This window comes from Strigops habroptila, chromosome 6, assembly GCF_004027225.2.
Source record: "Strigops habroptila isolate Jane chromosome 6, bStrHab1.2.pri, whole genome shotgun sequence".
NCBI classification, from domain to species: Eukaryota; Metazoa; Chordata; class Aves; order Psittaciformes; family Psittacidae; genus Strigops; species Strigops habroptila.
In genome coordinates, this window is record NC_044282.2 from 65,527,437 (window position 1) to 65,647,136 (window position 119,700).

General features: G+C 46.2%; 1 protein-coding gene across 3 annotated transcripts; it reads right to left on the reverse strand.

The window, feature by feature from the left end:
• Positions 1 to 459: 459 nt before the first annotated feature.
• SERTAD2 (SERTA domain containing 2) lies at positions 460 to 79,727 on the reverse strand. Of its 3 annotated transcripts, XM_030489981.2 has the most exons (3): positions 79,335 to 79,683; positions 20,718 to 20,876; positions 460 to 3,030 (listed from the first exon to the last, which is right to left on the reverse strand). In XM_030489981.2, exon 3 carries the CDS (start codon positions 3,024 to 3,026, stop codon positions 2,082 to 2,084), a length of 945 nt encoding a protein of 314 aa, XP_030345841.1. In that variant the 5' UTR covers positions 3,027 to 3,030; positions 20,718 to 20,876; positions 79,335 to 79,683; the 3' UTR covers positions 460 to 2,081. The 3 variants fall into 3 exon arrangements, with proteins under 3 accessions (XP_030345841.1, XP_030345840.1, XP_030345839.1); XM_030489980.1 differs by lacking the exon at positions 20,718 to 20,876 and having other exon boundaries at positions 1,265 to 3,030; positions 79,335 to 79,727; XM_030489979.1 differs by lacking the exon at positions 79,335 to 79,683 and having other exon boundaries at positions 1,265 to 3,030; positions 20,034 to 21,117.
• Positions 79,728 to 119,700: the final 39,973 nt, after the last annotated feature.

The following is a 119,700-nucleotide window of genomic DNA, read 5'->3' on the forward strand; positions in this document are numbered from 1 at the left end:
CCCCCTCAGCCCCACATCTCACCCTGGCAGACAAATTAGGAGCCAGAAGCACGTTTTGTACTTGTAGACGATGCGTTTCATTTCGGAGTTCCTTCATTGCAAACTGTACTTGCTCTTATACTGTGTCTGTGTGCATATCTAAGTTACATCTATCTATCTATATACTAATAAATATATATGGCCTGTTTTAAAGTGCCAATTTACAAAAAGCCGCCTCCTTACAAGGCAGGCAAGACCCAATTTCATCCATGACAAGAAGGGAGCAGAATGGACTGAATATTGCCAAATGACGTAAAACATAATTTAAAATTTCTTAAATAAATATAAAAGTTATTCCTAAAGAAGCCATAGGCATGTCAACAATATAGGTTGTAACCGGCACTCAACAGCTAAAGTACCATTGAAAAACTAAAATGCCATAGCAACTTCAGCAATAGGCATGATACATTGCAAACATAGTTTTTTAAATTAAATGTACACCACAATGAACTTAAAAAAATGCTATTGGTGCAGTAATGAGAAGACTTCTCAGGTGTTAGGGGGAACGGGACCATGCATAGAAAGCTGTGTCTGTATATTCGTTGTAAAACGGGTCTATAAAGTGTAAAGCAGGTAACACAGTTGATACAAGAAACCAACCCTATGCGAGATGCCAAGTGATGTAACACGACTGGCTCCAGTTTCAACAGCAATGGATATTAAAGCAAGTCCATCCAGTGCAGGTTAAGAGATGAGCTTCACTGCAGTAATACTGAAGTTGCCTTTTTCAGCACTTAGCACAGTGAGGTGGGGAGAGGGAAGGAGAAATGCTCCAAGAAAGGGCGAGTGGATGCTGTCAACGCCAGTCTTCTGCCTGCTCCGCTCATACGCCCGTCGGTCAAGAAGGTTGAGAGTTGGCTCTCGGTGGGCAACGGGCACCTTCCCCCTCAAAACCATTCCCAGGAGCTTCGGGTGAGGAAGTGCTGATCCGCCACTGTGTTAAGGCGCTCCACGTCACGCGGGATGGACTGATGCCCCGGCAAGGGGAGGCGGGCGGGATCGGGGACACCGGAGCGGGGAGGCTGGAGCCGCGGTGGTGGTGCTCAGGACCTCTCCGGGTGAAGTTCCACAACTGTTTCCTGCCAACTGCTTCACATACGTGTTGGAAAAGGACATGGCTCTAAGTTTCAGGAATCACAGTAGTGCGCAGTGGGTACAGCAGGGAGCAAACACTTGTGAAACTCCGACAGAAGCAGCTCCCAGCCCTTTCTTAAAGCACTTTTTGTTTGTTTGCATTCAGGGAAACCGACTGCAGGCTTATTTGATCCAATTTTCTCTTTGCACCATACACATATAAAACATTACAACTCTGTATAAAAGTACAAGTGGTTCTTGTACATCTGAATTATGCAGGAACTATGTGAGCAAATCCTATCAAAATAGCTATTTTTTTTTTGTGTGTATAAACAGCATTTGTTTTTAGAAAAACAATATCATAAACTGCAGAATCTGTACAAAAATATAAAATAAATTTGGGCAGCAGTTTCTAAACAGCCATGTAAATGCAACACTTAAAGAGGAGCAGGTTAATGCCTCCAAAAGGCTGAATTGCTAAGTCAACCTATACAGGGCTAAAATGGTATTGAGATTATCTAAATAATAAAATTTTTTTACCTCTTGCAATAAAACTTATAGAAAAAATAGACAAATATGCACATGCAATTTACAGCTTTCCCCAACATAATCCTTGTGCTTAGCTTTGACATATTTTTTTTCCCCATTTTTTTTTTTCTCTTTTTTTTTTTGTAATAACATACCATTGTCTACAATACATATTCTTCCCTATCCCAGGATATTCGGTCTTCCTTGAGGAACCACTTTAAAAAAAATACATTAGAAGTGGTCAGACATGGATGAAGGCACTCCAACTCTGCTTGAAGCAAAAACTAGTGTGATCCTTTTCTTTTCAAAAAAGGCAAGCAAGGACGCATGCACAGTGCTGTGAATTGGGGGTGGGACTATGGAAATACTACCGAGTGTATATACTGGTACTTAAAATAATTAAAACAACAACAAAAAAAAAATTGCTATATTTCTATACTTTAAGACCCAACAAGCACCTCCATGATGTGATCCAGTTCTGTGAGGTCCATTTTGAAAGGCTGATTTGGAGTTACTGGTTGACTGCTGTACGGAGCGAGAGTTTTTAGGAGCTCATCTGCTGAGACAGGAGCCATTTTTGAGGCAGCCCCCGTGGCAGACGTGCAGGGGTCAAAATCATACATGGACGTATCAATGTCAGCGAACAGGATATCATCCAGGGTCAAGTCTGTGAGGAACCCTGTGGAAGCTGTTATCTCAAAGTTGCCAGGTAGCGAGTCCATAAGTTTGGATTCAGCCGTTCTGCTCTCCGGGAGGCCCTCGGGCTTTTGAACATTGGACTCGCTTGGGTGATCTTTAGAGTCATCGGCTGCTGTTTGGGCTGCTACTGCCTCTGCGGAGGTAGGTGCTGGACAAAGCTCCTCGATTTCGTCCAAGGCTGAGGAGAAGCTGTCCTTTACTGGTTGGAGAGCAGGAGGTGGTGGTTTTGTCGGACCATCGTGCTGGACAGTCGGGGAAGTGCAAAAAGTGTCGTCCTCGAGCAAAGAGGCTGGGGTGAGGCAGGACTCCAGGGGCATAGTGCTTACGAAGTCAGTGGGGAGAAGGGGCTGGGAGGCGAGGTGGCTGAACGCCGGCTGCGCCTCGCGGAAGTTGTCGCTGAGAGGGTCGGCAGGCTGCGAAGCGGTCACAAACACGGGCCTTAAGCTGCCTTCTTGTTTGAGTTCTTCCTGGATTCGCCTCAACATGTTGTTAATTAAAACTGTCTTTTGCAAGCTTGGCTCAGTTAATGGCCTGTGGTTATAAAGTTTCATAAGGGAAATGTTGAAGATAGTCTGACGCTGTAAGGTGTAAGACACCTTAGAGGGACCGTCAGTAGGAGACACCACTTTGCCTTCCAACCCATCTTCATGCTCGTCAAACTTCCGCTTTCCTCCTTTCCCCAACATATATCTGAAAGGAAAAAAAGAGATTGATGAAGCCAGCAAAGCCTGAAGCTTGTTCTTCCTGCCCAAGTCACCATCCCAGCCCACTTACTCCCTTGCACAAGTGGTGTGGTCAGATAAGCCACTCTTTGCTTAACTCCTAACAGTCACAAGTGGAAATCTGTCCACAGAAGTAACTCACAGCAGACACCTTAGCGCAGTGCTCTGGTCCATTGTGTTTAAACACCACTACACTGGTAGATTCCAAGCAGGAATTCAAACAGCATCTATAAAACTCAAACCCTTGCACTGTTGGCAGCGAATTTCCCTCTTGCATATGCGAAATGTATGGTCCCCACATATCTGTACATAGGTGCACAAGCTACAGATGCTATATAGAATGTTCCTTTAAATTTCCTGACTAATGCAGTACTATGCCTGGGAACACAAACCTAATACACCAAGGTTCTTACAATGAATTTCCCTTGTTATTCAAAAGCATGTTCACAGGGGAAAGGGGAGCGAGGCTCAAGCAATCGTATACTGAGAGAAACCTCCACAGTGAAGTCGGGAGATTGAACCCTTCAGCACACCAAGCTATATGCATATGACCTTGTGGGTTTATTTAACTGATTGCCTAAGGACTTAACTACTAGAGCAGAAAATGCAGTTGCTACACTCAGAATTAGATAAATTACAGATGAAGATGATGATCCATCAGGTCTTTTAGCCTAATCCCCAAGACCATTCTCTGCACTACTCTCTGCTGCTGCAGCCAGGGCCTTCAACCCTGACAGCGCCTGGGTTGCAGCCTGAGGACAGGCGCATCTGCTTCAGAAAGCTTCAAATGAGTTTGCTATCTCCTGAAGCACTGAGCATCCCCCTCCAGGAGCCAGACACCAGGAGCACCCCCAGGTCCCACACTCTGAATCCATATGGGAGCGTGGCCCTGCCTGCCCCTTGCACTGGGGAGATGCGCTGCATCCCCACCTGCACATGAAGCAATGGCAGCTCTGACAGAGGGCAGGGGTGGGCTGTGCTCTTCTGGGTATGGGAAGCGTTTTCACACGACGGTGTTTGAAATCCTCAGCTTCTGCCTGGCTAAGGCAATGCCAGCAGCCTTTGCTTCCTCTGGTAAGACTCTCAGGAGCTTGCTAGCCACAGACAGAATAGCTTTTGCATCAGAGCAAGGATGCATCACTCCAGATGCACCATTTGTCTTTGCCTCCCCCATCAAAGCGTGTTTCTCACTCAGGGCTACATCCATGTCAGGTTTCATTTGAGAACAAAAGAATGGTGTAGGGCTTTTCAAGGAACAAAAATCAGCATAAATGCGTGTGCTTTTCTCCTGCTCAGATGGCAGATTTTGAAGAGGGAAACAAAGGGACTTTTACCAAACTTGCCCCCGTATCATAAATAATTTCTGAGCTAGGAGTTAAATAGGGCAGTTCAATCCCTGGTGCTGTCTCTTCCAGGATGTTTCAGAGTGCCTGGAAATGCTCCTGTACACAGCAGTCCCAGCCTCATTTTGTCACTGTTATTTTTGTGACATGAAGATCCCCCCAAATGCCAAAGAATGAAGCAATTGCTGTGCTGTGACAGAGGCATGATCTAATATTATACACCTGAAAAGGAAGGTGTTAGGGGCAGAAAGCTCTGCCCCACGCCACCACCCATCTCCAGTGAGTAGCCAGGGTTTGGTTTGTTGAAACACCCACAATCACTAAGGTGAAACAGCACAGGCCCTGGGACAGGCTGTGTCACTTCAGTGCTTGTGAGGTGGCAGGTTCCCTGCAACTCTCCCCCCCACTATCTGTATGGACTCAATTTCCCAGAGAAGCTGTTCTATCACATCTAAATCAAACTAGAAGGAGCAGAGGCCATTACAACACCTCACTTGCAGGTCCCACGGCCTAATTCAGATCAGCCAAGGAAATGTCCTGCACAGACAGGGGCAGGATCGCAGGCATTGCAGAGCATCACCCTGCGCTCAGCCTGCTTCCATGTCTTAGGGCAAACGTTCGGCTTTCCTCACTTTCCCAGGTAGAACGGTGAAGTGCTGCAGCACTAACCTAGGTGCCTTTTTATTGGTATCCCAACCTCCCTGTTCACCCCTGCATCTCTCCCTCCATTTAACAAAATGCTAATAAAATAGCATGAAGATTTCTGCCTTGTTTTAAAAGAAAATAAAATGGAAGATGCTTTCCAGCCCCAGCTACCCAGAGAGAAGTTGCAACAGGCAAATAGATTTTTAACCCCAAACCTGACTCCTCTCATATGAGCTTTATTATACATCTATTGCCTAGCTATCATTGAGGAGACAAAATCTGCCTTCCTTGTTTGAGTACAAGTCCCAGTTCCTCCGGAATGATCCGTGCCTGCAAAACAACTGCACCAGGCAGGTCTAACACCAATTTAATCATTATAGACTGGTTCTGCAGACAGGCAACATAACTAAGGACTTGCAAACATCCCCGAGAATGGCTGACAGACATTAAAAGCAAAGAGCCCTCGCGAAGTGGGAGAGGGGGCAAAAGAAGTAAGGGTCTCAATGCAGAAAGAAAAGGGCTTCAAAAAGCATTTGCTGGCTGTTCAATCCAAAATGAGACTGGGTGAAGTGAGCCTCTTCTGGTTAAAAATAAGTCCCAAATCCAGATCATTTTCTAGCATATTATGCAATTAAAGAAAGAAAGGCGGGGGGGAGGGAGCAAGCTGAGCAAGCTGAGGAACAGGTAGGCTGCCATCCAAGCTCCTTGGCCAGCTACCAGCGATCCTCACGCCTGGAATCTCGGGTGAACAAAACCTCTCAAATGTAGCACTGCTGCCGAAGCCTGGTTTTTCTCTGCTCCCTAGTGTCGCTTCCATGGACTACTCCAGAGCTGCGCATATGGGTTTGGGGTGCAAGGGGGGGCTTTGCTGTTCAGGACGGACACGCTTCCTGCCACTTCAGACAAAGCAGGGAAGGGAGGACTGAGCTAGCAAGAACTGAAACCCTTGCCCAAGTCAAGCATGTTTTCAAAGCAGCAATGGGTAGGAGGAGAGTTAGGAGCTTTCTGTCCCTTCCTACTACCTCCTCCCCCTGAAAAAAAGGCAGACTCTGTCCTAAAGACATAGCAATGCTCTTTCTGCAATGCTCTATTTAAAGGAGACATTTTTGAATTGCTTGGGGACTACCAGAGTTTTGAAGTTTGTTGGGCTCTGCCAGGAATGTATAAAAATATTCACTGTACAAAGCAAACCTTTTTCCCCATGATAAAGAAAACAGACCATCTGGGTGGCCACATTCTGTTCCCCGGGCTCAGTTATTAGTTATTATTAACAGGAGACATCAGTAAGCATTTTGGATGAACCCAATTGAGTCCACTTGCACCCAAGATTGAGGTGCTAGTAGTTAAGACATTGTTTAAGCTGACCAGTCAGAGCTATGGGATCATCATTAGTAAACACAACGACAGCCTCTCGCTACATCATTTTCCAGGAAGCTTAGAAATGATTCAGGGTTTCCTGTATGTATGACTGTAAAGCTTCCACATCTTACTCAGTCTTCACACAGCCTGGTTCAGAGCTTGTCCTTTTAAAAGATAAAATAGATCAGGCAACTCCCAATGTCACCTACTAGCTTTTCAGCACAGCTTTCAGTTTCCTTTTCCCCAGTAATGCTCTCTGAATCGGGTCTAACCATTAAAGGAGCAAAGCAGGATGCCAGCCTAAGCAAGGGGGTTTTATTCCCCCACAGAGGGGACTCAAATGAGCACGACTAGACTCTCAGCTTTATAAAGTTTTATTTTATTCCCTTCTCCTCTGGCATGCAAAGGGGAATTGTGAAAACATTTTCCTTCGGTTTCCATAAATCACTTTATTCATTCTAGCAAGGAGGCGGTATCTTTTAGACCAACTGATAGAGCTGGTAAAAACAGACAAGCTTTCAGGCTTGCAAGCTTTTCTCTGGGTTTCCATAAAGGAGTTTTATAGCTTCTGACCACCAGAGCTTAAGACAACGTTGCCTGTTTGTTCTTTACAGTTCAAACCATCTCTTTTCTCCTTCAATCAGCAGTTTCATGCATACATTTAAGAGATCAATGTTGTACTTCTTAAGATACCGAACAACATTAAAAAGTCAGGCTGTACAATGCCAGCATTTGATCTAGCTCAGTTCTGTTCATCTCAAACTTCGCTCCTAGCCTTTTCAGCCGAAGTTCCTGCTGGGAAAAGGAAAACGCCAAACTTACAGATCAGGCTGGCCAAAGATCAGTACAAATTGAGACTGACCCACACCCTCCCAAGTGGCAGAAGACAGAGCTGGCCTACCAAGTCTTACGACCATAATGGGGACAGCGAGACAACCACCCCCCACCAAAACACGAGACTGGACAGGCAGTGACAGACGGTCACATCCATGGAGGGTCTTCTGTGCATCTATTTTGGCTGAGCAGCAGTCCCAGCCAGATGTATTTCTGCTGCATTTCCATCTGTCTGCCAGCAAGCATCATTTTGGGGCCAAGCGTTAAAGAGTTGAGATGGGATGTCACTTTGTTGTTGTTTTAATAAAGGGTGTTGCAGGGTTTTGGTATGCAAGTTAGTTTTCAATGTTACTGAATGTTACTGAGTTATGTGGAACCAGAAAGCTGATGAAAGGCAATGGAAAAACTGCATTTATCCAGGGATTGGGGTGGGGGGAGTTACTTAGAGATCTTCCCCAATATTGCCCACCAGTTGGCTCCAGGTCTGGCAGACCCAGACCCAAAAGCTGAACCATTGTTGCTGCGAAAGATTCAACTTGCTTTTTTGCCCATTTAGGGCGATTGCATGCACCGCAGAGCCAGCGAAACCCTAGCATTGTCTGGGAGTTGGTTTTTCTTAATTGAAAAACAAAAGTTAATATATATTTGCATGTCATTTAGCTTCCTTTTATTGGCTCTCCATGCTCTTCAGACAGAGCTGGGAAAAAAAATACAGCTGGGGCTCAACAGAAGAGATAATCAGCCTGGAGCGGGTGGTTCTCTGGAGTCAACCATCATCGATTAAACACAGCAAAGCTTGTGCAATGCCTGACTATGTCTCTGAGCCCACTCAGTGATGAATCCTTCGCTCTCCAGAGGACAGAGGTACACACACGTGAGAGAAGTATTGTGTTTATCAGTTGTACTTAGGACATTATACCTTGTCTCTGCTGGACTATTTCCAAAGTCTTCAATAATTGGGAGTTTGCCATAGGGAAGCACTGGGTGTGTAAAAATGGAGGGGAAAAGTGATTTGGTTATCTCACCAATAATAAAAATACTCTTTAATGTAAATTTTCAAAGGCTTTTAATAGTTTAGTTTGTCTCTCAAGACTGAGGGCTTTTCTTGGAAATGAATTCCACAACCCACTAGTCCCTCCCTGCTCACCAAGGCAGACAGGAAGAGACAAAAAGAGGAACTCAACACTAAGAGGGACAGCAGCAGAAAAGGGTTTTTTAAAGTCCTATCAATCACCTCATCTAGAGGATGAACAGGTTAATACAGTGAGGTTCACTTTTAGAGTGAACACCACGTTGCTCAAAAAGATAAAAGCATCAAACCCCAGAGTCCACAGGTCACTATTCCCCCTACCACAGCCCAATGCTGAAAGACAGACATGAACAGCAGGGGCTTGTGTGAGAAGTGGAGTTTAAAGCAGGACCAGTTACTTTCTGAAATCTTGGGTAACTAAAATCAAAGGGAGGGGACACGGGACATGGACAAGACTTGATGGAATTAAAATACTGCTTCACACACACGTGCACAGAAAAAAAAAAACACAAAAGCCGCCATAAAAGCCTCCTGAACCACAAAGGTAGTACTGAATTTGCACACTTCGTTCCCAAAACAAAGTTTCCCAAACCTCAGGTGCAAATGAACTTCACCAGGGTTTCTTAGAGACTCTATCCAGTAAATTACGCACTTTCTGTGTCACTTCTGGCACATGAAGTATTATTTTCCTCTCCTCCATCCCTCACTCCTCATCCTTGAGGGTTGCATTGGCTGTATCCTGGCCCAACCATAGTCAGTGAGTGTTCTGTTACCGACTTCAGCAGGATCAGGAATTGGCATAGATAGCTGCAGGACCAAAATAAAAAGGCCTTTTGTGCCAACTGGGTTCAACCTGCAAGATGAGGGCTAGATCCTCTGAGCTAGCAGAGGCAGGCTGGGCTGCCACGGGGCATTTCAGTGCTGCCGGATCCAGCCTAAGGGACCACCTGAACTTGTAACCAGCCCCCATGACTTCAAAGTATCTGTCCCCTAGAGCTAGGGAGGCAAAGAGGTAAACCTCTCTCTGCTTGTTCCTGTTTCCACATTCCCAAGGCCATGCCAGAGCTGCTGGCATCTCGGGAAGACCCCCTCGGAGCAGGACAACAGGCTCACCCACCTCAGCACAATGCTCCTTGGCCTCTAGGATCCTGGCAAAGCAGAGCAAACCTGCCCTGGCAGCTGAGAGCTGGCCTGCCCTCCGAGAGCACAGGCATCCTCCTCCCATTCAACGCTGGAAAGGAAGAGAAACAGTGGAGGGGAACGCCAGGATAAATCTGGCACCCTCTCCCAGCCTCGCCTAACGCAAGGAAAGCTGAACAGCCCAGGTGCCGAGCTTTAACCGCAGCACTGGAGGGAATAAGCAACGTGGACTTTGAGAGGCGACAGCCACAGCGTGATGAAAATCACCCCTCCCTGAAGATTTCCTCTATTGACACTGGGGTCTTTAAATCCTGGCTCGGCAGCATCCCCGGGAGCTAGTACAGCGTGTACCACGCAGCAATGCACGGCTACGTTCGACGTGCTGCAGCTGGCTCGCAGCGCGCACGCTGACGGGTGCTGTGGGGTTTGCTGCTTGCTTTTTTTTTTTTCCTCCTCGCATTTCTTTTTCCAAGGCTGCTTCTCAGGATCTGATGCAGATTTTACTTGTTCAACGCGTCCATATTGCCTGGCTAGAGACGACTCCTGGCAACCACTGCCTGGTAAGAACTGGGTCTCGTGCCACACGTGAGTCAGAAAACAAAACCCCCAACTCTAAACAAGAGGAACGGAGCTGTGATGGGGTTTGTCCTCTCCATACCCAGTGCTCAGACATTCCCCATTTACAAGGTTTGTTTTCCCCAACACTTACATTTTATATTAATTCTGGCTGCCTTTTTTTTTTTTTTTTTAACTGAGTGAGGTTTAATAAGCACTTACAAAACTCTCCTTTAGAGCTATATCAAAAAATTGGCCTCCTGGGCAGCTCTGTGCTTCCAGAGAGCACAGGGAATGGTTTTTATGTTCACAAGCCTTCACTGCAAGGCTGCTGGTGCCAGCAGTAACTGTAAGCGGCAGGAATTTCTCACATGTATTTTATAGGGACCTAACTCTTCCCATCTCCTGTGGTGGAAGGGTGGACCTTGGCTCTTCCAGAAGCAAAGAGGCAAGCAAAGCTGCTCAGCACTCCGCTCCTGCATTTAGCAGGAAAGGCAGCTTCCCTTTCCTGACATAAGCACAGCCTTTAGGCACTCACAAGTGAAGATGGGGGGAGAGCAATCAGCAAGCTGAGTGACAGGAATCTTTTCTAGCCTTGAGTTAAAAATCAAAGGAGGGAAACCATAGTGGGTGACTTTCAGAGGCTAATCTAAGCAGGAATTGGTTAGGGACTGTGCAAGGAAACCTCCTGGCAAGCAGGACACATCAGAGGAAGCTCGGACTCTTTATCTAAGGAGCGTCTGAAGTCACACAGCTCTCACGGGGGTTCACTTTGGTGCTCGGAGCCTGGAATCCCCAGGTCCCCAAAGGAGTGTCCATGTTAATGAGGCAGTAAGGTGAAGCCTCTGCTAGCAAATAAGCGATGCAATTATAAAGCCAGTCAATAGTGTAACGCCAGCCAACGTGTTCCAGCGATATTTTGAAACTGTAATCTGATCCTACTGTTTCCATCCTCGTGCCTTGCCTGCTCTCCCTTGTTGCATACTGTACTATTTGAGGCCCAGAGGGCAAAGCAAGCGCTGGCTGTTTGTTAATGATCAGAAACTGCGTTCCGAGCGAGAGCGCTGCCTGCGCCGCCCACTGCACTTTCTTGATAGTTCCTTCGACTCGCAGCCTGCCCAAGCCCTCTAGAAGGCTTCTCTGCACAACAAAAGCGAGCAAAACAACCCCAAAACACAACTACAAACTCCGCTTCTGCCTTCGGTTTCCAGCTCCCTTTTACCGCGCTAAAAAAAGGCAAAGCCGCAGTCTAAGGCAATCTCCGACTCTGCAGTGTGTTAAGTCTTGCAGGAAACATATGCTTCTATTAAATTGGAAACAGCTTCTAATGCTGTCAGTTTGCTAAATGTAACACGTTCCCTTGGAAGAAGTGGAGCAGTTTTAATGTTTTTGACTAACTGCACACACCAAACAGAGTATGCCTGATAAAGCTGGAATGGGCTCCAATAAATATAGCTTAGAATAAATTACTGCCTCATTAAGTAATTGTTTGGAAAAAGGAGAGCAGGTTTTCCAGATTATAGCCGTGTTATTAAGGGTGTTTATAATATTAGGAATTCTATCAGGGTAGCTGAAACATAATGCAAGTTTAAATCAGATGAGCACTTGTTAGCTTGTTAAACCATTAAAGACTACCCTGGCAGAATTAGAAGGTGAACAAGACAGCACAGGTCCTGTGCGTGGAAAGCTAGCGAGGCGCATCGCAAACCAGCCGTGAGGCTGAAGAGCAAAAGCTCTGAGCAACTCTGACAATGCTTTTTCCATAAGAAGCAAGGGGGACATAGCTTTGTAAGATATCTGGGCTAGAAAACATTTATTCAAAACAGGGTTTATTCATGTACAGGAAGGCACTTGTCTTTACCAGAAGGAAATAACAGGTTTGGATTGCCCAGACCTTTCCCTCTCAAAGGTCTCACACAGCCAAAATGTCATTCTCGCATGTCCTGCTTCAGACAGGACTTTCTATCAGCGTCTTTACGATAGCACCCAGCAGATGCAAACAAGACCCCAGCCTACGCTTTTTGCTCTTTTCCTTAACTGGAGGTTTTATGAACTAAGCCTTCTATGAGTGCTAATGCTACCTCAGCCCTTCACAGAAGCAGTCCTGCTGACCACCAACCCCAGCAGTACCTGCTTTGAGCCAGAATGGGGTGCAGGATTCCCCCTTCCCACTACCAGGAGCTGTTTTGTTAGGCTTAGTCACTGGGGGGGGGAAGAGAGATTTTTGGCAAGGTGGCAAAGCTGCCCTCTCCCTGGGTCAGCTCTGTGCCCAATCCTCTTTAAACCCTTCCCCAGGATGACTGCACGTATAGTCTACTCAAAACTGTGCCCGTGTCACTGCACAGGAGCCTCCTCACTGGGCACCAGCTTGACTTAGACTCTGTGAAGTTCTTTAAAGAATCACCCAAAAGAGCTGGGTTGAGGCTATTGTGAAGTTTGGGTCTCCACGTGGCAGCCTGCTAAGCATGGATCAAACTGTACTGTGCTGTGTACACACGGGCTAAGCAACCCTGCTGCCAGTACCAAGAGCTCAAGGACTAGGAGCTGCATTACACACCTGGGCATCAGTAGTAGGAAATCAGAGCTGCAGTAAAGCAAACCAGGCACAGCACTAGGCCAGATCCTCTGACTTTACTACGTGATAAGCTGATTATTCAGCAGACTCTGCTGCTTGTCACCCGAAAAATATGCGAGGGCTTCTATGCACAAGCCTCCCTGGATCAGCCAGGAAGCTCCCCCTGCTCCATATCATGGTTTCTTTCCCCAAGTCCAGCACTGTGTGCCTCCTTGCACAGGAGCAGGAGATGCTGGTCCCGCAAGCAGGACCACAGCACAGTGAGATTTCCCCACGAGCGGGCAAGGAGCCACACCAGAGCCGGTGCACGCAGCTCCATGCTGGAAGAACCAGAGCCATAATCTCTTAAAGCAGTGGAGCAGCAGCAATTAAGACGGCTGTGTACCGCTCCAGGGCCCAATTCAGCCAAGGGCTGCCTGCCTTCCATTTCTTCCCACTGCAGAGCCAGCAGGCATCAGCACAGCAAAAGCGCTGGCTAAGAAGAGGCACCTTACTTGTAAATTAAATTCAGAACAATGTGAAAGAGCTACACAGCCATCAGTAAGTGACACAGGCTAGCAAACACACGCTCCCTTTTCACTGCTAAAATTACATGCCTGTAATGACAAGATGCTACTGGTCAGACTCTAAGGGAGAATGATGAAATAGCAAGACCGGCTACACATCCCTCCTCCCCTGCACCGTCGCCCTGAACAATAGATTACAGCAACACTGTGTTGTATTGTACAAGACATCTCTATTGGCACACGAATGTCATGGTATAGCTGATATTTTTAGTGTATGTAGGGACCGAGTATTGTAGGCCCATCTTCCCTGGATGTGTATAATTCCTACAAAGGTTAATGAGAATTGTGCGTGCATCCAAGAGAGACGAGACCCCTTTGTGTATAATAAAGGAGTTTCTTTCACATATGTATAATTACTTGGATTGAGTCCTTGCTTTCAAGTGTATCTTTTCCCCAAAGATACCTTGTTTTTCCCCCTTGTCACAGGCCCATAATAAACACATGGGGGAAAAGATATCCATGCTACTGTGGAAAGAATTGAATGGTTTGCCAAAAAGTAGGTTATTGCTCTGAAAACAGTGTTGAATAAATTATCACAGTCAAACTGAAAAGCAACGAATGGCAGGGGAAAGAAGAGGAGAGGAAAAAAACACCTCTATAAGGAAATGTATACTGCAAAATGCAACATACATCCCAGCAATGACAAGTCATTTTAGCTTCTGGGCTGCAGATTCTATTTGCTAACCAGTTTCTCACCACTGAGAGTTAAAAGTAGAGAAAAGGAAGGTGTTTCCCTGGCATATTTATAAAGCAGCTATACAGCATATGAGTTGTTTCCAATGTTTTTGCTTAAATGAAACGAACACAGCCCTGCAAAGAAGTATATTCTGTGAAAAAGCACCCACTCAACCCCAAGTTTCTCTTAAAGAGGTGGAAAAGCTGTTGGACATTTCCCCATCACCAGTGAAAACAAAACACACACAAAAAAAAGGTAGTTAAAGTCTGACATGGAAGTTTGCTAAGGCGGTGTTAAGTGATGTTGGACAAGATGGTAACTGCTGGCCTTTCAGTCCAGCCCAGGTGTTTGTTGGAATACAGTATGTTTTCCATGTTCTGCGAAGGAGCCTTCTGAAAACTGATAAAGGGAACTTTGGCCACCCTTGAGCTATTCTCAACCTGCAACAGCTACAAGTTGAGATGACAGACATCCCATTTTTCATGGCACCTGCTTGATTTCACAATAAAAACTACTACAGCAAAGCGATATCTTGAAAAAAACAGCCACCATGGGATCGACCTAACTTTTATGTGTAGCAATTTAAACATGCTCAAATAAATCTTTTAAACTTACATGGGGACACCCTTTTAAATAGCATTTTTTAACAACATATGTATTAAATCTGTATTTCAAAGCAGGCTTAGTACAGGTCAATTAACATGGAACAAACAAACTTAGCCACAAACTAAGTGTTTGGAAATTGAAGGTGGAAAATACAGAGCAGAAGAGATCAGGAAACTGAAACTAAATGTCCTAAACTTCATTTTATATTCAGTCAGGCACAACCCATTCACCTCACCCAAGATAGTATTACACTGATTTTCCCCACAATTAAAAAAAGACCCGCCTCAGAGCACATATGTATCACGTATGTTCCACTGCCAGCCAGGGGAAGCACAGCAGCAACAGGAAGCTTGACAGTGTAATGTTACACACACAGAAAATATTCTCTCTTCTACTCATTCGCAAGTTATTTGTGGAATACTTTAGTTAGGGGAGAAAAGGGGAAGGGTTGTTTGGAAGGGCCAATTCTGCCAAACAGATGGAGTAGGAGGGTAAGGGAGAGTGTGAGCTGGATCACAGAAGGGTAACCTAAGCAGGTTATTGTACCCCTGGGACAGCCAGCACAGAGTACCCTGCTCAAAATCCCTTCAACCGCAGCACAGAGTAATAAAGTGTAAGTCACTCCTCCTACACAGGGACAGCAAAGGCACAAGAACCAACCAGCCACAAATCATTCTATGCCAAAAAAGCTTAAATAGAGAGGCTTCTCTCTCACACGCACAAACACACACAGAGATAAGAAAGCAAAATGTTACCACTGTTTAAAGAAAAAAAGACACTGTGGTTTGCGCATGAACGCCAGCCTCCTATCTTGATGAAATGTGTATTTAAAACCTATGCAAATGATATGCATGCACGTGTACATGTACCCATTAAATGCTTCTTCCAAGGGAGAAACGGTGCCTGTAAAAACACATGAAAAGTAAAGAGTTTGTGGAGGCACCGGAAGATGATGATGTATTTCTGAATTAGGTTTTAAAACTTCATTTCGCAGCTACCTGAAGTTGAGACAAAGCTGCCTTTAGGCATCTCAAACTAGTCAGACCTGCTGTAGCAGTTGCACAGTCTGCTTCAAATATGCCCTCCACGGTCCTTTCAACCTCCACCCCAACATATATCCGCATAGTTTACCTCCAATCATGGGTGGTTCTTTCCATAGCGCAGTTCACTCAACCTTGTTGCCTGGCATGACAGGAGATTTTAAAAGACTAATGTTACGGGCTGCTGTAAGAAATTGTAAGAAAACAGCTGATAATTGTCATGCTTCCATTAGAGGTGAGCATGGCTCACATAGCACAAGGATTTTCCAGGGGGAGGGAAAATCTGGGATCAAGAAAGCAGTTTAATTTGTTACAGATCATCCAAGCAAGTTTTAGGGCAAGTTTAGATCTTGCCACCAATTCTGAGTTCCTTTGAAAAGGGAACTTCTTTCTTCTGCTACTCCCATATACTGCCCAGTTTTAAAAATAACATTAAAAGGAAACAACCCATGTTTGCACTTTAATCTTTGTATTCTTCCTTATTAAGAATACAATTTTTATTCTAACTTCACTGGAAACAGAAGCTGTCAGATGAAATCCAACACATCTTACTGGTGTGAAAGCAAAGTAAACAGGCCTTGGCTGCTAATAATTACACAGATTTGAGACTCATGTCATTCAACATCACTTAAAATTCAATTCCAGAGCAATATTAACAAGAAATTCCTCTTTAAACCCACTGCTCCTCAAAACACTGCCCATGTCATATAGGTTGAGAACTTCAGATGTTACATGGAAACACCTATAGTTTTATGTACCAGGCAGCGTACTGAACCCGGCCCCTTATTTGGAAGAGTAATGGCCTGAGCTTGCCTAACGCAGGACTCGGAGCATGGCTTTAGTATCACTGCAGCAGCCTGAATCCACGGCCACTCTGATGTGGTGGTGGCTGCTGTCTCACTTGAGCTTGCAGAGTCTCCGCCCTCAAAGAAGGAACACGTGAAACCCAAAAATTTGCTCTTTGGTGACGTGACAACTCCTTCAGTCCTTTCAAGCCATCTTATTCCTTATCATGATGTAAAGCTGCTTCTGAAGACCGATAAGGCTGTACCACCAGCTACCCAATGCCCCTAGAGACTGCCCCAACTCTCCCCTGGAAATGCCCCTCAAATCAGCTCTTCCCCACCCAGGAATTCCCCTTTGTGCAGGAGGAATCTCCCTACTGCAGGTCTAGTGCTTCTTCACAGCTCCTCCTCGCCACTTTGCAATGACACCGAGCATCTGACATGTTCATCCAGAGCCATCAGAGCAGCAAAGGTCGCTGTGCAGTTTCTGTTCTGCACAATGACACACCGTTTAATTCCCATATAGCCCCAAGATGGAGGGTAGGGACCCTGCTGTAATGGGTACTCTACAGCCACAGCACACACAGGCCCATTGCTTCCACAAAACCTCTGCTGTCTCCCTGCTGCACGTTTCTGGACTCCGTTTTGCTTGACTTCAGCTCATCCAACAGCAAAGTGAGCACTGCATTGACAGGGCTTTCTTTCCCCACTTGTGGTGCACAGTCAGCATTGTTATCTTATTTTTCATTATAGTGTTTGCATTGGTAATGCTGAGCAAACCTGAAGCCTCCACTACAGCAAACACAAAAAATAAGACTTTGTTTAGAGAAGAATTAAAGAACTAACACATACTGGGGGGGGGTCTCTCTTCATTTACAGAAAACAGGCACTTCTTCCTGACAGCACACTTGCTCTGACTGATCGAATTTAGAAATAAAACCAGTGGCAGAAAACATGCAATTATATCCCCCTGAAGCAAATGAGTGCTGTTCTCAGATTGGCAAATTCCATTTTCTACAAACCATTAATTAGCAAAAGATTCATCTACACTAAAGATCTGTGCTTACTGCCAACCTGCTTACATTTAAGCTGGACCTTGCTCACTCCTTTGGAAGACTCCTGATCTTTGGACTTGGTAACTGAGGGTTGCCTTTTCTGGCACTGGTTTGGGTGCATGTTATAAGGAACTGTTGCAACTGGAGCTGTCTCTCCATGAGCTGGTTACACGCATAAAGGCAAGTTAAAAGAGTGTGTCTCTCCTGCTACCCAGCCCTTATAAAAGTAGATCAGCACAAGACTACTTACACTTTCAAAGTGCTGCATTCCCCGTGCTTGACAGATTACACTTTAAGATGTTACATAAAAGCAAAAATAGTCAAAAGTATTTTGGATCACCTGTCTAGTGTTAGCACTGCTGGAGATGAACTGTGCCAGGAGTGTTTTACATCAGTGCGAAAAAAGAAGTCAGAGTTCCTAAAAAAATCTGTTTTCCCTATGAATTATTTATTGGAAAAATAAAAGCAGCTTGTGTAAATGATGGCAAAATCCTTCAAAATAGATATTGCATAAGATCTGTTGTACTTCATGGAAGCTAGGAAAAAAAAACAAGACTATGAAATGTGATGTTTTCCTTGATATTAGGACATTATTTCAAACTCCTTGATGCCTCTCAGGCAGACAATTCAAGCGCTTGGAATATTTACATTATTATTTCCACCAAAACACTGAGAAATTCCTTATTTAATCTTTTCCATTAAAAAGAACAGGTGTATAAAGGAATAAAATTACAATTCTTTATAAATCAGCACCTACAGACATGTTTAATGCTCTTTAAGACTGCTTCTAGTACAGACAAAACCTGAAGTACCTACGGCTAGCAAGTTTTCTTTCTGTTTGTTTTTAATCAGCTTCAGAGAATAAGAAATCAGCTTGACAGGAAAATCAAAGCAGCGTTTTAACATGCACAAAGTCTAGCTTCATTCGTTAGCAGTCCAATCCAGCTCCTGCAGGAAAGGAGTGGGTGGTTTTTGCTACCAACTTAAATGGAAGTAGGATCAGTCACGAAAGGAGGAAGATCCATAGCTGTTACGTTAGATGCTGCAATACTTGCCTGGACAATGGAAGGATTCCCTAGGACACACTCTCGGGTACCTGTCTGGCAGCACAAACAGCTAATCCTCCTCTCATCTCCTACTACCACCACCACTAGCTCATTATGGTAAATCAGATTCCAAAGATACCATCTTATTATGTAAAAAACGTATGCATTTTAACTTCAAGCAGAAAGGGCTACTTTCAGTTTACCCTGCTTAATCGACTGCTTCATTTCCACAGCAATTTAAGTACAAGCAGCAGCAACTTTGAAGAAAACACAGTTAATTTCCACAGTTCTTTTTACCATGTGAAAGCTTCCCGAGCACTTAGATGGAAGCTGAAGTGCCTCAGTCAATTTTGTACCCTGCGAGAAGCCCGTAAGACACAGCCACCTTCATTTGTGCAGCTGAATACCCCCCCAAAAAAATCAGAATAAAGAGGTGGGAAGTGTAATTTCAACTCGCACAAACAGAAACTGTTTACTCCATTTGAGACACCCGAGCATAAAACTGTTGTTAGGGGGCAGCCAAGCCCTCTACCACCATTGTTTGAGCAATAGCGTGTTCTCCGGTGGCCAGATCCAGCACCCACTGACGGCAGCGAGAGCCACCCCGCTGACTTCACCGGGCACTAGCTCAAACTGCCTGGACTTTTCCTGATCCCGAGAGCATTGGGCTCGTCTGGACACAGACTGCCACACGCCACAGCTCTGGTGTGCCGTGCTGAAGTTGGGGTGAAGGGGCTGACAGCCCCCCTCCCCCCCGATGGAGATGAAATGAGCAGATTTGCTTTATTTTACACGGGCAGCTGACCCGTAGCTGTAAATCAGGCACCAATGGGTCCCAAGGGACAGCAAACCCCTCCCGAGATTTTCAACACAAGTGGCCCCGGATTTCCCAGCTGTGCCTCACAAAACGCAAGGAATGACAGCAGGTAACTGCACTCCTATTTTCACGCTTAAGCAGAACTTATCTGTCCAGATCCTGACATGAGTAAAGCAGCAAACGCTCTAAATGAAAGCGGCATCCAAGTATTCCCCCACCCTGAAGGAAACCCCAATGAACAGGGGGGTTTTGCCATTGCTTCCAAAAGCCCCCCAAACGCCTGTTTCTCCGTGCTGGCGGTGCTCCTGAGGAGGAGGGCACAGCCACGCTAATCCCTGCCCTGCTGCCGCCCCAACACCAACCCTGGAAGGGTCCGGCCAGCGGGGCCATATGTCAGCTTTGCTCCCGCGGAGTCGCGGTCTCCCCCAGGCCCTTTTAGCCCCCCTGGCCCCATAGAACGCACTTTTAGGGGTACCCCGAAGCCGCCGCTCTTGCTGGGTAAACGGAGCACGGCTGCAGCCGCCCGGCTCCCCGGCGCACACGCTCACTTACCGGGGTAAGGCTTCGAGTCGGGTGTAGCACGGCTCTTCCAAGCACAACCTCCCGCACTACCGGGGCCGGCACAGCAGCCCCGATCAAAAGTATATTCCAACTCCACGCACGCACCTGCTCCAGCCCCGGGATCCCCGCACATCGGCGGGGGGGAGGAGGAAGGGGGATGTAGTATTTTAAGGAGCAACTCTGCCTCCTCTGCTCATCTCAGCACGGAGGAGAGGGGGAGGACACCCGCCCGGGCACGAATTTAAAGGTAGAGATAAAACCAGCCCCGATGACTCGCAAAGCCGAGGTGGGGGTCGCGGCCCCCCGCTCCCCCCTTGCCGCCCCCCAGCTCTACTCACCACATGCAGCTCCACCTGAGAACTAACGCATGGAGGGGGGGGGAGGTCGCAAACTCTCGCCCTAGAGCAGCTCCATATGTCGCTCCCTCGCCGCGCCGCTCCGGGGAGGGGCCGGGTGGGATGCGGAGGAGAAGGAGGAGGAGGAGAAGAAGGAGGAAAAGGAGGAGGAGGCAGGCGCAGGCGGCGTGAGGATTTAAGCCTCCGCTCTGCCCCGGCGGCTGCGATCACGCAGCATTATACAATGGAGGAGGAGGAGGAGAGGGAGGAGGCACCAACCCCGGCTCCCAGCACTTGCCGCCAGCACTGACGACAGGGGCGGCTCCGGCGCGCTCCTCACCCTCCGGCCCGCGTTAAAGCCCCGCCTCGGCCCCGGCCTTCCTCCCCCCGCATCCCCCGCTGCTGCTCCTCCTCCTCCTCCCGGCTCCCTGCGCTGCCCACCCGTGCCCCGGCCGCGGGGGTTCCCGGGGAGCGCCGGCCCGGCACAAAGGCGGGTGCCAGCGCGCCCCGACCGCAAATATGACAAGTATCCCTGCGATCCCCGGCCAGGACCCCGCCGCGCCGGCCCCCGGGTCGGACCGGTCATACCCCCACCACCACCACCCCGCCCCGGTCGGGCCAAGCGGAGCGGGGAGGGATGCGGGAAAGCCGGGGCGCCGCCGGCCGCCCCCCGCCCCGGGAGCTCACCTGGGAGCCGAGGGAGGCGGCGCCCCCCTCCGCGGGATCCTCGCTGCTAATTTGGGCTGTGCAGGCACCACCGAAGCACAAAAATGAGGCCAAACGGAGATGTTGGAGCGCACGAAGACTTGGGGGAAGGGAGGGGGAGAGCTCGGCACCAGGCGCTATCTGGAAAGAAGATGATTGTTTTAAGTTACCTCCAATGATTGTGTTTGGGAAGGGGCTGTAATCCCAGCCGGCGATGCGAACACCTTCCAGTTTTGGCTGCAGCCCCGGAGGCATCTCGGATCATTCCCGGCCTTTGATGTCCCACTAAACCGGTTGTATTTCGGGACAATAAAGCTTTAAGACCTAACATAAAGGCGATTATTAGTCATTAATATCACGACTCGTTTAGGTATTATGCTCAAAATGGCCTGTAACGATTCGTGATCAATCAAGCTGATGGTCTTGTTCGAAATTAAGTTCCATTTTCAGCTAGAAAACTGAAAAGGAAAAGAAAGATACTTCTAGAGGGAAGATTTCTTTAACCTGGAAATTTTATCTGTCAAAAATCCACAATGGGGAAAAAAAAACTAAAATAGTGAATCTGCCAAAACAGAAGGAGATAAAGTGATGATTTTATGGATTCTTAAAATTACAATTGAAAACACCCCATCTAATTAAGGTTTAAACACCAAGACTGGTATTTCAGATAATACTCCGCTGAAGTCACTGCAATGGTAGGAAAGGGCATCACATCGAAAACCCACCGTCTGACCTGTCCACTTCTGGAGTCCTGGGCACCCCTTTCCCCTTCCACTCCTGCCATCAGCCACTCCTTTGAGGAGATACAAACTCTCTCACCCTCCCTTTGCCTGCAGTAAAGAGGGAGCCCTGAACCAGATCTGCAAAGCAATTCACGAACCATTTATTGCCTTTTGACGAGTGACTTGCGAATTGCTCTGGAGCTGGCAAAAATTAAAACCAGAATTTCCCCCGGCTGGATTCTTTCTAGCAGCAAGGCACTGAAATTTGGTCCTTCTGCTCAAGAAAACAAGTCTCTTGAAATTACAAGAGTCATACTAAAAATCACTGAATAGAAGGAAATGATTCCTTTTGTTTCAGGCCTGAAACAAAGTCACACAGAGTATTTGTAATACCTGTACAAGTTTAGTGATAGGAGAAGGGAGAATGGCTCTAAACTGAGAGAGAGTAGATTTAGGTTAGACATTCGGAAGGAATTCTTCCCTGTGAGGGTGGTGAGGTTCTGGCACAGGGTGCCCAGAGAAGCTGTGGCTGCCCCATCCCTGGCAGTGTTCAAGGCCACACTAGTGGAAGGTGTCCCTGCCCATGGTGGAACTAGACGGTCTGTAAGGTCCCTTCCAAGCCATTCTATGATTTTTTGACAGGGGTTTTTCTTTCTGCGTGCTGGATCCACTGAATTTCAGGGCCACATTCTGCCCTGCTTCACACCAGATTTGTAACACAGCAGGATCCGGCCTTGCGTAACCGCTCTATGGATGCACCCAGCTGAACCTTCCGGAGCTCAAAGTCCGCAGCAGGTTTACAGTCCCAGTGCCTGGGTGTGTGCATGCTATCGCCGGCACCACAGGCACAACCACAAACATTTGCTAAATAAGCAGCTGGGCTCCGGTCCGATATCCACGGCCCCGATCTTGCCATGTTACACTCAGCAGTAAAAGGCCTGAGCCTGAATCGTCTGAGTTTTAAATGCTTCTGATTTCGTTCAGTTGCTCCAATTTTACACCAGCATAAGAGAAAACTCACCGCCCCTTCTGTTTCCTACTGTAACTCCCCTGGGCCTTTCTTGGCAGGAGTTTATAGTCACGCTGTAACTCAGATTATTCCTGCGAACACAACTAGTACAACCTGCATCCACACTCTGAAGCACTCTCAGCCGCACATAGGTCACGATACTGATCAATATGAGCAGAGCTCCTTCCTCTGCCTCGCACACAGCAGAGGCTCCATCGTGGCGGGATGAGGTTAGGCTATGCAAGGTGAATAATCCTGCCACTGACTGCTCCTCAGATTGCCTCGTACCCGATTTAACGAGACCTTTCTGGCCAAAAAACTCCGCTCTGCAGCTCCAGAGTGATCTGACCAGAAGGTGTCTGTAAGGCCCAAACACAGTTTGCCCGAACATGTTAGTAAGCACAGAGAAACAGCCTGCAACCGAGCCACGAAACGCTGTACAAGGAAGTGTGTTGGCAGAGGCAGGAGCCTGCAGGAGAGGGGAAAAAGTCTGCGTGTCTGCGAGGAGGAGCCACCCAAAAGGCATCCCATTTGGAATGGTGCTTCCTGAGGAGCAGTAGCACAGATGTAATTTTGCAGTCATAGCCTGGACACAGGCCCTCGCCCATGAAGGCCACACACTGAAAGAGAATGAACCCAACCACATTTTTCTACAGTGGTACTGACCTGATATGGGCCACAGGCACAGTCTAAGCACAGCCTTGTCTGTGAGCAAGGATGGTCAAAGCCTGCCTGGTTGAGGCCAGGTCTCCTGTAATCATCCCAAAACCCTTCTGTGTTAAAGATAAATAAATGAAATAACAAGGATTGGAAAGATTGGGAGGGGGGAAACAGGCACCAGACTTCACAGGGCAAGTCATGAGAAATACTCCGGACTGCCAGGTAATCTCTGCCTATCAACATGTGTGCTAATTAGGAAAGAGCAGCAACATTTGGTGTGCTGGAACGTCGACATCCCTCATGTTTTCCAAGAAAAGAGGCAGTGAACTGCTTCCTACGTTTCTAATTGTATCCTTGGCCTTTTTCTTTCTAATTGCAGTACACGTTAACACTGAGATTTCATCAGGTAATTGTACAACACATCTTCATTTTCTCCGTGGATGTTTTTGCTGCAGTGCATGCAGGAGCTGGCAGGCAAACACCCAGTACTGCCCCCAGAGCAGATGACTGTTTGCAAATAAAGACCCCACCATCGTCTGTAACTTGTGGCCAGGAGACCCAATAGTATGTTGGGGTGTATCAGGAAGAGTGGGGCCAGCAGGTTGAAGGAGGTGGTCCTACCCCTCTTGGTGAGACCACATCTGGAGTGCTGTGCCCAGCTCTCTCTCCTCAGTACAAGAAAAACAAGGAGCTATTGGAGAGGGTCCAGCTGAGGGCCACAAGGATGCTCAGGGGTCTGGGGGACCTTTCTTATGAGGACAGATTGCAGGAGCTGGGCCTGTTTAGTTTGGAGAAGACTTGAGAGGGGATCTCATTAATGCATGTAAATATCTCAAAGGTGGGTGCCAGGAGGATGGTGCCAGATTCTTTTCAGTGGTGCCCAGTGACAGGACAAGGAGCAATGGCCATAAACTACAACACAAGAGGTTCCACCTCAAGATGAGAAAGAACTTCTTTATGTTGAGGGTGGCAGAGCAGTGAACAGGCTGCCCAGGGAGGTTGTGGAGAATCCGCCTGGACACGTTCCTGTGTAACCTGCTCTAGGTGGCCCTGCCTTGGCAGGGGGGTTGGACCAGATGATCTCCAGAGGTCCCTTCCAACCCTAGTGATTCTGTGAAAAGCAAAACAAAGGGCCTACATACAGTCAAGGATGCTCATTCCACCAGATAAGAGGAAAGCACGCTACAAGCAAAGGCATGATTAGACACTATCAAAACCTTGTGCCATCTCCGTTCAGGCCAGCTCTGTAGCCAATACTGACCTTCTGGAGCAGGACCCTTCTCATGCAAGGCTCAGCCACAAATAAAAGCAAGGTCCTTGAGAAAAATAAACTGGGGTGCTGCATTACTGCAGTCTGCACCTGTATGTTAGCAGGGAGGGAGCTGCACCTTGAGATTTCAATTGCTTTTGCCTTCTTTCACTGGTGCAACTCTCCCACTGTAACAAGGTCGCCCCACACATCCCAACACACAGAAGAATCAGGTAAAAGCAAAAGAAGGAATTCTCCCCCTTTTTCACTCCAATTTTAGCTCTTTTTTTCCCCTTCATTTTCTGCATTAGTTCATGTTTTTCTCCTTTAATGTTTTTGTGGCAGTAGGAGAAACACCGTTCCCTAGAATGCATAATATGCTTAATTATCATTCTCCGTTAGTTCTCTAGGAAAAAAAAAAAAAAAAAACTACAGGAGAAATCAGTTTAATTAATGAGTATGACCAAATGCAGCCTTAGTTCTAATGCAGTATCATATATTATATGTCCAGTTGGGCAGTTGGTCTTACTTGGGTAAAATGAAGAGAGATGCAGAGAACCATGGAGCTCATGAATCAATATTCTGAGCGCAACTAACCCCTTTTGTACAGTTATTCTAAGCCTTCCTACAGATTTTGATGCCAACGTCTGTTCCCAAATACTGCTTTTGGCTTCAGTAACGCAGGATCGGGCTCGTACACTCTAGTAATAGAAAGCTGTTGCTTGGCAGTACCAAGGGTTGTGCCACATGCTAAATTCATTAAGTAAACAAGAAAAAAACACAACAACCTGAACTCCAAGATAGGTCTCAAATAGCCATACCCAGTAAGAGGCCACGGTGTGTGCCAAGGACAAGGGTAGCAAGGTTTCGTCTGAAAGTAAGACTTGGTGATTTAGATGCTTTTCAAAAGGGCTACTCCTCACATGCTAAATTATTAAGGAAATATTATGGAACAGGATTATCAGGAAAGAAAAAAAAAAAAAAAGAGCAGTGTGCATTAGCTGGCTTAGTCAGAGGAGGTTTTGCTGCATTCCTCATGCACGGAGATGACTCCCTCCCTCTGTAATTCCCTGTGCACTCCCAGTCCTCTGGAGACTGCTGGTGTGCATCATCCTCACTCCAGCTGAAACATTCTGTCCTAACAGAGGTTCAGGCTGCCTGCCATTGCTGTCTATCTTCTCACATCTTTTTGCCTTTTCTAAACATCTGTGTTCTTTGCCAAATCCCATTCAGGCTGTATCACCTGCAAGATGTACTTCAGCTCTGAGCCAGGCCACACTGTTCACACCGATGCCATTTGTACAGCACACAGGCTTCTGTACAGTCTCCCCTTTCCACTAGTGCTTCTCGAGACAGTGGATTGTACTTTGCATTGAGCTGAGTTTTAAACAATTTTAGGCTGCTTTTCTTTCCCTTTCAGATTTTGCTCTGCAGTCTCTAGCAACAGCACAAGTCATTCTTTTCTGGAACACTCGGTTACTTTTTTTGAAGAGATGCTACATCCTGATATTCATTTCTTACAGGGGCCAGTGGATTAAGAGAGGAAAAAAAAAAAACTATCTGCAGATAAAACCAAAGGCTCTGTTTTACAATCGAGGGGGGAATACTTTTACAAAAGAAAAAAACCCACAGAAATGGTGGGGAAAATACAGAGATGGCCAGTCTTCAGCCTAATTAACCACTGGTGTAAACAGATATTGCTGCAATCAAGCCAGAAGCCTTTGGCCACCCACTAGCCCTGAGCATAAACCCAACACGAGCCTGAAAATCTTAACAACATGGGGCTGTCAAACCTGCAAGCCACACACACACTTAATACAAAGGATGTCACCGTCTCCCTTACGCTGATGGACTACCTGCTCTTTGTTCAACAGCTCTACTGATCTGGCTTACACCCTGTGCGGCACATACTGCAGCCCTTTCCTGAAGCAAAGCTACTCCAGCAGAGCTCCATGTGGAGCCATATGTTTCTGGAGCACTGATGTCCCCCATATAAGCACTCCTGAAACCTGGAAGATGCCTGGCTGCAGAGACAAGTTGGAATACGTTTAGCACTGCTCAACCCTGCCGAGATGCCAAAGGCTTGAGGGACCAAACAGGGCCACCAGCGGGGTGACTAAAGGCTTCTCGACATGGATGTTCCTGCTCAGATTTGTTGCACTGAAGCATTGTACAACAGCAGCAACGTGTTTGAGGCTTGGAGGGTAAAACCAAAACGGTGGTGTGGCTACCATGTGGATGGAGGGTGTTATATGTTATATAGGACTTAAAACTATGTCACTGGAGTTTAATGTGCTCATGCTCAGATGCATTACCAGGGGAAAAAAAAAAACCACACCACCAAAAACTATTTCAATCCTTATTTACATGAAAACATAATACATCAACATCCAAATGAATGCACCCACCTCTAGATGCTTCATGCTGGCTGGAATACAACCTGTAGAGCGTATTAACACTCCTACATTGTGTTGGGGGTTTGGGCATTTTGTTTAAGATCAATTTCTGCATCTTCTTAGAGCCACTAGATTCAAGGAATGCTTACCAATGAGACACAGGCATTTTCAAGGCAATTCCAATTCGCAATAATAAATCTTTCCTCTGACTGTCCCAGATGCAAAATTCATTAGAGACAATGTTTACCTGTACTCTTTTCAGACAGGGGTTTCTGAGGGTCTCATTTTAAGTAAACAGCGAGTGTCCTACACCACCCCTTAAAAAAACACCCAGCAAAGCAACCAACAAACCCCAATAAAACAGAAGTTGAAGCTGCACAGCCAAATTTAGAAAAGAGGAAAAAAAAAAAAAAAAAAAAGAAAGAGCTGGCAAAAAACCTAGCACAAGAACATCAAATGTAGCATAAACTCCCACTGCCATTCTGTTCCACTACAAATAAATGAAGATCATATAGAACTGAACTCATTGAGCCAATGCAGTGAATGCACAAGTCGTTCTGGTTTAACCCTTCACAAAACGCGAGATTTCTGATTATGTGCAAAGAGGAGATTAAAAAGACTGAATGAGTACATCAGATGCTTTTACTGACTGTGCCTGTGGTAATGATTCATTTTACCTCCCTGCATTCCCTCGTGCAGGCACGACTAAGAGTCAGCAAAAGCTCAGGCAGGTAAACAGGCTGTGGGTGAAGTCTGTGTTTCTTAACTCTACCTAAAACCACCCCTGTAACGGTCAGAAATCCATTTCAGCTTTTCTGAAGAAAAAGGGAACTGCACAAATTCATTTAGGTTCTCCTCTAGCCTTTTTTTTATGTTCTCTCACTTTAAAGGAAGCTGTTCATTTATAGTGACCATTAGCCAAAGGCTAAAAGAGGTTTACACCTAATTGGTATTCCCAAGCAAAGATGAAACACTAAATCACTGCAAACCCACCCAGTATTTAGGATCTATCACCAGGACAAAGAGAAAAGCTGAGAATCCACCATTTATTATAATGGTCCATCTTCCCTTCCTTTCACACCTCTTATGCTCCCTTTCTTCCTCCCACAGTGGCTTTGGGGTGCTAATGACCTTGAAATGTGGCAGGGGTCTGGAAGAGGGAGGTAGCTCTTCTGTCAGGTCACTCCCATCTCACAGAGGATGTGACAGAATTAACGGCGGATGGGGGGGAAAGGGGAGGAAGAAAAACTAAAAGAAATCATGGAAAATAGTAAAAATACCGAGCTCTGTTGTGGGCAGGGTGGCAGGGAGCGAGGGAAGCAGATGCTGCATGTGGCATACTGCTCCCCAAAGCCACTAGTGGCTTTCTGAGACAGCCATAAGCTGCTCTCTCAAACATTAATAACTCTCCCTTTTAATTTTAGCCTTGGTGAGGGGGCAAAGCAGAGACATGATAGGAGTACAGAGGGGAACATGCCAAGGGAAAGGAGTAGACCCAAGAAAACAGGGAAGAAGAGCTGCATCCCCATCGATGGTGCTGCTACGGAGTTCGGGGCATTCTCTGGTTTGACCTTTGGACAGCAGGATAAGAAAATACAATGAGGAGTATCACTGAGGCTCTCCTTGCTTCTCCCGACCTCGAACTTTCCCAGCACAAAAGGATGGGCAGAAGGCTTCCAAACCCCTCTCTCTTTCACAGAAAGATTCAGTTTCCCAGAGAGATTCAGCTTCACAAACCAGCTTCTCTCAGTTTTTCTTGCAGAATGGCTGTCTTCAGCCACAACCAAGAGTTCCACAACCAGCACAAGAGGAGCTAGGTACTTCACAGAAAGGCACCAACCTATTTGCAATAGCTGGGCAGAAACAAGCACCCTTATCAAGAGCCTCATAGCCAGGGGCCAGCCAAGTCCAGGAGGGATGACTGTCCCATGCCCCAGAGCATTTACTAATCACCCACTTCCAGGGAACATTCCTAGTGTGATTCCTGCTAAGCAAAAAAGTCATAATGAACACCCATTTGCTTGCTTACCTACTCCTATAGCACAGTAGCATTAACCTTAAGGTTAAATATATTTTTCCACCCCCAACCTTCTCTTCTGCTATTTTTCCTTTACTCTTAACTGGATGTTCAGCCCCTGCCGTAAGAGCAAAAGAAGTTAAGCAGATGCCAAAGTGCTGATAATTTGACTTCACACACATACCCGACTACTGTTCCCATGCAATTCAGCAGACAGAAACCTCTTTTTGCTGTCAGTGCTCTTCAAAGGAAACTTTCTCATCTGAACAAGCTGGGAAAGTGCAAGTGCCCACTCCTACTCTAGTTGTGGGGTTCGTAGAAAGACCTGCGCCCCAAGAACACCAGTGTGGAGGCCTGGCATTTGATAGTTTTGGGTTTAAAACCCAAGAACAACGTAAACCAAGCCACCTCTATTAGAGAAACACTGTCTTCCATGAGATGTTCAGGTGAAAGACCTCAGACTCCCAACATGTATTTTGCTAGCTGTCACCGCTGCTGTGGGTGAAATCATGAGAAGGAAATGCATTTGTTGTTTTGAACTTTTTTCTCTCATTTAGCAAAGATTCCCCTTAAATAAATGGAAGCGGGGAGATCTTGAAATAAGCCCTAACAAGTTTTAATCACACTTTTTCTTCTTGTGAGCGAGCCATCATTCAGTAGCTAGGTGGTTCTAAATAAAGAACTCTAGTCAACAACAGGAAATAACTCCCACAGAAAAAAAAAAGGGCAGAATACAAACTCTCAGCAACTCTAGTACATAGCTCACAACGGCCTTTTGTTCCATGCACATTAAGTCTAAAATCTTTACTTTTCAGAACATGTTCTTGCTCTAATTAAAACTTTATTTTTCCTTGTCGCAAGTATGGATGCCTTCTTTGCCTTTCTCCCAAAACAGCTGCATTGAGGAGTCAGAAAATCACAAGCTATTCCCGTTGCATTTGATAAGTAAGGACACTCTAGGAACACCACATGATGACCAGGATTTTTAAAAGTTACTTATGGTGGGTTTTTCTCTTTTATTTTCCCTTTTCCCTTCTTTTTTTTGGGGGGGGGGGGGGGGGAGGTGCATTGCTGTGTCCTCAGCTGTGAACAGTTTACATCCTTCTTAACGTTCAGAAACCACTTTGTGTTCAGCAAGTACAGAGCACCTGGGCTATACTTTGTGGGGAGGGGGATAAAGGAGAAACACATCTCTAGCCACTTTATAAAAACTCAGGCTAGTGTCTAGAATCATCACTTTTAAATTATACAAGACATCATGGGCCAATGACTGAGCACAACATCCCAAAATGCACAACCAAAATCCCTGGAAGAATACACTGGTTGATTCCATCTGGCTTTGAGAAGATGTGGTTTTGGTTGTGCTGGGGGTGGGGATTTTAAGATGGCTGCTGCTTGTTAGCTGCCATGGACGGATCTCCGCAGGAGGTGGGAAAGCTTCGTTAGGAACGCTGCTATCATTTGTGGCAAGTATCTTCTGGAGTACAAACATGTATACAGCAGATTTTAGTGGTCAGCTGATTCCCAGCTTCTCTCCATCAAATCAAACGTGGCTCTGTCACATTACGACCTAACTGTAAAACCCATTTCCATTTTAGAAATAAGTCCTGTTTGAATTAGGCAGCTGCAAGAATCAAGGTTACAGATCCACACTGGATTTCTGTAGCTGGAATATGTGAAGTAGCTCAGCATGTACGTGTGTATACCTGTGTGTCTGTGTGCACATGCACCATCAAAAGTCTATAGGAACAGCAAATCAAATTTGCTTCCTAAAGCAAAAGGAACACTCAGGATGAAGCATCTTCACATTCAGATCTAACCCAGAATAAGTCTTGGTGGTTGTATTATAAAGTCCTTGAAAGTGGGTTCAAACCTGAATTTGCAATGACAGACAGCCTTTTCTGGTTTAGAAAATAAATGTGACTGCTGAGCAGTCCAGACTCTGCTTGAACTTTCAGAAAGGAAGAAAAATCGATGTATCAAAGTATCCTAGAGCAGCTGTCCCACCATTTCCCAGCTCTCACCCATTAGGTTAAATACTACAGCGATTTCGGTGGGACCAGCACACTTTAAAAGATGCAGTCTCTCTGTCTTTTTCTCTCTCTCTCACTGAATGATATTTCTGCCCACATGCACTGACACATACAGTGTCTAACAAGGCTGTGATTCATTTTCAGTTCTAGTCATGCTCACAAGTGATGTAGCACGCTTGCTGTGCCTTCAGGATCTGCGTAATTTAGCTTCATTTTCTCTGCCCCCACCCTGCATTAAGTGAAGTTCCAACAAAGCCAAGTCATCTCCCACCAACTCACCCTCCCACCTGCCTGGGGGATGTGTACAGCAGGAGTCTGAATAATAATAAAATTAAATTAATTGAAAAATAAAAAAAAAAAGAGAAGGAGATGAGAGCTTGAGAGATACCGTGAATTGTTAGAAAGCTTTCTAACATCTACAGGGAGTGAAGAATAATAAAAATGGGATGTATACTACCAGATCACTGAAAAGCTGTATCAATCCTGAATCATCTCCCCTAACGTGTTAAAAGCAGCGATGTGTCTTGCATCGTATCGTGCATGTTCATGCTAATAAATGATTGACAGTAAATCTGAGTCCCTGATTTATCAAGGCAAACACCTCCTCAGCCTCTCCCACTCTAACCTCGTAGTGACCATTCACTTGTCCTCTGTCCTGCTGCAGTGACTTTGACCAAGTGCTAATGTCAGCAAAAGCTGTTAGCACGTCCCAACTGCGAACCTCTCGTATCCAGTGGCTACCATCCATCATGAATTACACACGGTGCTTTTGTGATACAAATTACAAGCCGCTTCCAAGCTAAACTCCATGTATTTGAGGCATGAGGCCAAGCTTGAACAAAGTGAAAGACGGGCTTTTTATTTGATAAATCTCATTATCTTGCTGGCATTCAAAATTCATCTCACAGAAACGCATCACAAAGTAGTTCTCTAGTTACTCGGAAGAGCCAAGATGCTTTAACATGTAAGTTAAAAGGTGGTTACAACCCCCATCACACCAACTTTTCTAGCTCTCCCCCACCTTCAACCTTGAACTGTGTTTTGTTGGAATATAAATCTTCATTTTCAAGAGAAAAACAAGTCAACTGCATTTCTTCAGCACATGTCCCCAGACACAACTGAGTCACTGCAGGCTCAGATCTCAGTGATCTGCATGATGTTCTTAACCCCTAACCAATGACACAGAGAAAGAACACCACCAGAAGCTAGAAGGTACTTCACTATTACAGGTATAATACTGAGAGAGTTGCTGTCAGCACAGAGCTACTGCAAACTAGCAGGACACATGTCATCTTTCTTCCTTTACATGAGACACATATGCAAGGTTCCCTACCACTTAAGACGCTCCTGCCGTCCACATGAGCAGCCTCTCCTGTTGCTGACCACCATTCATGACCAACACAAGCAAGCCAGAGCTTAAACTCCCTACTTGCTGTGCAGCAGCCCATCTCCTCCTTTTCCTCACCCACTGAACGCTTGCTCAGCTTGGACACACAGCTCACCAGCCCACTTGCTAGCATGTCCCCAGTTTGGGCACATTTAACCCTCCTGCAAAGGCAGAGCCCAAGAGGACACCAGAGTTTTGGGCCACCCCCAGGTGTGTCCAAGCCTAATGGTTGAGAGAGGTGGAGTGTCCCTCTCTTCCTTCTCACCAACATCCTCTTTTCTGTCAGGACAAGCCTGGGCTGATCAGGAGCTGAAGAAATACATTTCCTCATGGTCATTTGTTCCTGATCCCTTCTACTCCTCAGGAGGTCTCAACTCTGTGACAGAAATGGAGCAGTGACCACAGTCAGGGAAGGGCTGATGTACATTTCTGATTTATACCACAAATGACTGGGGAGGAACTGGATCATCCCATGAGGCTGACGCCATGAAGGGTTCTCGGAGCTCTGAAACGTTTAGAGGAGGAGAGTTCCTGGGGCTGGATACTGTTTGGGAGTTAACGGGTCAGGCAAAGCAGCGGACTGTCACTGCAGCAGATGGCAACTGCCTCATTTTGCAAATTGAAGAAATGAAGCACAGGGAAACTACGGGATGGCTTATTGTGGAAATGAAAGTCGAGGCCATGTGTTTTGATTTCCAGAGCACTTAACACAAGTCCAGCCTTCCTCATCCACGAAGTCACTTTGTAAACATCCTCAGGGCAGGGCCTGCACCTCTCATTTGCTTTACGTCTGTGGCTTCCAATCTTTCCTGGTTTGCAGATCCCTTCATGCTTTCCAATAGGGCTGTGCATTCAAACCTGCTGACGACAGGCTTGCTTTCCCTGGCTTTCCTGCACATCTTGCACGTAGCCTGTGGATCCTCATGAGCAAAAACCACGCTCTGTTCTCTGCAGCCCTTTTTACAAATTCCTGTGTATCCTTCTTCCTACTGATCCCTACCCACCTCAAGAGCCAGGAGCAGGCATTTCCAAAGTAGCCCTAACTCAATCTAGTTGCCCTAATTCAAGACAAAAGCGCAGAGCTTCCCTGTCATTTCAGCATTTCCCATCTCAAGGTATGGGAGCTGTTGATCTCCCACATGAAAATGCATTATGCTGTCAGCCCAGCCTAAGGGCTGTTATTTAATTTACTTGAGGAGGTAAGTGAAAGCCCCTTCATGCAAATGCTTACAATGTGATCTGGAAAACAGCAGGCGTAATTAGATAAAATGGCAGCAAAGCCCACCAGGGAAATAATGTTAATTCATGAGGATTTTCCTCTCCACCTCCCTCTCAGCAAGGTTTGAAGCCAAGGAGGGAAAAAAAAGGAAAAAAAAAAAAAAAAAATCAGAATGCACCTCAATGACCTATCTCTTGGTGAAGTAGAAAAACAGGACGGCAACCAGTGGGGTCACCTAAAAGATGCCCCAGCACAGAACCAATGGATTGGCAGCCCATGCTCCTAAGTGATGAAGTACTCATTGAAAGCAAAACTTGCTTTGTAATTGTCACAAGTTATTCTGAGTAGAGACATAATGAGCCAACATCCCTAAACTTCACATGGACTCCTGACCAAGATCTAACAAGGCAATAGAGATCTGTCACAGGATAACATTATCACTGCAACCCCCTATCCCCAACTAATAATAACTCAGAGCTCTTTTGCCAAGCATTGAGAGCAGATCATAGAATGGCTTGAGTCAGAAAGGACCTCAAAGCTCATCCAGTTCCACCCCCCTGCCACGGGCAGGGACACCTTCCACTAGAGCAGGTTGCTCCAAGCCCCTGTGTCCAACCTGGCCTTGAACACTGCCAGGGATGGGGCAGCCACAGTTTCTCTGGGCACCCTGTGCCAGCGCCTCAGCACCCTCACAGTAAAGAATTATCTCCTAATGTCTTATCTAAACCTCTATTCTTTCCCTCAAAAACGAATTTCCCAGCAATACAAATGGCAGTAATGCCCTGTTACCTCAGGAAGCTGTAGCCCTGTGTTTCGGCTCCTGCTGGCTTCTCCCTCCCACCTAGAAGCCAGCCAGGAAAGTCACCTCCTGATTGCTGACCTGCCACTACCAAAATGGATTCCAATTAGCCAATTCACTCACGGCTATTAGGAAAGAGAGACATTTTTTGTTGTTGAGTAATTACTCCTCATGAAATGGCTTACATCCCTAGCTGATTAGGTCACAACACACTGTGAACAAACTGATGTAACAGAGATATCTTTAACCTGATAAATTAAGGCATACTTTCTCGATATAGAAAGCTTAATTGAAGCCATGCACGGGGTACTTACCAAAGGCATCTAGACATAGAACTGTAACATTCACAATCAATCACTGAGATCAAAAGACAACCCATACACTTCCAACTTGCATATTAACGGGGGGGGGGGGAAGCTGGTTTGTTTGCTTACTGTGAGGATAGTAAATGACTCAAAGTGAACAGAGTAGTTTGACATCAGCAGTTAAATATATAATGGCAATATCAGCAGTTAAATATATAATGGCAATATTCAGGTGGTGCACATGGAAAAAGATATGATGTTTGTTTCTGTATATACTTTCCTCCAACTAACAGAGGGAAAACCTCTTTTTCTAGGCAGGAATTCACTTGGTAAAGCAAGTTTATACAAAACCCAAATAACCACCCAGTAAGGGTGCCACAGCAAGGGTTCCCAAAACACAGCCCATGAAGCCCCCCCAGAAGAACCTTTAGCCACAGGAGTGTATTGCAAATAGGTGTGATTACATTTTCTATCCCTTCACGAAATCCCAACCTTTAGTGTCCCTCCACAAATAAAACTTCAGCTGCCTGGAGAACAGCAGCTCCACCACCATTTCTATCAAGTCATCCATCATAGTACACTGGTTTACTTAAAACCAAGCCCAATTCCCCAAGCCCGTAAACACCGATGGCTTCCTGATTTTGGGACTTGCCCATCTATTAAAAAGGAAGCCCTTCGCTTTCCAGCCCGTGGCCCTAATCTTTCAAACAGTTACGCCTGTGCTTCGCAGGAGCACGCGAGCACTTCGGTCCAATGTAAGCATTCGTCGAAGCGAGGCCAATATTTCCTGTTGCAGTTAAAAACACATTATACAGTTAGGATGGAAAAATATGACTGCGACAAAATCAACCCTTCTCTTCCCATTTCAGGGTTGGCAGGGTTAGGGAAGCACTTGCAACATAAATATATGTGACAAGGGCTTGGGCAGAGTGAGTGCCACGAACAGCTTTATACCGTGTTGGCTTTCTAAGTCGGGAAACCAACTGGGTGTCATTTAATCTCCTAGATTAAAATCACTTAGCGAATATTGTATTGTTTCCCTGCTCTCGCTGTCATTTCAGCGTGCGGGGCCTCGCCGGAGCTCTGCTGCTGGCTAACTCGCCGCTAATGAAACCTCGCGCAGGAGCAGCTGCCGGAATCTGTGTCAAACTGCATCTGGCACCCATCTATCTTCCAGCCATCTAAATTCACCTCTGAAATCATACAAAAGCAGCCGCAGAGCTCCCTGCAGCCACTCCAACACACCAGTCTTTGTCTCATCAAGCCTGTTAAGCAATTTAAAGCAATTTATGTTTTTTAATTCGCCTTCTATTTTACAGCGGCAGCTTTTTCAAAAGAAGTAAAGAAGTTAAGAGAAAATGGGGGGGAGAAGGGCAAAATGTGCCTTTTTTCCCCCCCCTCTTACGTTGCTTTTTTTTCAAAGCCTGTCAAGCTCTCAGTAGACTATCATTAAACCAGTTTTGGCTGAAACTGTATGTTTAGGGGTTTTCCAATGGAGACACTCTGGTGCCTGCAACACTCAGACAGGGAGGGGAGGCTGCTGTACAATTGTTGAATTGTTGTCATGGCTATTAAATATGCTGTAGCACAAATACCCAACAGGGCTGAAGGTTTGCAGTGTATTGGCTCTGGAGAGGTATCAAAAACTCTCGTATTAACTAGCAGATAACTAGAGTTACACAAACACTGAATAAAAGATTAAGTCAAAAGTTTTAAAAGGTTTAACAACTTCGCTCCAATCCCTCCCTCCCCCTTCCTTCTCCTCGCCCCTCACTTGGGGCTTAAAGTACCCTGTAAATTCAAGATATTTGGCATTTACTGTAGTGTTAATCTGATCGAGTCTCCTCTAACATTTGGGGTAAAACTGCCTCTTCTCTCTTTGCGTTTTCTGCAGAGGACAGGGTTTTGCTCCACTGTCTCGCTAGACTTACGTGTGGCAGCCTGAGAGAGTGGCACAGTAAAGCCATGACTTGCTGACTAAAACAGGTTAATGAAAAACAGGCTAGTGACTGAAATTGAAACTTCTCATTTCTCTCAAGAAAAGGGTGTATTGTCAAGATAAAGTAGAGCCTGGTGTGTCTATTAAGCAACTTTCAGAGAAGCACGGCTCCAAACAGCAGCACCACAAGCGCCACAGCTGAGAGGAGGGGACATGGCCCCCAGCGCAGGCACAGCCCCAGCACCGGGAGAGACACCGTCCTCTCCATGCCAAAACCCAGCCAGCTGACAGCAAGAAGCACTAAAGAACATGGTGTGTGGAGGGGACGGGATGTGCTGGGCTCCCCTCCCGGGCTGAAGTTGTCCATCCAGCCAAACAGGTCGTGAGCCAGGTCTCGCTGACATCCAGCCGCACGGCGTGCAGGACTCTAGGTGAGTGTGCCAGGTCTACCGTAAGGGCACTGGTGGGCGAATCCAGGAGGCGTTTCCTAGACTGAACGCTGCAAACTGTGGAAGGAGCAGGAGAAACAGGATCTGTCAACCCATCTAATTAAGGTGCATTTTCCCCACGCAGACTCAACACGTCTCTCCAGGCTATAGGGCCCTCGTTTCTTGCCTCAACCCAAAACAGACCGAGTGTATTTTGCATTTCTATGACAATTTGTTCTCAGCACTTCTCAGGAAGGAGAAGCACAACCTATGTGTCCTAAGAAAATGTTTTCACGCTCAAAGGTACCTCCATTTCTGCTGCTAATTGCATTGTGTCCATCCCTTTTGCAGCTGGTCTGTTGCAGCAACTGGCCCCGTTACTCCACTGAGCTAAGCCCATCTTAATGAAAATTAAAAAACAGAAATGAAAGCGTGCTTTTCTCCTGTGAGCTTCCCAAAGTAATCATGTAGACAAGAAATTGTGTTCTTGTGCAAAGGCTGCTGGCGTAGCTGCTCTTCTACACACTAAGTGAAAAGGAGATTTGGTTGCATAGGGTCACATTTTAAGGCTGCCTAAAATGAAATCATCAGTGCTGAGAGGCTGAGTGACTATCCCAGGCCCTCCAGCCCCCAGTTGAGCTCTGTACTGACGACAGCCCCAGTACCGTGGCCATTGGGAAAAGCAACATAGATCAACAACTCATTTTTTACAGGCCAGTGGGCCGACCTCTGGGCAGCACTGAAACGAGTCAGCATAAAGGTGACAAAGCTCTGTACACCATTATAAATCATCCCAACCAGCCAGCAGAAAATCTGTGCACTGATGGAGCTAGCTTACACCTTTCTCTTTTTTCTCCCTCACACACAGAGTTCTCTCCCCATCATGCCTGAGCACCCATCTGGCAGGTATCATGAGGGGCGTTCTCACATCCCGCTTCCCGAGGAGGCTGGTCCTGCTCACCAAGCGCTCGTGCAGCACGCTGCATCTCACCACACGTCACACCAGCAGATGATGCAAGCAATGCCTGTTGTCTAGGTGGTAGTCTGTGACCTATTTCTGGGCTACAGAGGTTTGGTTTGGGAGGAATGTGCAATTTGGGAGGAGGAGTGATAGTGAATCACTGTCAAAAAGTCAGGAATGAATCCCAAATCCTACGTATCAGCTCTGTGATTTCAGAGGGAAGTGAGAGGCCAAAACAAAAGCACCGTGTCACAGCCTCAGGGTACCACCATCAATCTAGAGTGGAAGTATCAAGGGGAAAGCATCCCTTCAGTGAGAAGTAGAAACTTTTGCTGCTTACAGAACTCATGTCCCCAAAATCTGGTTTCCTTAAAGGTACATGGCATCAAGAAGGAGAAATACGTGAAAGACAGATAGGCAATTCCTTCCTCCCCTGCCTTCCAGCAAGTCCACTCATTCAAAAACAATCTGTGTCCCTACCCAACCATTAACAGGCAGTACCTGCCCAGCACCACTACCAGAGGTCTCAGGTTTTATGCACATACAAGCTGTCCTGTAACTGGCAGAAATGTATTCTCTGTTCATCTACCAAGTGGAGTATTTCTTCAGTCATCCCTCTCTCACATAATATACACAACCAAATGAGCTCCGTAGCAACAGGGTAAATTTTCACAGCTAACTCTCCCTCTTGCAGGATTCTCTGTGGTTGGTTTGTACTATGTGGCATGTGCACACTGCCTAGCCAGAAAAAAACAACATAACAAAAACCCTCTCCAAAACACCCCATTCCCTCTATTGATTATGGAAATCTCCCCAGTTTCCAGTTACCCCTGGAAAAGCAGGCAAGCCTTTGTGCCTACATCCCTCATCATGTCATCCGAAGAAAATTATTGTTTAAATAATAAAGGGAAGCTTTTTTTTTTTGATGTGGAAAACCAGAAAACTGCATAGAGCTGGTTTTGTACCAGGTGCTGTGTTCATTTCATGAGCTTTTCTGTAGCGCAATAATTTTCATAACAGGGCAGCCAAGAATTCCCTTCTCCAGTTAACTATAAATCAGGGTTGCAGAGAGAAGAAACAGCCCCAGAGTGTGGTATGCATCAGTCTGAGCAATCACTCCAGCAAGTTATACAGGTAAACAGCCACACAGGCTCAGTTAGCACAAAAAAAGGGTCATCTACAGACAAGAGCACAGAAAAAAAAGCCTGACAACTCTGCCAACCAGCCACGCTTATCTGTTTAAAGAGAGGGAAAAAATGCAGCTACCTCCCACTCCAGCAGACACTGCCCACAGCAAGCAAAGAGACCAGGTTTCACTTCTAGGAGTTTGAATTGCAGAAAGACCACCAGACACAGAGACAAAACCATTTAGCAAGGCAGTCATCATGTCCTGACAGTACTTCTCCAAGAGCTGTGTAAAAGCTCTGCCTGACGGGCAGAGGGACAGCCTCAGGGTGCTTAATGGTGTGCTTGAGCCATACCTCAGATTGTAGGGCGCACCAGAGGAAGGCACAGAGATCAGAGAATGGAGCAGTATGGACAGAGCAAGGGAGGAAAGCACCTGAATAGAAGGGGGGAATAAGAGCTAGAAATTGGGCAAGGGGCTTGCAGGCAAATATGAGGTAAAATAAACACAGAGCCACAAACTGGCACAGGAAGAGCTTCAAAGCAAGGAGATGGGGAGGGAAAGGCAAAGGGAAGAGGGGGATCTAGACCTGACTGTGGCAGCAGGAAAGAGTCCTTCATTTGGATAAAATAAGGACTAAGGAGGTGTGAGCCCAAGAGGCCAAGGATGGGAACTAGAAGCAAAACATGACCCAGTTTGGACAAGAGGTTTAAGCAGAGGGAAATCAAGAGGAGAGACGGAAGTTTGGAAACTTGTGTAGAGAAGATAACAGCAGGATTTAGCAACCGTAAGGAATGGGAAGGGGGATGGGTAAGGAGAGGGGAGTTAAAAACAGCAGAGTTCCAAGCTATGTTTCATGGCACTAATTCAGCAAAGAAACAGCCTCAAATGGATGTAAACAATGGACTATTCATTAGGGGTTTCATTCCCTGCAACCCAGCAAACTATTGTCTACAAGTTTTAAATACTCCCTTCACACACACACACTAAATTACAGAAAATGGGAAACATCAGATAATCTCAACAACTTGCCTCAAAATCGCTGCCCTCCAGCATGCACTGTGCTCGGCAGGGTCTGCTTCAGACCGTCTGCCAGCACGTGTAGGAAAATAAACCATTAGGACCCCAACGCAGCAGTTCCGCTGGGGTCTGAAAGTACAAACCACTCCGCAAACATCTGAACAATGCACATCATGTTTGTGAAGCTTTAAAATGCAATTCTGCTCTTGCCTGCTCCTGTCCATCTCTCACATTTAAAGTAGGAGGTGGCTTGTCTGTGTGTCTTATCAATGGTGACAATGCCAGCAGGGATCTTGGCAGGACCAGAGCCAGTCAGACTCCCACATCTGTGCCCTACCTGCCCTGGTGCCATCTCTAGCAGAGGTAATCAGCCTCCTAAGTGCTATGCTTTGCTTTCACACCGCCTGAGACACTGAGGCCACCAGGGAGCAAATCCCGGCCTGCAGAGCCTAGGAGCCAGGCTGAGGGCTAGGGAAAGACGCTGCTGTGCTTAGCTGGTGGTTGCTTATAGCAGCCTACACCATGTAAGTAATTAGGATCAGGGTTTTAAGCCTATAAGCCAAGTAGTGCTGGTGCAGAAATCACCAAGAGGTAGCACAGAGGAAATCTGATGGTGCTATTTCCACTTGGCTGTGACAGGGCAAGCCTTGCACAGCTGGGATCAGACTGCAAGCTACAGCAGCCCACCCCGAAACCAAGGCACAGCTTTACACCAGTGAAGACCGGGCAGTGGTTAACAGCACGGGTGGATGAGCTCTGTGGAGACTTCTTAAGCTGTCCCACCCCAAGCATCCTTCCCACCTTGCAGCAGGAGCCCCCCACACTGAGAGAAGATGATGCACGCTTGTGTCTCACACAGCCCATCATATACAGCAGCTAAATCAGCAATTCAGAGTTTGGGGTTACATTCTCAGTTCCAGAAGGTACAGATGCACAGATTTCCTTCTAATGCCTCTATTACAGTAAGGGGCAGCTTGGATAGCTAGAAAATATGTTTAACATCTGTATTTGCTCATCTGAGCTTTGTCTGTTAGAGCTCTCTAGTAATATCCCTTCCTGAGCAATCAGAGTGCATGACAGGGCATGCCAGTATCATCCATATATCCTGCTCTTGCTCTCAGAGGTGACTTGGCTCTTTAGGCTGCTTAAGTGCTAGCACTCACTGCTTCTGATCCACAGCCCCTTGGAGGGAAGGCTCTTGTGCTTCCCAGTGACGGGCTAGCAACCATGAGACACATTTGCAGGGCAAGATGGAAGAAGAGACAGGTTACTTAAGCTTCCTTTTTCCTCCCCTATATGAAGGCACCTGCGTAAAGGACTTTTCATAACGTGTCCTTCCTGTATTCATGGGCAAAGGCTCAAAGGACCTATCTAGTCTGCAGACCTGCAGAGCACAGGCTGTACAGCCTCACTCAGTGTCTCTCATGTCTGGCAGGATATGACCTGTCTTTCAGGAATACAGCCAGCCTGTCTGGAGGACTGCAGGGAAAAGCTCCTCACAAGAGGCTGTCTCACAGCATTTCTTCCTCTTGCTCAGGTCCAAAGTTGCATGAGCACAGTGCCTCTGCTCAATGCTATGTCACATCGCTCCCACCATGTATTCCAGGGACATAGGAACAACTTGGGACTCCCTTGAGGTTTTCACTTGACTTCAAACTCTGACTCCTTGTGTGGAAGGTCTATGGAGAGGAGGAGAGAAGAGACAAGTCTTCTCTTATCCTTAGTCTTGGGCATATGTGTAACAACAAAGCACCTAATTCTGGTTTGTCTGTTATCCAGAAGTGTTGCATGTTTCATTGAGCCCTGGAAGCATGCAAGCAACACAGCCCACACAGGAAAAGAAAACCAGCCTGGAAAAGTGGCAGGAGGATGGGAAGAGCAGTACAGTTTTAATTCGTGTCTTTCATATTGCATGGACACTCTTTGTCCAGGTTACACAGTGCACAAGTGGCACGAACAACAAAGCACTGTCCACTACACTGGAAAAAATAAAGACAGATAGGCTGAAAATAGGCAGATCATTTACATTTCCCCTCTTGTCTCAGCGTGCTTCTACACATTTGGTTCACATTTAGGGTTCAGAGAGTGAACAATCACACACTGACAACTACTACGGTTCAGGGACACCTTCGCAAGTGCCCTATAAGCAGCAGGAAGCAAAATGCTTGTGTACAACACTGAAATTCCCCTTTTCAGCTCTCTGAAAAGCCCCTGAGCTGGGTATAAGACAACCTTTGTGGCTGTAGAAGATGAGCCCCAGAGCTTCTGCAGCTCTGTCTGCGTTTTAATTTTAGCCTAAGCTTTCAGTGCGAAAGGGAACACAATTTCTACCTCTTCCCATGGTGAAGATAACCACGAAAATGTGAACTGGAGGCTGGGCTGAAAAACTGAGGAAGCACAGAGCGGGTGCTGTCAGTCACATGTGGTCTCCAGCATATGGGTAGCAGTCACGCTTAAATAAGGAAATCGAATGTCAGTCCACTACTCCCCTTTCCAAAATGAATCTCTCTACCGACTCCCAAGAATATTCCGCTTCAAAGGCTGAGTGCCTGCTCGCAGGAACAGGCAGACAGTAGAAAACACACACTGAAATAACTTGAGTTTGCTCGGCTCCTCTCTCAGCCAAAGTCCTTTTCATGAAGGGTTTTTTCCATCACTGAGCTATACAAGAAAGAGAAGCAGGAGAGGAAGGGGCTGGTGGGAGGAGGGAAGGGGGAAATACGGCATTTCCCATCAGCTCTACCGGAGGAAAGGCATGGTGGGGAAACGGTAGTGTTGCTGGCTGCAGACCTCGTCCAGCTGGACAAGTGCAACCGAGGAATGAAAAGGAGAATGGGATGGACATCAGGGAAAGGAAAACCAGCACATAAGCAGGACCAAGAGAATACGTAGGAAAGGAAAAGAGAGCAAGGAGGCTTTTTTTTGTGGGACTGAGGAAACAGCCAAACACATACAGCAGTTTCAGAATCAAAGAGAGGCAGATGAAGGTTTGAAGCACCCAAACACAGAAGAGAATAGGCTCTGTCTGAGGGAAAACCATGGTCTGGAAAACACCAACAAGAAAAGAAATGCTAGCAAGGAGATGTGAAAAAAGGTAACAAGGCGAAAAACAGCATACAGGGGTTTGGCTTTCTTTTATACATTGAAATCTTCGCTCAAGTGTGTGTCTAACTTAAAAAAGAGACTCAAATTTCAATTTCAGCAGAAAAGATCCAAGTCTGAATTAGCCTATAAAGGATATTTTGCCACCACATCTAATTAGGCCCCTATCACCAAAGGACATGCCAAATATCTGAAGTAGACTCCGCTTAAAAGCTAAACCAGTACCAGTAATAGTAACAATTCCTGGCTGAGTCACATTTTCATTTTAAGCTACACACATTACCCATTCAAAGGGTTTTATTTGAAAATTGTTATTGTTGAAACTTGTTGGATTTTTTTATAGTATCTCAGATGAGTAGGAACAACATTTCCTGTACTACGGATGAGATGCCGCTTTGAACATTACAGCGTTGTTCCTTCCTCCTCTTCCCAGCCCTCACACACCTCTATTGGTGGGAACTTTCCTTGCAGACACCGTCCTGCCCAAGGACGGACTTGGAGGAAAGGTGATTTCCCTTATACAGGTTTAACGCTGACTTGGGGCTGATGAAAATGGTCGTTTGGGTGTAGTCTGTGAGCTGATGGAGCTGCAACCAAATGTCTTCACTCTTTCTCTTGTAATCTGATACGTGGCTTTAGCCATCCCTGCAGCTCTTGAATTAGGAATGGAAAATATGAGAGCTCTGTTTCACAGCAAAGGTTCAGACACAGGCGAAGGAAAAGGAAAGAGACATCTCGGGGCTACTTGCACATGGTATTTGCTTCACACTGGACTTTTAACACCTGACAGCAACAACACATGTAGGCTCTGTGTACCCACACATGCCTGCACCCGTGTGCTACAAGGCTCTGTCAGAGCTGGTGGTTGGAAGCCTGAACCCAAATCAGGCCTGAAGCCTGATTTCTAGCCATTCCCTTTACTTTGTCCCTCTCTGCTCCTGCTGCTTTGGGTGCAAATAGTGACATTTAAAAGCAAACAGCTACCGCTAGCTGCTGAGGGAATGAGACATTAAAAATGCCAATAGCTGCTTTCTGCATTACTGCAGTTTGTCGCAAGAGTAGAACAGGATGCTGGGCTGAAAGCTTTGTAACAACGTCTTCCCTAATCATCGTGCTCATCTTCCAAGTCCTTTGACAAATGTTTTTAAAGCATCTCTAGTTATACATGTTCTCAGCCACACAACCAGCACATTTCAAATCCCAAAGCACAGTACAAGAACCCCCCCAAACACAGCACTCGGGCACTCTGCAGCACAACCAGCAATCCCAGGCTGCCCTCGTGCACCAGGGAAGGGGATGATGCATCCGCAGGCTCACAAGGCAAAACCTTCTCCCTGAGCACTGTGGCTCAGCCATTTCAGTGACACAATCACAGCGTTTGCCAAGTAGCTTGCATCATGTAACATGCTGTGAGGCTTTTCACGGCAGCATGGCTCGCGAGCTTCCCTTCGGGGGCCCATCCCCAAGAGCCCTGCTGCAAAGTGCTGCAACTCCCATGAGCTTCCCCCACCTCTGCCTCAACAGGAGCAGGAATCCTGCACTACTTCTGCTCCCTTCTGCAAACTCAGCCCTGCCGAGCTCAGTTTGACACTGGCTCCCAGGATTTACAGGGAACGATAGCTGTCACCTTTCAGAACATCACCAGAGTCATCTTCACAAGAAGGTTTTCATGTAAAGCAGGTGGGAAAGCGACAGGGAACCAACAAAACCACTTTTGCTGCCTTCCCAGGAATATGAATTTGTGGTACCACAGAGGTCAAATGTTAGTTAATGCAGGCTTAAATCCTGTCCTTAGAGCCATAGGATGATATTGGCAGGTAATCCAAGTGGATTGAAGATCCAGGTGGAAGACAAGCTTAACTTTGCCTTCTTCCACTCCAGCAGAAAAGCATTTGTTTTTACAGATTGGCTACAAGATTTCTGAACCAACACACTATAGCTATGAGATGACAGGTATCAATAAAGCTATAGCTTTGGCAGGATAGTGAGAAACAAGCAGGGTGTAGTGCAAACTAAACAGTACAAAAACGCGGTGAACTAAGCAGTTGGTTCCTGAGCTGAGGTTTGTAGAGATCTGGTGAGCTGCAGGATATTGGCTCTCCATCTTGCTTCCAGCTGCTTCTACAGATGTCCGGGCTCCTCATTGCCAAGAAGAGCTAGGAGGCTAGTGAAAGCAGCTGGAAGAGAAGGAGGTGGAGGAGGAGTCGGGCTCGCTGCCTCTGGGGACGGCACAAAGAGGAGGGGAGGGAAGCAGGCACTGCCCACACGTGCTCCACAACTTTGGCTGAAGGTGCTGACCACTAGGAAAAAGCACAATGTCCAGGGAAAGGGGAATGAGGTACTGGACACTTTGGAGTATTTTTTTGCCCTTTTTTCCTTCTCTTTTCCTTTTTTAAGGGGAGCTGGGGGAGAGAATCAAGTCCCCGGGTAGCATCTCTGCAAGAAGGTGGGAGCAAAGAGGGCAGAGACTCAAAAAACAACAAGGAGGGGGAGAGCCAGAGACAGAAATAAAGTGATCAGATATTAGTGGTGTATGCAAGAGCGAGAGAATCACTGAGCAGATGGGAGGAGGGAAGAAGAAATGATTAATAGAGAGTGTGAGGCCCTTCCCCCTCCCTCAAGCAGCACTAATCACGTGGAAGACAGCTAAAATGTTACTTCCTAATATTGCTCTGCTGCGGTAGCTGCCACATGACAGCGAGAGTGAGCCTGTCCCTAGGACAGAGATCTCCCTAAGAGATGGGAACAAACACCTCGCAACAGCGGGACGCCCATCTTTAGGCTGCTGGGACTCAAGGGTCATCTGCCAGGATGTGTCTATCACATCCCACATCCCGAGAGCTTATCTCTGGTGCTCCTGCAGGACCACCGAGTCCCGCAGCAAGTCTGAAGCAGCGTTCTTGTTCTCACCCTGCTCACCTTCAGGCTCCCAGTGCGAGCCAAACACGAATGTTCAACTTCCCCGCATCAGGAGCCAAAAGTCTGACGGGCTGATGTCAGAGCATACCTCTGACCAAACATCTGTGGAGCCACACCTGGATACTAATCTCCTGCCTCCTCAGCACGAAAGCACGGGGTGAGCTTTGCCATTACACGTATTGATCAGAGGGGCAGGTCAGCTCTGCAGTGGATGAGGCAGGAAGCACAGGCTCCCTTTGCACCATGCGTTTCTCAGGCTGGCCACCATGAAACAGGAGGGAAGGGACATTGCCACAGAAACACAGACCCTGATAAGTACATTTGCTACCAAATGAGGCTCCTCTGGGTTTCTACTGACAGTGTGTCACTGGGACTGCTCTACACACAGCTCCCATGAGACACAAGTACACAGTTCTGTTCCCCAGGTACACGTGGAACAGTTTATTCCTATGTTTTACAGGTGCTGTCATGTCCATCCATCACCTCAGTTGTTTTTTCTTCCATGGACTGAACAACCCCAATACCTTCATTTTCCCCTCATGGGTCATGTCTGCTAAATCACCAATCTGCGCTGTTTTCCTCTAGATTTCTGCCCCCCCAGCCCCACTTTTTAGTTGTTTTGCTGTTTTTGAAGGCTGTGAGCAGAAAACTGCTTCATGACTCCAGCTGAGACCCCACCAAGCTGAGCTGCATTGAAAGATCACTACACCCTCTTGCTTGTAAACCACAGCTTGCCTTTTTCACAACTGTATGAGCCTGGTGACTCACGGTCAGCATGGAATCCACCACCAAATCCAGCCCCTTTTCCACAGTGCTGCTGCCCAGCCAGCCATCTCCATTTTGTATCCGGGCAGCCCTTTATTCTCACCTAAGTTTACAACTTTGTGCTTATCCGTTTCTGAATCACCTCTTACTTTCTCCAGGTGATTTAGCCCACATTTTGAATCCTAACCCTGCTTTCCAGTAAGCTCAGAGCTCTTCCCACATCAGTATTGTCTGCAACACACCAGTTACCCCCCTCAGCCTCCCTCTTCTCCCTGTGAAAGGGCAACAAACATGCCCTGGGCTGCAGGAGTGCTGGTCACCCACCACCCATAGCTCATGGGCAATATGGCAGAAGGGCGCTTTGATCCCAAGCGGTGTTTCAGGGCAGCAAATTGCAGGTGTCCTACAGAACACTGCTTATTAATCCCATAGAACAGAGTACTGAGCTATAAATTCCATCAATTGCCCACTGTTTAAATAAATCAGTTTTCTTAAGAACAGGAGCATGCCGGGACCAGTTATAAACACATCTGACTCCAACCCATCCGATTCCTCCCCCAGTTATGCAGCTGGAAAGACTTTTGACTGTACACTGGGAAAAGCAATGCTCAAAATGTGGCATGTCCTTTTATTCCCAGTGTCCACGCTTAACTGAAAAGCAAAGAACAAAACCCAGCCTGTGTCTACTTTTACGATTCGAATCACAAGGCACGTGGGACGAGCCCAAATGCCAGGAAAGTAAGGAAACCCTGGGCCTTAGGGACCTCCAGCAGAAATGTATCTGGTCAAAATGCCAGTGGAGGCTCCAACATTTCCTTGGGAATAAAAAGCCTCCTTTAGCATGGTATATGGCATTAAAATTGCCAAGAGATTACCATAATCACAAGCAGTGCAAAACTTGCCTTTGGACAGCTTCAGCCCCGGAATGACCAAATCCTAGCTCTGAGGCCAGACAGTGTAACCACTGGTAAACTAAACAGTGCCCGTGGTGTTTCATAAGACGATGATGGCAGTCTAGAAAGGCACTGTGGGTGGACCACTTAAAGCAAATAGAATGCATTTTATTTATTCCTTTATGCCAGAGCCTTTTAAAATTGCTGCAGGAGATTGCAGTAGAGACAAACTAAGATTTTTATCTGTTTATTTCTACTTCGGGTAGAGCTGCCTCACCAAATGAAGTTCACACAGTATGGGAACCAGAAAGAAAGAAGCAAAAAGAAGGAATTCCATCCTCTTCATCATTTCATTAGGATTTCTCTCCTAAGCTCAACAAAGCTTTGTAGCTTTTCTAGCTCCGTACACCGCACGAGTGCCCCGATCAGCAAGATTTACTGCTTTCGGAAGTCCTGGGTGGAGTGCTCCAGCAGAACTGGACCACTGCTACAGCAGGATTTAAAGTGATGTCAGGAAATGGGTGGGGGCAGGGAAGGGGAGCACAGCAAATGACATAGCCCACAATCAGGAAACTCACTTGGCAGGATTTGTGGAAAACTGGAGGTATACAGGAGTAAAGCCCCGTAAAGCAGTGCTCGGGCTTCTCCCACCGCTAATCTGTCCCCGTTATCAGAGCTCAAAGAGAAGAGGACAGTTGCCAGCTCTGGAGAATTGGGAATGGTGCCAGCTGACGACACGCTGTGACAGGCAGCCGCTCGGGTCTGGGTGAGGCCTGCTATCATGTGATGTGCGCTTGATAGCGAGGGAACAGGGGAGGAAAGCACCAGCCACAGGAAGCACCGACTCTCTAGTTACTGAATAAAGGTAAGAAGGATGCAGCAGGAAGAGGGAAGAGAAAGCATCCTGCAGCTCTAAGTCAGATACAGCAGATTACTGTCACAGAGGTAGTTTTCCCAGAGAGGGCAAAAGCAGGGGGCTTCACAGCAACACACAGATTAAGGCAACGCCACCTTGAGCCAGATGCAGCTGCAGTGCTACAGGGGGAAATCAGTCGAGACAGAAGCAAAGCAGGAAACACTTTAATACCTGCAGACAGGCCAGCAAAGCCCCTAAACCTCACCAGAAAAGGAGTGACAGCAAAGTCACCCCAGTGGGTCTGGTTAACAGAGGCTGGGGCTCCCGGATAACGAGCACTGCACCTCCTCAAATACGGGCTGAAGCAATCACGGAGCCTCGGGGAAAGAGGGGACAGGATGTGGTGGGATACTCCTAGGAGGTTGTGTATGCTGCAGCAACTTGCAGAGGAGTGTGGCTTGCTTGTTCCTGCGCTGAGGAGTTACCTAGAGACAAGCAACCTCACATACAGGAGCTCCCAAGATGGGAATATAATCACAGGAGGATGGCAACGCTGTCACTGCTGTCCTCTCCCTGCGCTGGGAGGTTCACTGGGGTCCTGCTCTGCACGTGCATCCATGCCTGGACACGCAATTCTGTGCCACACATCTTAGAAGCTAAACAGATATGTCAGAGGGATGGGAAAAAGTGATATAATCATCAGGAGTTAAGCAAAGCAAGGGCAATAGCAAACGTGATGCAGCAAAGGGAATGTCTCCTGAGTTGCCCTCACAGTTCTGCACACCCCGTGTTCTCCTCTCCTGTATTCCAGTCTGCTGCAAGACATCTGTTTTGGGAAGATTTAAGAAAAATAAATATTCTGCAAAGCATCTACACTATTGGTAGGTTAAGTATTAACCAGAAAATTTTCCCCTCTAAAGAAACCAGTAAACCCAAACGAAAAAGCAACACAAGCCAGCCTTTGAAGCCAAAAGTATTAGCGTAGCATAATCAGGACAAATTTGGAGCAGCAGGGATAAGATGAAAGTACATATAACATAAGTAAGAGTTAAAGCAAACACATCCAAAAAGAGGATAATTCAAAGGGATGAAGGTCTCTGAAGTCATCAATATTCTCCCAACAGCTTGTAGTCATAAAACATTAGGTACCAAACAATAAAAATTAGGTGTTTCATTTAAGAGCGCCTCAACCTGCAAAGATACTTCTGTGGGCACCAACTGGATTTTGATGGACGAACAGGAGTGCAAGACACACAAACAGCTCTGCGTTGCAGGCAGAGACCCAAAGCTATGAGTTAGCAGGTCCAAGAGCTCGACCAGGTTAGAAGCAAGGGAATCACAGATGGAAATTTTACCTATAGGAGGTCTGGCTTTTCACCAAGGACCTTAGTAAAGAAAAAAGGGCACTAAGATTCTGTATCCCTTGGAGCATCCTACTGTTGTATTTCACATGCTCAGTACTCCCCAGAATTTAATGTTTTCATTACTTCATTTCACTACCAAGTAGTTATCCACTGAAAACACAGAGTTGAGCCTCCTCACCTTACTCTGCTAAGCAAAATACATTTTGCTGCTTCCTTCCTCCATTATAGTCACACAGAGAATGAGAAGTTTTACTTTCCATAGCTGTTTTTTTCCTCATACACTCACACAGACACGCACATCTAAGAAGTGAGGGCACAAATAACACTTAGGTGTGGGTACTTCTTGACAAGCCCTAGAAATTTCCCCTTCCAAACCAGCCACCCTAGGCAGCCATCCAGTGCTTTCACAAGCCAACCCAGACCTGCACATGACAGATATCACCTAAGTCTTGGCAGTCTGATGTCATGGAGGCAGATGATTTAACACCACATATCTGACTTTCCAAGAGACAGAAAATACTTGGATATTCTTAGTAAAGACATAGCTAACACTGAGATTGTATTCTTTTTGAGACTGTTTAATTAGGCCATAAGTCACACATGATACAACAACTCGCAATGCAGTTTGGAGAGGAGCAGGTTACTTGCAACTCAAAGATACTGGGGTTTAGTCCCTTGGCCTGGAGGAATCTGTTTTTCCCACTGATCAAAAGAAGTCAAAATTAGAGGCACAAAGTCAATCCATTGTGGCTGTCTGAGTGGTACTTGCAAAGCTGTTGCTGGCACTATAACCTAACACTCCCTGTGTACACTGTCTCTGCTATGCAAAACCAGTACAGTCACTACCTAAACTAGAATCACCAGTTTGGTTTAATTTCGTATGTCTAGTTATTGGTAATTCTCTCTCTCTTCAGGTGCCTGTGCTCCTGCTTAATTACCCCAAGTTTCTGCCTCTGGGCAGTGGCAGCTCTTACAGTCACACACCCATATCTCCAGTTATGGGAAGGAAAATATCTTCTACCCCCTTTACACAGCAAGTCTAAACTCTTTCAAAAATCAGTTACACTGACTCCACTACAGTCAGTAGCAGCTGAATTTCCAGGGCCTAAGTTTTACACCAACTGTTCAGCTGATTTCCAAAACCATTATCGTCTCCTTGGAGTAATTAGCATGTTCTAATGGCTGATGGCTTCAAAAGCTGCACTAACTTCTAGAAGCATTAGAAGTACCAGACTTTCTTTTTGCCTTGTTTTGCAATTTCAGTTGTCTTTAGATCTGAAAACAAAGCTTCTCAGTTTTGCTTGGTTCAGTTTTGAAATCATGAACAGATAGTGAATTTTATTACATTTATGCCTAACTTCTATCCCAGGCTCATTTAAATCACTGCTGAAATTTGCTCAATTCACCCCAGGAAATGTTAAGGTAATGGAAAATTTATGAAAAAGAAAACTAAGTCAAACAGATCATTGACCAGTCAGTTTCTGGAACAGAAAGAGAAGGAAAACAGAAGAGAAAGTGTTTTTGGTATATGCAACCAAACAAAACCAATGCTTTAAAAAAAGCACTTCAAACAGGAACACATCACTAAAAATATTTCTGTGCTCACGTATATCTAAAGGAGTACGTTATACTTTGAGTTATACCCCAAAACCAGCCCTTCTAAATCCATCAGCACTGCCCGATCATAGCTAAGGAAAAATACTTGACCAGTTATGCAAAACGAAATCAACTCAAAAAAAGCTGAAATGTGAACTCCCTGTTGGAGAGTGGCAGCTCAAGGGACCAGACTGACACTACATACTGAAGCCCAAGCTGAAATAACCAAAACCTAAAGAAATAATCTTCTCCTTGGAACATACAGACCTTCCCTGTCACGAATTTATAGGCAATTTTTGTCCCTGCAAACTTTTTGGTACATCACCCACCAGAAGTCTTGCAAATAGCATAAAAATCATCAGCGACCATGGCAAGAAAATATTCAGAGCTTGAGCTCCCTGCATCCCTGCAGAATGAGGTCACTTCAATTTAAGGCTGAATGGTCCTGTCAGAAAACCATGAGGGTATTCTGCCCATGTTTATGCCAATCCAGAATAAGAAAAATGCTTTGGAAACTGTTTAATTAAGGGATTTTGGCCTTTTTTCTTTTTCTTTCTTCTCATGTAGTTCTCAAACAACTGTTAAATATGCTGTACTGATAACAGATGAAAAGAGAAATGCATGAATGTTTTGGCTTCAGCATTCGTTAAGAACACATAGAGCAATATAAGGCTTCCTGCTCATTGATACAATCAGTGTCAGGCCTCACACTTTCATGCCTAGAGCCATACCACCTTTAGCTGTGATCTAGGCAGTTCCTGCAAGGTAAGCAGGGTCAGGTTGGGTTAATACGCGAAGGAGAGGCCCCCAGGGAAAGATCCAAGTGCTGCAGATACTAGAAGTGGTAGTGATGTAGCAGCGCTGCTCTTCTCTCTCATGGACTGCCTGCCCCCAGGGAAGCTGCCATACAGTCACCTGGCTGCCTATCTGCAGCACAGTATCTTACAGCCTAACAACTCTCTGTGTAGATATCAAAGGAGTCGTCAGATGCCGTTTTGCAACACCGATAACTCCACTCTCAAAGCAGATACCACATTATCCATATAGGAGAGCATAAGGCAGAGCACCGTGGACGTTGCCTTGCATACGCCATGCCTTGGCTCACTAACTGCCCTATAACCAAACCTGGAGTGAGTGAAGTTGAACTGAAGCATGAGCAGGTTTTCATAACCTCAGGGAAAACCAAAACAAAAATCCCCAACAAACCAAGAGTCCACCCTTCGCAGAGAAATAAAACTTCTCCATCAGCCAACTGTTAAACCCTCAGCTTCCATTCTGGATTACCTTAAGTACTTCACAGTTTCTATAGGACACAGTTCTCCTACTTCTCGTCCCAGTACCTCATGTGCTTTCAATGCTGTCAAACAGCTGCTGTGTTCCACCCCACGCCAAGGAGAGAGAACAGTTCCCATCTTCAAGTATGTATCTGCCTGCAAAGTGTGTTAGGCTCTTCTGTGATTAAGCCTATTAGAAATATGCACTGTGGAGTTACATTTGTTAGCATTATTAGCGCAACATGGGGAAAAAAGATGTCTGAAAAGCACAGAAACTCTTCTTCAGCATTTATTTGTGAACAAGTGCTAAAACCCTTTGGAAAAGTTTATGGGAACCTTTACTATCAGTTAGTAACATGACTGGGTTTACATGCCTCAGGTACATGTGGCAATTCCTGCCACCCCTGTCAATTTGACTTGACTAGAGAGGATACAAACTCTGAGCGATATGCTTTGCAAAGAACTTTGTGATCATTGCAAGAGTTAGATGAGGAAAATCCCCAGAACTCTCAAGTATCTACCCTTCAGAGTCAAGGTGATTTCATAGTCACACAGCTTTAATATAATGGGACTTCCTCAGGGACACAGTATTAAACGTTTAGAGGAAGCAGCTGAAGAGAAACTGTATTATCAACTTAATTTCTAATCTTTTCACTTAAAGATACTTAGAGATACTTCCGGGTTATTCCTAAACACTGCGAATCCTTGGCATTCTTTGTGGGGCAGGGTTGTGGGAGGGAAAACATACCTTCTCTCTCATTAATACTAAAGCTCAAATTTTCGTTTTTATCAATTGACATTTTTAATTTCTCAGTCCACTTATTTATTTTTTAATATTAAGACCAGTGCCTTTGATGAACTTTATATAAAAACCAAAAGAACTAACAAAAGAAGCCCCAAAACAGTTTCACTTTCCACTGATCTTGCAGTAAGAAGCCCATCAGAAACAGCCTTCTAAAAAACATGTATGAAAATGGAAGGGACAGGAAGAGAAAGCAAAAGCAAACCACTAAAGTCCTTTTCTGTTGCCACTGCCTGCAGACTCCAGGATCATCACCGCACACACTTGACGTGTGCTTGGAAGGAAGAAACAACTGGATTATTGTATATGACTCGAGTGAAGTATAGGATAATGCAACTTCAGGGTGCCTCTTGATGTTGTTTGAGGACAATCTCCACATAAATCATTACAAGTAATAAAACTTCTCACATCAGGAAACTGCACGTGAAATAACCTTAGGAACTCCCCCCACCCCAAAACGGATCTGAAGGACATCACATTGCTGCCTATTTTTCCTCTGTGTATCACAGGCACTGTACAACCAAAGAGCAAGCAGTGAGATCACTACTTGTTAAGAGTTGACAACTCCGAGATAAATTTTACTCTTGGATGCACATCTCTTTTTTTCCATTGATTTCACATGTGACATGAAATAGACCAAATCTCCACATATCCCTTTATTTTTTTAATCTGATGAAAAAATTTAAACCACCAACCAGTCTTAAGAGGCAGCAGAGAAACCTATGCCTTACTTTAAAAAAGCAAAGCAAACCAAAACACTTTTTGTCCCTTCCATCCAAAGGGAAACCTAGCCAACTCTGGAGCAAACAACTACAACATAAATAAAGCAGGGTCTGCATCTTTCTTTAGTCTGCTCGTTTTCTTGTGACTTTATAGATGCCATGTCCCTGTTAAAATACATACAGATATACCTTCCCTCTGAGTTGCTCTGGAAAATACTGCCACCATCAAGGAAACCTGACAGAACAAAGGAATAAAAAACAAACTAGTGACTCACAAAGCATTGTTCAAAGGCAGAAACAACTTAAAGAATGGATTGCGAAAGAAAAGTGTTCTCTGATATCTGTCACTTACAGTAACTTTCTAAGTCAAAGCTAATAGAAAATGTTTTCAGATTCACATGTTGCTCTGTTTATCCCCTTTTGGCTGTTTTGCTTAAAATAAGATTCATTATTCAAATGGAAAAAAACCAAAACCCACGTTGTTTGTGAGAGTTGGGGCCTAAGAAACTACCACGAGATAAGCAGAGCCCTGCCGGTCGTGCCGAGCCTGTGCTGCTGCTGCTGCTGCTGTCACAGAGGCAGCTCTGCTGAAGGCTGTGGTTGGCGAAGGCACACTGCGTGCTTGGCACGGGGCACCCACGGCTCCTGGCTCCTCCACGGAGCCCTGCCAGAGACCAGCGCCGCAGGAGGAAGCGGGCTCGGGCCAGCAGATGTTACTAACACTTACGCCTGTCACAAACAGAAAGGACAAGGGAAATCTTCAAGAGGCAGCAACTTGTTTTCTTAGTCAAGAACTGGGAGATGGGGCTGCAGAGGAAGGAGCAGGATAGCACCCCTCAGGACTGCTACTCGCAGTCTTTGTTGGTGTGCCACTGCTTGGCTATTATTGCTACCGAAGAGAAAATAAAATCAGTGTTACAATTAAAGAAGGTCTTCAGCCATTTTAATTCAGCACATTATTGTGGTAATGAGAAAATCGAGTTTTTAGTGGTAGAAACAGGCATTTCAGCTGCAAGACCTTTTTCTGCTTTTGGCTGCGTTTTGTGTTTTTGTCGGTTGGGTTGGGTTTTTTAACCATGCTGGTTTACTCAGGGTGAAAGAAATCCACAGGTAAATCTAGGGGGCCTCGACAGGGAGCAGCAGTACCATGGAGCTGAGCTCTGTACTTTACCTGATTGTCCAAACAGCACACAAATACCTGTTTTGCTCTGTGCTGACCTACACAAGTCTGATTCCCTCCTGCTCCTCACCGCACTCTGCTCTGGTTTTCTTGATTTCTACCTCCCCGTTGGGCTTTCTTGGCATTTGCCAACAAGAAGAAACCAGTAAGGTCTTTTGCGCTTGTGTTTGGCTTAAAGGGCCAAACAAGGAGAACTTCTCCAGTCTGAGAAAAAGGTGGTGAGGAACTTTGGGATCCCTCTGAGTGGGACTGGTCTCCTGTTCATGAGACATGAGCAAGGGAGGGGATGCGAGGGCATCGCATGCTCCATAGGACCCACTGTGCAGGGAAATAATAATAATTAAAGAGAAAAAGGAAGGAGCAGGCCATGGTGCCTATCGCTAAGCTATGAAATGGGATCACTGTGGCTCCCTTCCTTTGCACTCTTGCTGGTCTCCTTCAGTTGGAAACCCAGATTTTGTGCTAATAAGCTGTGAGGACCTGGTTAAGGTATGAAACCAAGCCTGCAAGTCGTTCTTGGGTTTCTGAGTTCAGGTAGAGCCGATGTGAGTTGCAGAGTTCTCCTGCTCCTTCACTTTCTAGGAGTGTCACAAAACAAACAAGAAAACCCCAAATCCCCACCATCTACTGGGGACTGTCCTCCACTTTTTTAGCCTCGCTGATGTGTGTGCTTTAGCAGACACAGAACAGGTCAGGGAGCAGCTCTTGCCTTATAAAGCAGCAAAGCTCCAGTGGTAAATACTGGTATGAATCCTTCCTCCCTCAGTCTTGCTTGTTTGTGCAGTCAGAGCTGTTTGTGCAGTCTGCTCCCACCTCACTGCAATCAAGTTTGGGGAAAGGCCATTCTTTACCCCTTGTAACCACTACGGAAGCAGAAAAGGGGCAAAGGCAGGAGCATGCAGTATTGCCAGGAACTAAAAAGCGATGAAGTAGAGCTTCAGCTTCACTCTTTTTTCTTTTCGTTTTTAGCCCTTACATTACATGGAAATCTTGAAAATACCAACCTGCAAGGATCAAAAAAATCATCTAAGAACAAAACTAAGTACTCAGCATCACTTCTTTAGAAGCCTTGAAACATGACTTTGATGGGGCTGACCACAAGATTTTTCTGCATCTTTGAGGAAGGATAATTCCTTTTAGGATGCATGACAAAATCGTACCAAAATTACACCTTGATAGCAGAACAGCCTATTTAAGAGCCTCTTTAGGACTATCTCCATAAAACCAAAAGCGAAATCAAGGTTTTTTTATAATTGGTTAAAATTCCATATTGTTGAATCCGTGGCCACATTAAAACTAAACTTAATGCTTCACTCAATGCAAAATGAACCATAACCTCAACAACCATCCAGTAGACTTTGCTGCACGAAGAAGAGAGCCAAGCAGAGCTGGCTATCCAAGAGGCCATTCTGCAGGTTCCCAGCAGGAGGAAACATGCCACAACATGTCTCTGACTTGTGGTTTAGGTCAAGGCTAGCATGAGCAGTTCTGGCTTACTCCTACCACTGGCAGCAAATGCAAATGTTACCCAGTTGGAGGCAGAGGCACAGTGCACAGGCCTTTCCCACCAGCTCATCTCCCTACTTAGAGTAGTAGCAGGCTGGTTGGACAAGATGAGAGACAGTAAAGGAAGGGGAAAAAAAAGGAACATGAAGGAACTTTCCTACTGTATGTCTCCTCCCATTCATGGCACAACAGATCTTCGGTGAGGCTGCGGCGAGGCTGCAGCTGAGAGATTAACTGTGTTTGCTAGTTGCTGGTAGTTTTTGGAAGGGGAAGTTCTGCTGGGGGTTGTGACAAGCCCTGTGTGACGCATGGTACTGCTGAAGTGACCTAGGATGAGATCCCTGCTCAGCTGAGTCTGCTGTAAGGAGTTTTGCAGTCTTACAAGTCACAATTCCACCTTCCCCAGGCACAAGCCAGACCCCAGAAAAGGGAGGCAGGCTGGAAGGGAAGGCATGGGGAAGGAAAGAGATAATAAACAGACCTAAGGCAACCTGCTCCAAACTTTGTACACGGGTTAACACTGTGTCACACTCGCAGCTGAAGAGGCTTGCCTTTCTCTTACACACTGGCAAGTTCACATTCACATGGGGCCAAAGTCGTGATGGTGGAATCGCCCACGGGCCTTGAAGTGTAAGAACTCTGCAGTCGGGAAAGGTCACCTTGCCACACTGATGCAGCTCCAGGGCCTTGCCACCCACTTCACAAGTCTCTTGTGCTGCAGCAGAGCTGTGGTTCTGCCCACAGCCAGTCATCAGCTCACCCATGGCCTGCCTGGCTGTTCAGCCTGAGATTTTGGAAGGTTTTACTCCAGCCAATTCCTCTTGAATGAGTTCCTTACCTGAGCTGTCAACTCTTGTGCTACCGCAGGCTCTCAAGCACAAGCTTTCCAATGGCTTGGCTTCTAAAACAGTCCTGGGCTTTTCTCATAAATCAAGAGCCATCAGACCCTGCCACATGCAGCCCCTCTGGAGAGCAGGATGTCAAGCAGCCGCACGAGTCTCCAAGGACAGTCAGACTCACAGAGAGTCAGGACTTTCCTGGCTTTGAAAGAGCTGCTGTTCACCCTTCCCTTCCCCTCACACAGCAGTCCCAGTTGTATCATTCTCTTGACGAGATGCACAGATCACACTTGCTTTTGTTCTCCAGGAATTCACTGGGCTCAGACAGATCCTCGCTTTCTTGCCCACTTTCACAGAAGCTGTGAATCTTTGAGGCTTGTGCATCTGCATCTGATTGGGTAAAAGCTACTAACAGGACAGACACCATCTTAGAAAAATTCCAGCTTTTCTTTCCCTCTCGCATTCTTGTCCCTCCCTACTAACACAGTTTTTATGATTAACCTACTCTGCCTATACCCCAAAAGCAGATGTAAAAATTAGAAAACATTAATACTGGCAGTTATTCACATTCCCTTCCAGGATTTCACAAAACTTTGTAAATCCCTTGTGTCGGGACCTAAATGGAATATGAACTTTTTGCTATCTTTGCAGCAGTACAAGAAACAAAGCAGAAGTCGATGCACTGTTCTTTATATCCTTGAAATATTTGCTTGGAAGTGTCATTGATTCAAGAATAGCCCATCAAACAGTTATTCTGGTAGCTTTATCAACTTTTAATTTTAACATTCCGATTTTCTGTCACATAACACAATGATTTTCATGTTTGTTTTGTCCTGTTACCAGAGCAAACCATTCATTTTTAACTGTTGGTTTTGGCATAAGAGTACTGTAAGTTCATAATGGAAATGTGTTTTCAGCGGTAGTACTGAACAATAGAAAAGTCTCTTTCAACTGTGGGGTTATGAGGAGAACCATCTGTTATTAAATTTAAGTCACAGTGGCTCTGTTTCAGAAATGCAGCAGAGGCTTCGCTAACTTTGCAGTCAAGACATTTGTAGCATTGCAGGGAAACAGCTACTTTGCTAGAGGCCTTATCTGAAACCAGCACCACAAAATGGTACTTTCACTCTAGCCTAATTTGATAATGAACAATAACCAAATATCATTCAAGTAAACCATTTCTGGGTGTTGTGGTTGCAATTTAGGGCCTCTACAATTTATATACTTATATCCCACTAACAGAAACTGAATATACAGGAACCAGTAAAAAAATCTTAGCATCGCCAGAGTCAGTTCTTTGAGCTGTATCTACAACTGAATAAAGCAAACATCAGGAATTAAAATCATAATGAAAGTGCTTAATTCAACACAATAGCAAAGTCAAATTTCATCATCTGCTTGATTGACTGTTATACGGCACTTTAATTGTTCTCCGACTTCCAACACAGAACAAATGTGAATTCTACAGAGCAGCCAGGATTTCAGAACCTGGAATAACACTGGAGAGAACAACTGCAGCCAATGATGTGGGAATCAAAAGACCCTTCGGTGTAAGACCTAAAACTCACCTCTCCACCCCATATGAAGTTATCAGGAATTGCTCTATTATTTCTGTCATTAACCACTATTCCTCCCCCCACCTTTGCACCAATTCCTCTCAAGTGCAGCCAGAGATTATCAAACCCAGTGATAGCCTTTCAACAGCTTGGCCAGTTGAAAAATCTCTCAAGTTATACTGCTATCACCGCTGCGTGAGCTGACGTCAGGCTGTTGTTTACTGGAGATGGGATGGTGCCAATTTCCACTGAGCTGAAGACAGCCCTATCCAGCCTCTTTTGGCTGTGCACAGGCAAGAACAAACTCCTTGTGTGCGTTTGCATGCGTGCGCACATGTGGGAGAGAAAGAGTGTGTGTCTATTTGTGGGCACACACAAATGTGGGGGGAAAAGCAACTTGCTTTTATTTTCTACTGCGATACCAGAAGTAAAACCAACAAAAACCGCAACATTCCATCTTCTCTGAGAAACTGCAAAGGAGAGAAGGGGAAACACTGACAGCTTTCTTGCAAGAACTATCACAGCGTGGATGAAATCATCATGAAAATATGATGGAGTAAAAGAAAGCTTGGGATACCCCAAAAATCCCTACAAAGAAGATTACACAGTTAAATAGTTTAAAAAGCAATGCCTGGCCATCAGTTAAAGGACTGAGGTGAAAGTCTGAATGCTTGACAGCGTAGAAGAAATAGCTATGTTTTATTGGGACCATTTAAGCTTTCAGAGTAACTGCATTGCCTTTCTCTTCTAAGACTAGGCAAGCCCCAGGTCAGTGTTAAGTAAAATTACTTAATTAAAATCTGATACATGAGAATATGCTAAAACATATTAACAGTCCAGAGGAAAAAAATAGTCCAACGAAGTCTGACTTTTTCATAACATTTGTTCACTTATTCACTGTAAAGGGGAAGACTATTTGTGAGTGAATGTGTGCAGACGGGAAGGGACAGAAGATACAAGTCCCCTTTTCAAGCACAACTTTTATACATTACGAATATAATTATCTCAGTGGCTGTAAGGATCCATTTGAAGTTTTAAGTGTTACATTATCATTTCTGCCTGGAAAAACACTCCGGCATATTTGAATTTGAGGAATAAAAATGCAATTATTTGCCCCTCAAGTGAAGTTTCCAGTATATGCCTCCAAGCATGGACCGCCACTGTCATCTGAGTGAAAGAAGTAACTGTACTGAAGATTTCTGGTTCCACTTAATGGCTTCTTCCTCTCAGCACCTAAATACACACTCCTCTGCCTTCTTACTTCCCACGAATGCATCACAAGAGGATCTTCATATGCACACCAACTCGCTCTCCTCATGATTTTAACTCCATCTTATCCCATCTTCTCATGAAGCTTCAAGTTTAAATAGTTTCTCAGAAGTTTCTATTGAGTCAATTACCTGAAGAGGTTTTACAGACCATTAATACTGCTCTGTAGGTTAACCACAAATAACATAAATAATTGTTTTCCTCCTCATTTAGGGAACTACTGAGTTTGAGATCCCCCTTCTCGACATCAGTGACACAGCACACACACAAAATATGCAAAACGGGGACAGCTTAAGTTGAACTACTGAAAATAGTGAATTTAACCCCTTATGTCCAATGTTCTATGTATACATTTATCAGGTCACCTATAAAAAAAAAAAACAAACAGCACATCATCCCAACCCCCAAGACAGCTAAAACATGAAAGAAGCCAAAATATTTAACCTGTAACGTACAAGATATGAAGAAGGCACACTGGCTACAGCAAGTTAGTCAAGACCTTGCAGACCGCCTTCACAAGAACACTTTCCATCACTGCTGGCCAGTGACATTAAATTGATACACTATCAGACAACGAAATATATGCTGCCTTTCTAGTCTGTGACAAAGTTTGAGGGCTGGTGACAATTTTCAATATGAAAGCTTGGAACTTTTACTCTGAAATGATACGTGGCATCTCCTTACGTTACTGTTTCCTCTCAGTCAATTATTTCTCCTCCATACACGCTCAAAGATACCAGACAGGATATTACCACCTAAAACAAAACTGAGAACTGGCATTTTGAAGTCTAGACATGATTTCCTCTTTTGGAAGTCTTCTCATCTCTGTACCTTCCTCATGTAACCACACTGGGGTAAAGAGTTCTCAAGGTAGCCTGTTAGACCTTCTGTATACAGACAGCAATTCAAAATAGCATGTATTTCTTTAAACCAGAACCATATGCTAATAACTTGGTCAATAACTACATTGAACCAACAATTTTTAACACTTTCACCTTTTGTTTCATGTCTCAGGGACAAGGGGGATGCAGCATGGGCCATGCACACTGTTGGGATGCAATGACCTGTACCAGTATCGCAACACAACTTCCTTCATCCACTCTTCCTTGAAATGCCTCTTGTATTCTTCAAAAACGCTGCTCAGCACATACATTTGCAAATCTGCGCCTGCAGAGTGTTTCCAATCAGACTTATGAGACTTTATATTCCATAGGAAAGCACTACTGCATGCTATTGAACTACCGACATGCCAACACAGGCTTTGCCACATCGGCTGATCTTGTGCCCAGCAGGTGACCCTGAGGGGGCTTATTTTTTCACTTTTATAAGGCTGGCACTAATCCTTCCTGCATTCATTTGCTTGAAATTTCCCTGCACCCAGCTCCAGCACCTATCTGGATACTCACTTTCTGTGAATTTGCTTGCCAATGCATTGTAGAGCTTTAAAGGGTTGCTTTAAACAAGGTGACCCCCAAGGAACACTGTTTCTGTGGTGATCTTGGTATTATGTTCTACAGCTATGTCTTTTTGAACTCCTGCATGCATTCTGCGCTTCGCAGTTTGTTCTGATGACAGGCTTTCAGAATGTATGATTGCATACATTATCTACATATATGTGTGTTATCTATGCATGCTAATATTCCTTGGGTTGGCCACCGTTTTATACTGCAGTTTTATACTGCATTCTGTATGTATTGCAAATAGGTTTAGCCTCTGTCTGCATCTGGTCTACACAGTTTGACCTTTGTTTAGCTCTTTTACTGCTTTTTCATTAGGGAATCATTTTCTCTTGCCTTCCACATGCACACTGCTCTTCGGAAAAAACCAGCTCTATTTCTCACTGTGACTTCCAGTTTCATCTGTTCTAGACACTGGGAAGATTTTTGGTCTGAAGAACTATTTCAAGGGCACAGTGGTGCTCTGAGCAAGGGAGCTGAACAGTTGTCATTACACTCCCATGATACAGGAGAGACTATGAGTGTTATGAGCAGTTGGGGGGGCTACAGCTCCCTCTCCCTCCGCAGGTGAATCTGTCCCATGTTATTTTGCTCAGCAAAATGTGGATTCAGGAGGACTGAAATAAATTTGAGTTCAATGAACATCCCCCAAGATTCCTGTTTCTCTAAAGCTAGAAAACTGTTTTCAATCACTCTTTAACCTAAAGGAGTTCAGACAATCCAAAATACTTGGGTTTAAGATTACCCAAAATCTTAACTTTTCATGTTAGCAAAAAATTTTCGTCTCTGAATTCAAACCAACCCATATTTTTGGTTCAGCCACAAAAATCAAAAGCACCACAGTTAATCACGGCTCTAATAACTTCTATCACTACTTCCTAATCTGCTAACTATTCAAAAATAAAAATCCCATGACTTGAGTTTTACACTACTATGTAATAATGCTAGAGCAAATTGCCTCAGCTGATCTCTAGTTCCTGCTAAAGGAGGAGGAATACTCCTTTCCTAGGTGGTATTCCTCATGCAAGCACACACAGCATTCAAATGACCTTCTGGGAGTTTGCAATCCTCTCGGTTTCTCCCACTGGAGCCTACAGATTATCACATGTGCTGGATTCGGAACCAACGCAGAGGATTTCAGCCCCTCCAATTCCCCAAACACAACTCCACTGAGGCCAGGAGGATGTGCAATGCTGCAGCCAGCATCTCCTCTGCCAGGCTCTGTTCTGCACACTAAACTCTAGCTTCATTTACTCAGTGTACTTTTTTCCTGGTCTAGGAAAGAGTTTACTCCCAGCTCCAGTCCCTGAAGTCAGTCCCTTAGGTGCACATAGGGGATTGTTTCCTGCCTCTTGCCACCTGACATGCTATTCCCTCCTCTCTGTGCCAAGGAGAGAGAAGGCAAGCCAGCAGCAAACAAAAACCCACCCTTGTACAATGTGTGAACATTACAGATCACAGCCAATTACCACAAGAGTTTTGATCATAAGCTCAAGCCAATTCAGTTACAGGCTTTCAGCATATCCCTTTTTCTTCTTCCAGTGAAATGAACTTCTATTTCTTTCTTTCCTAGCCCCCTCCCTTTCTTTTGGTTGGCAAACTTCGGTATGAGAAATCCAGCCCCTGGTCTCCAAAGTCTCAAGAGACACAGATCACTGCTGTGATCTTTTTTGTCAGAGGGACTTGATGCTGCCAAAGATGCAGTTTCCCCACTTGGTCGTCTTCGAGATTCCAAGTTTGAGATTCACAGGTTTTGTTTTATTTTGTCTGGCAGAACATACTTGAGAATGGCTTCTAGCAATATCAAGGAAACAAAACAAACACTTTTAGTAGGTGAGCATACCAGCTGTATCCACTGATACACAGGCAGCATACAAAAGCATGGAGCCCTCAGCGCTGGGTGAGAATACAGTACATCAAAGTCTATACTAGCGCCCCATGCAGAGCTATATAAAAATTGACAGCCAAGTGAGCCTGAGGAGGAGGCAGACCTCAGATCTCTGCTATAGACCTCTGAATTCAACCAGCAGATCCCATGGAAGGTTAGGTTCTACTTTGATACTACAGAAATCTCTTTCAAAAGACCCAAGGCACGAGGGAGAGACCACTGGCTGTATTCTCCAGCCTGCACACTGCCTCGGCATCATTCCAGGTCAAGAAAGCTGACTTTTTTTATCACAGTCAGCAACACAAGCCAGAAAATGACTCCCACTGCCAACTTCTTTTTCCACAGGCAAAGCACCAAGGGGCTCTGTGGACTTATTGACTGTTAAGTCAGAACCTTGTCAGGACTTCCTGGAATGGGGAGGACATGGAGGAGCTTTGCACCTTCGGTGGTTCTTGACTAAGTCAGAAACATACGTCATGAGCATGCTGTGGTGAGTTACACAATCAAATTAAACGTTGTACCTAGTACCCAGTCTCCTTCTCCCTACAATGCCCCCTCTCACACATACACAGTGAGAAAACCCACTCCAACCAGTCCCAAAGATCCCTCGGTAACCTGAGAGTATGGTTCTCTGTTAAAAAGAAAGGCTTTTATTTGTGCTACTCCGTATCTTCAGGGACAAGAGGCTCAAGAAAGGTTTTTATTTGGGCTACTCCCTATCTTCAGGGACAAAAGGCTCAAGGTTGTCGCAGGCTGAAGGCCTCAAGTCAGAAGAACAGCACAACTTGTCTTTCCACAGGCCAGCAGGCTCTGTGCACTGTGGTCACGTTGGAAGGAGACACGGGCAGAGCACAGCTGTCAGAAGCATCATGCTCTGCACAGACGTGACACTGGCCACACACAGCTTCTGCTGCCTGTGGCTGTAAAGGTGCCAGGGCTGGATGCAGTCAAATACCCCAGGGTGAGGGGAAAGCCCCAGTGATTTTCAAGCCACAGCTGCTATGCCATTTGTACAGTGGAGGAAAGCCTGAGTAGGTAGAGAGGCACAGAAGGAGCTGGCAAAGGACTGCAAGTTTTCCTTTGCTGTCCCTTTTCTAGGCAGTGGCAGATGATTTTGCTGCGGAGTCTCAGGTGTCCTGAACAATAGCTGTGGAGCCATTCCCTATTTTGGTGGTAGAAAAGAAACAGGCTTTCTGGAGAGAGACACAGACAAGTCAAGCCAGTTCCAGACTGTCATTTTTCCTACTGTCTCATTCTGCTCAAATCACAAGCTGGAAAAACTGGAAAGGTAAGCAGTCCAAATTAATGGGAACATCAAGTGAACTGGTTTGTTTATGTATTGGTTTAACTGGAACAGGGAGCACAATTCCAGCTCTGGGCACTAGCTTCATAGACATTCCCTTAGCTTACCTTCTACCTGAGAAAGCCATATGCAGGCCTGAATTATTCCTGGTCTGTCCTCAAAACACATCACCGTCTCTTGAAGCTTCATGCTTGCATGGCACCCATGACCACAACTCTTATTATGGGATGGCAACTCATATCCTACCAGCTCATTCTCCCAACTCCTCATAATTAGGAAGTTAAAAAACAAAACAAGATGAGAAACAACATAGAGCAGGAAGTTGTGTTTTTCCTCACGCTGCTCCTTATGCATTATTGTTGCCACATCATTTGCCCACCAAACTGATATTTTTCTTATGGAAGAAGAAAATGCAGTTTTTAGGAGTCTTACAACTGGTAGAAACCAATCAATTTAAGCCTAATGATTTTAAAAATCCCCAGGTACATATTTATAGTTAATTTCTACCATAGAGCAGGCTTCACCAGATGCTCAATTGCATTTCATCCTTAAGAGCAAACAAGGGCTCCTGCAGATCAGACCTTTCCAGCAGAGCTGTTGCAGATGGGCAGCTCGTGGTGTCCTGCTAACTATCACCGAGACCACAGCGGTACAATGATTCTACTTCCTAGAAACAATAAGTTAAAGCAAGTATTACAAAGGGAAGAAAAAGTGGCATGGATCTTGCACATCACTCCTCTTAAAATTCTTTATAAACTGCAGAATGGACTCTTATTCTGCAGATGGGGAAATTCAAGCATAGAGGCTTTGTTACAAAACCCAGCGCAAGAGCCTGATACCCCTGTACACCAGGGCTGGTCATCCCCACCTCCAACCCGTACAATCAGCAATCCCAGAAACCAGCTTCTTGTGTGTGCACATTAAAGGCCTAAGTGAGAACCTAAACGAGTCAGACCGCCTTGCACAGTTTAAAACTACAGCATGACATAACTGCAAGTCATTGCCATTAAGTTAAAAAAAATGTCCACACCTGCCAAATACAGCTCCATTGTCCACTGCTGAGTTTTAATGACAACTGCTGCATCTTGGAAAGCTGTTCAGTAATGGGGTATTACATTTCCCCTGCAGGACCAGAAATCAGGTACTGTCACTTATCTACATAAAAGGCGCACATAGGAAAATATACCACAGCCATGTGGGTCGTGCAGCAATCAAAACCTTGGACACCCTTTGCACAAAGAAATCTGCTCTTATTACAATATATTCCAGTTGGTCAGCATGCTAAAAGCTCCACTCAAGATTTCTGGCTTTTCCAATTAAGCTTTATAGACAAAAAGTCTTTTTTTCCTTTAATGACATTGCCATCTATTGCAAAGCCATGATGAGTTCTTATCTCATTGTGATGCCCCATGGTAACTCATTATTCACTGAACTTCACTTTTTGATGTATGAGGAACAGCAACATACACTTAAATAGCTCTATTTAAACTGGCCCTATAGTTGAAACAAATCATTCCAAGAACAGCACTGCATTACAGTCAGAACTGTTCAAAAGCTTAGGATGCAATATTCTTCAGTATTCAGAGCTTAAAATCTTCAAACAGAAATTACTCAAGCAGATGTATCTCTCATTATTATGAAGTCAAAGTTCTTCCGAAAGAGAAGGGGATGATTGATAGAGGTTACCAGGGCCAACGCAGTGAGAGATCATACTCTATGGCCACGAGCAAGCCTGGGAGGGCCCAGTTCCCCCACAGACAAGCACACTGGGAATGCTGCAAAGCACCCTCAGCACCCCATGTCTGAGAGCCCAAGTGACTTCCTCATTCAACACCACATCTCTCTGGTGCTGACAGGTAACAGAACATTGCCTAGTCCTTCCAGGCCACAGGTGCAATGCAAGCATTCAGACTTAAAAAGGGAAAAACAAAAGAACCCACAAAAACGACAAGAAGAAAACAAAACCCCAAAGCCAGAAAACACCACTGCACTATCATAACTCCAGGCCTTTCCCCCACGCCTCCTGAACACAAACGCTGTGAGATGTAGGAACTTTCAGGAATAAGCAGCTTGGATCAGGTTCTTTCCTTACCTAACACTGATGGGATCAGCTTGAGAATTCAAATTGGACTCGGGTTAGAGGTGGGAAGTGCAGGTCAGTATGTCTAGAAACACTGGGAAGTGAAAATACTGCCACTGGCCCAGACCATTCACTACTAGCTTCCTCCATTCAATGCTTATGGCACACTGGTATCACAGGAGAGGAGGAGCCAGATTCACATGCTCTAAATTGCACTTAAGTCCCTGTATCTTTTATTTCCTTCCAGCTGACTCCTGGCCTTCAAGCACAGAGCCTTAGGTGGAATTTAGGTCATGAGAACCTGGCCTTCAGCCTCTCAGCAAGTGGAAATACCCACCGCTTGCTCGGGCTGGAAGATACTGAACACATTACAGCAGAAGATACACCTGCTGAGCATACACATACAAACACACAGCAATGCAATTCTTCTGCCTCAGGGGTGCCCAGACTTTGAACTCTGACCTGTCACACAAAGTAAATAAAAGCTGAGTCTATATACATGGAGCATATGTTGCAACTGGACATTGCAGGTGAAGCGTGCAGTGTGAACAACCTCTGCATGCTGACCATGCTCTGCAGCGTCCAGATGCCAGTTTTCAAAGCAAGAGACTACATATCACCCCTCATCCCTACTACCACTGTACTGCTTACGAAAGTCAAGCTACTGAAACGTTTCTAAGAGCATGGGGAGTGTTATTTCCTTTCCACAGCTGTTATGTATCAGGAAAGATCATAAGCAGACAATATCTCAGGCACAGGTAAGAAAGATGGCAGAGTTAACATATCCAGATCTTTTTCACACACAAGCACACCCCCTGAAATCAGCCAGAAATGCCAATTGTGTTTATTACACTACAGTATAAACAGCAGTCATGAAGCTAAAGGAACTAACAAAGCATCCCTGCCTGAAGGGTCTTCTCCAGGCTACCATGTATCAGAGGAAAGATAAAAGCAGAAGCTTAAGACACAGTAGAAGAAAAGCTCTCCCCAAATACAAAGTCCAGCACTGAGCCCTAATATGCAGAAGCATTTCACTGCCCAGTGTCTTTCTATGACATCCCAGCTCCAAAGTGTCCTCCCAAAAGCACTTTGGGTGGGAGGAGATATAGTCCCTGACTGTATCTGTTCAGCTTCAGTAGCGCAGGAGTCCCTGCCTGCAGTCACAACAGCTCCAAAGGAAAGGGACACAGCTGTTTCCCACCTCAGAACAGGAACTCTGCTGCTGAAAGCCTAAAAACCCCAACAGCCACCTCCCTCTCCCCCAAACCCAAAGCATACTATGGAACAGGCCAGTGCTTCACACCCCTGAGCTCAGCATGTCGCTGTATAGAGTCATCCAACAAAAGATGCATCTTAAACCCACCCATCACAAAGAAGCAGAAAGGAGGTTCCTCCATCCACGCACAAAGACAGGAACCTGTCCTTCAAAAAGCCAAGTTCCTCACTTTGTGTACAAGGCACTAGCATAAGTAGCCCCAAGTCTGTATCCTCCATGCAGCAGAGCAGGACTTAGCTCCCCCGAGGTGAGGCAGACTGATGTTTTCCCCCCTCCCATTCCCATCCCAATAAAGAAAAGGCTGAGGTCTTGCAGGAGCAGTGCCCTAAACCTCCAGAGTACCCTGTGTGAGATGGAGAGATGACTTTTGGCTCCTGCAGAAGAAATAAGCCTGCCTCGCAGAACATACCCTGGTTAAAATGCAGAGCAGGAACGGGGAGCAGAGAGACTCTTCCTGTTCACTCAGGGCACTCCCCAGAGAGCACCACTGGTCCCACCTCTGAGAACAACTGGTCCAAACACCAGCTCATTAAATGCACCAAAGACCCTGAGGGCAGGCAGCATATCCTCAACTCTCCTCTACCTCATCTCCAACTGTCCTTCAAAAGAAGGAAGCAACAAAGACACATCCAATCCCACGAGCATGTGTTTGGTGAGTTTCAAGAGTGCCTCGAGGAGCTTCAGCAGAACATCCAGCTTCTGCAATTATGTTTGAGCTGCACATTGAGCTCGTCACCGCTGCAAGATGAGGACATTTTCAGTCATGCTCAGCAACAAAGCTAGATAACAGATTTGCTAGAACAGAGTACTGAGAGTAAGGGGTCCTTTTATTCTACCGCCCTTTTCTCCTACTGCCCATTCTGACACCACATTAAACACCCCTCTACAAAAAGATGGGAAACTGACACAAAATTCTTTCTTGACATCACAGGAACACCTTGGACTAAATTACTTGAGTCAGGGCCTCAGTCTCCTTGCAAATCAAGTGAAGGACAGAGGACAGAACATACACAAGGTAGTCAGTTTACATGAACAACGTATGACATTTTAAAAGCTAGACTTTTTTCCTGTGCACTCAATACTACTAAATTTTGCCTTGTCCTGTGCACTCAATACTACTAAATTTTGCCTTGTCCTGTGCAAAGCATATAAGGTTAGAAGCAAAACAAGGTCTTCTCCCACACTTGATGTTACACTGGCAGTAACTTGAGGTTACACAACAGTGTAATCTTGCTGCTCATCTTCCCACACCTGGGGATATTCCACGAGTACCCCACTGCTTCCATCCACTCCATGTCACACTCTAATAAAGAAAACCAGTTCAGCGCTGCTATTCCCACTTCCCAGTGCTTGGGCCACTGAGGAGGCACCACAAACAAGAGGGAACAACATGCAACTGCTCTGTTTGCATGTCCCGAGGACCGGCCCTGCACACTGGTGCCTGAAGAAGCAGCACATTGCAAAAGCATTATGTTTCCAGTGGCAAGATGGATGGGAATAGTGCCAGCCACTAGCTGTAACCCTTTTGTCATGTCAATTGCTGGCTGCTATGAGGATGTACGTTAGATACCTCCACAGAAAGGAGCTCTGCATCTCATCCTTCCAGATGGAGGAGGAATGATTCATATGCACATAAGCAATGCTAGCATGATGGCTGAAAACATTTTCTTTCTGTTTTCTGTTTTGTGTTACAGGCATGCTCAGGGGCCTTCATCACAGCAAAAACTGAACTGAGGACGATGACACTTTATGTCCCTAGGAATGCATGTGCAAAACCCCAATGCTACTTCTCCCTGGCCTTGTCAAGCATCATGTTGCACACACACACCTCACGTGCCTCATTCCCCTGCTTTCCCATTTCCACAGCATTTCTCTGCACAGAACATGACAGAATAACTCCACTTACACAGCTGTCACATCACGCAATGACAAATACAGGGGAAAGCGTCCAAGAGACGGATCAGGTGTCGAGAGCTCTAAACTGACCAAGGACTGACTTGTAATGCAGAAGCAAAGCAAAGGATTCTCTTTTCTTTCCAGACACACCAGGGACCAAACCTCACACATTTCTTAGGCCTAGACGGCTGATAAATGCAGAATGGACAGAAGGCTCAGCAGTCAGAGCACTTGCCTGCAAGATGCCTGTTTCCTTCTTGGAGGATACTGCAGGTATCCTCCTCCCCACATCACCTGCACAGCACCTTTGCTACACACTCACACTCCTGTCAAGGGCCCTGCACCCTGTGAATCTCATTCTATTTCTCAGTACTAACCTGTAAATTCCCACCTATTTACTTTCCTCTGGCCTCTCTCCTATTTGTGAAGTCCTTGGAGCAGAGATAAGAACCCGGAATATCCTGAGTCCTACTGCAAGTAAATAAACAAACAGCAATGCATAAGCATGCAATATGTATATTAAGCCAAGCATATAGCAGTCATCTCTGACAACGAAGGTGAGGGCAGTAGCTTCTTCCTCTACAGTGACAGAAAATCTGCACTTTGGGGTACATCCACTGACCAGGAAAACCTTCAGATCTGCCTTCTCTGCCATCCACTTCCTCCTTCCCCCAGCACATTATCCATTTCTGAAATCCATGCCCCACTTTTTATTATAAATTATTCTAATGGGTTTCGTGGCATGGCAGAAATCCAGCAGAGCCTTCACAAATACGCATGCACACACTGGCTGTGCAACAACTTGATTTTATAAAGCCTTTCACAACAGCCTGGTGCAAAGTCTAGGAGGATTTGGTAACCTTTCTCAGCAGCAGCCTCATGGTGGTGACCCCTTCCTAAAGGGAGCTAGATGCATTCACCTGCAGTATTGCTCTCTTTGTACAAGAGGGATTTTTCCTTAATCTCTTATTAAAGCCAGGAAAAAGTATTCAAGTGGGAATTTTTCCTCTACTGTTTTTCAGGTTGAAGTAGCGAGACTTGGGGGTGGCGAAAGGGTGAGACAAAACATCTGCAGTCCAATGCAGACCTTCTTTCCCACCTCACCATATTCTGAATGGAAAGATGTAAGATAGGCTGGGTTATTGCTCCAGCTCCTTCAGAAACAGGGTTCAAGTGGGGAGAAGAGGGAAAAGAAAAAATAAAACCACAGAAAAGCCCCAGAGATTATAAGGATTCTTAACTTCTTTGGGTAGCACAGGCTACTTCTTTAGCTCTTGAAAGAAGCCCTACACAGTTTGTTCACTCATCCTCTAACAGCTCCAGAAGGAGCTATGGCTTTCCCACAAAACTAGGAAGAAGATCTGATCCCCACAGTGAGGAAGGAGAATAAAAAGAGCCCACAACAACAAGCAATTTAAACAGAGCACTACCATCTTGTTAAATAGTATGTTAAGAGCTCATCTGCAAGACTGTCTTCGCCAATGAGGGACATAAATCAGGAAGATACAGTAATACTCACTAGCATGCAATCAGTCACTGCTGTTAGCATTTTAACTCTGGATTTCTTGGATTAAAACATTTCAAACACTGTTGTTTTATAGGAGCGATACGATAGCTGTCCAAGCACCACAATCAAATTATGCCACCAGGACATTCGGGCAATGGATTATCACAGCAAAGGAAATGGATTGTCACAGCTTTTATTCTGAACAAGGGAAGAGTATCCCATTTTGAACATGGCAGAGGAGAGTAGTAGACTATACCTGAGGGGTTTTAATTTTACTCCCTAGCCCCTTTTGGACCTTCTGAGGTAGGAATGCCGCAAAAATCTGCCAACTGGGAAAGACAGAAACTGCCTTTCCCTAGAATTTGCACTGAAATATCTGAAGAGGGAATAAATCAGCCTCCTTGCATTGGCCGAATGCTGGAAGGATGCCCTATTCTTGGGCATTTTCCCACTGCATATCTCGCTGCTACCTCTTCCACTTGCTATCAGGCAACAGCCACCACCACCACGAGGCCTAGAGACTTCAGCTCTGTTTAGGAACTATTGCATATGTTCCTTCTCACAGGAAGGAGGGCTGCTTGTCTTCAAAACCTTCAAATTAGCAGGTTCAGCAAAGGATTGGCATTTGCCTTTAAAAATGTTTAATAGTTTGAAGGTTCTCTTAAAAAGGCTGCACCTTTTATCTTTACATCACCACGGAAAACCCATCTCATTTTGTACCTTAGTTCTCATGCTGCATCACAAACCAAATGTTAGCTTTTTTAACTCTACAAATCTGGTTTGGGGTTTTTTTTTGTAAAAAGTATTTTGGTACCTTCAGCACAAACAGACATACTTTTTGGTGCTTGGCACTCAAGAAGCCCTGCTTCTGACCTCAATTTCTTTGGCAACAGCCAAATATTCCAGTACAGGATGAGGGAAAACCCAGTAAGTCTTTATAACATCGCTGCGATGCAGTCTGAGAGGTCACTAGTAGCCATGACATATTAAAGACAAGAAAAGACTAAACCAGAGAAGACAGTCAAAAAATAGAACAACAAGAACAACTATATATATATATTTTATATATATATATATAAAAAACCGAGCTCCACAAAGCATAGAAGCAACAAAACCCCTGCTTTGCTACAGCACAGGGCACGTGCCTGAAGCTGATGACACCTGGGTATTATTTCTGGCTGTGGTCCTGACTCCTTCAGGATGACTGCTCCAACTCATGTCACACTTCCAACAGGCTCTCCCTTCACATTTTCCTTCTGGACTATGGGTCAGCAGTAGTGAACCTTTTCCTTGCCAAGGGCAGAGGACACTAAATATTACTGGCATCTCATACCTCACCATGTGCATTAGCACTGCATGACAGCAGCACAACCACTCACTATACCAAAACCAAGAAGTGTGGGCCACAAAAAACAGGAGGTGGATGCCAGTCCCCCAGATTTCACATTCCCACTGTAGCTTTTTAAGGAATGATCGGTTGCTATTTATTTGTACCCTGCATAGAGAAGTGTTATTTGGAGCTGTTAATGTGATTCTATAAGCAAGCAGCAACACTGGTAGTTGATTAAAACTAAAAAGAACAATAAATGGGGAGAAAATTGGCTGGAAAGAAGTGGAGAGAATAAAAAACTAACAGAAAAGGAATTCAGTAGGACAGAAAGCAAGCAGATGATTAAAGATTATTAGAAAAAAGAAAACCAAAAAGGATACCCAAAAGTGACAAAGGCATCCACAGGAGTATCTGTTGAACGACTTCATTTCAACAAAAACCAGGATGCATTTTGTTTTGGTTGTTTGGTTGGTTGTTTTTGGGTTTTTTTAAATGTGAATGTTGAATTTGGATAATCAAACAGCAGTATTTTATTTTGCCCCACAGGAAAGATATGAATATAGGCTTTTAAATCTTAAAGAGGAAGAAATCAAGCTCTCAGCACACTTGTTCTCAGAACTAATGCTTCAACCACATCAGTAACAGCTTAGGAAAAGAGAGCAAAGTGACTACAATGCCTTCTCTATCTAGAATCTACTTTTTCAGAGTCACCATTACCGCTGTAATTTTGCAGTTATGAAAGACTTTATCCTCGTCATTTCTTGGGACCTTCCTCCCTATTTCACAAAATAGGAGCTAAAAAGGTGTTGGGTTCAGCCGAGATCTCTTCATCCCCCTCTTTTTCTTCCCCCCACCCCCCCATGTTTCTAAACTGTCCTTAACTGGACACCTGTGGCAATGCCGAGATACGAAGCACTGTGGATCACAACTACAGGCAAGTATTTTAGAGAATCAGGAATTCACTTGCATACTTTGTTACTCCAACTCCCCCACCCTTCCTGTGACTTCACCTGCTCACAACCATTAGAAAGTGGAATGTCATTTCTAAGCTGAGCATTAAAAGCTTAGACGCTGGCCTTCACTGGCTCCATTTCATTAGAGATTAACAGAAACAATAAAGCATAGGGAGAATATAAACATAATTTTGCCAGTCTCTCAGTAGAAAAGGTTTGGGTTACCAAAGAGATAAGAGGAAGGCTGTCCATTTTATCTGTGCGGCCGGAGCGGCGAGTTTACATTCACTGGAACCACGCCCCCATCAGAATTCCCTCTGAAATGTCAACATGAGCCATATTATTAATTTTCCAAGTTGCTGACCTTTACTGTTGCCTGCATCATAAATCCAGCATTCTGAACTGTTTCTATTCATACAAGAAAATGCTCCACACGCCTCACTGTATCTGCACTCTGTACATACACTGCTCACATGTCACAAAACAGATGCTTGCTGCAGCGTCCCTGGAGAAGCTGCTGAGTTGGACCTTCCTGAGCTGGACTTCCATAAAGTCCACGGGATTGCCATCAGTAATGCTACCCACAAGTAAGGCAGCCAGGTTTCCCAGGTTCCCCCAAAGCTCTTAGTGTATCTTTGCTTGAATAAGATGTTTCAGAGTATTTTATCAAGGGTCATAGCATACAGATATATTAACATAAAAGAATTTTATTATGAACTGAAGTTTAATTTCAGTGAGGAAGAAGAAAAAACAAAGTCCCTGTGTTCAGAGACAGCCATTCCCATATAGTGTTCCTCCCAATTATAATGTTTTATATAGATGATCAGAACTTAATGCATCATACATGTCACACGGTGCTCAACATAAGGCTGTCGATCTGTCATTTCTCTGTAAGTGCTTAATGTGATGAATGATCTGGTTACTTGTCTTTCTGGTATAAAAGCAGGAGAAGCTTTGAGACAAAGAAATAAAGGCCAATGCATATTACAGATCTTACAGTGATTAATATCAGCCCTCCTGACTCACATCTCTGAAAACAGTTAAGGTCACTATTTCTCTTTCATTTTTTTTACCGCGGATTTCAGTGCATCTCATCAAAACCCTCCAAACACTTGAGATAATCTAATTTAAAGCAGAAGCAGGGATGTTGGGAACATACAGCGTTAGGGCTACAACAATGCCACACTAGCATGTTGTAAGAAAAAATAAGTGACCTTCACTCTTGCCTCTGCTGACAAACAGACACAGTTGAAGCCACTTGCAGGCCAGGATGTTAGTGTGATTTCTGGAAGATAATCTAATAAATAAGGATTTAAAAGAGTTAAAAAAACCCCTGACTACTTACTGTCTGAACTGGAAAACCTGCCTCTCCAAATCAACTAATGGTTTGGCAAGCCTACATGAAAAGCAGACAAACAAATAGCATCTTTTCCTTTTAACATGGAATCTGCAATAAGAAAAAGAAATCAGCATTTTATTGATTTCCATAATACCATCTCTACAGCTTAACAAACTCACTCAGCTGCTAATGCTAATTCACTGATGCTATGGAGCCTTCCGTATAATTATACACCCTCCACTCCACTGAGCCCCAGGGCACCGTTTCTAACTTTCCAGAGGACCACTGCACTGAAAGTAGAAACAAAAAAACCCCAAATCTCTTTTTCATTACCCAAAGCAAACTGCAAACCAAATTTTGCTTATTTAAATGGGAAATTAGAGAGACTTCATTTTTAAAACAGAGAATAATCTGCCAGTCTGCACCTATTTTCAGATTCAATATCGTGACAACAAATTCTCATTTAAACTCTCCCCATCCCTATTTTTTTCTTCCTGAGAGTACACAACAATATAACACACAAATATTGCAACTATTACAGTTCCTATGGAGAGATTCTAAAGTCCTTCTCAGCTCACAGTTGTTTCAAGGGGGCAATTCCGAATCAGATGTGGAGACTTTTGTGAATGTCACTATAATTAACATTATAAAAACATTGTAAAATGTTACCATTTCATATATTTTACAGTGAATGCATATTTCAAAAATATTTTTAATAGGTCTGTCTTTTAAAAAAACAACACCTGGAACACCTTTTAAACCAAATTAAAGGAAGGTATCTTCTCCAACTCTAAAATCTGAAATGTCCTGAATAATTAATGACATAAACACTTGTTATTTTTCTCCATTTCTCAAACATATTCAGCAGCCCACAACCAAGCAGACAGCTCCAGTATACTTCAGTGAGAGTTTTGCTCGATTAGGGACTGCAGAATCCGGCCCAATTAATCTAGCACTGCCTATCTGGAAAGAATGTGGTGGAACTCTGCAGTGTAAACACCCTCCCTGGATGGCTGTACCTAGTTCTCTTTCTTGCTCCCCGTTTACCCTGCCTTGATGTTTCAGATCCAAGCGTACTGTATTCACCATCTCCATCAAGAGTCAATGTACCGTTTGAGCTAAAACAGCTTAATTTTGCTATGCTTTCCCATGCGTGTATTAATTTGGAACTGGTTAATCTATTTTGTCTAAGAATGGTGAAATGTGTGGATTTTTGTCCACCAAACAAGTTGACAGTATCAATACGGAGTTGGAGAGCCTCTAAAAACAATTTAGTTTGCATAATTAATGTTAATTACAATAACATCTCAATCAGTGACACAAAAGCTTAGCAATGAACACAGTCATAGGAGGAAATGAAAACACGAAACAAATATGAAAGAATTGTGTCTTGTTCTGAAAGAGTATCAAGCAAACTTTCAAGAGATTGATAAATAAGAACATGAAGGCAGAAGGCAGCTGTGTGTCGTTAGACATCTTTACAGGCTGCTTAGTACGGAGCTTTCTTCTGAGATTGTAATAAGACAGTGGATCTGAGCTGTGGACACATCAGATAATATCATTCTACTACATCACATCCAAGCCATTATCAACAGCTTCAAAGAAAAACAACCCAGGGCCTGATCCTGCTGCCAGTGATTTCAATAGCGAACATTTAAACAATGCAATGTGAATGTTTGGGGGGTTCTGGAGAAGGAGGGGAAGAAAAAAACAATTCCAAGTTGAACACTGCATGTAGGTATGGATTCCCTCAGGCACAGAGGAATTTCAGGACAAGAATGAATTTTTCAACTATTTTTTTCTTACTTTCCATAGCAACAAGGGAAAGCTAAACACACAGAAAACTTACCTGTTTCACTGGTAGCACAGAACTCTTAAACGGGGGGGTTTGGTATGGTCACTTAACAGAGCAGCTTTACATTTAATCCTCAGGAGTTTTCTTTGCGACCCAAGAAAAACAGTTATCCAATATATTCTTATTTCAAGGGAAGGGGGGAAAAAAAAAGAGTTATGAAAAAATAAGCACCACTCTACCTCACCCGGATTGGTACTGTAGTACACAAGTAGTCATACAAGCATCGCAGGGAGTACTTGCGCAGTAAAGTACCACTCAGCATGAGTAAGGGTGGCGTAATTGGGTCTGATGAGAGAAGGAATCAGAGCTTGTCACGTCACTACTATAGGGGCCTTTCTGAAATCATAGGTTTCTTGATTACTTTTCACATTAATGCAAATCCACTCCATTAAAGTTAATGAAGTTACACTGGTGCTAAACTAGTACCAGAGGAGAAGCAGGCCCACTGCATACTGATTTAAGAGACCACAGCTCAAAGACCCCCCCATAAAGGCAAAATAACAATTTAATAAGTTTTCAGGTTACGCTGGGCAAGTTACTCCTTGGGATAAGGGCTGATTTTCTATTTGGTGTCAGTCTCAGGGCTAATGTTCTTTTTGTTTCCCTCCCTCTCTTTGTAGATAGAAGGAAGACAAGATTTGTTGAAGACTTCATTTCCTCTAGAAATTTACTGATCTTAGGCATACTTAAGAAGTCACTGAATAAAGCCATACTTACTACTTCTTATTTACAAGAGTGCTTGGCTTAAAAAGAGAAACTTCACGTGGAGGATTCTTAGAATGATGTTGGCCGTTCCTCTTAACAAAAGTTCAGTAGATTTATTTTTCAGATAACCGAGAAAGCTGATTTTTGGAGCGCTGTGAGGTCTGGTAAACCTTCAATTCAGCAATTAGTTTCCATATGATATGAATTACAAAAGATCGAGCAATTAATATTAATAACTAAACCAGGCAAAGTGCTGAGGCTTCAGAGGCGCTGTGTATGGAAACGCTGCTGGGGTTTTCCATGTATCTGCTGTATTTTAGCTACTCCGAACGTATGGCACACGATGAACGCACACCACGTTCACGTTGCTAAAAATACATCAAGGAGGGGGAAAAAAAAATAAAAATCGATAGCAATGTAATAGAGACATAACCATTTTACATTAAGCTCTCCCCGCACAATCCAAGCCACCAAAACTGCGGATTTCACCCTAGAATACACGCATTTCCCTGCCACGCCAAGTCAAGCCCAGGTAATAGCGAAACATTCAGGCACGGCAGGGTGGGAAGGAGGATGGTGCACCTGAAATAAGAAAGGGGGGGTTCCCTGGTTTTCCATTAGGACAGTATCCAGAGCCTGGGCTGGAGGGGTCTGCTCAACCCGGGCAGCTTTCGGGAGCTCCTTATCCCTCACATCAACCTTCGCCACAGCCTCAACCGCGGTCTCAAGCAGGAGTGGGGGGGGATAAAACAGAAATTACAGACAAATGTGTCACCGGCAGCATGACATGCATTTGTAGTCGGCAACAACACCGGGTTTTTTAGATATCTATTTAATTTCCCCCCTTTTTCCCCCTCAGTCCGAGGGGAAAGTGTCTCCGCGGCCAGTGCCAGGCTGCGCTGAGGAGAATGCCCCCAACTTTCAAACAGTTGGCAGCCAGCGGAGACACCCGGCCCGCCGCCGCGCTCCCCCCGCCCGCCTCCCCGCACAACCGGGGGCTGCCCCGGCCCCTCGCCCACCCCTTACCCCCGCCTTCCCCCCCCCAGCCCCAGCAGGCAGAAAGGAGCGAGCCCGGGAAGGCCGTGCCCGGCACTCACCCGCTCCGGGGGGCTCCGCGGCAAGGGCCGTTGAGGACCGTTGAGGGAGGCGGTGAGGGGAGCGGGGGGCGGCCGGGGGTCAGAAGTATGGGGCGGAGGATGGGAACGCACGGGTGAGGAACGTGAACCGGAGAGGAGGGAATCAGTTTAAAATGAGCGTGCGGCGAGGCGCCGGGCTGCGCGAGGGAGGCGGCGGCCAGGCGCTGAGGCGGCTGTGCTCTATCCCATGCCGCTGCGGTGGCCCCGGGCGGCGGCGGCAGCCGAGCTAGGGGGGAAGTTGGGGCCGCAACCGGCGGGGAGGATGTGACACCGTGACAAGTACGGCCCGACAGCCATGTACCGGGGGAGGAGGCGGGGGAGGCGGCCGCCCGCACGCAGGGGGCCGGGGCAGCCCAGGCAGCGCCGCCCGCCCGCACACGGCATTTAACGGCGCTGACGGGCCGCGCCGTGACTCACACACGGGAGTTAGTCACAGGGCGGGACCGCGGAGGATGGAGGGGGGGGGAAGGGGGGAAGGCCGTCTTAGCTCCGCCCCCGGGCGCCCCGCCAGCCTATGAGACGCTGGGGTTCGGCGGATTGACGCGGCAGCCGACCAATGGGCGAGCGGATCTGCCGCCAGCGCTGGAGCGGCCCCTTCGGCCCAATGAGTCTTCTGAGGACACTGCCGCGAAGTGCTGGGGAGGGCTGGAGGGACTCCCGCGGGGCGGGAGCTGCGCCCTGGCCTGCCGCCGCTGCCAATCAGCATTGAGGGTTGCGTTGATGGGCGGCTCAGCCCGGCCCAATCAAAAGCGTGCGGGGGACAGGGAGGGGGGAGAAGCGCTTCCTCCCACCCCCTCCCCGGAGATGGTCACGCAGGGAGCGGAGGGCGGGGGAGGGAGCGTGACTGGAGCCGGCGGGCGGGCGGGCGGGCGGCACGGCCCGCGGGAGGGGCGCGGGCATCCAGCCGGCCCGAGGGCGGCGGCGCCCCGCGGGCACCGGTGTGAGGGGGCGGGCGGGGGTTACCTCAGCGAGCGGCGGGGGGGACACCGAGGCGGGCGTTACCTCAGCGAGGGGGGGACACCGAGCCGGCCAAGGCGGGCGTTACCTCAGCGAGGGGGGGACACCGAGCTGGCCAAGGCGGGAGTTACCTCAGCCATGGGGGGACACCGAGGCGAGGGTTACCTCAGCGAGGGGGGGAACACTGAGCCGGCCGAGGCAGGGTTTACCTCAGTGATGGGGCTGGCCGAGGCAGGGGTTACCTCAGCGATGTGGCTGGCCGGGGCGAGGGTTACCTCAGCGAGGGGGGGACATCGAGCCGGCCGAGGCAGGGATTACCTCAGCGATGGGGGGACACCGAGGCGAGGGTTACCTCAGCGAGGGGGGGACGTTGAGCTGGCCGAGGCAGGGGTTATCTCAGCGAGCGAGGCGGGGTCGGGCGGGGTGGAGGGAGTGCGCCCGGCGCCTCTGAGACCCCGGGGAGGGGAAGGGCTCGCCCTGGGGCTGCCTGTGGAGCGGGGCCGTCGGCCCGGCGATGTCCGGGGCGGAGAAGGGCTCGCCCCGGGGCAGCGCGGCGCAGCCAAGGTCGTTTCCCGCGGGAGGAAGGAGATGGGAGCTGGGGCCTGCTCCAGGGGAAGCCGGGGCGGCCCCGCTGACACCGGGAGGAGAAGGGCTGGCCGGGCGCCGGGTGGGAGGTAAAGAGCTGGCGGGGGGGACAGGGAACGGGGGGCTGGCTGCAGCCAGCTCGAGTGTGAAAGCCTCGGCTTCCCCAGAGCACCCCGGGCTTTGGAAGTGGGAAGTTGGGTTTTGCTGGTGTTTGACAGGTGTCACGGCTCAAAAGTCTGAGTATTTCCATCTCTTTCCCCCATCTTTTTGTATTTCTTTTTTTATTCTGACAGATTTTTAGAGAACAAAGTGCATCTCAGGTTCGTGTCGGATGTCAGAATTTGACCAGATGAATGAAAAAATAACAGTAATAGCTCCGACAGCCACGTTACAAAGTGCAATTGCTGTTGTGCTGCTGGGGGCAATTGACAGGAATGGTATCTGTGGTGTGAAAAAGCAACACTGCTTTCACAAATGATTAATATTGGATGAATTTATTTTGGGTAGAGTGAGGAAGTAGTGCCCACTAGGAGTTTCCAACAAATATTGGAGCCTTACCAAAAGTTTAATCCCAGTGAAGGAAATGAGATGGTCAAATTGTGTTTCACCCCTTCCTCTCTACATACAAACCAAGACCTGTGGGGATTTTTTTTTTTTTTTCAGTGAAAGCATAAAATAGCTGATAAACTTGTGTAAGATAATGAGGCAGCACTATCGGAATAGGGGACTGCATTGGCATTCTCCCAGGCTACAAAAATAAACAGTTTTGTTTGCTTTAAAAACTTGTTCCCTGGACAGAGTGCTATAAATACAGATTTTTCTTTCTTTGGCATCCACAGTAATTGAAGAGCTGAAAAAAACTACAACCTGCAATAATTTGTTCTTGAGTTTCTTTTTAGAAACAGTGGGGCTAATTACATTTTTTTTCCTGCTTGCTTTTATTGAGATCCAGGGAGCTGAAGATTTTGGTTACTCATTTGAAGCAGGAATGGTAAATCACACACCAAAAAAAATGGCCTTCAGAGTTGCCTCTTAGCATCTAAGGCATCATCCTGCCAGCTGCTTTAGAGTCCATAGCGTCTTGCAAGAAATCGAGGATGGGCAGTGCTCAAATTGCTCCAATATGAAGGAGGAAGAAAAGTAAGACCAGCAAGGCCATCATGTCAGGAGAAAAAGGAAGAAGGTAAAGCCCTAAACATAAAGTGGTGGTACATAGATTTAGTAGGGTTCGAGCAGGTTATTTCTTTCATCAAAGAGCAGAAGTGGGGTCTGACTCCTTCCTGAACATCTCACACTGGCACATAGTGAATGTTAAGAAGTTAGCTGTAATATGTTACAGTTTCACCCCTGGCCACTACAAAAGATGCCTGGCTTAATGCCTTGGGGTTTCTCCTGCCTTCATTGTGCGGAGGGTCTGGGAAGTTTCTTCCATGCAGAATTCCTCGGGCAGTGGGCTGCTCTGTCCATCAGCTTCATAAAGCCATTAATCTTTCAATTCTAAGATAATATTGAGAAAATAAAGCCATTTAATTACCCCATCTTCCCTGTTTCTTCAGTCTGCTTTGGAAGCATCTGAAGCCTTCCCCACCCTGACTGGCGAGTTCAGAAAACTTTAAGGATTTGTTGACTAATATTTCCTTTCCTGTTGGAATCTGCTGAGCTCTGCTATTGCAAATGCTGCTGCTTTAACTGCTCTTGGATTAGAATAAACCCAATCCACTCTATTGTTCTTCTGTTGCTTTTTATTTTATACATACTGCATTTTGCTGCTCTTCTGGGTGATTGGCAGTGTGCATTAAAATTTATGAATATGAACATGCATTTTGTTTGCCACAGACTCTTTCTATTGAAACCCAAGACTGTTACCTTGGCATAAGGGATTCATTTCAGCTAATCATTGGGAATAATGAAGGACTTTTGTAAGTGATCACCATATTTGAGTTGATAGCAAGAGCAGAGAATTTAAGATCTGTCGTTAAGTAAGAGGTTAAAATACTTGCAAGATTCTGCAACCCTCAGCAGTGCTCACATGCTGATTTGTGCTTAGTGACTTCTAAACGCTGCACAAACAAGGGATCTGCACCAGATTCTGTGCAATTTGGCAAATAAAATGAAGAGCAGAGTATTTACCATTCAATGGTAGAGGGATATATATATCTCTCTCTATCTTCAAAGAACTGAGAGGGGTGGGAATTTCCAGGATAGATGATTGTCTTTTTGTAGTTGTATCTTCTTTAGCAGCAATATTCTAACGGAATTGAGACAGGAATAGAGCTCATGAATTTGGGCACGATTGCTTCTGGAGGGTGAAAGTCTATAAGCAATCATCCTGCTCTGCTACTACAACCTACTACGGGGGCTTCACGCGCGCGCTCCCAGAGACGGCGGCCGAGGTAATATTTCATATCATCGCAGTGCTGCAGCTTTCCCAATATACAGCAGTTTTTCTTCAGGGCCAGTGCTGGCAAGGAAGCAATTATATGAAGATCTTGGCTTTTACATTTAAAATCTCAATTTCGCAGTTACAGAGAGAAGTTCGAAAACACAGCCCGCTGCCAAAGGTGATTTCTGTTCGAGGTGGTTTATTTTGGGGTTTTGCAAGCTGGGTTGTTTCGGGTCGCTTGTTTAGGAGCATGTTTGCTTCAGTCAAACTGAGCCAAGCTAGTCTTCAGTTAGACCAGGTTTAGAAATTACAGCATTTTCTACCGAAGTGCTTACAATTAAACTAGTGCTGCTGAGACAGGGATCGGCTTAGCAGGGATATGTGTTGTCCCTGGCTTGGAAATTTGGTAGCTCACCCTCTGTAATTTGTGAATGGTACAAAACTCTGAAGGAAGGTTGCGCGTCTTGGCTTTGGCTCCGGCTTTACCTGAAGGTTTCCACAGATGCTGTTAGAGAGAAAGAACCAAACCACAAAACCCGAAGTAAAAGGAGCTCCGTCAACCAGGTCTGCTCAAGGTGCATAGTGTGCCGGTAGCCAGGGTGGGTCCCAGGAGCATCATGCCCCACTCCCACACTTGTAAATGCAGAGTAATTCCCCCCAAGTCCAAGAATTTGAGGTTTCAAAGCCCAAATGAAATCAGGGTGTGGCAAGAGAGGCCTGATCCCTCTCCATTGCATGCACGTTGCAAGCAATCAGAAGTCTTCAACCCCTGTGCAGGTGCCCTGGTGACACAAACTTTACTTTCAGCTACATCTTCCAGGGAGCATCGGGGGGGGGGTGGGGGGGTGGGGGGGGGGTGTATCATGTTGAAGGGAACACTTGCTGAAAATACTTGTTCTTTCGAGCATTATTGTGATAATTTAGTAGATAGTTTCACACAAAGACCCCAGAGACTGGTTTCCTTACTGCACCTTAGCTGTTTACAAAATAAGGTTGTTTAGTTAGTTATTGACCTCGGGGAATACCTCTAAAAACCTGCAAATGCTCACTTATAGGGGAATAAAAGCAGTGAATTTCCTTTAGCTGTGTTTGCTTTCTGAAAACATTCCAGTCAATTAGATTAGCAGCTAGAAATGTTTATGGAAAGAATTTTAAACCCATTTTAGAGGGTATTCATGGAAAGCAAAATTTTATCTCAAAAACACAGTCATCTTACTGGGTGTTAATTTATGTTCATCGACTCGGGGAATGGAAACCAGCGGTAGATGTCTGATTTTTCAGGTCCTGTGCCTCCCCTGTTTATCCAGTCTCGTCTCTCTGCTGTGCTGCTCCCTATTCCTCTGCTACGCCAGGGATGGAAAATGTAACATTTTATTTGTTCACTTCACACCTTCTGCATTTCCCTCTGAACAGAGGGCTCCTTTCTTGAGCAACAGTGAAAGTAAACCGCTATCACAAAGCAAACTTGGGGCCCTGCAATATAAAACCGCTCCCTGCAATATTTAAATTCCTTTGAAAACCATCCTCTGCCATATGTCTATAAACACTGTCCAGCTGCAACGAGCTTATAGATTCTTGGAGACCATCTGAATTCAGCAGAGAAATAACAATACTGTGTGCTGAGATGGAGTCAATTGCCGTTTTAAACATTTCACGTAGAAATTCAGGTACTTTTTATTCTTTCTCTGTCGGCAGTGGTTAGGTAGAACTGGGAACAAAGGTAATACTGCTTCCTAATAGTTCCTAAACTATTTAGCTTTCTAAATAGTTATATTAAAATGATTTGGTTTATTACAGGACATGCAGTATAATTGTGCAGTTTAAAAGACTGAGGTTTGAGTTTAATGTCATTACTGCCATCACACAGGCAGGCTAATGTGTGTGCTCCAGCAGTTTAGCATCACGTCCCCGATCCCTTTGCTTCACAAGTGACCAAGAGAGAAGATCCAGAGCTCCTGTTGCAAGAAAACAGACCCTCCTTAACCTAAAGGAAAAAAATAAATCTCTATAATGGTTTTTTTTGCTTAAGTATGCCACTGACACGCGTGCTTGTAAGCTGCTCCTGCACCTTTCACCATGCTGGTTCCCCTGGCTCTCTGGTGTCACTGTGTCCCCACACAGCACTGCCAAACACCAGCTTTCTGTGTAATTTAAAAACTGAAATTACTTCACTAATACATTGTAAGTACTCCTGCTCAAACAGCTTTATTGCCTGGTTTATGCACATTTCTGATCTAATACCTGAATGGATAATGTGCTGAGTTGCTGGACTTACCCCATTACCAGAAACCATGGGGCATTTGTTGTATTAAAATACAACACTAAACACTTCACTCGTAAGTCCAAAGCCCGAACCACAGTTTAAATACGTTTATTTATTTATTTTTTCCCTTTGTTGTCAAAACTAGCAGAACTTTTACACAGGCCTCTCAAATGCCTAATGGGCATTTGCAAACTGCCACAGCCAAGTGTGCTGGAAGCTTTCAGATGACCTGCAGCACCTTGGCACTACCAGTTGTCATCTGAGTGCAGCCCGTTTGGGGCCAAAGCTGTAGGGATTCTCCTGTTTAGGAATGGAGTGGCAGAACTGAAACACTGACAAAAATACAATAAATAATAGCAATGAACCAAGCACAGTTCTCTTGTCAAATGCCAAATGCCAGGTTCTTGTAGCAGGGATGTTTTCGTGTGGTCCTTGAGAACAATGTTTAGTTTAGGAAATACCTGGTGAGAGCAGCAGGAGACGGCCCCAGCGCCTGCAAGTCCAAAGAGAGAAGCATGGAGCAGGGTGCCACGCAACAGCAGAGAGGTGAAGTGATTGTCTTAAGGATAAGACTCATCTCTCCCGAGGAGACACCCCCACCTTGATTGCTTTATCTCTGTGGAGCTGATGGGGCTGCAAGGAACGGGGACTCTCAGGTAGGGCAATGGTTAATGCAATGAGAAAGCAGAAGGAAAACGTCTTGTGACAGATTTAATTCCCACAGTTGTCCTCTCTTACCTCTGTTGTAAGCCCAAAGGCCTGCATGCAGGCAGGAGTGTTTCTGTTAGAAATGCTTCTGACAATAAATATTGTGGAAATCAGCATTGTTTTGTTAAAAAAAGCATGAATGTGCACCTCCAGTGACCTCTATTTTTCACTTCACTGAAGTGGTTGTAAATGGCTTTACTTCTCCATCAACGCCTTTGCTGCGGACACTATTCATTGGTTTTACCTCGCTGCCCATATCCAGGGGTACAGATTTTTTTATTCACATTTCCAAACGCTGCCTTTGCCCTGAGCTGGGGCAGACTGTGCTCCTGCAACAGTGATCCCAAACTTACTGCTGTGGTTATCCACGCTGAAGGAGTGCCCAGGATCAACACATGGGTGCCATTTCCATCCACGGCTCATCTCAGTCCTCATCAACTCCCCCACCAGCACAGCAACGGGGCAGGAGCTAGAGAAGCGTGTTGGTGACAAGGATGATAGACCAGTGGGTCTGTCCTTCAGCAAGGGACCAGAGAGCTGTAGCCTGGCCCTGTGGTCAGGAGAGCACCAGAAGATGATGTGTGCCAGAATAAGGGTCAGCGCTCAGCCTGGCTATTGGGAAGATACACACAGGGAAGCACTTGGCAGGAGTTGGGGACATTTGTTAAGCTCAATAGAGAGGTCTCCCCCGCTCTGGGCTTCATCCAGCCCTGCTGAGGAATAGCCAAGCCAATGCCAGGAACTGGAAAGCGAAACTGCGCAAAGATGGAGAGGGAAAAGAGGAAAAAAAAAAAAAAAAGCAGAGAGAAAGAAAGCCAGGCTGAAAAGCTGGAGGGGAGAACACCAGAGCAAAAACCTGGCATGCTGGAAATGATAGTTCAGACTGAATGTGCCTGGTGATTACGATAACAGAGGGGCAGAAACTTTGTCGTGCTCGGGAATGTCGCGCTTGGACCCACTGGTTTATTTACAGCATTTCTTTTGCTCCCCCTCCTGTGCTGAGCTGAAGCCAGTGAGTGAGGCAGAGAGAGGGAGGGAGGGAGGGAGAAGAGAGGCCGAGAGCCTTCTGCGGTCGGCGGGGGCCTATAAATAGCTGGTGAAGTCTTCTAATACCAATCGGGTGCGTCATTATGGCCCTCCCCGGCTCCGCTCGGCAGCAGCCGTGCCAGCAGGAGCGGGAGCTGCAGCAGCACCCGGAGCTGAGCAGCTGGGCTTGGCACGGACTGAGCTGGGAGAAGGAGGCCGGGAGGTGCAAAGGGGGCTGCACGCTGTCTGCCGCAGTCTGTCTCGGGGAGGAAGGGGAAGGGAAATGAGCCACACGTCCTGAGGAGCCGCCTCGCCTCGCCCCGACACTGCAAAGCCCATTCTAGTTCTTGCTCTTGTGGCTGCCCCGGTTGGCATCAGGAAGTGTCTCTTATGGGAATAAATGGGCATCCGAGGTCCGCGTCTCTGCCTGACCTGGATGTTGGGGGGTATTTCTGAAGTCCTGCTGTGCTGTTAGCTCCCCCGTCTTGCTCCTCTTCACCCCGTAGTAAGGGCCAGAGGAGGAAGAAGAGGTGCTAGAGTGAGTTTGCAAGATGGGCAGTCTGGTTCAGTGCCACCAGCCAGTGATCCCTTCTCCATAGGTTTAAATATTGTTCTCAAACGCGAGTAAGGCAAAAGTCTGGGGATGTTAGAGAGGATTTCAAACCCAAATTTCCCATCCCTGTTACCACCACCCCACAACACTGCAGATAAGCCTCTTGTTAATAAGGCTGGTGCTCCTGCCCAGTCTTTTTAAGCTGTCTAATCCACATTTCAGGGCTGGGGTGTTAGAGGACCTGGTGCTTTCTTTTCTGAAGTCTCCCTGTCAGCCCCATAGCAGCAAGCTATGGTAAAGCACTTCTTGAAAAAACCTGTATCTAAGACAGTATAAAATGCTTGCATAAATATGGGGAGGACTTTTTATACAAATTAAAATGAGATTAATTTTCTCTTTTCTTTGAAACACTGCTATATTTTTTGAGCGTCCTGACCTGCTTCATATCAGTAATTTCTTCATCTGCTTTGCGTTCCTCCATTGCTCCTTGGGAGGTTTTGCAAACTCAGATGCAGTTAATGGAGATCTGCTTATCAGACACCAGTTTCAGTGACTTATGATAAAAGGGTGAGGACGGATTGGCCAAATCTCACTGGTTTCAACTGTCTTCCAAAAGAAAACCTTCACTACAGAGTGTTGTGGAAATTGCTCACCTCAATCCGACGAAAAGAACCGGAGTAAACCAATGACAAATTCTTCCTATCTGGGTCAGTTTGCTCAGAAATCCACTTGTTAAACAAGAAGGTGCCAGGCTGACACAGGCAGGTCTCTCTGCCGAGCCAATGCCATGATATATAATGCAACTTTTCAAGGAAGATGGTAATTTCTTTCAGATTTGGGGCTCTCCATGGGGTCCACCAGCGCCATATCAATGTCTATCAGAGGAACCATCTTACTGTGAAATCTCACCGTGAAATCTCACCACATCCAGCAACTGGAGACCCCTCCAGGCATCCTGATTTCCTAAATCTCCTGAAGATGTTGCAGCTCTGGAGCAGTGTTAGTTGGATTAGAGCAGCCTCTGCAAGAGGAGGCGCAGCTCTCCATGGAAGTTGGAACACCCAGCACAGAGAGGAGGAAGATGATGATGCTTAATCTGTTTCACTATCAACAGTGGTCACTGGCACTTAATGAACAGCCCGTGGTGGGCTCTGCTGTGTCAGGGAAGACTGCAGTGCTTGCAGCAAGTGATAAAATGCCACTGAGAAGGAGTGGGACCATCCCCACGTGGGAAAAACACACTCCCAAACTGAGCATTTGACTCTAAGCATCACTGTGTTCTCAGTGTCTGAAAAATTTAAGCTTCAAAATGCTTGGTTTTGTGAGCATTCTGGAAGGATGGGTGCAGCAGGAACTAGCAATCCTGCCTCCCCCTCAAAAAACCCACCCTAAAATCCAGTGAATATAACTCTTGATGTGAAACTTCTGCCTAGGCTGACTTTTAAGAGGAGACAGTGGATTTGGGAATAATCAGTAAGTTACTATAATATTCTATGATACAAAATATAAATTGAGGGCCAGGTTGGACAGAGTCTTGGGTGACATGGTCTAGTGTGAGGCATCCCTACCTGTGGCAGGGGGTTGGAACTGGATGATCTTAAGGTCCTTTCCAACCCTAACTACTCTACGATTCTATGAATGCAGGAGCCATGCTCCTGCTCAGATGTGCTCTTCTGAATCTCTGTGCAGCCAAGCCAAGCTCCTTTCAGGTTACAAGATACTGGGCCAGAGGTGGTTGTGCCCTGCCCTATATCTTCCGCACCAAGCAAGTCCCATTCCCAAGGATTTGATGCCTTGGGTGCCTGTGTCCCACCAGCGCCGTGTTTTCATCATCCTGGAAATGTCTCCATCATGCTGATTTGGTCCCAGGCTCTACTCTCAGCAAAACACAACCAGAACAAGAGCAGCCTTCCCAAGCAGACCTTCCCCAGTCCCAGGGAAACCTCAAACCCTGTTTCCCATCTCCCAGCAGCCTCCTCCACGTCCTTGTTAATCCAAATAAATTTGTGTATGTACATCTTTGCACAGGGAAAAATAAAAGATGTGACTTTAAAGAGGTTTAAAACATCTTTTTTCCTAACAGTGAGGTCCATGCTGACAGGCTTGATATGAGCTGGGATCTACCTTTCTGAACTGAAATCGTGAGGATTACTCACGTCTTTAAAAATAAGCCCATGTTGAAATTCCCTTGTTGGATTAAGACCTAAACCCTGCAATTGTCACTTTTCCCACCAGAGGAAAGTGCCAGTGGCTTACCTAAATATACCATCCACATCGCTGCCTGCCATTTCCAGATTGTTTCTCTTTCCCTGTTCACTGGAACTCCTCCACATTTCTCTAAGTTTATTTCACTTTTGTGTTGGCTTGCTTTTTTCTCCCCAATTTGTCACCTTCCCTGCTACATCCCTTCCCCTGAGCTATTATTATATCTCTCATCCTGCCCTTTCTGTTTCTTCCCCAACCTTCTCTGCTCGTTTGCCACCCATTGCTTCAAACTTGGGAGAAACAACCCAAACTATGTATTTCTGCAAGTGGTGGAAAAAATAAGGCCAAATTCATCCTGGATTTGTGTCTCTTCCATGCAAGAGCTGTTATAAGTTTTTCCAGGGTCAGGGCTACTTGCTAGTAGGGATTCCCTGATGTCTAACAAGAGTTGTGCTGACACGAAGCCATTGCCAGGTGTCTTTGGGATATCTCCATGTCCCGGTACGCAGTCTTTGGAATGACTCTGATGTAAAAAGTGGACTCATGGTTTTGTCATACATGAAGAAAGAGCAAGAACAAGGAAAAAGCAAGGATTTCGTGTGAGTCTATGGTTTTACTCTGCACTTATTTTGCTTTGAAACAAAAAGTGTTCATGAACAGCTTTTAAAGCATGATGGTTTCTGTTTATTCACCTGGTTTGGCCTCTCTCTCCCTCTGCAGTTTTCCCTGATGAAAAAGAAAAAGAAGATGTTAAATTAAAAAAAAAAAAAAAAAAAAAAAAGAAGGAAAACCAAGTTACTTTTGAGAAAAGCTTCACAGAAACCCAGAATACTTCCATTAAATTGGAAGCATAGCATGGACCAGCACCCCTGCTTCCAGCATAGTGCTGACACTGCTTGCATGCCATTTCCAGGCGCAAGCTGCATACCCACATAGTGTGCTCTGCCTGTGGGCTTGCCCAGGGACTTAGCACAACCCAGCTACTTAGCTCCAGCCCTCATCACTGCTGGAATTGCTCAGCCAGGAGCAGCACTGAAGGCAGCTTTCGCCCTGGTTGCTAGCCCTCGGCTTGCCAGCCTGATTTCACGGGGCTTGGGGAGCTCACGGGCTGCCTGGGTGCCGGTTTGCTTCCTTAAATGCTCTGCCGATTGAGCCAAGGCTGCCCATGTGCTCACAGCTGCCACTTGGAGCTTGTTTAGGCTGTGATGGGGCTAAGAATGCAGCAAGAGGAGTATGCAGTGCTGTGCTGATCACTTTAACCACCAGCACAGGAAAAAGCCCAGCCGTACCCAAGCCACTCCCAGTGCAGGCAATACCATGACTCCATAGGACTCTCCTAGGAGACAGGAAGATGTTGGCTCATTAGCTGTTCCCTCAGTGAGGCTCTTCTACCCAAAACCTTGGGGAAAAGCCTTTTCTGTGCATTCATCTGACATACTGATAAATAAGAGAGCCAGGGAGCAGCCTCCAGCCCCAAAGCCAACCACCAGGCGTGCCGTGTGTTCCCTGTGCAGCACCCCATATAGTGCAAAGTCATTCTTGCTATTTTTGTTGGGTTTTTTTCTGTGTTTAAAATAGCATCAGCTCTCTGCTGCAGCCTGCCAACAAGAGGTTTTCATGGCGTGATGGGGAAGGGGACTGTGCATGCTCCAGGTGGTGGCATGAGGGTGTTTGGGTGCAGAACCTTACTCAGATAACATGGGAGGATAGGGGCCAGTGGTGCTGGAGATGAGACATGGACACAGCCTTTGGGCCCCTTTCCATCTGATGAATTTGGTTTCTGCTGGAGGGACAGGACTGAAGGGGGAGAGGGGGGGATGTCAGGAGAGAGACATACACTGGAGGACTGAAAGAATACCTTCATGGCTGACCCCAAAGGTGGCTTGAATTATTTCAGCTGACTTCACCACTTTAGTTTACAAGGCATATGCTTCCCTAACACACTCACCCACTCCCATCTATAAGGGTAGTACCTTACAGGTACTAAACCAACCTGTTTACTTACTGATACCAGCTCACCTACCACTAGCAGTGTAACACTTCTTCTCAGCTGCCTTTAACTGCCAGCAGCAGCTCCCTCAGCCTGCCCCTCTCCACCAGCAACATTTCAGCCCAGCATAGAGCAGGAAGCAGCCCAGGGCTCGCACACTGGTCAGACATACATGATTATAAGCGAAACGGATCTGTCCTCCACCCCAAAGGGTTGATTTTACCTGTGTCAGGTCATGATGTTAATTCCAAGACATCTCCCCTCTGCTGCTGTTTATTTTTGCTGAAACCAAGAGGTCACAGCCATGCCCGGCAATTCCCTGAGAACCTGCACTCCCAGGCCCCCCAAAATTAGCTATCTACAAAGCAAAGAGGTCTTTGTGTTAATAACCCTGGTGTTTTGATAGCTCAGTCAATATTTTGGTAGCTTTAGGCAGCACCTATAAATTTTGACAAGTGTGCCGATGTGATGAACCACTCTCCTTAGCTGCTGAGAGCCAGCTAATGAAACAAGGTGAGGTTTCGTTCTTCTTTTCTGACCATCTCTTTCCACAGCCTGCTTGCAAGGGCTTCATTTTTCCATCATCACAGGCCAATCAGACACTGAAACACTATAGCAATGACTGTGATTTAATTGCTTCTTCAGCTCAGTGATACCAGCTCTGTTAGATGCTTGGAGTTTAACAACATGTGGGGTATTTATCCATGTGCAAGAAGGGAGGATGCTCTTGAAGCATGATTACCACCTTGCCTGAGCGCAAATCCACCAGCTATGGTCTTGGACAGGGAAAGTGAAGACACAAGCATTATTTCTCGTAATGCAGCACAAGCTACCCCCATCCGTGTTTACAATAAAAAGCCCTCTCTTGATGGAAGGAAGTAATTTCCCCCCTATTTTTCCTCCTGGGCTTCTTGGCCACTGTATTGATCAGTGTCTCAACGATGTCTCAAGTAGTTTCCTAATGCACAGTGTGTGCAAGTTTAAGCTTTTTCCAAGGATTTCCTGGTACAAAAGAAATGTATTTCACAATGAGGAGAATAATTGCCATTATAAATATCAAAGCACGATGATACCCACTTTGTAGTTACATTCCAAAGGACACTTTTTATTCAAATTCCCTCTTTTCAGGAGCTTCCACTTCTGAATTTTCTCACTGTTGTTAAGTAGCCCAAAAAGGGATTTTTTTTGTCTGTGTGTGTGTGCATGGGAAGTTTGGCATAATTCATTCAGGATGTTGTGGTAATAGGGTTATGCTAAGCATGAAACAAAATAATTTTCATGCCTTTTGGAAGCTGTTCTGCTGTTTGCTTAATATCAAATAATTTCCCTTTTGACGGGTTACTCCTGTACGTTGTGGCTAATGGGATGCCACATATCCCAGGACTGACTGAGCCTGACGTGCACCAGGCTCTTCTCCATCACCTGGGATAAATCCCACCAGTGTGAGCAGGAGACATGTATAGCGCCAAGGAGAAACCACAGCCCCTGGCCTCCTTGCTTGCTCCTCCCAGCAAGCCCACTCCATAGCCTGGAGGTCTGATGTCACCCCCCAGAATAGATAGGGATATCCTGTAAATTTGGAGGTGCTGGAAGCAATCTTTCCAGGCTTGCTCCCTCGTTGGGCTGGGTGAGCTGTGATTTAAGGAATGTACTCAGATCCTTGTCTCCTCACCAAAAAGAGGAGGCAAGCAGCCAGTGTCTGATCTTACAAGGGACACATCCTCCACTCCATCCCATTCCCCCATGTTAGACCCCATTAACCATGAGTTTGATGCTTTGAGTGTATTTAGTGGCCTGGAAGTGCAAATAGATGCTTAAAATCCCACTGACAGCACGGGGAGTTAGGTGCTGAACTGGCTTAGATGCTTTTAGATCTCCCCATCCCATAGCAAACTTCTGTTGAGCTCCTTGCTGTATCTTTAGGGATGAAATAGAAGTTTGACCCCTGAGCATACACACTATGCACATGTGCTTTGTTGATTTAGACGTGGGGGGGGCTAAGCCTTTGAAATGCTTTCCCTCAATTTGAAAATACTACCATTAACAACTGATTTTTCCTGTATTGCAGTCCTCCTCCTTATTATCCTGAAAGTATAATAGCAGCAGGCATGATTATGACAATGATTTATAATACCTATAAACACTGCTACTATTGCAGCTAAACCCTGCATCCCCCTCTCTCCCCAATGCATGTGATGCTGTTATTATGGCTATATAAAACGCACGTGGCAAGCGAGACTCAGGGATTTCGGGAGCCCAGACCCACCACGCTCCAGTGTGACGGCGCTGCCGGTTGTGCCAGGCGGAGGAGGGATGAAGTCTTGCCAATGGAGGCTTTATATCATCTGGGGGCTGCCCCGTGCTGCAGCTGGCAGGGGACCAGCGTGGCTCCTGGCATCCTTTCTCGCTGTCTCAGGGCAGCTCTGATTTATGCCTGGCTCCCGTGGCCTTCCAAGGGCTGTCCCAGCCGGGGCTCCGGCTGCTTCCCTTATCTCCTGGCCATCTCCCATCATTTCCATCCCAAGCCTGGTTTGGGGCAGAGAAGAAAGGATTGCAGTGCTTATGCTTGGTGTATCTTGAGATCCCAGCTATACAGGAGGCTATAATGGCAGACAAAATACTTGTTCGAAGCACAAACTGATCAATAAAACCAGGTTTTGGTGGTGGGACTGAGCATGTGTTTCCCTGGGAGATGAGAAGGGGCATTCCCAGCCCCTGAAGTTTACAGAATAAAATAAAACACCACTGAAAATTCAACGCTGAGCTCTGAAATGACAACCAGGAGAAAGGCTTTTGTTTTCCCCCTCCTTTTTTCTTGAACTGAACAGTACCTAACTGTTTAACTTGCAGCTAAGGATTATTTATGTAGGGCTCTTGTGTAGGTAAAGCACCACGTCCTTGGCCCTCTGCCCACGTAGCACAGCGCGGGATCTCTCGTTACAAATTGCAGCTGTATAACATAACAGGAAATGTGGGGCTTTAAGTTATTCCACTGGAAAGATTAATTATTTGGAAAATAGTTATGCAGCAGCTTTGTGTGTTTTTGGAGCAAAGGCGACTGGCACCATCTTAAATTTAAAGAAAGATGAAGAAGAAAAAGAGGCGATTTAGAGAGTAGAAATGTCGTGGGACTATTTTATTCTTATTTTTTAGATCACATTTGAATCATCTGCTGTCATGGAAGGAGCAAAGCGGAGCTCCATGAAGGGCAGCCTCCAGCAGGGTGAGGGTGTTGGAGGGCTGGGAGCTGCTGGATTCCTTGACCTTGATCCTCCAACCTAGTTGATTCTATGATTCTATTCTATGCCTCTATCCTATTCCCATCCAAAATCCCATCCACCTGCTTGAGAGGAAGATGCAGGAGTCCTGCTGGTGGGGGAGATGAGAAGCGAGCTTGGAGGCACAGGCTCAGCACAACGGGTTGTGGTGTCCTCAAAGTGTGCTGAAGGCAGAGTATGGGAAGACACCAGGTCCTGGACAGCCACTTCCCTCCGGGTTAACACTCCTGACAAAGCAAACACGGTGTCTGAAGGGGATCCTTTCCCATGGGGCAGAGGATGGGGTGACAAGTGATACCTCCTGCTCATCTCACAGAAACTGTGGCCAGCAGGACAAGGGCAGTGACTGTCCCCCTGTACTCGGCACTGGTGAGGCCGCACCTCAAATACTGTGCTCAGTTTTGGGTCCCTCACTACAAGAAAGACATTGAGGTGCTGGACTATGTGCAAGGGAGGGCAACGAAGCTGGTGAAGAGTCTAGAGAAGCACTGGAACAGGCTGCCCAGAGAAATGGTGGAGTCACCATCCCTGGAGGTATTTAAAAGCCGTGTAGACGTGGTGCTTAGGGACATGGTTTAGTGGCGAACTTGGCAGTGTTGGGTTAACAGTTGGACTCAATGATCCTAAAGCTCTTTTCCAGCCAAAACGATTCCCTGATTCCATGTCAGTCCATCCACCCTTGTCTGCCAAGCTGTCAGCTTCTTTATATAGCTGAGTTCATGGGATTTTAATTTGCTCCTCTGCATGCGAGCGGTCACCCCAATTAAAGAAACCCACTAAAACAGCAACCTCGCTGCAGCAATGCATAGACATGGGTGACAGCCAGGTTCTCCCATCACCTCTGCAGATGCTTCTCAGTGACTTCAGAGAGGTCTGAGGCCGAAGTGAAATGTCTCCCTGATTAGGATTCCTCTTCGCATCCAAATGTGCTTAAATACCGGAGCTCTCCGGAGGGATGTGGTTTGGATAAAGCAGTAGTTATTTTTAGGCTGCACAATGCACCTCTTAGTGAAGTTTTTCCACTCAGACACTTCACCCGCGGCCATTTCACGAGAGCAGCTATCCCACACTGGGCTTTGTGCTAACCTGGTCTCCCAGGGCTTTTGCCATGATTGTGATAGGGAGCTGGTGGTCCTTCACTGCTCAGCTAGAGATAGAGCTGCCAAAATGAAATCCCTGAGGGAGAAACCCTCCTCAATGAGCATCTCGGTGAATTTGAGGAGGAATCTAGTGAAGACCATGACTTCTGGCCTGGTAATTGTGTTCCTGGATTCCTCTTCTCCCCTTCAGGCAGGATGTGCCCCAGAAGCAAGAAGATGTGGATCCCAAACCATGTACATCACCCCTCCTTCCACCAACACACAGGGGAAGCCTGTTTTCAAAGCAGCCCAGTTTTTCCCATCTGTACTGGGAAAAGGACACTTAATAATAGATTAATAGTATCAATAGGCTGCATTCAAGGTGTAAATGTCTCATAACTGATGCAGGATGGTCCATTATTTTTAATTCTTATGCTCCAGCTCCTGGCAAAGAATAACGTCAGATTAAGGAGGAGCATGAAGTTTCTTATAAAATCAAGAATGGCTCATATGTAAGTAGCAAACCAGAGAGAGCAGTTTCTTAACTTTCCAAGTTTTTTATTTCTCCGTTTGCTGCTACCTCAGACTAACCAAAACTCCATGTTTGTCTAATAGAAAAACACTATTTTTGCAAAACTCTTCAAGCCACAGTAGTTCAGGTTTACTGCAATAAATAATTCGCCACTCTAATATAGCAAATGTTAATATATGAAAAACCTGCTGGGTATTGGGAAATGAAAAAAAAAAAGGAGGAAATTATTTAATTTAATTCCCCTACATTTCAGTGTGTTTGATAGAAGACAGAAGGCAAAAAATCATGTTAGTGGAAGGCTACTTTCTTCACTGTGTTGCACCTCATGTGACTGTTGGCTCTTTTATACCTGCGATTCATTCCCAAAGCAGATATCCACAAAATCTTTCTGGTTTGGGACCTGGAGAATCCCACCCTGCCTGATAGCCCAAATCTTAGCCCAGGTACTTGTGTTAGCTAACTTGTAATCAGCATATCACTGAGCTGTCCAATATAGGACCGTGGTCATTCAAGGCTCCATCTAGACTCAGTGGAAAGAGAGACCCTATAGAAGACAATGCCTAGCTATAACTCCTGCTGGGAGAAATATCTCTTATGTCTTCTGGGCCATTGACTACATGAGCAACAGAACTACTCATTTAGGTTTTTCAGAGAACTGGTTGAAGGTGGGTGAGACAAACAGAAGGCAACAGTGAAGTGTGTCAGGAAAAGGTCAGCAAACCTTGGTGCAGTACATAATATAAGCCTTTTATGTGGAAAGAAGAGGCCACTGTAAATAGCAGGAGGGTGGTTAGGTCTGAGGCTAGCAAAAAAGCTCAGCTGAGAAACAAGGGTGGCATAGATAAGCTGAGAACCTTCCAAGAAACCACGTCCTTTGGGGAGAGCCACAAATCTTCTACATTCAAAAGTCACCTGAAGAAAGAAGGTGCCTGGAAGAGCAAGGTTTTGCTGCCAGCTCACGTGCATCCTCATTGTACAACAAAAATCGACACTGGGGATGTTGTTCGGCATGACGGTTGTTGGAGTTTGCCAAAGAGCCAGATGTTGTTTGCCACGGGGAAATTGTCTTCCACACCTTGGCATCTGCTTCCTGTAGCTGCCAGTAAAAGAACTCGTCAGACACAGTGTGCGGAGGGGCAGGTGGCACATTGCAGTGGCTTTTTCAAATCATTACCAAGAAGAAGTATTACGACAATATTTGGCTTGAAATGATGCAGATAAACGCTGTGAACAAGCCCTGTGAATGTGGCTCGGGGAGTCACTGAGATTAGCATTTATCTCTTGATATTTCAGAGTGCGGCAGCAGAGGATTTCAAGAATGAAGAATTATTTGGCAATAAAATCCTTTTCTTGGTGCTGTGCACATCAATGAGCAGATCCTTAAGTGAGCATCCAGGCAGCAGGCTATGGGTGATTGTGTGCCCACTTGCACCAAGTTGTACGCAAAGAGGTGCACACCAGGCCCTTCCTAACCTCCCTGCAGGGTTGAGTGCTTCGGAAACTAACCTAAGAGCAAGCAAAGAGCTTGAAAAATCAGGCAGAAAAATAACAAATCTCTTTATACTCCATTCGAGGAATGAACAAACCCCTGGCAAAGAGGCTTTTGCAAATCTGGCATCTAAATTATCTGCTGGGGCCAGACTATTGCCTTTGTAAGACACTGTGAGGTCCTTCCCTCAAAGAAGATGTTTTCTAGGTGAGAAACACAGGATGAGCAGAGGAACAACGGCTCCAGGAGCAAATTCCCTACTCATGGGAAGGGGTAATCTGTTGCAGACCCTCATGGGGCAGAAGTTACACCAGCCTCGGTGCTCCAAATCCCAGCCTCCAGCCAGTCCCTCCTACCTTTCCCTGGCTGCTATTCCACCACCATCCCAATTTGACCTTTGCTGATCTCCAGGAGGCTAAAAAAAGGTAATGGGAAGGTCTTAAGAAGTCTGGAAAAATCAGGAATGCTTCCTAAAACCCTGGCTTGTGTGACATCCATCTGCTCAGAGCACACATTAGCAGGTTGTTTCTTCTAAATTAAAAGCTGTGATAAACTCAGCTGCTCTCGGCTCCGGCACCGTCTTTATCCTTGGGAGTTTATTTGCTGAGATGAAAGGGACTGTTCCCACCTCCTATATCCCTACTGGCCCAAGTTGCCTGCACAGACCTCTTCATCCCACTGTAACAGATCATGGGTCTGTTCTGATTTTCTCAGAGCCGCCAATGGAGCAGGGCTGGGGCACAAGCGGCACCAGGCATCCTTGGGATGCAGCTTGGACCACACGTGGTGGACCTGCTTGGCTCCTGAGCACTGTCACCATAATCATGGTGGAGCCTGGCAGACGTCTGAGCCACTGACACTAGCAATTAAGTGTAATTATCTAAGGGGGTGGGTGTGTGTTATATGGAAACACAGCCCTGCCACGAGTGCTGATGTTAGAGGTAAACAGAGAGCTGAGCAGAGAAATAGGAGTCAACTATGAATTTTTAGTTATTTTCTTCTCACAGACCTGCTCACTGTTACAGACATCAGCCTTTGATTTGTTCTGTTTTTCACACAGGCCCTGTTCAGGTGGATGAGGGACACCTCACTGCCCATCAAATGCCATCGAGGGATGAGGATCTGACCACATCCTCAGTGCAGAATTACCCCAGCAAATCCTGCCCATGGTGGGATTGGAGAGACATCGTCATGGGGGAGTGAGTAATCTCATGAGCTCTTGACATGGCAGGGAACAGGATGGAAAAGGCGAGCTGAGCATTCAAAGGATGGGTGAAGATGGACCCTGCAAACTGGGAGTGCCTGGTGTTATGGTTTATATGTGCTTTTGGGTTACCTTGAGCAGTGCTGAGCAGGAAGGTAAAACAATGAGGCAGATAACGTTACTGGTCAAAACAAAGGAGAAGATGTTTATTGGGGAGTAGCTCCTAGCTGGCTCCAGCCAGGCAGGCTGCGAAGAGTTTACTCTTCTCAAGGCTGAATCTGAGATAAAAAGGAAGATCTCAAACATTAGAGGACACCAGGGCCCAGCCAAAGCTTAAGGGAGGAGGAGAATGAAGAGGTTATAGAACTGTACCTGCTGCTGGTGGCTGAGGAGAGTGTCTGTGTCTTTGAAATGAATAAAAATGGCTTTACATGAGGATGGTTTGATGTTGAGCTGGCCTCCAGACCAAAGGGGCCACTGGCCACAAAGTCCTGGGCAGATGTGCTGTAGCCACATGGGAGGGCTGTCCCTGTGCCTTGGGGGACCTTTGGACCACCACACTTTGGGGCTTTTATGTATTTGACAGCATGCAACATCTCAAAAGATGCTAATACCTTCCCACCCTGAAAAAGAAGAAAAAAGAAGTATTGCAATGAAAAAAACAACTTTGCAAAACATTTTTCTTTGGGATAAGGAGCTTTGGGTGGTATCAGGCAGGATTTTCAGAAATGGCTAATAATTATAAAACAAGAAGTCTCCTGAAGCTACCTGGGGGGATGAATTTGGCCCAATGGGAATTGAAGGGGAAAGTACATAATATCCTCACAACTTTAAATTACAAATGCCTCAGGACAGCGAGGTTTTTACATATCAAGCAGAGCACTTGGTAAGAGGCTTTGAGGTGGGAATGGCAGCCCTTTATTTTTCTGAGCATCCCAGAAATGCATCAAGGCTGTAGGGAATGTTAATATATTTTATTGGACGAGCTGCTTGAGCTGGAAACAGCTTGTCAGCTGTTGGGCACATGAATGCTTCCAGAATAAAAGCAAAAAAACCCCTTAAAAGCTTTAAAAAAGTGCCCAGAAATACTTGACTAGTGCCAACAACACCTTAAATAAACCATCAGAAGTAGCCAGACAAAAACTAGAAATACCCTCAGAAACCAAAGATGTTGTATGAGCTGGATCAGCTTTGGGCAAATTATAGCTGAAAGGCAAAAATTTTTCCTACAAAATTTTCCTAGAAAGTGTACTCAATCCTGCTTTTTTCCCTATCAGAACTCGAAAATGTAATGAAGAGATTGACTGAAACCCCGCCAGGCTGGACACGGATGGGGCACCGGCCTAAGCAGATTTGCTTTGATTCAAAATTCTGATTTGTGTCAAAAAATAGCACTATAGGAAATCCCTGTGGATTGGCAGGGTGCTCTTGTGGTTGCTGGGAGAGCCCGAGCAACCCAGGCATCTTGAATGAACAAGGCCTGATGGCAGGAGATATATTAATATTATGAATAAATCCAAACTGGAGAATTCGAGCTCTGGAGCCTCATCCCGTTTTGTGTTTGATCCTATTCAGGACCAAACAGCTCATGAGTCTGAAGCTCTCAGAGTCACTGGGGTAGTTCCAGGTTTGGATTTCTAAGAAATTTGGTTGAAAAGACAAGACTGAAGTCAAAGCAAAATGGAGTGTTTCTCATCCTCTGTATTCTTTAATGCTTCTTGCTTTCCTACTTCCTTTGTTTTATGAATTGTAAGGAAGATCAGACGATTTGCCATGAACCTGTAGAGCTGAAGAGTTATTTAATCACTTATTACCCAGGCACTTGCTACCTGCTTTGCCTATCTAAAAGACATTAAAATATAAAATTAAATGGGTTTGTTCAAGTATATAGTGCTTTGACATTACTTATTCATAGTCAGAATCTGTCACGTAGGGTCAAGCTGTGGTGTTTATCGCTGCATCCCCTCTCACTCTGAGCACTTCTCCATCTGAAGAAAGGGAGAATGTTACAAGCAAAGTCCACAAGGCTCGTTTCTTCTATTGCTATGCAAAAGGCACTTCAAGCGAGGTTGACATCAAAGCGCTACCGCAAGCACCAAGCATAATAAGCGCCGAGGAAGGACTGCCACGATTCATACATCAGGAGAGAAACAGAGGCTGCAGAACAGCGTTTCCCTCTCTTTGGGCTCCTTATTGTGGTGAGGTTCTTGTCAAAGGCACAAAAAAGGCAGCCCCTTGCAACATCAGACATTTGTTTAAGTCATGGTGGCTGCCAGAAGATAATAGCCGTCAGTGTAAAATTACAACTCATTCTGCATAATGCTGCGCTGATTACCATGAAAGCAATGGCAGTATTTGAATTTTACTCCCTTTTTTTCCCCCTTGTCTTTGTTGCCATGCTTAGCTGAAGAGCTGGATGTGCCAGCCTCACTGTTTTGTGCTCAGACCTGCATGGCTGGCCTGATGTCACTTGTTCATCGCTCTTTTTCCCTTCAACACAAAACATTCAGCAGGTACCTTAGGGTGGGTGGACAATCCTACTGCACAGCATCCTTGTGGAAAGCCTTTGTGGGCTCTTCCTTGGGCCTCCTTCAGTGGCAGCATGGCTCTCCTGTGATGGGGAAGCGCTTTTCACTGTCCTTTTAAGTCTGAAGAAGGGAAGCACAAAAGCTTGAAGTCACTTGTATTGTTCACAATGCAAGTGAAAGAAATGGGCTTTGCACATGGATGTCTGGAGTCATGAGGATTGACACACCCAGCATCCTCCAAGTGCCTCTAGCAGCACCGGAACCATAATGCTGCCACAAAACAGAGCTCAGCTAAGATTTTCCCCACCACCACCTTGACTATTTACTCTGAGTATTTCTCTGTAGTCGTGGCTACGCTTACCTCAAAACCTGAGCTAGATTGTTTAAGATGAACTCGGGTTAAACCATGACATCAGTGTCAGTGTTTTTGCAGTAGGAAGGTCCTGGAAATCTTGACCAGGGGAATATTTAATGAGGGATGCTCGGGAAAGTACTCTTTTGGGATAAGCAATTATCCAAAGGGAATCCTTTGCTGAGAAAGGAGGATGTTTTGTAGCCATGACAAAAGCTGGCACTTAATTCTAATTGATGTGAAGAAAAAAAAAAGATCACCATGAACATTTTTCTATGCTACGGGATGAGAGACTGCTTGAGTGAGGGACATCACTGTGGGAAATCAACTGGATTAGTTACAGGACACGTAGGAACAAAATATGGCAGGGGGTATAATTATGAAACAAGGAGCAGAAGAACGGCTGATGTTTCACCTTAGGAAACCCAGTCAGTACAGCTGTTCATAGAATCACAGAATGGTTTGGGTTGGAAGAGACCTTAAACCTTATCCAGTTCCAACCCCCTGCCATGGGCAGGGACACCTTCCACTAGAGCAGGTTGCTCCAAGCCCCTGTGTCCAACCTGGCCTTGAACACTGCCAGGGATGGGGCAGCCACAGCTTCTCTGGGCAACCTGTGCCTTTTACCCGTTTAGATTTACATCTAAATTCAATCACAAACAAAACGTATTTCAATACCTGATCTTGCCTGATGGGGCTCCTGTGATCACTAACCATCCCCTCACCCCTCAAAGCACACCCATGGGGACAAAAAGGAAGAGAGCAGCACATCTGGAGCACAGGGTAGGGTTTGGACAGCCAGATGTGTCTGCTGACTTCATGCTGTGTCCTGCCTTGGTCAGAAAGGGCTTGCTAAAACGTCGCAGAGCTGGAGGTGCTGTGCTTGCCTGGTTTCGTGCAGCCGGACTCTAACCCAGGTTAATTATACGTGTGCTCTGCTTAATAAACATATAGGTGTCTCCTTCTTTCTGTCCTAAAGCGATTTAGCTGGTAAAACTGCAGTTTATGTGGTGTGTCCTTGCGTATCTGGCTCTGCTGCACCCAGTGCTGCTCATGCGCTGTCTGAAGGGGGAGAATCTAGATGGGATTTAGGGCGATGTTCACATGCTTCCCTGATCCCCACTCCCTCCACTTCTTCACAAAGGAGTCTGTAGGGGTTTTGTGAAGAGCCTGAAATGGGACTTTTGGGCTGTGGGAGGGGTTATGGGTCACAAAAGCATCTGGAAAACATGCCAGGCACTCTAAAGCATGGAGTCCTGCAAAAAAACCCCAAACAGGCATAATGCCCTCAAAGGAGCTGACATGTCCCTTTCCCATGCAGGAGCCTGATCCCCGTACAGCTGCATCTACCTTTACTTCACAGTCAGGCTTTCCAAAGCCCGAGAATTCACTGTAAAAGAGGCTTTCTGCCTTTTAACCCACACCTGGAAATGCTGTTTCCTCTCTTCCTGGCATCACAAAGTTGCCAGCAGTGCTGTTTCAGAGAGCAGAGAAGAGCCGTTCATCTTCTTCTTTAACACCCTCAGGTTTTACTTAGGTCAAGACATGCTCATCTACCCTCTCCTGGTGATTCACAAGCCAGAAAAAGATCCTTGCTGCTTCAGAGGAGGGATGCACGAAGTCCTCAGTCACCGTGAGTCACTTCTCTGCCAAATGCCAGTTTTGCATCAGAAGCATGTTTTACTTGTATTTTGAGAGGGCTTTTTTCTTTCTTCTCAGTTCTGTCATTCGAGGACACAGCCCTGCCTGGGAGGTGGTGAGCACCCAAAAATCCTGTGAAACTGGTGGGTGCCGGAGCCTCTAATGTGGGATTTGGGACTAGAGCTTCCTGGCCTGTTAATTAGTGTAAGACCTCCTGATTATGTAGGAGTAAAATCAAGTTTGTAATCAGTATGGTGGTCTAAGCAGGACGCTAAAAACTAATCAGAAACGTGAAACTTCACATAGGCTCCTGCAAGGAGGAGGGTTTCTGAGGGGGTCATGGCAAGTACAGGTATTTTCACTTCTTTGGTCTATTTGCTGCCATTGTGCTTAAGAAACCTTCTTCCCCAGTGGCCGCAATAAGGAAATCTGGAAGGTTTTATGGCATTTTCCTCCCTGGCAATCTGGATACTTGATCTTCATCTTTAGTTATGTCCTTCTCCCTTGCTCTTCCTTCATTTTATCAGGATAAACAGTGTGATTATTAGCTGCCATAGTAAATACATGTCAGTGGTCCTGAGTTAGGAGGAAACAGAGCAGTTGGTACCATTGCAAGCTTCCCTTCTCCTTGCAGATAAAACTTGGTAGGTCTTGTTGGATCCACACATGCTGTCATGTTTAAATGATTAAACATTGGCCCTTGGTGGCCAATGCCTCAGTATTATGCCATGAAGATGAAGCTCACAGAGGACATCCCTCCTCAGTAATGAAGTCAGTGAGGCTGCCAGTCCCTGTTCTTCAGTAAAAATGGTACGGGCTGTGCCACAAGCAACCACGTGGACGTTTCACTTCTTTCTTCCTTTTCCATCTAATTGAAGGCTAGAGGTTTCCACGTTGGAGTGGAGGCTACAGACACAACAACCTGCAGAGCCATACTGTGAGATATTCTTGTTTGTCAGGGTACAAAGAGTAGATCTACTGGGAAACAGAAACTGGGCCCAAGGTGAGAGAGAAGGAGTACAAGAAAAAGAAGAAAGAGAGGGAGCAGAAGCCATAATTTTCCTCTTTGACCCCCCTCCCACCATGTGCATGATCACTGTACGCTCACATGAACACTAAGTGCTGGTGAAACACTAGACAAAACACAAGCTGCAGCACCAGAGGCAGTAGAAAGAATGAAGACAGCCAAACGCTCTCCCTCCTCCAGGAGATGTAGGGAAACCTGCTTTGCTTCTTGCATGAAATATGCCCAAGCAACATCTTCAGTGCTTCTTTCCCAAACAAGGGCTCCTAACTGTTTATGTACATTTGCAATTGTCTCTGGTTGATGCTCACATATCTGTGTGTAGTGTGGAAGCTCGCTGGGGAGGGATGGGAAAGCCCTATTAAATCATTAAGCCTCTCCCCTGAAGTGCAGGCCGCGTGCTCTCAATCTGATAGAAACCGATACTGCAGTTTATCTCTGTCAGAAGTGCTGTGAACACTTAGCGCCTGTCTCTTAATCTGTTTCCTTAAAACACCACGTCCTTGGCCTCTGCTGTTATTTCAGCAGAAAAAGGGAAATGTGAAGGGGAGATGGTGTCTAACCAACCTGATTGCCTTTGGCAGAGAGGTGATGGGAAGATACAGGGGGAGCAGTGGATGCTGTTACCTTGAGTTCAGTAAGGCTTTTGGCACTGTCTCCCACAGCATCCTCGTAGACCAGGTGACAAAGTGCAGGTTAGATGAGTGGATGGTGAGGTGGGTTGAAAACCAGCTGAAAAGCTGGGTCCAGAGGGTTGTGGTTAGTGGCACAAAGTCCACTTGGGGGCAAATGGTGCACCCCAAGGGTTGGCACTGGAGCCAATGCTGTTCCACATCTTCATTAATGACCTCAATGACGGAACAGGGTGCACCCACAATGAATTTGGAGACAATACAAAACTAGAAGTGGCTGATACACTAGAAGGTTGTGCTGCCATCCAAAGGGTCCTCAACAGGCTGGAGAACTGAGCTGTCATGAAGTTCAACAAGGGGAAATGAAAAAATGTTGCCCCTGGGGAGGAATAATCCCAGGCACCAGTACACGCTGGAAAGCAGAGAAGAACCTGGGGGTCCTGGTGGACACCAAGTTGCACATGAACCAGCAGTGTGTCTCTGTGCCAATGGCAGCCAACGGATTGGGCTGGAGGAGGTGATCCTGCATCAGAAGGGATGTTGCCAGCAGGAAGAGGGAGGTGATCCTTCCTCTACTCAGCACTGGTGAGGCCACACTGGGGTGCTGGGCTCAGTTCTGGCCTTCTCAATATGAGGGACATATGGACATACTGGAGAGAGACCAGCAAAAGGCCAGTAAGATGGTGAAGGGACTGGAGCACCTTTCACATGAGGAGGGGCTGAGAGGGCTGAGACTGTGCAGCAGACTGGAAAAGAGAATGCACAGGGCGGACCTCATCAAAGTGGATAAATACCTGAAGGCAGGGTGTAAAGACAGACCCAGGCTCTTCTCAGTGGTGCCCTGTGGCATGACCAGAGGCAATGAGCATAAACTGAAACACAAGAGGTTCCTCCTGAGCATCAGGAAACCCATCAGGTGACCGAGCAGTGTCCCAGGTTGCCCAGGGACATTGTGGAGTCTCCATCCTTGGGGATATTCAGAAGCTGTCCAGACATGGTCCTGGGCAACTGACTCTAGGTGGCCCTGCTTGAGCAGGTGGGTTGGACCAGATGATCTCCAGAGGTCCCATCCCTCCTCAACCATTCAGTGACTTTCCATTTCCCTTTCTGACTTATTTTCCCAGCTGAGGAAGCTTTTTCTGCCTCATATTGCCTATATTTTCTAGGCATCATCAGCTAAGATATTTGTCATTATCAACCAAACTTTCCAGTATGGGAAAACTGAGTCCTATTCCCGGGGCTTCAAAGACAGATATTCAGCAGCAAGTGCTGCCTTTCATCAGGTTTTTTACCTCTCTACTCAAACGGATGGTATCATAATCATCATCTTCAGTGGGTATCAACAACTATGGGATTTTTTAATCCAGTAAACCAGTGTTATAGCGCTGTGGTATTAGAAGAGTCTTCCTTCTTTACATCTTGCCTGTAAATTATGTTTCAATAGGGGAAACCATTTGCACCCTGCCATCTCCTGAACTGGCCAAACATCCACAAGCGTACTGCTAATCTGCTTTCGCTAATGAAAGCATCAATTCCTAGCAGCGATAGTTGTCATTAAATCAATAAGACACGTAACCCATTCTTCTGGTGTCTCACACGAACACTTGAGCAGCTTGTTAACAAGATTTGCTAACGCTGAGCTCCCACACTCCAGAAGTTTCCCACTGATGCTGCAAAACTGGTACCTGGTACCAAAACTGGTACCAAGAAATGGTACTTGGCTTATAGAAGAGCTGCCCCCATTTGCTTTGTTCTTCTAAACATTTTAACCCTGTTTTCCCCCTGATTTTTCAGTGTTTGAAACCTGTGGATCGGCTTTGCTCAGGTGGAGGCAGTGTGGGCTTGAACAAAGCACTGACAGCAAACGTCAGGCATTGGTTTTTGCAGGTAGTCAGGTGCTGCCACAGAGACGGTTCTTGGTTTGCCCACCTATTTATTTTCTCCCTAGAGAAGCACCAAACTAACTCCTAGTCATCCCTAAAGGGTTTCCTTCTTTGCCTGGGATTTATTCCTCATATTGTTTTTTAATCACTTGAAAGCAAAACTGTGGTCTCGTTTTGCTGGGAAAAACCCTGTTCCTGGAAATCTGGAGGCCAGCTAATGTTTTAAGGATGAGGAGATGACCCCAAGGTTGGCAGCTTTGCCTCCAGAATACTTCCTGACGTTAAAGTGCAGCTGATGTGGCTTTTCTCTCGAGCACCAAGAGTAGCCTGTGCTGAAAAGGGAGTGCTTCTATGCCATGAACTAGGCGTTTTTACTGGTTTTACAGGTTTTTGGTGGCTGGGTCTGACCATCTCTCCAGAAGACCTTCATCCTTTCTTCCTGCATATTCTGTGTGCATTGACATAGAGGGATCGAGGGCTGCAAAATCCAGAATCATACCACTGACCTGCTGGGTTGTAGATTAGTTTATGTCTGAAAAGCACAGCAACAGCAAAATGTTTCGTGTGTGTCTGTTCAGAAAGACAAGCAGGGAGGTAAGGAGGGTGATGATGCTAGAGGAGGAAGAGGAGAAATATAAAAGGAGCGAACAAGCTGCAAAGAGAAGAAAGCCAGAGGTGCTCAAGGAGAGAAACACAAGAAGTCAAGCTGATTATGGAGAAGAAGATGTCGTGCTTCAGAACAGGAAGGGAAGCAGCACAGAGAGACGCAAAAGAGCAGTAATGACAGGGAGACGGATCAGATGGGCAGGCTGTGGATTGAAGGCACAGGCACAAAAGGGCAAGGACAGATACATACGGCTTTGCAATTAGTGGCTGTGATTTATGTTTGCTTCTTTGTCTTATTATCCTCCCCTGGCAGATGTCCTGCAAGCAGCAGCAGTCAGGGGGTATCTGGGGAGGGGAGAGAGGAGATTTTAAGTAGTCAGACTAACTGTGAGGTATGGAAAGGACTTCTAGCAGTCTGTACAATAATTTTCTACATAATTCTCATTAGAAATTAAGTAGTAGCTGACCTTTTGTTACTAATTTTAAGAGATTCCCTCTCCCTTTACCCCAACATTTGTGCTTCTCACAGCAGGTTTCTGTTCCCTTGGGCACTCAAGGCTGGTTTGGGTTTCAGCTGGTGGCTGGTGAGGGGCTGGAAGGAGGGAAGCAGGAATGAAAGTGGAGCAGAGGAAAAGCTTTCTTTGTTGGAGGTAATCTGCTGCTCTCCTCCCTGATCCTTTCTTCTCATCCTGAGCATCCCCTTTCCTCTGTACACACACACACACAAAGTTTCTATCCCATCCATTGTGACAAAGCTCAAAGGAACATGTTTGCATGGCCATCACTGGATTAACTGGCGAGGCTGTGAGGCTGACAGAGAAGCTTGAAACTGGGAAAGGGGCTTAGATATTTGACTTTGATTTACTTTCTATGAGTTTTTCCCACCTCTGCTCACATGGCAAGATTAACACTGTAAGTAGGGAGCAATAGGCTATTCTTAACCCAGGGCTGGCTGGGAGGGAGCTCCATCACCTCCAGGAGCAAAGGAGGAGCTGAGGCTGCACAGGAGGGGAAGCAGGAGGCAAATGGGGTGAATTTGGGAAAGGAGGGGTGCACTCCCTTGGGAGCAGAGGTCAGAGAGGCTCGGCTGTTTGTAGGGGGCCTGCTGCAGCCATGGCAAAGGGCAGGAGGGATGTGCGGGTGACCACAAGCTCCTCTGCTGGGTGTCCCTCGGGGAGTGAGTCAGGACCTGTGGGCTCACCCTTTCCTATAATAGCTGGGGCCGAGGGTGTTTACCCTGTCTGCTCAGGAAGCCCAAGCACAGGCACCCTTTGTAGTCCTCCCGTCCCTGCAGGAACCCACCCGCAGCTCCAGGCTGACGGGCTTTATGCCCAGGGCACCTCGGGACTCATGTTCCTCTCAGGGGATCAAGGAATAAAACTCCTGGGATTGACTGTGTTAGTAGTGACACTATAGAGCTGTATATAAATGCAACTACATGAATATATTAACTTTGCTTCGCTGTTCAAAAGCTCCAGGAAAGCTCATGTTTGGAGTGAGCACACCTCAGTAAATCAATCCCAAATACCTAATTTGTTGGCCTGGCAGGGCTCACACCATGACAGCTTGGAAATAAGACTGTAAGTGCATTTTTAGTCCCTCCCTTATTCTTCTTCTGGAATTTCTTTTAGTGTTTTTCTCTTATCTACAGGTCCTTTGGGTGAGCATCTGCTACCTGCTTGGCCAGCTTGGCTGCTTTTTCTTGATATCCCAGCCTCTTCCCTATCTTCCTTGGAGGCTGTAGCAGCTCCTGTGCACTGAGAAGAGTTCAGGAGGAGCCTTGCCCAAGAAATGGGGATTTGCTGCCTCTTAGGCCGAACAAGAGCACACACTCGTGGTAGTAAAGCATTAAATCTCCTCTTGCATTATGTGTAAGAGATGCAAATCCCTGTTTTTCTATCTGGTCTGGGGAATGGGCATCCCTGGTTTTCCTCTAAGGGAGTCTGTGAACATCGATCGAGAAACACAATTTGGGTAAAATGTAGGGATCCCCATTTCCACTGGCAGCTTTTAAGGCAGTCTGGATGCCCTAAAAAGGCTGGAAACAGCCTTGCTCTTGGTCAGAGCTCATCGCTGTGCTTGGAGGTGACTTCTCCTCCCAGCTGTCTCCTGCTTCCCCCTGGAGCCAAGAGGTTGCAGATGCCTTGTTAAAGGTGGCTCAGTCGAGCATCTGTGGATCCCAAATTAAGAAATCAAAGGAAAAAGTGGGATCCTTTAACAAGTGAATCTATTTTTACCCTGGAAAGCATAGGTTACTGGCTCAGCCTGGCTCAGTGGGGAGCTTCAGGCTCTTTGGAGGAGAAGTGGGGGTTGTCCCTTCCTTGGTTGGAGCAGCTTTGACAAGTTCTGGAGGGAGGGAAGCAGTGGGAAAGGATGGGAATGAATAAAATCCAGGGGAGAGAAAACTTCCGTCTGTTATTATTCACTGCCCAGTTGCAGAAAGAGAAAAAAACACTTGGGTGTTTGTTGAGCTTCCAAAAACACATAGAAGTGAAACTGCTTAAATTGTTTAAAAACCCAACATGGGTTAAATAGGATTTACCTGCCAAAGCTGAAGGGGGAGGGAGAGAGAAAAGAAGAAGACATCAATTATAGGCAGAGCAGAAAGTATTTTGATTGAAAAATGTCAACAAGCTCTCCTGGAAGCTAAAACAAGCAGCAGTGATTGTGTTTGTACAAAACAAGCCCCTCTTCCCTATGTAGAAGATTGGTTTTGTTTTCCCCATTTTAGAGCATCTGCCTTTCCCAGAAGAAAGCCAAATAAAACCCCGCACACATCCCGGCTTCCCCCATTGAACTCTCCAGAAAACTCTGGGTAACAGAGAAGGGAAAAGAAGAAAAAACCCCTCAGAAACAGAATATGATAGCAAGGTCTAGGTCCAAAAAGACCTAAAAATAGCTCTGACGACTGGGCTCTGTGTTGGTGATGACGTTCCAATGAAAAAGCTTTTCTTGCACATACTGGCTCTTAGCTCAAATCCAGGCATGGAAAGGGATTTTGTAGGTGTTTGGGTTGTAGCAGGTTTAGTGGCTCGCTGATGACTTCTAGGTTTTTTAATTCTCTAATCCTACGTGAGTGTTGTAGGCTGAGAAAGACATAATCCGGGCTCCTTGAATGAATCTCGCAGAGTTCTGTTCTTAGACAGAAAATGAATTAGGTTAAGCAGGGATTAGAGGAGACGCGCCACATGCCCACTTGGCCCTGTGCAGTTGCAATTGTTTATGTGTGAGCTGGGAAAAAATGTGTGGTTGGGAAAAAACAGTTGTAAAAATTAATGGTGTTTCCAAAGGAGAAAAAAAATAAATAAAAAGGAACCTCAGAATGGTGGGGAGACTTTCTCAAAATCATAGAATCAGAATGGTTAGATTCAGAAGGGACCATAAAGCTCATCCAAGCCGAGGCAGGGACACCTTCCACTAGAGCAGGTTGCTCCAAGCCCCTGTGTCCAACCTGGCCTTGAACACTGCCAGGGATGGGGCAGCCACAGCTTCTCTGGGCAACCTGTGCCAGCGCCTCAGCACCCTCACAGGGAAGAACTTCTTCCTTATATCTAATCTAAATCTCCCTCTGTCAGGTTAAAGCCATTCCCCTTTGTCCCATTACTAAATGCCCCTGGAAAGTCTCCCTCCAGATTTCTTATAGGCCCCCTTTATGTCTTGGAAGACTGTTAGAAGATCTGAACAGCCCTGGAGGTCCAGGGGAAAATATATCTAGGATGGAGCCAGCATCCATGGAAAGACAGAGGTTCAATGGCTGTGGATGAGTCTGAGAATACTGAGACAAAGCTTTGCTGAGCAAATAAAGGCTGATAGGGAGACCTTAAGACCGCAAAGATCATGACAATTTGGGTGGTGTTTTAGGACCTGCAGTCGCAGCGGGTGGGCAGTGATGGCCCAAGGCTTGTCCTCCTTAGCAGTGGTGTTCCTCCAGCCCTGAGAGGCCAGATCCTGCCCTGCCTGTGTGCTGGAGCCAGGCTTGCCGAGCACGGAGCGCGGTGCCCGCTTTCTGGATCTTCTATTTTAAGCAGCTTCCGTCAGAGGTGAGGAGTTGAAAGTTGCCATGCCGACAGGGAGAATTCAGCCCCTAAAATAGTCGAAAGTTGCTCCTGCGTCATGCAAGCGTGCGTATGCTTCCTGCGAGGGAGGCGAGGACCAAGCCAGGGCGTACGGGGAGGCTGTAAGGATCCTTCCTGTGCAGGGCAGAAACGGCCCCTTCAAGAGAACATCTATAGAATGCTTTCAGACTCCTGCCCTGTAGGTATCTGGGTGAATTAAGCAGCAGCAGGCAGGACAGCAGCAGCGATGAGGGGATCCTAGTGATCACAGCAATAAAAAAGTAAAAGATTATTCCTGTTTTCATTGCTGGAGATCTCAGCCTCCAGACCCTGATAAGGTACCCAGTCCTCAGTATAAGACACTGGGAGCAGAAGAAAAGAAGCTGGATGGTTTAGGAGGGAATATTCATTTCCCAAGGAGGTCTTGTACCATGCTTGTGGGGCAATAGTGGTCCACTACTATGTAAAAGATTTGCAGCTTTGTGCTGGAGATACCTGAGGGCTGCACTAAGCAAGCTGAGTCCTGCTGATCATGGACCTGCAGCATCCTGTAATGCAGGAATAAATGGTCTTGGATATGCATTTTCCCTGATTAATTTGCTGTTCAATTCAATTTGATCAAAGATCCCAAAATGCAGATATTTGGGTTTTTTTAAAGCTCTTTAAAACTGAGGTAGCCCCTGCAGAGGTGCCCAAAACACTCAACCCAGTGACACAGATCTGCCAGGGGTTAGGGGATGGTTTTTCCTCTTGCACATGCTCAGTGAGGTTATTCTCCAGCCTCACAGAAGCACAAACACAAACACTGTTTAGCCACCTCTGAGCAAGGGGAAAATCAAGTCATTTCACATGCTCAGGGCCAGGCACGGTCCTGACCCTAATGGGTGCTGGAGCATCTCTGCAGCCACCAGAAACCAACCCCAGCAGAGCCTGGGAGGCTCCTCACCACGGTGAGACTCAATGTGCATTTTGTCAGGGGAAAATCACAGCTCACCTTTCATTTCCCACATGCTGCTTTTTTCCCCCTCTCCCTCGTTCCCTGCTTGCCCCTCCAGCCACTTGTCTCTCTGCAGCCCACACTTACAAATGCAATTTCTTCTGATGTATGAATATTTCACAAGCTCTGCCTCCCCAGGGACGGAGCCTGCTGAGGAGGAGGCAGCCTCTGCGGGGATGGAAATGGTAGCAAATGACAATCTTAATGAAAGATCTCTTCTCCAAGGGCATCTCTGCAGAAGAATACACCATGCTGCAAGAGCTCCCCGCTCATCCAAGTGCTCCCTGCTCTCTGGCTGCTTGAGTTGCCTTTGGCCATGGATGGTGGATGTACAGGGAAATACAGCTTAGTCTTTTCCCAAGATACACTGTTTGGAGGTGTGTTGGGATGCTCTGGTCTGAGCTCCTCATAAGAGTGATGGAAATATCTTCCCTTCTGTAGAAGTACAATGCAGAGTGGCATGATGCTTTGAGTGAATTTGTTTCCACCAGCAGGTGAAATTCATCATGTAATTCCCTCCACCCTGATACATACAAGTAGCACATACCAAATCCAAACAACAAACTAATGATCCTTCACCAAATATGCACATGGGCCCATGTTTCCCTGTACCCTCCCAATCTCCTTGCCCATCTCTGCTATGCCTGCAGGCCACCAAGAGGGGCTGGCACGCAACTGACACGTTTTTCCAGGCACTTGTGACCCCCAGACTCACCCAGTTTTCCAGCAAGGCTGTATCTCCCTCGCTGGGGAAGATCTCTTGCTTCACACCAGCTTTCCCTGCCCCATCCACGCTCAGGATGGTTGCGTGCGTACATGTTTGCATCTGCCTAACCCCAGCAGTATGTGTATAGCTGTGTGTATATATCCCACTGGATGTATAGAGCTGCCTTATAGATATCCCAGGTATAGATATATCTAAGATATATATCTTAGTTAGTTATTTGAGCAGCAAGCACAGGCCATGCCTGAGCAGCAGCAGCGGTGCCATCTGTCTCTCCGACAGAGGGTGGCACTATGCAATCAGAATAACTTTGCTTCCCCTTTATTGCACTACCTTAGTTTTTCAGCCTGGTGGGGTTTGAGCCATGCGGTTTCAGAGGGACGGGGAGCACGGGTTTCACACCGACAGCATCTCGAAGCTGAGGTTCGTCGGAGGGGAACTGGTACAGCAAACTGCGGGCTGCCTGGAGGATGCTGTCCTGGGAAAATCGCAAGTAGCAAAGTTACTCTGATGGCTGAGCCTGGCTTGAGTTGTGCTCCTCATCGCTTTTTTAATCTTTGTTTGAGGAACAAGAAGCATCTATGAGGAAAAATAGAATATGGTTGCTACTTGGTTGCCCTTTTTTCTTGTAAAACAGAATAATTGCTTGCCCACTTTTTCAGGATGGTGTTAATTTGTGACACTCTCTCTTACAAATAACTTCAAAATACTGGGACTCGGTGTTGTGGCTTGCTCTTGACTACAAGAGACGTGGAACTCAATCTGTGTCTGTTGCAATAAGTTTTCTTTGTGTTTCTCTTCTGTTGGAAATGCAAGGTTGATTCTTGGGTCTGGCTTTCATCTGCCCCAGGACATTCCTCGTCAGCAGGCTTTCTCTAATCAGCTTCCATTGCAAAGCTTTTCCCAGAGTGAACTGAACCACAAGTGAACAACAGCGAGATGGTGCGGTCCATGAGTCCATGAGTGATGGTACAAGGTACCATCCCCAGGGGAAAGGACACAGAAATATTTGCCCAGATTGCTGGGGTTGGCAAGAGTGCAGAGTGCTCGAGCCTATATGAAAATGACGTTCTCAAAGATATAAATTAATAAAGAATTAAGTAACCAAATAAATTAATAAAGTTTCTGTGATATTAGCAAACACCGAGCTATATGGTGAACTGTATTTAAAAGCTGAATAGATATTTTTTACATAGTCACACCCTTCACAGGGAAACAATGGGATCATGAAGAAATAATGAGAAAACAACCATGTATTTATGATAAAAATGCAGAATTCCTGAAAAGCTCAAAAGAAGACCCGGTTTCAAGGTGGCCCATGCACCAAAATCCAGTGTGTTCTGCTGGGTATATTCCGAAGCAGAGTTTCTCAGGTGATGGCTGGTGAATCATTTCCAAGTGGTAGGTTATACCAGGAGGTGTCAGTGTCTCCTGCTTCTGCTCTGAGTGCTTGCCGGGGTTTTAACGTAGGAGCTGCTCAGAGTTTGCAGCTGGGACTTGCGCTGGTGCTAGGATCTGTTCAATGGAAAGTTACCCCTGCTTTGAGCAGAGGAATGGGATCAGCTTTCAACAGCAGCTTGGTCCATGGAGCAAAGCAGCAGTGTTTAAAGTGGTCAGGAGGAGAACTCCAACTTCTGTTTGGCTCTTCAAATAGAACAGGGGTATATCCACATTTGTACAAGTCCTGGTTTCACACTAAATGAAAGGGATCCCTAAATAGGATGCTAGGAGCGAAACATCGTGCTCACACTTTACTCATGCAGCCCAAGTACTGTGGTACCCTGCTGAAGTCAGGGTGATGGAAGGTTTGTAAACCAACGCTACATTACCTCCCTGGAGGATAATTTGTCCAAGGGTCCTCCACTCTCTGTCACATCTCGGGCAGTTCAACTTCCCTGAGGTGGATGAAGACCCAAGTGAGGAAAATGGAACACAAACATCTTCAGAGCCAAAAGCACTGTATGACCCTGGGAGCCTCTGGTTGTGCCCGCAGCACCTCAGGCTCAGCCTGGAGGACAGGCAGTGCCCAGCCTGTCACGCTGACTGTGTGGACACATCCATCAGCAACTTCAGAAGTCATGACTGGGAAATGAAATGTGAACAAAGAGAGTCTGTGAACTGGAAATGCTCAATGGCATCCGATGGGGTCTGTGCTGGCACTGGCAACCAGGAGGGCCTAGAGTGACCCTGCTTACGATGGTGATGTGGGACCAAGCTTCCCTCCACAAAGAAAGCATCCCCAGAGCCTCAGAAAGCTATAGTTCACCTTGGAGTTGTGCAGGAGATAATCCTTCATTCTCATAGATGTTTGAAGGAAGTTTTGGGAGAATAACTGTGCTGCTTTCACAGGCCCAGATTAGAGAAAAGGAGACTTTCACAGCACTCAGAAACCTGGTCCCTACATGCAGGGAGAGAAATGATGGACATCAAATCCCCCTGCAGTGCAGTCAGGGGCTGGGCAAGCATGCACAGGGTTCATGCAATATGGTGGACACTCATTGCACACCCCAAAAGAGCTACGCCAGCAGAGGTCACAACTGTGCTAGGAGGAGTACTGCTCTTTCTGCTGCCAGAGGAGACCTCTTTGGCCATTACAAAGCACATTCCGCTTTTGCAGGCAATAATGGCTCCTATGAAACCACACACAGAGTGTGTGTCTGTATGTGTCTCCTTTCCCAGCTGCATCACAGTCATACCCTGCTCTTCTTTATGTTAAAGCAGATGACTCTGTGGACTTTATGCCAGCACTTCAGATTCTCTAGTGTCTATGCATCAACCTAGCCAGCTTCAAAGACCAGTGGGTTACATTAGTTCATGCTTGCTAGGGGCTGGTGCAGCCTTTTTGCTGACAGCAATACCATATGTTGTAGCATAGCTCCAGCAAGGTTCATCTTACTGGGACCAGATGGGAAAACAAGGGACTCTTGTCCCAGGGGAGATGCCTGGGTGTGCGAAAACACCAGTTTCCCTGAGGCACGCTGCCTTTCTGCACATCAGCATCCAAAGACCTCAACACAACATCAGCCTCCCTGCTCTCTTTTGGAGGCCCTCGTGTTCAGGGCTGCCAACCACATGGGCCAGACCTTCATCCTCTCCTTCACAGCATCTGCTCTTCTCAGATGGATGGTGCTCAATAGCAGAGGAGCCCCAAGTGACAACATCTGCTGCTGTGGCAGTTGCTGTCGGAGTGGTGTGGTGTCAAGGTTTAAACCCAGCCGGTAACTCGGAACCACGCAGCCGCTCGCTCACTCCCCCCTCTTCTTCCCCCCCCCTCTCCAGGAGGCATGGGGAGGAGAACCGGAAGAATGTAACTCCCACGGGTTGAGATAAGAGCAGTCCCATAACTAAGGTATAATACAAAACCACTACTGCTACCACCAATGATAATAATGATTAGTGAAATAACAAGGGGAGAGGATACAATTGCTCACCACCCGCCGACCGATACCCAGCCCGACCCGAGCAGTGATCTGGGCCTTCCGGGTAACTCCCCCCGGTTTATATACTGGGCATGACGTGCTGTGGTATGGAATACCCCTTTGGCTAGTTTGGGTCAGGTGTCCTGTCTCTGCTTCCTCCCGGCTTCCCCTCCTCCCTGGCAGAGCATGAGACTGAGAAAGTCCTTGGTCGGAGTAAACATTACTTAGCAACAACTAAAAACATTGGTGTTATCAGCGTTGTTCCCAGGCTGAAAGTCAAAAACACAGCACTGCACCAGCTACTAAGAAGGAGAAAATGACTGCTACAGCTGAACCCAGGACAGTATCCACCCCTTATTCCATACCTTTCACGTTATGCTCAGATCCCACATTTTTCAATATACCATCACTTTTGTCTCATGTATATATTACATATATATACACCCACACAGAAAGAGAGAGATATCATTCCTTAGTCCATGGACCAATCCTATAAAGTTGCTGAATTCATCCAGTCCATGTCAGGCTCCATCTCTTGTAATAGTCTTTCAGGGCAGGAGGGACAGTGTGTAGTGTTGGGCTGTTGCCTGCTGATGACACTGTTGAACTCGTCTGGTCACTGCTGAGCTTGCCTGGTTTCGTCAAAATTCATTCTTTGTTGGGGTGATGATCGGAGGGAAGTCAGGGTCAGTTGCTGGTGACCTGAAGATATCTAGCTGGTGGGCTATAAAAGTGTTATATAGCAGGCAACAGCATACAATTGAGTTCATTGGCTGTTTTCCCCCAAAATTAAATCCCTTGAGGTACACATCGGACTTCCCCATCTTCCCACATTACCCACCAAGTATATCCAGGTCTCTGAGCAAAAGCAACCCCACGAGTGGGTTTGCCTTTACCTGAAGCAGGAATAACCCAGGCTGTCTTCCCCAACAAATTCTTTATGTGCACCACAGGAACTTTATCCCCCTCTACAGTACGTAAAAGTTCTGATTGGGCTGGGCCAGCCCTGTTGGCAGATCCCCTACTGTTGACCAACCAGGTGGCTTTTGGTAAATGTGTATCCCGATGTTTGAAAGTCCCACACCCATTGCTCTCAGTGTAGTTTTTAACAGCCCATTGTACCGTTCGATTTTCCCAGAGGCTGGTGCATGGTAGGGGATGTGCTATACCCACTCAATGCCATGCTCTTTGGCCCAAGTGTCTATGAGGTTGTTCCGGAAATGAGTCCCATTGTCTGACTCAGCTCTCTCTGGGGTGCCGTGTCGCCACAAAACTTGTTTCTCAAGGCCCAGGATAGTGTTCCGGGCAGTGGCATGGGACACAGCGTATGTTTCCAGCCAGCCGGTGGTTGCTTCCACCATGGTAAGCACATAGCACTTGCCTTGGCGGGTTGGTGGGAGCGTGATATAGTCAATCTGCCAGGCCTCCCCATACTTGTACTTCAGCCATCGTCCTCCATACCAGAGAGGCTTTAACCGCTTGGCTTGCTTAATTGCAGCACATATTTCACATTCATGAATAACCTGGGCAATAGTGTCCGTTGTTAAGTCCACCCCTCGATCACGAGCCCATCTATATGTTGCATCTCTGCCTTGATGGCCTGAGGTGTCATGGGCCCACCGGGCTAAAAATAATTCACCCTTATGTTGCCAATCTAAGTCCATCTGGGCCACTTCAATCTTAGCAGCTTTATCCACTTGTGGGTTGTTCTGGTGTTCCTCAGTGGCCCGACTCTTGGGTACATGAGCATCCACGTGGCGTACCTTCACCACCAGGTTCTGCACCCGGGCAGCGATATCTTTCCACAATGCAGCAGCCCAGATGGGTTTACCTCTGCATTGCCAGTTGCTCTGCTTCCATTGCTGCAACCACCCGCACGGGGCATTTGCCACCATCCATGAGTCAGTATAGAGATAAAGTACTGGCCATTTTTCTTGTTCAGCAATGTCCAAGGCCAGCTGGATGTCTTTCACCTCTGCAAACTGACTCAATTCACCCTCTCCTTCAGCAGTTTCTGTGACTTGTCGCAGGGGACTCCACACAGCTGCCTTCCATCTCTGATGCTTTCCCACAATACGGCAGGACCCATCAGTAAACAAGGCATATTGCTTTTCACTCTCTGACAGTTCACTCAGTTCACAGAGACAGGGGCCTCTTCAGCTGCTGGTGGAAAAGCCAAACTCTGCCTGTGCAGTGATACCTGTGAGGTTTAAT

Excerpts from the sequence above, each read along its gene's own strand:
- SERTAD2 (XM_030489981.2), bottom strand. The coding sequence starts at position 3,026 with ATGTTGGGGAAAGGAGGAAAGCGGAAGTTTGACGAGCATGAAGATGGG.